A 144,179-nucleotide genomic window follows, 5' to 3' on the forward strand; every position below is an offset into this window, starting at 1 on the left:
CCTAACAGCCCACAGGGAAAAAAAGTCAAATTTTTAAGGTAAGAAAAAATGATTGATTCAAATGCATTATCCCAAATATGAAACTGACTGTCTGAAAATAAGGAATGTTGAACATTCTGAGTCAAGGCAAATAAATGTTTGAATACATATATTTAGAACTTTATAAATAAAGTGCCCAACCATAGCTTAGAGTGTCACAGAAAATAAGATTTACTTACCCCAGGACACTCATCTACATGTTTGTAGAAAGCCAAACCAGTACTGAAACGAAAATCAGCAGAGGTAATGGTATATAAATAAGAGTATATCGTCGATCTGAAAAGGGAGGTAAGAGATGAATCTCTACGACCGATAACAGAGAACCTATGAAATAGACCCACGTAGAAGGAGATCACTGCATTCAAATAGGCAATACTCTCCTCACATCCCTCTGACATTCACTGTCCACCTTAGGGACCGTCTGCCAAAAGTCTCGTGTGGTGGCGTCTATTGGAAACATTTTTCTAAATATCGGAGGAGGGGAAAAGGGCACACTGGGTCTATCCCACTCCTTGCTAATAATTTCTGTAAGCCTTTTAGGTATAGGAAAAACGTCAGTACACACCGGTACCGCAAAGTATCTATCCAACCTACATATTTTCTCTGGAATTGCAACCGTGTTACAATCATTCAGAGCCGCTAATACCTCCCCTAGCAATACACGGAGGTTCTCAAGCTTAAATTTAAAATTAGAAATCTCTGAATCCGGTCTCCCTGGATCAGATCCGTCACCCACAGAATGAAGCTCTCCGTCCTCATGTTCTGCAAATTGTGACGCAGTATCGGACATGGCTCTCTCATCAGCGCGCTCTGTCCTTAACCCAGAGCTATCGCGCTTGCCTCTTAATTCAGGCAATTTAGATAATACCTCTGTCATAACAGCAGCCATGTCTTGCAAAGTGATTTGTATGGGCCTCTCTGATGTATTTGGCGCCACAATATCACGCGCCTCCTGAGCGGGATGCGAAGGTACTGACACGTGAGGAGAGTTAGTCGGCATAACTTCCCCCTCGTTGTCTGGTGATAATTTCTTTATAGATAAAATTTGACTTTTATTCAAAGTGACATCAATACATTTAGTACACATATTTCTGTGGGGCTCCACATTGGCCTTCAAACATAGTGAACAAACAGACTCATCTGTGTCAGACATGTTTAAACAGACTAGCAATGAGACTAGCAAGCTTGGAAAATCCTTTCAAATAAGTTTACAAGCAATATAAAAAACGCTACTGCGCCTTTAAGAAGCACAAAAAATAGTCACAGTTGAAATAACAATGAACCAAATCAGTTATAGCAACCAAATTTTCACAGTAAATGTATTAAGTTAGCAAAGCATTGCACCCACTAGCAAATGGATGATTAACCCCTTAATACCCAAAAACGGATAATCAATTTAACAATTAACGTTTTTATCACAGTCAAACACACTGTCACAGGTCTGCTGTGACTGATTACCTCCCTCAAAATGAATTTTGAAGACCCCTGAGCTCTCTAGAGACTTCCTGGATCAAGGAGGAAGAAGCAGGAAGACAAACTGAATTTTTACTGCGCAAAAAAGTGCTAAAATAGGCCCCTCCCACTCATATTACAACAGTGGGAAACCTCAGTTAATCGTTTCTATATAGAAATAAACGACAGCCATGTGGAAAATCATGCCCCAAAAGATTTATCACCAAAGTACCTCACAAAAAAAACGAATAACATGCCAGTAAACGTTTTAAACATGCACTTTAAAAGTTAGTGTTATTAATAAGCCTGCTACCAGTCGCTTCTACTGCAGTTAAGGCTCATACATTACCTCAGTATTAACAGTATTTTCTTAGTCAATTCCATTCCTTAGAAAATTACTTATTGTACATACATTCATCAGCCTGATACCAGTCGCTACTGCATTTAAGGCTGTACTTACATTACATCGGTATCAGCAGTATTTTCTTAGTCAATTCCATTCCTTAGAAAAATAATTTACTGCACATACCTTGTTTGCAGGATTCCCCACACGCTATTCCCTTTCTGAAAGTTACCCCACTGCTCAGAATATGCGAGAACAGCCAGTGGATCTTAGTTACTTCTGCTAAGATCATAGAAAACGCAGGCAGATTCTTCTTCCAAATACTGCCTGAGAACAAACAGCACGCTCCGGTGCCATTTAAAATAACAAACTCTTGATTCAAGAAATAAACTAAGTATAAAAAACACCACAGACCTCTCACAATGTCCTATCTAGTTGAGTTGCAAGAGAATGACTGGATATGACATGTGAGGGGAGGAGCTATATAGCAGCTCTGCTTGGGTGATCCTCTTGCAACTTCCTGTTGGGAAGGGAATATATCCCATAAGTAATGGATGACCTGAATACACTTAACAAGAGAAAAATGATTATAAATAAATAAATATAAAAGTAAAACTTAACACTGCATTTCTACCTACTCCAAGAGGAAAGGAGACATCTTGCATAATAGGGATGTATAAAAGTGTGAGTGGGGGAAGAAAAAAAAAAAACTAAAATACATTGTTAATAAATTTTAAGAAAGCCATTGGAAACTGTAATGTTATGTAATTTATTTTTAGAAGTGTCCTTTAAGCAAAGTAGGGGATTACAAACATCTAACACTGTAATTCTGTTTCAATTTGTGTTTAAAAAACAAAATATGGCATTATAGATGTGTGCAACAGAGAATATAAAGCAAAAACAGGCAAGAGAAAAAAAAAAAGCCAAATTAAAAGATTGTATTAGGCTAATGATTCGTACTCCAAATATAATTTAGCCCAAACCTACTTTGGCATTTTATATTAAGCAGAATAAAAACAGAATTTATGTTTACCTGATAAATTACTTTCTCCAACGGTGTGTCCGGTCCACGGCGTCATCCTTACTTGTGGGATATTCTCTTCCCCAACAGGAAATGGCAAAGAGCCCAGCAAAGCTGGTCACATGATCCCTCCTAGGCTCCGCCTACCCCAGTCATTCGACCGACGTTAAGGAGGAATACTTGCATAGGAGAAACCATATGGTACCGTGGTGACTGTAGTTAAAGAAAATAAATTATCAGACCTGATTAAAAAAAACAGGGCGGGCCGTGGACCGGACACACCGTTGGAGAAAGTAATTTATCAGGTAAACATAAATTCTGTTTTCTCCAACATAGGTGTGTCCGGTCCACGGCGTCATCCTTACTTGTGGGAACCAATACCAAAGCTTTAGGACACGGATGAAGGGAGGGAGCAAATCAGGTCACCTAAATGGAAGGCACCACGGCTTGCAAAACCTTTCTCCCAAAAATAGCCTCAGAAGAAGCAAAAGTATCAAACTTGTAAAATTTGGTAAAAGTGTGCAGTGAAGACCAAGTCGCTGCCCTACATATCTGATCAACAGAAGCCTCGTTCTTGAAGGCCCATGTGGAAGCCACAGCCCTAGTGGAATGAGCTGTGATTCTTTCGGGAGGCTGCCGTCCGGCAGTCTCGTAAGCCAATCTAATGATGCTTTTAATCCAAAAAGAGAGAGAGAGGTAGAAGTTGCTTTTTGACCTCTCCTTTTACCGGAATAAACAACAAACAAGGAAGATGTTTGTCTAAAATCCTTTGTAGCATCTAAATAGAATTTTAGAGCGCGAACAACATCCAAATTGTGCAACAAACGTTCCTTCTTTGAAACTGGTTTCGGACACAGAGAAGGTACGATAATCTCCTGGTTAATGTTTTTGTTAGAAACAACTTTTGGAAGAAAACCAGGTTTAGTACGTAAAACCACCTTCTGCATGGAACACCAGATAAGGAGGAGAACACTGCAGAGCAGATAATTCTGAAACTCTTCTAGCAGAAGAAATTGCAACTAAAAACAAAACTTTCCAAGATAATAACTTAATATCAACGGAATGCAAGGGTTCAAACGGAACCCCCTGAAGAACTGAAAGAACTAAATTGAGACTCCAAGGAGGAGTCAAAGGTTTGTAAACAGGCTTAATTCTAACCAGAGCCTGAACAAAGGCTTGAACATCTGGCACAGCGGCCAGCTTTTTGTGAAGTAACACAGACAAGGCAGAAATCTGTCCCTTCAGGGAACTTGCAGATAATCCTTTTTCCAATCCTTCTTGAAGGAAGGATAGAATCCTAGGAATCTTAACCTTGTCCCAAGGGAATCCTTTAGATTCACACCAACAGATATATTTTTTCCAAATTTTGTGGTAAATCTTTCTAGTTACAGGCTTTCTGGCCTGAACAAGAGTATCGATAACAGAATCTGAGAATCCTCGCTTCGATAAGATCAAGCGTTCAATCTCCAAGCAGTCAGCTGGAGTGAAACCAGATTCGGATGTTCGAACGGACCCTGAACAAGAAGGTCTCGACTCAAAGGTAGCTTCCAAGGAGGAGCCGATGACATATTCACCAGATCTGCGTACCAAGTCCTGCGTGGCCACGCAGGAGCTATCAAGATCACCGACGCCCTCTCCTGATTGATCCTGGCTACCAGCCTGGGGATGAGAGGAAACGGCGGGAACACATAAGCTAGTTTGAAGGTCCAAGGTGCTACTAGTGCATCCACTAGAGCCGCCTTGGGATCCCTGGATCTGGACCCGTAGCAAGGAACTTTGAAGTTCTGACGAGAGGCCATCAGATCCATGTCTGGAATGCCCCACAGCTGAGTGACTTGGGCAAAGATTTCCGGATGGAGTTCCCACTCCCCCGGATGCAATGTCTGACGACTCAGAAAATCCGCCTCCCAATTTTCCACTCCTGGGATGTGGATAGCAGACAGGTGGCAGGAGTGAGACTCCGCCCATAGAATGATTTTGGTCACTTCTTCCATCGCCAGGGAACTCCTTGTTCCCCCCTGATGGTTGATGTACGCAACAGTTGTCATGTTGTCTGATTGAAACCGTATGAACTTGGCCCTCGCTAGCTGAGGCCAAGCCTTGAGAGCATTGAATATCGCTCTCAGTTCCAGAATATTTATCGGTAGAAGAGATTCTTCCCGAGACCAAAGACCCTGAGCTTTCAGGGATCCCCAGACCGCGCCCCAGCCCATCAGACTGGCGTCGGTCGTGACAATGACCCACTCTGGTCTGCGGAATGTCATCCCTCGTGACAGGTTGTCCAGGGACAGCCACCAACGGAGTGAGTCTCTGGTCCTCTGATTTACTTGTATCTTCGGAGACAAGTCTGTATAGTCCCCATTCCACTGACTGAGCATGCACAGTTGTAATGGTCTTAGATGAATGCGTGCAAAAGGAACTATGTCCATTGCCGCTACCATCAACCCGATCACTTCCATGCACTGAGCTATGGAAGGAAGAGGAACGGAATGAAGTATCCGACAAGAGTCTAGAAGTTTTGTTTTTCTGGCCTCTGTCAGAAAAATCCTCATTTCTAAGGAGTCTATTATTGTTCCCAAGAAGGGAACCCTTGTTGACGGAGATAGAGAACTCTTTTCCACGTTCACTTTCCATCCGTGAGATCTGAGAAAGGCCAGGACAATGTCCGTGTGAGCCTTCGCTTGAGGAAGGGACGACGCTTGAATCAGAATGTCGTCCAAGTAAGGTACTACAGCAATGCCCCTTGGTCTTAGCACAGCTAGAAGGGACCCTAGTACCTTTGTGAAAATCCTTGGAGCAGTGGCTAATCCGAAAGGAAGCGCCACGAACTGGTAATGTTTGTCCAGGAATGCGAACCTCAGGAACCGATGATGTTCCTTGTGGATAGGAATATGTAGATACGCATCCTTTAAATCCACCGTGGTCATGAATTGACCTTCCTGGATGGAAGGAAGAATAGTTCGAATGGTTTCCATCTTGAACGATGGAACCTTGAGAAACTTGTTTAAGATCTTGAGATCTAAGATTGGTCTGAACGTTCCCTCTTTTTTGGGAACTATAAACAGATTGGAGTAGAACCCCATCCCTTGTTCTCTTAATGGAACGGGATGAATCACTCCCATTTTTAACAGGTCTTCTACACAATGTAAGAATGCCTGTCTTTTTATGTGGTCTGAAGACAACTGAGACCTGTGGAACCTCCCCCTTGGGGGAAGTCCCTTGAATTCCAGAAGATAACCTTGGGAGACTATTTCTAGCGCCCAAGGATCCAGAACATCTCTTGCCCAAGCCTGAGCGAAGAGAGAGAGTCTGCCCCCCACCAGATCCGGTCCCGGATCGGGGGCCAACATTTCATGCTGTCTTGGTAGCAGTGGCAGGTTTCTTGGCCTGCTTTCCCTTGTTCCAGCCTTGCATTGGTCTCCAAGCTGGCTTGGCTTGAGAAGTATTACCCTCTTGCTTAGAGGACGTAGCACTTTGGGCTGGTCCGTTTCTACGAAAGGGACGAAAATTAGGTTTATTTTTTGCCTTGAAAGGCCGATCCTGAGGAAGGGCGTGGCCCTTACCCCCAGTGATATCCGAGATAATCTCTTTCAAGTCAGGGCCAAACAGCGTTTTCCCCTTGAAAGGAATGTTAAGTAGCTTGTTCTTGGAAGACGCATCAGCCGACCAAGATTTCAACCAAAGCGCTCTGCGCGCCACAATAGCAAACCCAGAATTCTTAGCCGCTAACCTAGCCAATTGCAAAGTGGCGTCTAGGGTGAAAGAATTAGCCAATTTGAGAGCATTGATTCTGTCCATAATCTCCTCATAAGGAGGAGAATCACTGTCGACCGCCTTTATCAGCTCATCGAACCAGAAACATGCGGCTGTAGCGACAGGGACAATGCATGAAATTGGTTGTAGAAGGTAACCCTGCTGAACAAACATCTTTTTAAGCAAACCTTCTAATTTTTTATCCATAGGATCTTTGAAAGCACAACTATCCTCTATGGGTATAGTGGTGCGTTTGTTTAAAGTGGAAACCGCTCCCTCGACCTTGGGGACTGTCTGCCATAAGTCCTTTCTGGGGTCGACCATAGGAAACAATTTTTTAAATATGGGGGGAGGGACGAAAGGAATACCGGGCCTTTCCCATTCTTTATTAACAATGTCCGCCACCCGCTTGGGTATAGGAAAAGCTTCTGGGAGCCCCGGCACCTCTAGGAACTTGTCCATTTTACATAGTTTCTCTGGGATGACCAACTTGTCACAATCATCCAGAGTGGATAATACCTCCTTAAGCAGAATGCGGAGATGTTCCAACTTAAATTTAAATGCAATCACATCAGGTTCAGCTTGTTGAGAAATGTTCCCTGAATCAGTAATTTCTCCCTCAGACAAAACCTCCCTGGCCCCATCAGACTGAGTTAGGGGCCCTTCAGAAATATTAATATCAGCGTCGTCATGCTCTTCAGTATCTAAAACAGAGCAGTCGCGTTTACGCTGATAAGTGTTCATTTTGGCTAAAATGTTTTTGACAGAATTATCCATTACAGCCGTTAATTGTTGCATAGTAAGGAGTATTGGCGCGCTAGATGTACTAGGGGCCTCCTGAGTGGGCAAGACTCGTGTAGACGAAGGAGGGAATGATGCAGTACCATGCTTACTCCCCTCACTTGAGGAATCATCTTGGGCATCATTGTCATATAAATCACATTTATTTAAATGAATAGGAATTCTGGCTTCCCCACATTCAGAACACAGTCTATCTGGTAGTTCAGACATGTTAAACAGGCATAAACTTGATAACAAGTACAAAAAACGTTTTAAAATAAAACCGTTACTGTCACTTTAAATTTTAAACTGAACACACTTTATTACTGCAAATGCGAAAAAACATGAAGGAATTGTTCAAAATTCACCAAATTTTCACCACAGTGTCTTAAAGCCTTAAAAGTATTGCACACCAAATTTGGAAGCTTTAACCCTTAAAATAACGGAACCGGAGCCGTTTTGAACTTTAACCCCTTTACAGTCCCTGGTATCTGCTTTGCTGAGACCCAACCAAGCCCCAAGGGGAATACGATACCAAATGACGCCTTCAGAAAGTCTTTTCTAAGTATCAGAGCTCCTCTCACATGCGACTGCATGCCATGCCTCTCAAAAACAAGTGCGCAACACCGGCGCGAAAATGAGGCTCTGCCTATCTTTGGGAAAGCCCCTAAAGAATAAGGTGTCTAAAACAGTGCCTGCCGATATTATATCAAAATACCCAGATAAAATGATTCCTCAAGGCTAAATATGTGTTAATAATCAATCGATTTAGCCCAAAAAAAGTCTACAGTCTAAATAAGCCCTTTTTGAAGCCCTTATTTACAATCGTAATAAACATGGCTTACCGGATCCCAGAGGGAAAATGACAGCTTCCAGCATTACATCGTCTTGTTAGAATGTGTCATACCTCAAGCAGCAAGAGACTGCTCACTGTTCCCCCAACTGAAGTTAATTGCTCTCAACAGTCCTGTGTGGAACAGCCATGGATTTTAGTGACGGTTGCTAAAATCATTTTCCTCATACAAACAGAAATCTTCATCTCTTTTCTGTTTCTGAGTAAATAGTACATACCAGCACTATTTCAAAATAACAAACTCTTGATTGAATAATAAAAACTACAGTTAAACACGAAAAAACTCTAAGCCATCTCCGTGGAGATGTTGCCTGTACAACGGCAAAGAGAATGACTGGGGTAGGCGGAGCCTAGGAGGGATCATGTGACCAGCTTTGCTGGGCTCTTTGCCATTTCCTGTTGGGGAAGAGAATATCCCACAAGTAAGGATGACGCCGTGGACCGGACACACCTATGTTGGAGAAAACCATTACAAATGAATATTGTAATTAGCTTGAACCCCTATAAAATGGTAAAAGAGTGAGGTTAGCATTTGTAAAAAGAATTCTATCATACAAAATGTTAAGGCGCATGAACTCAGTGCTGGTGAAGTGTGCCAAGGCCAGCAATGCACAAAAACATACTGCTGAACTTCAAACAATTCAAGTGGCACATGTCAACCATACATTCATTATCCCTGTAAATAAAACTAAAAGGTTATAAAAGTGATGCAGTAACTTTTTATGCCGCACAATACACATATTTTACCTCTGTGGCAGCAAAATGTCCTCTCCTCAGACAACTTACTCTTTTTTTTTTTTTTACTCTTAGAGGATACAGCCAATACTTCATAAATGTGAACTGGTGCAACATTGACATTTCTGTAAAACACTACTTCAGCAACAAGCAGCTTTAAAAGCAAGCTTTACAAAGTGATGCAGCCACTCTTTCGTGTCTTGGTATTTAGAAACTCACACAGAGCTTTAAAATGAAAGTGCTAACAAAATGCATAAAAAAAAAAAAAATCACTTCAGAAGGGACATAACCCAGCTTACTATTGATTTATGTCCTTTTAATCTATGAGTACCAGTCTCACATATAAAAATAACATTAATGAATCACAAAAGTCAGAAATGAAGTACACGGATTGTTTTCTGAGAGCGATTTACAAAATGACAATTTACAATTCTGATCTTAAACTAAAAAATAAACATCCAATTGTGTGCCATTAACATACTTTAATGTAGATCTCACATTTTTAAGATTCGTATGAAGAATATATGGATATGATTACATGGAATTGCTGTTCTGAAAATATCCATGGAATCCGTGTAATAAAATGTTTAAAATATATCTTAGTTTAAATTTTAGGACTTTAATAGTTTAACAAAGAGTAAATCAAACAAGACTGGACTGGAAATTTGGAGTGCTGTGTATAGCTTGAAATAAATGCTGTTCAAGAGGGTCTGCTGGCATTTAGATTTTGTCTATGGTAAGTTTGCGATATTAAAACGTAGCGAAACTGGTAATGCTTTAACTAAGAAATAGTAGTGGGAATTGTGCAAAGCTTTTAATTGCACAAAATCATTTGCTTTTAAAATAGGCTACAGTTGACCCAAATGAGAGGTACACTAACAATTGGCTCCCCCCCCCAAACACACAAAAAAGTGCAAATTTCTTTTATAGCTCTAATATTGGTAATTCCACCCTAATTAAACATCTCTTTTTTGAGGTCAGCAAAACACCAGAGCATTTGAGGTATGTTAAAATATTAAGTAAATAAATGACAATATATTGTAGAAAAAACATGTTTTGGGAATTAATAAACCAGAATGAATTAGATTTTAAACTTTTTTTTTTTTTTTACAAAACAAAATCTGCTCAAGAAAATCAGGCATTCATTAAAACAGTCACAGCAACCCATTTGTATTCTACAGCTCTCTGTCTTCAGTTACATGAAAGAGTGCTTAGACGCTTTAAACAGTTTTACCGTCATAAGTGCATTTAAGATATTTACTAAACTGGAAACATGTTTATCAAATTCAAAAGTTTTTTTTCAAATGTATTTTGTGCTAAAATGTAAAAAAAAAAAAAAAACTAATTCAGGAATATACACCGTTTATGAAGGCAACTTGTAGAAAGAAAACACATTCAGCCGAAGGAATCCGGAGGAGCTGACTTTTGCTGTACATTGCTGAGAACATCCCAAAATAAAGCTGAATACGTTCTTCTAAATAACCCTCTTGAAGCAAATGTTGTAGAATATTAACAACATCCTAATACAGTGCTGCTGCTGCTGTATAAGATTGTCTTTGTATTATATTCTTTGTTGATTCTCAAGGCTGTCAGTAAGTGGTTACTTTTTATTAAATTACATTCTGATCCAAAGTTAGAAAACATTCAACATAACACTGCTAGAGGGATGTGCAATGAATGCAGGCTAAGCATAAACATTTGCTATGAGCAATGTATTACAGGCTCTCAAACCGAGAAACCAGAGCAGTTGTTTAAATATATTTAATATCCAAGGTATAGTAAATAAAATAATTCAAATCTGCTAAAGGTGTCTATTTAAATTAGACCAAACATTTTTTTTAGAAACAAGATTTTTTTTTTTTTTTTTTTTAAAGCCCAAAACTGCTGATGGATTTTTTTTTAATTTCAAGGTTGTATTCTTAATTGTACCCTACATCATTAAATATAAAATGAGGAGATGAAGAAACTGGCAGAGAAAGAAAGACAGGCAGCAGTGAGAGGCCACACAAGAGGCAAACTATATAGACAAGCTCCAGTCCATCATTGCAGTAGATCTTTAATAGCCTGGTTGTCTGTGGATTCCAATGCATTGAGTCCATCTGGGCCTTTCACTGACTTATCAGCTCCCTGCAGAGTCAAGAAAAAAAAAAAGTAAACCACAGTTCACACTAAAAGAATGCAGTTTGTAGACTGTAGTTACATACACATATTCAGTTTATCAACCTGAGAATGCAGTTTTGGAGCATCTACTGTGCAAGCTCACATGCAGCTGATAGCAGTAGTCAGACCACTGTTTCCAAAACTATACGCCAGATCTGAGCTGGAGGTTTGCAATTACCGTAGACTAGTCCGACCAGGGCACGTGTGCAAGCAGGGGGCGGTGTTGCCCAAGGAGCTGCTGGTGCAATGTTTAATGTGGGCAGCGTAAGCTGGCCACGTGCCTCAATGCACGACTGACAAATCTAATCCTGGTGTTTGATAAATGGGGCAAATCGTTATTCATCTTTACTGTAAAATGTATATTTAGTAATTCAGATAATTTCAAAAGGGATATACTAGAAAAAAAAATAGTGCTTTAGAGCTAGTGTCCTGTTAAGTGTAGAATTACTGCTTACTTTACATACTAGGCTTAAAAGCAGCTTTTCTAGTAGGCTAAAAAAGTTTTAAAACCCCAATTATATTCCTGAAAAAAGTGAACAGAGGCAAGATCACTCCTAAAATATTCCAGGAAACTATTTCATGTTAACTCATACCATATTTAAGGTTGGTGTGTGCCATTTTAAGATTAAAATATAGCCAACATTATTATTTAAATTAGTCAAATGAGACCAGAAAGAAAACCACTGTATTTATTAAAGAAAAATGTGGAAGTCAAAATTAAAGGGACACTGAACCCAAAATGTTTCTTTTGTGAATCAGATAGAGCACGCAATTTTAAGCAACTTTCAAATTTACTCCTATTATCAATGTTTATTCGTTCTCTTGCTATCTTTAGATAAAAAAGAAGTCATCTAAGCTTTTTTTCTTGGTTCAGCACTCTGGACAGCAGTTTTTGATTGGTGGATGAATTTATCCACCAATCAGCAAGAACAAACTAGGTTGTTCACCAAAAATGGGCTGGCATCTAAACTTACATTCTTGCATTTCAAATAAAGATACCAAGAGAATAAGGAACATTTGATAATAGGAGTAAATTACAAAGTTGCTTAAAATTGCATGCTCTATCTGAATCACAAAAGAAAAAATTTGGGTTCAGTGTCCCTTTAAGCTCTCATGATTAAGATAGAGAAAAAAAACACAACACCTTTACTTCTATTAGCAAATGTACCTCTCACTTTGATAAAACATCTTTCCACAAAAGCTAACCTAGAAGCATGCATGTGCCTTAAAGGGCAATAATACCCAAATGTTTAAACACTTGAAAGTGATGCAGTATAGCTGTAAAAAGCTGACTAGAAAATATCTCCTGAACATCTCTATGTAAAAAAGAAAGATATTTTACCTCAAAAGTTCCTCAGTAGCCACCTCCCATTGTAAAGGATTTCTAAGCAGCATTTTAGTGTGTTTGTCCTGGGACATCTGAAAGGATGAGCATCGTGCACTCTCATATTATTTCACCAATCAGGTAAAGGAAGCTTACTATGAAATCTCATGAGAGTTAAGTCACATCTCATGAGATCACAGTAAGAGTTCATGACCTCAGCACTGCAGCCGATTGGCTGCTGTTCATTTCTTCATTTTTTTTTTACCTGCAGCTGGGAGCAGGTGAAGTATAACTTTTTACACAGACTTACTCTGCTGAGCTGAGGAAATTGTGAGGTAAAATATCTTCCTTTTTTACATAGAGATGCACAGGCGATATTTTCCTGTCAGCTTTTTATTTTTACAGTTATACTGCATGAGTTTCAAGTGATTTAGCATATGAGTATTATGTCCCTTTAAGGGATATATGGCAGCATAAAATGCAATATTTGAAACAATGGTATATGTATAGCTTTCAAGATATGTGCATGCTCCGGAGCCTATTTAAAATATACTCTCATGAAAAGAAGCTTAATTAAAATAAAGGATATTGTGAGAGAGCAAAATTAATACAAGTAAATTGTAAAGTTTATCTACAATTGTAAAGTCAAGCAAAAAAAAAAAGGAAATTTATGCTTACCTGATAAATTTATTTCTTTTACGATACGAGTCCACGGATTTCATCTTTACTTATGGGATACAATACCAAAAGCTATAGGACACGGATGAAAGGGAGGGACAAGACAGGAACCTAAACGGAAGGCACCACTGCTTGAAGAACCTTTCTCCCATAAACAGCCTCAGATGAAGCAAAAGTATCAAACTGGTAAAACTTGGAAAAAGTGTGAAGAGACGACCAAGTTGCAGCCTTGCAAATCTGTTCAACAGAAGCATCATTTTTAAATGCCCATGAGGAAACCACAGCCCTAGTAGAACGAGCCGTAATTCTTTCAGGAGGCTGCTGGCCAGCAGTCTCATAAGCAAGACGGATGATACTCTTCAGCCAAAAAGAGAGAGGTAGCCCCTACGCTTTCTAGAAAAAAAAACAACAAATAATGAAGAAGATTGCCGAAAATCATTAGTCGCCTGCAAGTAAAACTTCAGGGCACGAACCACGTCTAAGTTATGTAACAGACGCTCCTTCTTAGAAGGATTAGGACACAAGGAAGGAACTACAATTTCCTGATTAACATTCTTACTAGAAAACAACCTTAGGAAGGAAACCAAGTTTGGTACGTAAAACCACCTTATCAGAATGGAAAATGAGATAAGGTGAATCCCATTGTAAAGCTGAAAGCTCAAACTCTGCGAGCAGAAGAAATAGCAACCAAAAATAAAACTTTCCAAGATAACAACTTAATATCTATGGAATGCATAGGTTCAAACTGAACCCCTTGAAGAACATTAAGAACTAAATTCAAATTCCAAGGAGGAGCAATTGGTCTAAACACAGGCCTGATTCTAGTCAAAGCCTGACAAAAAGATTGAATCTGACAGAGGCTTGTGTAACAGAATAGACAAAGCAGAAATCTGTCCCTTTAAGGAACTTGCCGACAACCCTTTTTCCAATCCTTCTTGGAGAAAAGAAAATCCTGGGAATCCTAACCCTATTCCACGAGTAGCCTTTGGATTCGCACCAATAAAGATATTTACGCCATATCTTATGGTAAATCTTTAGTAACAGGCTTACGTGCCTGAATCAAGGTATCAATTACCGAATCAGAGAACCCTCGCTTAGATAAAATCAAGCGGTCAATCTCCAATTAGTTAGTTGCAGAGAAACTAGATTCGGGTGATGGAAGGGTCCCTGAATGAGAAGGTCCTGCCTCAATGGAAGCTTCCACGGTGGCAGAGAGGACATTTCCACCAGATCCACATACCAAGTCCTGCACGACCACGCAGAAGCGATTAGAATTACTCAAACCCTCTCCTGTTTGATCCGAGCAATTACCCGAGGAAGGAGAGCAAATAGTTAGAGCTGCAACAACTAATCGGCATAATCGATAATAATCGATTATGAAAATAGTTGTCAACGAATCTCATAATCGATTAATCGGTTTGCAATTAGTTGGTCTGTGCACAACACCAGCTGCTTCACTCCAATGAACTCCTGCATATGGTATTGTGTTTTATGGTTATGTCCTTAGCCTAAAGGATGTCTACTTTTCACTTTTTCAGGACAGTATACGTTTACAACTACCCCTGGCTTATGTGCAACCCAGATATAATAGTCATCATTTGGATTGTTTATATTAAATCTGGTGATTTGGAACTATGCTTTTCATGATATAGTGCTGAGCTTGTTATTTACACCTAGCCCCTAGACTGATGGGAGTTATTTAAATTGATGTGCACTATTATCTGTTTGCACAATTATTAGCGTATTGCTTGCTATTGCTGATTATATGTTCTGTATAAATAAATGTGCAAGGCTTTGTGCTGTTAATGATATACAGTCCTTAGCGCTTTTGATCTTGTTTTTTATTGTTTTTTTATATTTTTAATAAATTGTGATAATATGTACCAGATTCAACCTCAATAATTCGTTATTTTTAGAGCGGACTAGATATTTCCCCTAACCTTATAGCTGGTTATTTACCATTGCATATAGATATTCAAGATATTTTTATGTTAGAATGAAGTCAAGGGTTACTTTATTGAGAGGCCCCTTGCCAAGGTAGAAAACACTTAGCATTGGTGAAGAGCTAACAAAGAAAAATATCCCACTTTGGTGAAATTGGCAAAACCCTACTTATACACCTCAACAGCCTTTTCTCTGCTGCAGGAAATATAGCTGCAAACAGAGAACCAGCCTTAGCCAGAAGCATGTGGACATGTTGAGATTTTTGCATTTCAATGCAAAGTTTCTGAAATAGTGAATAACAGAATGTTATTAACAGTGATAGTCTTAACTCTTTCTAGTTCTACCTCTTTTCAAAGAGTTTGTGGTTTTGTTTAGTTTAATTATAAAACTTTGCTCTGCTGCTTAAAAATTGAAGAAACAGTTGTTTTAATGTAAAGTTTTAGTCTGAAGTTTATATTTGTAACACTCATTATGTGGATTTTATTTAAAACATAGAAAACTATTATTGATTCTCTTTTTATCCGATTAGTCGATTAATCGAAAAAATAATCGGCCGATTAATCGATTATGAAAATAATCGTTAGTTGCAGCCCTACAAATAGTGGAAACAAATAAGCTAGGCTGAACGACCAAGGCGTCTATCAGTTTGGCCTGAGGATCCCTGGATCTGGATCCGTATCTTGGAAGCTTGGCATTCTGACGAGACGCCATCAGATCCAATTTCGGTCTGCCCCACCTGAGAATCAGAGTGGCAAAGACCTCCGGATGGAGTTCCCATTCCCCCAGATGAAACGTCTGTCTGCTCAAAAAGTCCGCTTCCCAGATGTCCACTACTGGGATGTATATTGCTGACAGATAAGAGTGAGTCTCTGCCCACCGAATTATCTTGGATACTTCTGTCATCGCTAAGGAACACATTGACCGAGTCCACATATCCTGAACCTTCAGGGAATTCCAGACCGCACCCCAACCTAGTAGACTGGCATCCGTTGTCACTATCACCCATGAGGGTCTGCGGAAGCACTTCCCTTGGGACAGATGATCCTGCGACAACCACCAAAGAAGAGAGTCTCTTGTATCCTGATCAAGTTCTATATGAGGAGACAAATTTGCATAATCTCCATTCCACTGTCTGAGCATGCTCAGTTGTAGAGGTCTGAGATGAAAACGAGCAAACTGAATGATGTCCATTGTCGCCACCATCAATCCAATCATTTCCATGCACTGAGCCACTGAAGGCCGAGGACTGGACTGAAGGCCTCGGCACGTGCTCAGAATCTTCAACTTTCTGACCTCCGAATATTTTCATGGATACAGAATCTATTAAAGAGTTTCCAGGAAAGGAACTCTTGTCTGTGGAATTAGTGAACTCTTTTCTATATTCACCTTCCACCCGTGAGTCCTTGGAAAGGACAGAACCATGTCGGTATGATACTTTGTTAGATAAGACGCCTGGATCAGAATATCGTCCAGATAAGGCGCCACTGCAATGCCCCATGGTCTGAGAACCGCCAGCAGAGACCCTAGAACCTTTGTGAAGATCCTGGGAGCAGTGACCAGCCTGAAGGGTAGAGCCACGAACTGAAAAAGTTTGTCCATTAAGGCAAATCTTAGGAACCGATAATGATCTTTGTGGATAGGAATGTGAAGGTACGCATCCTTTAAATCCACGGTAGTTATATATTGACCCTCCTGGATCAATGGAAGAATTGTCCGAATAGTCTCCATCTTGAAGTATGGGACTCTGAGAAACTTGTTTAGACTCTTGAGATCTAAAATGAGTCTGAATGTTCCCTCTTTTTTGGGAACCACAAAAAAAAAAAAAAAAAAAGATTTCAGTAAAACCCCTGCCCCTGTTCCAGAATTGGAACGGGCTGGATTACTCCCATAGTAGAGAGGTCTTTTACACAACTTAAGAATGCCTCTCTTTGTCTGGTCTACAGACAATAGTGAAAGAAGAAATCTCCCCCTTGGGAGAGAATTTTTTAATTTCAGTTGATACCCTTGGGACACGATTTCCAGTGTCCAGGGGTCCTGAACATCTCTTATCCAGGCCTGGGTAAAGAGAAAAAGTCTGTCCCCTACTAGATCCGGTCCCGGATCGGGGGCCACCCCTTCATGCTGTCTTTGGAGCAGCAGCAGGGTTCTTGGGTTGTTTGCAAAGTTCCCTTCCTGTTTAGCGGAAGAGGACGGGACTCCCTTGAAATTTCGAAAGGAACGAAAATTACTCTGTCTACCCCTCTGTTTAGATGTTTTATCTTGAGATAAGAGATGGCCTTTGCCTCCCGTAATATCAGAAATAATCTTTCAAATCAGATCCGAAAAGAGTCTTCCCCTTGAAAGGAATAGACAAAAGCTTGGATTTAGAGGACACATCCGCAGTCCAAGACTTTAACCACAAGGCTCTAAACGCTAGAATGGCAAAACCTGCATTCTTAGCCGTTAACTTAGTGATCTGAAAAGCGGCGTCAGTGACAAAGGAATTAGCCAATTTCAGGGCCTTAATCCTATCCATTATTTCCTCAAAGGAAGTCTCCGTCTTCAGAGATTCTTCCAAAGCATCAAACCAAAAGGCAGCCGCAGTTCTAACTGGTAAAATACAGGCCGTCGGTTGTAAGAGAAAACCCTGATGAACGAATAGCTTTTTTTTTTTAGCAGACCCTAACTTTTTATCCATAGGGTCTTTGAAAGCACAACTGTCTTCAATAGGAATAGTTGTACTCTTAGCTAGAGTAGAAATAGCTCCCTCCACCTTAGGGACTGTTTGCCAAGAGTCTTTCACGGTGTTAGGTATAGGGTACATTTTCTTGAACATAGATGAAGGGCAGAACGGGATATCCGGTCATTCCCATTCCTTGGAGACAATCTCCAAAATTCTTTTAGGAACCGGAAAGGTATCTGAGTAAGTAGGGACTTCCAGGTATCTGTCCATCTTACACAATTTTTCCGGCGGGACCACAATAGAGTCACAATCGTCCAGAGTCACTAAGACCTCTCGAAGTAACAGGCGGAGGTGTTCCAGCTTAAATCTAAAGGACATAACGTCCGAATCTGTTTGAGGCAATGCACTACCTGAATCAGTTCCCCCTCAGACAGAATCTCCTCACCCTCCAATTCAGAGGACTGGGAGGGTATATCAGAAATAGCCATCAAAGCATCAGAAGCTACAGGGACCCCCTGCGTTTCTGCTCTGCTACGCTTGCCTTGTAACCCTGGCAACTTAGACAAAACCTCAGTGAGGGTAGATGACATAACTGCAGCCATATCCTGCAAGGTGAAAGAAGCAGACGCCGTAGAAGATGGCGCAGCTTGTGCGGGCGTTAAAGGCTGTGATGCTTGGGGAGAAGATTGAGGCAAACCCTGAATCTCATTGGTTAGAGAATCATCTTTAGACATATCTTTATTAAAAAAATAATTTCTCTTTACATTGCAAGGCTATCTCAACACAATTTTCACAGTGTGAATGGTGGCTCCACAATGGCATACAAACACATGAGACATGTACTTTGATCCATGTCTTCAATAGTAATAGATGCAAGGTACAAACAATTCAGGTCCCTTCTAACAAAACGGCACTATTAGTCGTAGTATAAAATAGGATACTGTTCCTTTAAATAGTAAACCTAGTAATCGTGTACTGTGCAATGTTATTTAGCCAAGTTTAAGAAATAAAGTAGTTAGGTGATCTATACAACAACTTCTGTAAGATTCACCTGGGCCCCGTTTGATATGACAAAAATAAATAAAAATGAAACCTTAAGTCACCCTGCCACAGCTCTGCTGTGGCTCCTAACTGCCTCTGTATAACAAGTGATCCGCTTGTCTAAGGAAACGTTCCTCTGTTATGCTTGCAGCGCTAGTGATTTAGAACTCACTCAGAAGCTGTCAGCACAATAGAAATATCCACTGGGTCTGGATACGTAACTGCGCTAAAAAAGTGTGCAAGTGAAGCCCCGCCCATCGTGGGCGTTAACAACACGGAACCCGGGAGAGCCGGAAAAAAACTCTAAAACACAAGTTTGCCAAAATTCTTACAGCCCCAGCCATAATACCAATAAAGGCAAAGCCCACTATTACTCCCATTATCTATTTTAAGATAGGAATGTAAATGTCCCAGCGCTTCTGGCTACCAACTGCCTGACTGTCTAGGAAGCGTTTAATGTCCCAGTGCTCCTGGCTAATGCACGTCTGGGAAGCATAACATATAAGGCATTTGTCTGTTAAAAAGGCATTTATACTGTGAAGGAAAAATATTTTACTAGAGTCCTCCTCAGCAATACCATAACAGAGTACAGTTAGGTGCAGTTTTACTTCTGGGGCTTGCAGCAGATACTCAGATCTACCTCCATGCTGAGTAACAGCATGAAACTACTCACAGTGTCCAGAGGTCCGCTATCCCCTCCAGAGGTCCTGTCGATAAGAAAGGACTTAGGCAAATTTACTAAGACCATCTCCAGGCAGCACCAATAAGGGAGGCGCAGTGAGTGTAAAATCCCACCAGTTCCCACACAATTGGTCTTCCAGAAGTTCCCCGGAATGAAAATAGTACACTTAGGTACCATTTAAAAATAAAAAATTCTTGATTGAAGAATCTAAACTAACACCTCACTTTACCTCTTCCTATCACTAACACAGGCAAAGAGAATGACTGGAGATGGGAGGGAAGAGAGGAGCTATATATACACACACAACTCTGCTGTGGTGCTCTTTGCCACTTCCTGCTGACCAGGAGGAGTAATCCCATAAGGATGAAGTCCGTGGACTCGTATCTTGTAAAAGAAAACCTTCCATCCCACAGCTAAATATGACTGGTGGCTATATGCATATATCTCCTCAGAAACTGCAATACATGATGCTCCATAGCCGACAAAGGGGTATGAAACCAACTTTTTTTCTTTCATGATTCAGATAGAGAATACCATTTCAAACAACTTTCCAATTTACTGCTATTTAATTTGCTTCCTTCTCTTGTTATCCTTTGCTGATGAGACCTAAAACCTCCATGCACATAGCTACTGAAGGGAATGACTGAGACTGAAGGTTCCGACAGGCTGCAACCAACTTCAAACGTCTCTTGTCTGTTAGAGACAAAGTCATGGATACTGAATCTATCTGGAAACCTAAAAAGGTTACCCTTGTCTGAGGAATCAAAGAACTTTTTGGTGAATTGATCCTCCAACCATGTCTGAAGAAACAACACTAGTTTATTTGTGTGAGATTCTGCAGAACGTAAAGACTGAGCAAGTACCAAGGTATCGTCCAAATAAGGAAACGTTGCAATACCCCACTCTCTGATTACAGAGAGAAGGGCACCGAGAACCTTTGAAAAGATCCTTGGAGCGGTTGCTAGGCCAAAAGGAAGAGCAACAAATTGGTAATGCTTGTCTAGAAAAGAGAATCTCAGGAACTGATATTGATCTGGATGAATCTGAATATGAAGATATGCATACTGTAAGTCTATTGTGGACATATAATGCCCTTGCTGCACAAAAGGCAGAATAGTCCTTATAGTCACCATTTTGAATGTTGATATTCTTACATAACGATTCAAGATTTTTAGATTCAGAACTGGCCTGAATTAATTTTTTCTTTGGGACAATGAACAGATTTGAATAAAACCCCAGACCCTGTTCCTGAAAAGGAACCGGCACAATTACCCCAGAAGACTCCAGGTCTGAAACACACTTCAGGAAAGCCTGTGCTTTCTCGGGGTTCACTGGAATGCGTGAGAGAAAAAAACTTCAGAGGCGGTCTTACTCTGAAACCTATTCTGTACCCCTGAGAGACAATGTTCTGAATCCAATGATTTTGGACTGTATTTATCCAAACATCCTTGAAAAATTTTAGTCTGCCCCCTACCAGCTGAGCTGGAATGAGGGCCGCACCTTCATGCGGACTTGGGGGCTGGTTTAGACCTCTTAAATGGCTTGGATTTATTCCAGACTGAGGAAGGCTTCCAATTGCAGACAGATTCCTTAGGTGAAGGATTAGGTTTCTGTTCCTTATTGTGTCGAAATGAACGAAAACTGTTAGAAGCTTTAAAAATTTACCCTTAGATTTTTTTATCCTGAGGTAAAAAAGCCCCCTTCCCCCCAGTAACAGTTGAAATTATAGAATCCAACTGAGAACCAAATAATTTATTACCTTGAAAAGAGATAGCAACATCGATTTAGAAGTCATATCAGCATTCCAAGATTTAAGCCATAATGCTCTTCTAGCTAAAATAGCTAAAGAATTATCTAACATCAATTCCGATATCAAAAATGGCATCACAAACAAATTTTTTAGCATGTTGAATTAACTTAATGCTATGCATATTATGCTCTGATACTTGTTGCCCTAAAGTTTCCAACCAAAAAGTTGAAGCAGCTGCAACATCAGCCAAAGAAATAGCAGGCCTAAGAAGATGACCACTTCAACTTTGGGGATTTTCTCCCAAAACTCCAATCTGTCAGTATGCAAAGGATACAATTTTTTAAACCTTGGAGTAAAATAAGTACCCAGTCTATTCCATTCCTTTGAAATCATATCTGAAATAGCATCAGGAACTGGAAAAACCTCTGGAATAACTACATGAGGTTTATAAACTGAATTTAAACATTTACTAGTTTTAGTATCAAGAGGACTAGACTTCTCTATATCTAATGCAATCAACACTTCCTTCAATAAAGAATGAATATACTCCATTTTAAATACAAAGATTTGTCAGTGTCAATATCTGAGGCAGGATCCTCTGAATCAGACAGATCCTCATCAGAGATGGATATATCAGTATGTTGTCAGTCATTTGAAAATTCATCAACTGTATGAGAAGTTTTAAGACCTTTTACGTTTATTAGAAGGTGGAATGGCAGACAAAGCCATCTGAATGGAATCAGAAAAAAATTCTCTCAAATGAACAAGAATATCCTGAACATTAGATGTTGATGGACCAGCAACAGGTAATGCAACACTACTGATGGAAATATTCTCTGCAACAGAATAGGCCTCTGAAAAACAAACAAACAAAAAAAAAACAGACCAGAGGCAAAAGGAAATGAAGTCATAAATAATAAACCGTTTGGTGCCAAGTATGACGCCCACAACTGAAAATATTTTTTGGCGCCAAAAACGTCTGCAACAAACATGAGCGTCATGAAGCAACCTTGTGAAAAGACTCGGCGTCAACTAAGACGCCGGAAATGACGAATTTGCGTAAACAAACGTAATTCTCGTGCCAAAAGTCTTGCGCCAAGAATGACGCAATAAATTATAGCATTTTGCGCTCACGCGAGCCTAATACAACCCGCAATTTAGAAATAAGAATCAATTTGAAAACTTCAGGTAATTTTTTTTAATGCATTTACCAAATATGAAACTGACAGTCTGCAAAAAAGGAAATATACTGATAAACCTGAATCATGGCAAATATAAGTATAAACATATATTTAGAACTTTATATACAAAGTGCCAAACCATAGCTTAGTGTCTTAAATAAATGAAACATACTAACCAAGACACACTCATCCACATATAGCAGATAGCCAAACCAGTACTGAAACGAGAATCAGTAGAGGTAATGGTATATAAGAGTATATCATCGATCTGAAAAGGGAGGTAGGAGATTAATCTCTACGACCGATAACAGAGAACCTATGAAATAGATCCCCATTAGGATGACCATTGTATTCAATAGGTGATACTCCCTACACATCCCTCTGACATTCACTGTACTCCGAGAGGAATCAGGCTTCAAAATGCTGAGAAGCACATGTCAACGTAGAAATCTTAGCACAAACTTACTTCACCACCTCCATAGGAGGCAAAGTTTGTAAAACTGAATTGTGGGTGTGGTGAGGGGTGTATTTATAGGCATTTTGAGGTTTGGGAAACTTTGCCCCTCCTGGTAGGATTGTATATCCCATACGTCACTAGCTCATGGACTCTTGCCAATTACATGAAAGAAATGAGCGAATATATATATATATATATATATATATATATATATATATATATATATATATATATATATATATATATATATATTATACACACACACACACATACTGATTGTGATTGGCTCACCCCTGTGAGCAGTTAGAAACCATTAGTGCATTGCTGCTCCTTCAGCAAATGATACAAGAGAATAAAACAGACTAGATAATAGAAACAAATTAGAAAGTTTTTTAAAATTGTATTCTCTGAATTATAAAATATTTTTTGGGGGTTTCATGTCCCTTTAAAGTGTTTAATTTGCAGGGGTAAACATTGTGTCATGCAGAGCAATAAAAAAAAAATGTGCTAGCACACTTACAGATTTTAATTATTGTTTATCTTATATCCTTTTAAAATTGGTTTACAAGTTTAAATTACTTAAGTGCCCCAAAATGGTGTCTGTCCTGAAAATACAGTGATTAACTACTTTGCGTATGAGCAAGTAAATTTCTACTAATATTTATTAATTTACCAGAATGTAAAGGTTCAACATGCTAAACCTAAACAAACAGCTGAATCTTTATTACATGTGTTATTTGCATACACAACAAACTAATTGTCATCAGATTTAACAGGCATTTAAACAAAAGCAGCAATAAAGTACTTTTTATACAAATGTAGGAACACTAGGTCACAGTCTATGGCAGAAAAAAAAATTGTGCTTTTTTACATTTTCCAAAGTTATCACTTTTTATGTGTACAATATCTAACAATGGCTTTATATTTATTTCTGCTTATAAGAAATGCAATTAAGCATTAGTCAGCAGAGTTAATACTTTATCAAAGTTTCTAGTGCTGTGCAACTGGGGTTTGTTTGTTTTATTGTTTTGTAAATGATTAGGTTTCTTCATCTTTTCATTGTGGTTAGAAATTGGTTTAGCTTTATAGCTTTATGTGTTTCAGTTAACAGATCTCAAAGGGACTCCATTAGGTTTCAAAATCTATTGCTTAGATGCAATAAGAAGCAGCAAATTATTTTGGCCTATACATGGATATCATTAAGTCCCTGGAAGGTTACACATTATAAACACAAATTGAAGCAGTTCTTTTGAAAGTGCACTACACAGCAAGTTATCAAAATGTATTATACATGTATTGTTTTTGCACTACTCAACGTGGAATTCTATGTATTCTAAGCCGAACACAACCAGCGATTGTTGGGTTATGTGATGGCGGAGTTCCAAAGTATTTAATATATTTTTTATTTTATTTTAAAAAGGACCACTAAAGTCAATTTTAAAAAGGGATATGAAACCCAAAACTCCTGTATTGTGAACTAGATTAAAAAAAATCATTTAAAGTGCCTCTTCATTAGAAGTGATCAATTAAAGTCCATATAAAAACATAATTTATGTAAGAACTTACCTGATAAATTCATTTCTTTCATATTAGCAAGAGTCCATGGGCTAGTGACGTATGGGATATACATTCCTACCAGGAGGGGCAAAGTTTCCCAAACCTCAAAATGCATATAAATACACCCCTCACCACACCCACAATTCAGTTTAACGAATAGCCAAGAAGTGGGGTGATAAAAAAGTGCAAAAGCATATAAAATAAGGAATTGGAATAATTGTGCTTTATACAAAAATCATAACCACCCCAAAAAAAGGGCGGGCCTCATGGACTCTTGCTAATATGAAAGAAATGAATTTATCAGGTAAGTTCTTACATAAATTATGTTTTCTTTCATGTAATTAGCAAGAGTCCATGAGCTAGTGACGTATGGGATAATGATTACCCAAGATGTGGATCTTTCCACGCAAGAGTCACTAGAGAGGGAGGGATAAAATAAAGACAGCCAATTCCTGCTGAAAATAATCCACACCCAAAATAAAGTTTAATGAAAAACATAAGCAGAAGATTCAAACTGAAACCACTGCCTGAAGTACTTTTCTACCAAAAACTGCTTCAGAAGAAGAAAATACATCAAAATGGTAGAATTTAGTAAAAGTATGCAAAGAGGACCAAGTTGCTGCTTTGCAAATCTGATCAATTGAAGCTTCATTCCTAAACGCCCAGGAAGTAGAAACTGACCTAGTAGAATGAGCTGTAATCCTTTGAGGTGGAGATTTACCCGACTCAACATAGACAAGATGAATTAAAGATTTCAACCAAGATGCCAAAGAAATGGCAGAAGCTTTCTGGCTTTTTCTAGAACCAGAAAAGATAACAAATAAACTAGAAGTCTTTCGGAAAGACTTAGTAGCTTCAACATAATATTTCAAAGCTCTAACAACATCCAAAGAATGCAATGATTTCTCCTTAGAATTCTTAGGATTAGGACATAATGAAGGAACCACAATTTCCCTACTAATGTTGGTAGAATTCACAACTTTAGGTAAAAATTCAAAAGAAGTTCGCAACACTGCCTTATCCTGATGAAAAATCAGAAAAGGAGACTCACAAGAAAGAGCAGATAATTCAGAAACTCTTCTGGCAGAAGAGATTGCCAAAAGGAACAAAAAACTTTCCAAGAAAGTAATTTAATGTCCAATGAATGCATAGGTTCAAACGGAGGAGCTTGAAGAGCCCCCAGAACCAAATTCAAACTTCAAGGAGGAGAAATTGACTTAATGACAGGTTTTATACAAACCAAAGCTTGTACAAAACAATGAATATCAGGAAGATTAGCAATCTTTCTGTGAAAAAGAACAGAAAGAGCAGAGATTTGTCCTTTCAAAGAACTTGCGGATAAACCTTTATCTAAACCATCCTGAAGAAACTGTAAAATTCTCGGAATTCTAAAAGAATGCCAAGAAAAATGATGAGAAAGACACCAAGAAATATAAGTCTTCCAGACTCTATAATATATCTCTCTGGATACAGATTTACGAGCCTGTAACATAGTATTAATCACAGAGTCAGAGAAACCTCTTTGACCAAGAATCAAGCGTTCAATCTCCATACCCTTAAATTTAAGGATTTGAGATCCTGATGGAAAAAAGGACCTTGCGACAGAAGGTCTGGTCGTAGCGGAAGAGTCCACGGATGGCAAGAGGCCATCCGGACAAGATCCGCATACCAAAACCTGTGAGGCCATGCCGGAGCTACCAGCAGAACAAACGAGCATTCCTTCAGAATCTTGGAGATTACTCTTGGAAGAAGAACTAGAGGCGGAAAGATATAAGCAGGATGATACTTCCAAGGAAGTGATAATGCATCCACTGCTTCCGCCTGAGGATCCCGGGATCTGGACAGATACCTGGGAAGTTTCTTGTTTAGATGAGACGCCATCAGATCTATTTCTGGAAGCTCCCACATTTGAACAATCTGAAGAAATACCTCTGGGTGAAGAGACCATTCGCCCGGATGCAACGTTTGGCGACTGAGATAATCCACTTCCCAATTGTCTATACCTGGGATATGAACCGCAGAGATTAGACAGGAGCTGGATTCCGCCCAAATCAGAATTCGAGATACTTCTTTCATAGCCAGAGGACTGCGAGTCCCTCCTTGATGATTGATGTATGCCACAGTAGTGACATTGTCTGTCTGAAAACAAATGAACGATTCTCTCTTCAGAAGAGGCCAAGACTGAAGAGCTCTGAAAATTGCACGGAGTTCCAAAATATTGATCGGTAATCTCACCTCCTGAGATTCCCAAACTCCTTGTGCCGTCAGAGATCCCCACACAGCTCCCCAACCTGTGAGACTTGCATCTGTTGAAATTACAGTCCAGGTCGGAAGCACAAAAGAAGCCCCCTGAATTAAACGATGGTGATCTGTCCACCACGTTAGAGAGTGTTGTACAATCGTTTTTAAAGATATTGAGATATCTTTGTGTAATCCTTGCACCATTGATTCAGCATACAGAGCTGAAGAGGTCGCATATGAAAACGAGCAAAGGGGATCGCGTCCGATGCAGCAGTCATAAGACTTAGAATTTCCATGCATAAGGCTACCAAAGGGAATGATTGTGACTGAAGGTTTCGACAAGCTGAAATCAATTTTAGACGTCTCTTGTCTGTTAAAGACAGAGTCATGGACACTGAATCTATCTGGAAACCCAGAAAGGTTACCCTTGTCTGAGGAATCAATGAACTTTTTGGTGAATTGATCCTCCAACCATGATCTTGAAGAAACACCACAAGTCGATTCGTATGAGATTCTGCTAAATGTAAAGACTGAGCAAGTACCAAGATATCGTCCAAATAAGGAAATACCACAATACCCTGTTCTCTGATTACAGACAGAAGGGCACCGAGAACCTTTGTAAAAATTCTTGGAGCTGTAGCTAGGCCAAACGGCAGAGCCACAAACTGGTAATGCTTGTCCAGAAAAGAGAATCTCAGGAACTGATAATGATCTGGATGAATCGGAATATGCAGATATGCATCCTGTAAATCTATTGTGGACATAAAATGCCCTTGCTGAACAAAAGGCAAGATAGTCCTTACAGTTACCATTTTGAACGTTGGTATCCTTACATAACGATTCAATATTTTTAGATCCAGAACTGGTCTGAAGGAATTCTCCTTCTTTGGTACAATGAAGAGATTTGAATAAAACCCCATCCCCTGTTCCAGAACTGGAACTGGCATAATTACTCCAGCCAACTCTAGATCTGAAACACAATTCAGAAATGCTTGAGCTTTCACTGGATTTACTGGGACACGGGAAAGAAAAAATCTCTTTGCAGGAGGTCTCATCTTGAAACCAATTCTGTACCCTTCTGAAACAATGTTCTGAATCCAAGATTGTGAACAGAATTGATCCAAATTTCTTTGAAAAAACGTAACCTGCCCCCTACCAGCTGAGCTGGAATGAGGGCCGCACCTTCATGTGGACTTAGAAGCAGGCTTTGCCTTTCTAGAAGGCTTGGATTTATTCCAGACTGGAGATGGTTTCCAAACTGAAACTGCTCCTGAGGATGAAGGAACAGGCTTTTGTTCTTTGTTGAAACGAAAGGAACGAAAACGATTATTAGCCCTGTTTTTACCCTTAGATTTTTTATCCTGTGGTAAAAAAGTTCCTTTCCCACCAGTAACAGTTGAGATAATGGAATCCAACTGAGAACCAAATAATTTGTTACCCTGGAAAGAAATGGAAAGTAGAGTTGATTTAGAAGCCATATCAGCATTCCAAGTTTTAAGCCATAAAGCTCTTCTAGCTAAAATAGCTAGAGACATAAACCTGACATCAACTCTGATAATATCAAAAATGGCATCACAGATAAAATTATTAGCATGCTGAAGAAGAATAATAATATTATGAGAATCATGATCTGTTACTTGTTGTGCTAAAGTCTCCAACCAAAAAGTTGAAGCTGCAGCAACATCAGCCAAAGATATAGCAGGTCTAAGAAGATTACCTGAACACAGATAAGCTTTTCTTAGAAAGGATTAAATTTTCCTATCTAAAGGATCTTTAAACGAAGTACCATCTGACGTAGGAATAGTAGTACGTTTAGCAAGGGTAGAAATAGCCCCATCGACTTTAGGGATTTTGTCCCAAAATTCTAATCTGTCAGACGGTACAGGATATAATTGCTTAAAACGTTTAGAAGGAGTAAATGAATTACCCAATTTATCCCATTCTCTGGAAATTACTTCAGAAATAGCATTAGGTACAGGAAAAACTTCTGGAATAACCACAGGAGATTTAAATACCTTATCTAAACGTTTAGAATTAGTATCAAGAGGACCAGAATCCTCTATTTCTAAAGCAATTAGTACTTCTTTAAGTAAAGAACAAATAAATTCCATTTTAAATAAATATGAAGATTTATCAGCATCAACCTCTGAAACAGAATCCTCTGAACCAGAAGAGTCATCAGAATCAGAATGATGATGTTCATTTAAAAATTCATCTGTAGAGAGAGAAGTTTTAAAAGATTTTTTATGTTTACTAGAAGGAGAAATAACAGACATAGCCTTCTTGATGGATTCAGAAACAAAATCTCTTATGTTATCAGGAACATTCTGCACCTTAGATGTTGAGGGATCTGCAACAGGCAATGGTACATTACTAAAGGAAATATTATCAGCTTTAACAAGTTTGTCATGACAATTAATACAAACAACAGCCGGAGGAATAGCTACCAAAAGTTTACAGCAGATACACTTAGCTTTGGTAGTCCCAGCACTAGACAGCGATTTTCCTGAAGTATCTTCTGACTCAGATGCAACGTGAGACATCTTGCAATATGTAAGAGAAAAAAACATATAAAGCAAAATTGATCAAATTCCTTAAATGACAGTTTCAGGAATGGGAAAAAATGCCAATAAACAAGCTTCTAGTAACCAGAAGCAAAGAAAAAAATGAGACTGAAATAATGTGGAGAAAAAAGCGACGCCCATATTTTTTGGCGCCAAATAATACGCCCACATTGTTTGGCGCCTAAATGCTTTTTGGCGCCAAAAATGACGCCACATCCGGAACGCCGACATTGTTGCCGCAAAAGGAAGTCAAAAAATGACGCAACTTCCGGCGACACGTATGACGCCGGAAACAGAAAAGATTTTTTGCGCCAAAAAAGTCTGCGCCAAGAATGACGCAATAAAATGAAGCATTTTCAGCCCCCGCGAGCCTAACAGCCCACAGGGAAAAAAAGTCAAATTTTTAAGGTAAGAAAAAAATGATTGAATCAAATGAATTATCCCAAATATGAAACTGACTGTCTGAAAATAAGGAATGTTGAACATTCTGAGTCAAGGCAAATAAATGTTTGAATACATATATTTAGAACTTTATAAATAAAGTGCCCAACCATAGCTTAGAGTCACAGAAAATAAGATTTACTTACCCCAGGACACTCATCTACATGTTTGTAGAAAGCCAAACCAGTACTGAAACGAAAATCAGCAGAGGTAATGGTATATAAATAAGAGTATATCGTCGATCTGAAAAGGGAGGTAAGAGATGAATCTCTACGACCGATAACAGAGAACCTATGAAATAGACCCCGTAGAAGGAGATCACTGCATTCAAATAGGCAATACTCTCCTCACATCCCTCTGACATTCACTGCACGCTGAGAGGAAAACCGGGCTCCAACTTGCTGCGGAGCACATATCAACGTAGAATCTAGCACAAACTTACTTCACCACCTCCATAGGAGGCAAAGTTTGTAAAACTGAATTGTGGGTGTGGTGAGGGGTGTATTTATAGGCATTTTGAGGTTTGGGAAACTTTGCCCCTCCTGGTAGGAATGTATATCCCATACGTCACTAGCTCATGGACTCTTGCTAATTACATGAAAGAAATAATGCTTAGATTCTGGACCTAATTTTAAAACATGTAAGTTTTACCACTACTTTAAGCAACAGAGGTCTTCATTTAACACTAGAATTGGTCTTGTTTAAAAAGAAAGATGATCCCTTTACTACCCATTCCCCAGCTTTGCCCAACCAACATTGTTATCTAATTGGCTGAAATCCAGCGCTACGGAATTTTATTGGCGCTATAAAAATAAATAATAATAATAATAAAGCAAGTCAAAAGATAAGTCATGATCAGAGTGCTGTCAGAAGATACAAAACTAGGGAATGGGTAATAACAGAATTTATGCTTACCTGATAAATTTCTCTTACGGTGTATCTGGTCCACGGCTTCATCCTTACTTGTGGGATATTCTCAATACCTACAGGAAGTGGCAAAGAGCACACAGCAGAGCTGTCCATATAGCTCCCCTCAGGCTCCGCCCCCCCAGTCATTCGACCGACGGTTAGGAGAAAAAGAAGAACCCTAGGGTGCAGTGGTGACTGTAGTTTACAAAAATAAATTTAAACCTGACTAAATTGTCAGGGTGGGCCGTGGACCGGATACACCGTAAGAGAAAGAAATTTATCAGGTAAGCATAAATTCTGTTTTCTCTTACATTGGTGTATCCGGTCCACGGCTTCATCCTTACTTGTGGGAACCAATACCAAAGCTTTAGGACACGGATGAAGGGAGGGAACAAGTTAGGTAACCTAAACGGAAGGCACCACTGCTTGTAAAACCCTTCTCCCAAAAATAGCCTCCGAAGAAGCAAAAGTATCGAATTTGTAAAATTTGGCAAATGTATGCAGTGAAGACCATGTCGCTGCCTTACAGATCTGTTCAACAGAAGCCTCATTCTTGAAAGCCCATGTGGAAGCCACAGCTCTAGTGGAATGAGCTGTAATACGTTCGGGAGGCTGCCTTCCAGCAGTCTCATAAGCCAACCGGATGATGCTTTTCAGCCAGAAAGATAGAGAAGTAGCAGTTGCTTTTTGACCTCTCCTCTTGCCAGAATAGACGACAAACAAGGACGATGTTTGTCTGAAGTCTTTAGTTGACTTTAGATAAAACTTTAAAGCACGAACTACATCAAGGTTGTGTAACAGACGTTCCTTGTTAGAAACTGGATTAGGACATAGAGAAGGAACAACTATTTCCTGGTTAATATTCTTATTGGAAACCACTTTTGGAAGAAAACCAGGTGCCGGATATAATATGCATTAAATTTATAGTGTTTAAAAGTTAGATTTTTATTTATTTTCTATAATTTGCAACACTTAGTAATTATGTGACTTAAACGCTTTTAGACATGAATACTGTTTTTTTGCAAATATCACCTTAAGAAACAGGTGTAAGTGAACCAATCAAACTAATTGTCAGAAGAGGGTTTAAAAGGCTGCAGTCTGACATTTGAATTTAGAGCTTGACAAAGAAACTTAATGTTTTGAAACGCGTTGCTCAATTTATCTAGCTCCTATACTTTGGAGTTTTTTGAAAGGCTGGCGAAATAACCCGTTAAGGTGAGGACTGCAGCATTTGACCACGTTAAGCAGGTCTTGGGTTATGGTTTTAAGATAAACTATTACCTGTAAAAGCACACTGCAGTACCTTCACCGGGTTTCTATAGCCACATTCCTTTAAATTTTAACTGTTTGTAAGCACTTTGTTTCCTGAGTTGCAGAAGACTGAACAATATCTTCGGTGTGTACAGATCTGGTGGTGTGGTTCAACTTACCGACAAGCTGAAGGCATATATCGTATTGGACTTCATCTGTCACAAACTCTTTTTTCTTTGGGTGTTTACAATACTCAATTATATGTTTCTTATTTTAATGCTTCTAAAGTGTATTGTATATGTGTTTGTTAACAGGTCGACCTAATAACTTTTTAGTTAAGTGAATAAATATTGTATTATATTTTAAAATATTGATTGGTATGTGTTTATAACCGGCACCTTTTTATTCATTCATTTTTATTCATTTTTTACTCATACTATTTGGCAGTTAATATTTGCTATATTTTTTGATATTATATTATTATCCCAAATTTGATATACTCTGGGTCTTTTATAGATAGGTTAGTTTGAATACCTTTTACTCTTTAGCTTGTTTCAAGTTTTTTCAGCTTGTTGTTTTGAGCGCTCCCTAGTGTTTCTTTTTAGTATTACTTGATTTGACTATAGGTTTGAGAGGGTGTCCTATATTAATATCTAGTTGGAGTCTGTAGTAAATTGTATTTTTGGCGCTGGTCACTAATATCCTTTTTTGGTACGTAAAACGACCTTATCTGTATGGAACACCAGATAGGGTGAATCACACTGCAAAGCAGATAATTCAGAAACTCTTCTAGCAGAAAAAATAGCTACCAAAAACAAAACTTTCCAAGATAATAACTTAATATCTATGGAATGTAAAGGTTCAAACGGAACCGCTTGAAGAACTGAAAGAACTAAATTTAGACTCCATGGAGGAGCAACAGGTCTGTAGACAGGCTTGATTCTGACTAAGGCCTTTACAAACACCTGAACATCTGGCACGGCTGCCAGACGCTTATGCAACAGAACAGACAGAGCAGATATCTGGTCCCTTTAGAGAACTAGCTGCCAACCCTTTCTTCAATCCTTCTTAGAGAAAGGATAGTAACCTTGGAATCCTAATCTTACTCCATGAGTAACCCTTGGATTCGCACCAACCAAGATATTTCCGCCATATCTTATGGTAAATTTTCCTGGTAACAGGCTTTCTAGCCTGGATCAGAGAATCTATAACTGATTCAGAGAACCCACGCTTAGCTAGAATTAAGCGTTCAATCTCCAAGCAGTCAGTTGCAGAGAAACTAGGTTTGGATGCTTGAATGAACCTTGGATTAGAAGGTCCTGTCTCAAAGGTAGCTTCCATGGTGGAGCCGATGACATATCCACCAGGTCTACATACCAAGTCCTGCATGGCCACGCAGGAGCTATCAGGATTACCGAAGCCTTCTCCTGCTTGATTCTGGCTACTAGCCGAGGGAGAAGAGGAAACGGTGGAAAGACATAAGCTAGATTGAACGACCAAGACGCCACTAAGGCATCTACCAATGTCGCCTTGGGATCCCTGGACCCGTAACGTGGAACCTTGGAGTTCTGGCGTGACGCCATCAGATCCAGATCTGGAAAGCCCCATAGTTGGGTTAACTGGGCAAAAACCTCCGGGTGGAGTTCCCACTCCCCCGGAAAGTCTGATGACTCAGATAATCCGCCTCCCAGTTGTCCACTCCTGGGATGTGAATTGCGGATAGATGGCAGGAGTGATCCTCTGCCCATTTGATGATCTCTGATACCTCCCTCATCGCCAGGGAACTCTTTGTTCCTCCCTGATGATTGATGTACGCTACAGTCGTGATGTTGCCCGACTGAAATCTGATGAATTTGGCCTCCGCTAGCTGTGGCCAGGAGCGCATTGAATATCGCTCTCAATTCCAAAATGTTTATCGGGAGAAGAGATTCTTCCCGAGACCATAGACCCTGAGCTTTCAGGGAGTCCCAGACCGCACCCCAGCCTAAGAGGCTGGCGTCGGTCGTGACAATGATCCACTCCGGTCTGCGGAAACTCATTCCCTGAGACAGGTGATCCTGAGACAACCACCAGAGGAGCGAGTCTCTGGTTTTCTGGTCCATTTGTATCTGGGGAGACAAATCTGCACAATCCCCATTCCACTGTTTGAGCATGCACAATTGCAGTGGTCTTAGATGAATTTGAGCAAAAGGAACCACGTCCATTGCCGCAACCATTAGACCTATTACCTCCATGCACTGAGCCACAGAAGGCTGAGGAATGGCATGAAGAACTCGACAAGTGTTTGACTTCCTGACCTCCGTCAGAAAGATCTTCATTTCTACCGAGTCTATTATTGTTCCCAGGAAGGGAACCCTTGTGAACGGGGACAGAACTTTTTTCTACGTTCACCTTCCACCCGTGAGACCTTAGAAAGGCCAGAACAATGTCCGTATGAGCCTTTGCTCTGTGAAAGGACGACGCTTTTATTAGGATGTCGTCTAGGTAAGGTGCTACTGCAATGCCCCTTGGTCTTAGTACCGCTAGAAGGGACCCTAGCACCTTTGTGAAAATTCTGGGAGCAGTGGTCAACCCGAAGGGAAGAGCCACGAACTGGTAATGCTTGTCCAGAAAGGCGAACCTCAGGAACTGATGGTGATCTTTGTGGACAGGAATATGCAGGTACGCATCCTTTAAATCCACGGTAGTCATATATTGACCCTCCTGGATCATTGGTAAGATTGTCCAAATGGTTTCCATTTTGAATGATGGAACTGAGGAATTTGTTTAGGATTTTTAAGTCCAGGATTGGCCTGAAAGTTCCTTCCTTTTTGGGAACTACAAACAGGTTTGAGTAAAAACCCAGTCCTTGTTCTGCTGTTGGAACTGGGTGTATCACTCCCATTTTTAGAAGGTCTTCTACGCAACGTAAGAATGCCTGTCTCTTTGTCTGGTCTAAAGACAAGCGAGAAATGTGGAACCTTCCCCTTGGAGGAAGGTCCTTGAATTCCAGAAGGTACCCCGAAGTGACAATTTCTAACACCCAGGGATCCGGAACATCTCTTGCCCAAGCCTGAGCAAAGAGAGAAAGTCTGCCCCCTACTAGATCCGGTCCCAGATCGGGGGCTACCCTTTCATGCTGTCTTGGTAGCAGCAGCAGGCTTCTTGGCCTGTTTACCCTTGTTCCAGCCTTGCAGGGGTTTCCATGCTGGTTTGGACTGGGAAGCGTTACCCTCTTGCTTAGTGGCTGTAGAGGTAGAAGCAGGTCCGTTCCTGAAATTGCGAAAGGAACGAAAATTAAACTTGTTTTTAGCTTTGAAAGGTCTATCTTGAGGAAGGGCATGGCCCTTTTCCCCAGTGATATCTGAAATAATCTCTCAACTCTGGACCGAATAGGGTCTTACCCTTGAAAGGAATATTAAGCAATTTTGTTTTGGACGACACGTCCGCCTACCAAGATTTTAGCCAAAGCGCTCTGCGCGCCACGATTGCAAAACCAGAATTTTTCACCGCTAATTTATCTAACTGAAAAACGGCATCTGTAATGAAAGAATTAGCCAACTTCAGGGCGTGAATTCTGTCCATGACCTCATCATAAGAAGTCTCCTTCTGGAGCGAGTTTTCTAGTTCCTCAAACCAAAAAGCCGCTGCAGTGGTTACAGGAATAATGCAAGAAATTGGTTGAAGAAGAAAACCTTGTTGAACAAATATTTTCTTAAGTAAACCTAATTTTTTATCCATAGGATCTTTGAAAGCGCAACTGTCTTCTATTGGTATAGTCGTGCGCTTAACTAGTGTTGAAACTGCCCCCTACACCTTAGGGACCGTCTGCCACGCATCCCTTCTGGGGTCAACAATGGGAAACATTTTCTTAAATATAGGGGGGGAACAAAGGGCACACTTGGCCTCTCCCACTCCCTAGTCATGATATCCGCCACCCTCTTAGGTATCGGAAACGCGTCAGTGTGTACCGGGACCTCTAAGAATTTGTCCATTTAACACAATTTTTCTGGGACCACCAAGGGGTCACAATCATGAAGTGTAGCCAGGACCTGCTTAAGCAGGGCGCGGAGGTGTTCTAGCTTAAATTTAAATGCTATGGTATCTGGCTCTGCCTGCTGAGAAACTTTTCCTGTGTCAGAAATTTCTCCCTCAGACAGGCCCTCCCTCACCGCCAAGTCAGATTGTTGTGAGGGCACTACAGATAAATTATCCGCTGCGTCTGATAGCTCAGTTTTAAATACAGAAAATGAGCAATCGCGCTTCCTTGGAAATGCTGGCAGTTTGGATAAAAATGCTGCAAGAGAATTATCCATTACTGCTGCTAACTGTTGCAAAGTAATAGGGATCGATGCGCTAGAGGTACTGGGCATCGCTTGCGCGGGCATAACTGGTGTCGACACAGAAGGAGAGGATAGAGTACTATCCTCACTACCTTCAGCTAAAAAAACATCTTGGGCTACATTTTTAAGTGTCACTGTATGGTCCTTAAACTGCTTGGACGCTATAGCACACTTCAAACATAAATTCAATGGGGGTACCACCATGGCTTTTAAACATATAGAACAAGGGCTATCTGAAGGCTCAGACATGTTTGACAGACTTAGACAGCACTATAATGCAAGAAAAAATACTTTTTGAAAAAACGTTACTGTGTCTTTAAATAATAAAAGTGCACACTTTATTACCAAAACATCAAATAAACATCCGATCTTAATGAAATTTTCACCACATTATCCTAATGCTTTGAAAAGATTGCACACAAATTCTCAGATCAATTAACCCCTTAATGCCCAAACCGGAGCTAAAAACGGCAGTTAACCAGTTATAAACACTACAGCACGATGCCACAGCCTCTACTTTGGCTTTTACCTTCCTTAGGGATTATTTGAAGAAGAAATAAGCCTCTCTGAAGTCCCCTCTGAGGTCTCTGGACTCCACGCGTGAAGCTGCATGAACTGACTAGCAAAAACAACTGCGCAACTGAGGCGTGAAAATGAGGCCCCCTCCCTCTTCATTCCAGAGTAATGGGGCCTTTGAGGTAGATTAGGTGTCTAATCAAGTGTATAATATGTGTTAATACTTTCCCCTTCTGATGAACCGCAGCCGTCCCACAGTCTCTCCCAAGGTCTGTGTGAATAGATCAGGTGTGCTAGCTGGAGGCGCTGGTTCAGCTTGTATCAGTCGTTGGTATCTTCCTTTCCTTCCATGGTTGTATGAGGTGCAAAATAGTGGTGAGTGTATATTGCAGGTTACCGGCTCCTTCCCAATAAAATTCAGTTTCTGGTATAGTGATGTTTTGTAGTTCCCTTTCAGGTAGTTCTCTATTTTAGGTTCCCATTCAGGTCTGATATGTCAGTGGGTATCACATGTTATCGAATGTCCAATGAAAAACAGTTTCTTATATAGTGATATTGATTGCCTTTTCTTTTTTTCTCAAAATAAAGACATAAGTGTTATATACAGATACAAAGTTTTTTTATATGAATTCTACTTATCCAAATATTTAGAGGAGGTAGAATAAATTGCCACTTAGAAATTTGTTACACGTTAGAATAGATACTTTTCATAATTAAACATCCATATTATAAATAGACTTCTATACTTATTGAATGTTAAATATTGACACAATGACTTGTGTGTTGCATATAATTTCTTGAAATTAAGTGTGAGACTTATATTCTTTTGTACAATATGTGTATATATAAACATTAAGTGTGGTGATATAACATGAACTGTCTAAATGATAAATTCAAAAGGTGAAAATATGGGGCCTAAATAAATCAGTAACACTTTTTGTTCTTGTTGAGGTGAATAAGAGTATAAGGACACAACAAAAAAAAAGCTGTTTTTGTCTTAAAAACCTTCAACATATGAAAGGGGGGCAAAACAGATGATAATCTGTGTTCCTAAGAAAAAAATGAGGCCCGAATAAACCAGTAAAATTTGTGTAAAGTGAATACTGAAAAACAGAGAACTACCTAAAAAGGGAACTACAAAACATCACTATACCAGAAAACTGAATTTCATTGGACAACCTATAACATGTGATCTTCACTGATATACCGGACCTGAAAGAGAACTTGAAACAGAAAACTACCTGAAAGGGAACTACATAACCAGTGAAAATGATATCTACAGAAATTTTATATTTTAAAACAAACTTATAGTTTCTAATATAATTAATATTGTTTTTTATGTTCTTTTAGATGTTTATTTTAAATTTACAATTGAAATTTTGAATCGGGTGTAAACCTGCTCTCCTCCAATGGGGAAGCAGGTAGCGTAACTGACATGTATTTAAAGGCCGCCTGTGCAGCGGAAAGGTATGCTTTGGTTTGTAAAGCACTTTTATTGCTCTTGAGAAAGACGGCTGGGACAGTTGAAACGCTTTTGTGTTGAGCCAAATAAAGACAAACTTTTTTACTGAATCTGTGATATTGTCTTTTCATATTGGGAAGGAGCCGGTAACCTGCAATATACACTCACCACTATTTTGCACATAGAGTCATACAACCGAAGAAGGAAAGGAAGATACAAACGACTGATACAAGCTGAACCAGCGCCTCCAGCTAGCACACGTGTCTAATCAAGTGCCAGGCAAAATAAAAAACCCCAGAAGCGTTTTATAAGTCTCAAAAACACCATATCCATTCTTAAATCATGCTAATAAGCAATCGATTAAGCCCAAAATAGTGTCAACCAGAATTAAGCCCTTAATTTAAGCCATCATTTTATACAGAGTCTGAGAAAAATGGCTTACCTACCCCTGTGGGGATTTCTGACAGTCTTCTAGCATTACTGGGTCTTGTTAGAAAAATGACTGATCATACCTGAAGCAGTTAAGCCTGCAAACTGTTCCCCCCAACTGAAGTTCTCCGGTATTCAACAGTCCTGCGTCGGAACAGCAATGGATTTTAGTTACTGGTGCTAAAATCATATTCCTCTCAGCAGAAATCTTCATCTCTTTCTGCTTCAGAGTAAATAGTACAAGCCAGCACTATTTTAAAATAAACTTTTGATAGAAGAAATAAAAACTACAAATCTAACACCACAAACTCTTAACCCTCTCGTGGAGATGCTACTTGTTAGAGCAGCAAAGAGAATGACTGGGGGGGCAGAGCCTGAGGGGAGCTATGTGGACAGCTCTGCTGTGTGCTCTCTTTGCCACTTCCTGTAGGGATTGAGAATATCCCACAAGTAAGGATGAAGCCATGGACCGGATACACCAATGTAAGAGAAAAGGGATTATCTACCTCTAAAGACAAAAATTCTGGTGTAGAGACTGTCCCTTTAAAGAAGGACACTAAGCAAAAAATAAAGTTATCATAAATGAAAAAAACGTTAATCACTTTTTCATATCTTTACCATTTTGTCGATATCTTGTTTTAATATATATATATATTTACAAACCCACTCGGTGGATAGTTAGTTGTCCAATCAGGGCTGACAACCCAGGTTAGAATATGGCGGAACTAATCCGCGATGCGCAACGTCATCGAACATGTCACTCTCTGAATGACTGGAAGGTAGTAGACCTGTGTGGGTAATTTCAACATCACACGGAAATTGCATATGCTTATGACAACAAATTAGTCATACGATATGCAAAAAGTCGGCATCAGATTAGTTATTGATTATTAACATGTACTGCTCATATTTGAGGGCTGGATTTAGTTGTCATTGGAGTAAAATAAAAAATTTTATAATGTTAGGCCGCATCATTTTAAATAGAGCTGCAACAACTAATCGACAATCGATTATAAAAATAGTTGTCAACTAATCACAAAATAGATTAGTTGGTCTGTGCACGGCACCAGCTGCTTCATTTTTATGAGCTCCTGCACATGGTATTGTGTTTTATGGTTAAGTCCTTAGCCTAAAGGATGTCTATAGAAGTTTACTTTTCACTTTTTCTGGACAGCATAACTTTATTTTAAAGTTTACAACTACTCTGGGCTTATGTGCAACCCAGAAATAAGAATCATAATTTTGATTATTTATATTAAATCAGATGATTTGGAACTATGCTTTGCATGATACAGTGCCGAGTTTGTTATCTAGATTGATGGGAGCTATTTGAATTGATGTGCACTATTATCTGTTTGCACAATTATTAGCTGATCCCTTGCTATTGCTGATTATATGTACTGTATAGATAAATGTTTATTTCTTTGTCCTGTTATTGATATATAGTCCTTAGTGCTTGTGACTTTGTTATTAATTGTAATATGTACCAAATTCAAATAAATATATATATATATATATATATATATATATATATATATATATATATATATATATATATATATATATATATATTCATAATTTATGCTTACCTGATAAATTTATTTCTCTTGTGGTGTGTTCAGTCCACGGGTCATCCATTACTTATGGGATATATTGCAAGAGGATCACCCAAGCAGAGCTGCTATATAGCTCCACCCCTCACATGTCATATCCAGTCATTCGACCGAAACAAGACGAGAAAGGAGAAACTATAGGGTGCAGTGGTGACTGGCGTTTTAATTAAAATTTAGAACTGCCTCAAAAAAAAAAAAAAAGACAGGGCGGGCCGTGGACTGAACACACCACAAGAGAAATAAATTTATCAGGTAAGCATAAATTATGTTTTCTCTTGTTAAGTGTGTTCAGTCCACGGGTCATCCATTACTTATGGGATACCAATACCAAAGCTAAAGTACACGGATGATGGGAGGGACAAGGCAGGAACTTTAAACAGAAGGAACCACTGCCTGTAGAACCTGTCTCCCAAAAACAGCCTCCGAAGAAGCAAAAGTGTCAAATTTGTAAAATTTTGAAAAGGTATGAAGTGAAGACCAAGTTGCAGCCTTGCAAATCTGTTCAACAGAGGCCTCATTCTTAAAGGCCCAGGTGGAAGCCACAGCTCTAGTGGAATGAGCCATAATTCTTTCAGGGGGCTGCTGTCCAGCAGTCTCATAGGCTAAACGTATTATGCTACGAAGCCAAAAAGAGAGAGAGGTGGCCGAAGCCTTTTGACCTCTCCTCTGTCCAGAATAAACGACAAACAGAGAAGAAGTTTGCCGAAAATCCTTAGTTGCCTGTAAGAAGAACTTCAGGGCACGGACTACATCCAGATTATGCAAAAGACGTTCCTTCTTTGAAGAAGGGTTAGGACATAATGATGGAACAACAATCTCCTGATTGATATTCCTATTAGAAACAACCTTAGGTAAAAACCCAGGTTTAGTACGCAAAACTACCTTGTCTGAATGAAAAATCAGATAAGGAGAGTCACAATGTAAGGCGGATAACTCAGAGACTCTCCGAGCCGAGGAAATAGCCATCAAAAACAGAACTTTCCAAGATAAAAGCTTAATATCAATGGAATGAAGGGGTTCAAACGGAACACCCTGAAGAACTTTAAGAACCAAGTTTAAGCTCCACGGGGGAGCAACAGTTTTAAACACAGGCTTAATCCTAGCCAAAGCCTGACAAAAAGCCTGGACGTCTGGGTTCTCTGACAGACGTTTGTGAAAAAGAATAGACAGAGCAGAAATCTGTCCCTTTAACGAACTAGCGGATAAACCCTTTTCTAAACCCTCTTGTAGAAAAGACAATATCCTAGGAATCCTAACCTTACTCCATGAGTAACTCTTGGATTCACACCAATGTAAATATTTACGCCATATCTTATGGTAAATTTTTCTGGTAACCGGTTTCAGAGCCTGTATCAATGTATCAATAACCGACTCCGAGAAACCACGCTTTGATAGAATCAAGCGTTCAATCTCCATGCAGTCAGCCTCAGAGAAATTAGGCTTGGATGGTTGAAAGGACCCTGAAGTAGAAGGTCCTGCCTCAGAGGCAGAGACCATGGTGGACAGGACGACATGTCCACCAGGTCTGCATACCAGGTCCTGCGTGGCCACGCAGGCGATATCAAAATCACCGATGCTCTCTCCTGTTTGATCCTGGCAATCAGACGAGGCAGCAACGGAAACGGTGGGAACACATAAGCCATGTTGAAAACCCAAGGGGCTGCTAGTGCATCTACCAGCACCGCTCCCGGGTCCCTGGACCTGGATCCGTAACAAGGAAGCTTGGCGTTCTGGCGAGAAGCCATGAGATCCAGTTCGCCCCAACGAAGAATCAGTTGAGCAAGTACCTCCGGGTGAAGTTCCCACTCCCCCGGGTGAAAGGTCTGGCGGCTTAGAAAGTCCGCCTCCCAGTTCTCCACGCCTGGGATGTAGATCGCTGACAGATGGCAAGAGTGAGACTCTGCCCAGCGAATTATCTTTGAGACTTCTAACATCGCTAGGGAACTCCTGGTTCCCCCTTGATGATTGATGTAAGCCACAGTCGTGATGTTGTCCGACAAATCTGATGAACCTCAGTGTTGCTAACTGAGGCCAAGCTAGAAGAGCATTGAATATCGCTCTTAATTCCAGAATGTTTATTGGAAGGAGTTTCTCCTCCTGAGTCCATGATCCCTGAGCCTTCAGGGAATTCCAGACTGCGCCCCAGCCTAGAAGGCTGGCATCTGTTGTTACAATCGTCCAATCTGGTCTGCGAAAAGTCATTCCCTTGCACAGATGAATCTGAGACAACCACCAGAGAAGAGAATCTCTGGTCTCCTGGTCCAGATTTAGTAAAGGGGACAGATCTGAGTAATCCCCATTCCACTGACTCAGCATGCATAATTGCAGCGGTCTGAGAGGCAGGCGCGCAAATGGCACTATGTCCATTGCCACGACCATTAAGCCAATTACTTCCATGCACTGAGCTACTGATGGGCTTGGAATGGAATGAAGGACACGGCAAGCATTTAGGATTTTTGATAACCTGGACTTCGTCAGGTAAATCTTCATCTCTACAGAATCTATAAGAGTCCCTAGAAAGGGAATCCTTGTGAGTGGTAACAGAGAACTCTTTTCCATGTTCACTTTCCACCCATGCGACCTCAGAAATGCTAGAACTATCTCTGTATGAGACTTTGCATTTTGAAAACTTGACGCTTGTATCAGAATGTCGTCTAAGTACGGAGCCACCGCTATGCCTCACGGTCTTAGTACCGCCAGAAGCAAGCCCAGAACCTTTGTAAAAATTCTCGGGGCCGTAGCTAACCCGAAGGGAAGAGCTACAAACTGGTAATGTCTGTCTAGAAAGGCAAACCTTAGGTACCGATAATGATCTTTGTGAATCGGTATGTGAAGGTAGGCATCCTTTAAGTCCACTGTGGTCATATACTGACCCTCTTGGATCATGGGTAGGATGGTTCGAATAGTCTCCATTTTGAATGATGGAACTCTTAGGAATTTGTTTAAGATTTTTAGGTCCAAGATTGGTCTGAAGGTTCCCTCTTTCTTGGGAACCACAAACAGATTTGAGTAAAATTCTTGCCCTTGTTCCGTCCGCGGAACTGGGTGGATCACCCCCATTACTAGGAGGTCTTGTACACAGTGAAGAAAAGCCTCTTTCTTTATTTGGTTTGCTGATAACCTTGAAAGATTAAATCTCCCTTGTGGAGGAGAAGCTTTGAAGTCCAGAAGGTATCCCTGAGATATAATCGCCAACGCCCAGGGATCCTGGACATCTCTTGCCCAAGCCTGGGCGAAGAGAGAAAGTCTGCCCCCCACTAGATCCGTTTCCAGATAGGGGGCTCTCTCTTCATGCTGTCTTAGGGGCAGAAGTAGGCTTTCTGGCCTGCTTGCCCTTGTTCCAGGACTGGTTGCTTTTCCAACCCTGTCTGTAACGAGCAGCAGTTCCTTCCTGTTTTGGAGCGGAGGAAGTTGATGCTGCTCCTGCCTTGAAATAACGAAAGGCACGAAAACTAGACTGTTTGGCCTTTGATTTGGCCCTGTCCTGAGGAAGGGTGTGACCCTTACCTCCAGTAATGTCAGCAATAATCTCCAAGCCGGGCCCGAATAAGGTTTGCCCTTTGAAAGGAATATTAAGCAATTTAGATTTAGAGGTTACATCTGCTGACCAGGATTTAAGCCATAGCGCTCTGCGCGCCTGAATGGCGAATCCGGAGTTCTTAGCCGTTAGTTTGGATAAATGCACAACGGCATCCGAAACAAATGCATTAGCTTGCTTAAGGGCTTTAAGCTTGTTCAAAGTCTCATCCAATGGTGCTGTGCGAATAGCCTCTTCCAGAGACTCAAACCAGAAAGCCGCTGCAGCAGTGACGGGGCGCAATGCATGCATGGGGCTGTAATATAAAACCTTGTTGAACAAACATTTTCTTAAGGTAACCTAATTTTTTATCCATTGGATCTGAGAAAGCACAACTATCCTCCACCGGAATAGTGGTACGCTTGGCTAAAGTAGAAACTGCTCCCTCCACCTTAGGGACCGTCTGCCATAAGTCTCGTGTGGTGACGTCTATTGGGAACATTTTTCTAAATATCGGAGGAGGGGAAAAAGGCACACCGGGTTTATCCCACTCCTTGTTAATAATCTCTGTAAGCCTTTTAGGTATAGGAAAAACGTCAGTACACACCGGTACCGCATAGTATTTATCCAGCCTACATAATTTCTCTGGGATTGCAACCGTGTCGCAATCATTCAGAGCCGCTAATACCTCCCCTAGTAATACACGGAGGTTCTTAAGCTTAAATTTAAAATTTGATATTTCTGAATCCGGTCTCCCTGGATCAGATCCGTCACCCACAGAATGAAGCTCTCCGTCCTCATGTTCTGCAAATTGTGACGCAGTGTCAGACATGGCCCTCATATCATCAGCGCGCTCTGTCCTTAACCCAGAGCTAACATTAGCCATATCTTGTAAAGTGATTTGTAAGTGCCTTGATGTGCTTGGCGCCACAATCTCACGCACCTCCTGAGCGGGAGGCGAAGGTACTGACACGTGAGGAGAGTTAGGCGGCATAACTTCCCCCTCGTTGTCTGGTGATAATTTCTTTACTGGTAAAGACAGACTTATTTAAAGTAACATCAATACAATTGGTACACATTTCTATTGGGCTCCACATTGGCCTTTAAACATAATGAGCAAGCAGATTCATTTGTGTCAGACATGTTTAAACAGACTAGCAATGAAGCTATCAAGCTTGGAAATTTCTTTCAATAAGTTTACAAGCAATATAAAAAACGCTGCAGCGCTTTTAAAAAACACAAAAAAACTGTCACAGTTGAAATAACAATGAACTAATACGGTTATAGCAACCAATTTTAAACAGTAAATGTATGAAATTAGCAGAGGATTGCACCCATTAGCAAAAGGATGATTAACTACTCAATACCCAAAACGGATAATCAATTTAAGATTTAACGCTTTTCTCACAGTCAAACACACTGTCACAGGTCTGCTGTGACTGATTACCTCCCTCAAAAATTAATTTTGAAGACCCCTGAGCTCTCTGGAGACGTCCTGGATCAAAGAGGAAGAAGCAGGAAGACTGTGCTAGAATTTTAACTGCGCAACAAGGCGCTAAAAAAAGGTCCCTCCCACTCATATCACAACAGTGGGAGACCTGATATAACGGTGTCTATGCAGAAATATACGTTAGCCATGTGGAAAAAAATCATGCCCAAAAAGATTTATCACCAAAGTACCTCACAAAACGAATAACATGCCAGTAAACGTTTTAAAAAAACAACTTTCCAGTGTTATGCAAAGTTATCACTAAGCCTGCTACCAGTCGCTTCTACTGCAGTTAAGGCTCATACATTTATTTCAGTACTAACAGTATTTAAAGTTAAATTCTAGTCCCTAGAAAATAACTCAACTGCGCATACATTTATCAGCCTGATACCAGTCGCTACTACTTCATTAAAGGCTGTACTTACGTCATATGGGTAACAGCAGTGTTTTCATAGTCAATTCCATTCCTAGAAAATATTTTACTGCACATACCTCATTTGCGGGGGACCCCGCATGCTATTCCCTTCTCTGAAGGTACCCCACTCCTCAGAATGTGCAAGAACAGCCAGTGGAACGCAGGCAGATTCTTCTTCTAAATACCTGCCTGAGAGAACAAACAGCACACTCCGGTGCTATTTAAAAATAATAAACTTTTGATTGAAGAATATTACTCCTATCTCCTCTCACAACCTCCTTTGTTGAGACTTGCAACAGAATGACTGGATATGACGTGTGGAGCTATATAGCAGCTCTGCTTGGGTGATCCTCTTGCAACTTCCAAGAGAAATATATATATATATATATATATATATATATATATATATATATATATATATATATATATATATATATATATATATATATATATATATATATATATATATATATATATATATATATATATATATATAAAGTTACTTTATTGATGTAACGTTTTTGGAGGACTTGCCCCCTTCATCAGCATAGTAAATTAAACACAAAATAAATAGTGTCATAGTTACAATTAACATTCAAAACCATGCCCCTTTCCCTTGGCGCCAAACTGCCGATGTTGGAAAGCATAGTGCGTTCCACCGGCGATAAGAACCGGAAGTGGTGCGCAACATCACATCCGGTAGACAATTATTACTAACAATATTGAATACAATAAATCGTGTAAAGTGAATAAAAAATTTCAAAGCATGTCCACTGGGTGTTTCATAATAACATGTACAAGTGCAGATACTGTAATCTGAAAAACCAAGCATGTGCAGCAAATAAGTGTTATTGCACAACGGGTTGCCCGTTGCCATGGCAACCTATGTACACTAATCGTGCCCCACTCACATACTGAAAACACTTTTTCAAAAAATGTGCACACTAAATGATGGAATGGCTATGTGTATTAAGCAGTGCATGGTAACTCCGAGGCACCACTACCTGACTTCCACTCAGGAACTGGAAGTGCCAAAGTCCCCCGCACTTCCAGTTCCTGAGTGGAAGTCAGGTAGTGGTGCCTCGGAGTTACCATGACCTGCTTAACACACATAGCCATTCCATCATTACAAGGCTCACTGAAATGGTTAAACATCCATGTAGCTTACAACGAATGCCTTATAAAACCATATGGGTATGATAGTCCAAAATTCAAGCATTAAGGACAACCCATATAGGTCAACCTAGGTGGATAAAATACCTTTATTTTCTACAATCTACAGAGTGTATCAAATTCAGCAAAGATGTAAAGATACGATGATGCTCCCAGAACAGCCAGAAGAGGCAGCAGAGTGATATGATATATGTGAATTAATATCCTAAACTAAGAAGAAACATGGGAGTAATACAAAACTACAGTCAGTTCTGTGACAAGAAGGACATGATATATCCTGGGAATTCTAGAGTCATACCATCACCCAGTGGGACTTCTGCATTGAATGCAGAAACCATATATTATGCTTATTTTAATTTTTATTTCCCCTTTTTTGTGATCCTTATTGAAGCAGAAATATTCAATAAGGGGTTAAGTGTGGAATGTGTGGTAACATTGTTTTTAGCAAAAACTAAGGTTCATGGAGAGAATGACCTAGTCCTAGCTAGCCAGTTAACTACAACTGGGGGGGATTCTATTATTGGGTTGCCTATTGAAATAACTAGGAGCTTGCAAAGCATAGGGTTCCTATATATCATTTAAAATTATGCTATCAGGGATATCCTAGCCTAAATATACCCATTATCACCCTGGAAAGTGTGTACACATTGCAATCCTGAGGAATATGTCCGCATTATTTAGGTATAATCTAGCAATCTGTAAAAGTATTCCTTACCTAAAATAAGTAGGGATGACATTTTAATGCAGCAGTGTATAACTTTAAATTTTCAGCATAATACAAAATTACACGCTATCAAAGTAGGCAATGTATTTTTCTATTTTTTTGTTTTTCTTAAACACATATGCGTATAATTAAGCATTGCACTGTTTAAAGTTCATAGGTTACTACACAAATTTAGTGTGCACATTTTTTGAAAAAGTGTTTTCAGTATGCGAGTGGGGCACGATTAGTGTACATAGGTTGCCATGGCAACGGGCAACCCGTTGTGCAATAACACTTATTTGCTGCACATGCTTGGTTTTTCAGATTACAGTATCTGCACTTGTACATGTTATTATGAAACACCCAGTGGACACGCTTTGAAATTTGATTCACTTTACACGATTTATTGTATTCAATATTGTTAGTTATAATTGTCTACCGGATGTGATGTTGCGCACCACTTCCGGTTCTCATCGCCGGTGGAACGCAGTATGCGTTCCAACATCGGCAGTTTGGCGCCAAGGGGCATGGTTTTGAATGTTAATTGTAAGTATGACACTATTTATTTTGTGTTTAATTTACTATGCTGATGAAGGGGGCAAGTCCTCCGAAAACGTTACATCAATAAAGTAACTTTTGCTGTGAAAGACCTGAGAGTGCACTTCCTTTTGGCTGAAATATTTATATTATTTTAAGAGCGGGCTAGATAGTTTTACCCTAACCTTATAGCTGGTTATTTACCATTGCATATAGATATTCAAACAAACAAAAAGTTCAGCCATAACAACATGTGGTAAAATTGAAGTTCCTTTGTTTAGCAAATTAAAAAATGGCATTTAAGCAGATGTATAGATATTCAAGATATGTTTATGTTAGAATGAAGTCCAGGCTTACTTTGTTAAGAGGCCCCTTGCATTGGTGGAGAGATAACAAAGATAAACATCCCACCTTGGTGAAATTGGCATCTCAAGCACCTCAACACCATCTGAGCGCCTCTTCTCTTCTACAGCCAACATAGCTTGAATATTAATTTTTAATACAGGGAAAAAAAAATTTTTGTATCCGATTAGTTGATTAATCGGAAAATAATCAGCCGATTAATAGGTTATGAAAAACAGAATTTATGCTTACCTGATAAATTACTTTCTCCAACGGTGTGTCCGGTCCACGGCGTCATCCTTATTTGTGGGAATATCTCTTCCCCAACAGGAAATAGCAAAGAGTCCCAGCAAAGCTGTCCATATAGTCCCTCCTAGGCTCCGCCCACCCCAGTCATTCGACCGACGGACAGGAGGAAAAAAACAGGAGAAACTATAGGGTGCCGTGGTGACTGTAGTTAGAGAAAATAATTCATCAAACCCGATTAAAAAACCAGGGCGGGCCGTGGACCGGACACACCGTTGGAGAAAGTAATTTATCAGGTAAGCATAAATTCTGTTTTCTCCAACATTGGTGTGTCCGGTCCACGGCGTCATCCTTACTTGTGGGAACCAATACCAAAGCTTTAGGACACGGATGAAGGGAGGGAGCAAATCAGGTTACCTAAACAGAAGGCACCACGGCTTGCAAAACCCTTCTCCCAAAAATAGCCTCCGAAGAAGCAAAAGTATCAAATTTGTAAAATTTGGCAAAAGTGTGCAGTGAAGACCAAGTCGCTGCCTTCTGGAGGTTGCCGTCCGGCAGTCTCGTAAGCCAATCGGATGATGCTTTTAAGCCAAAAAGAAAGAGGTAGAAGTCGCTTTTTGACCTCTCCTTTTACCAGAATAGACGACAAACAGAGAAGAAGTTTGTCTGAACTCTTTTGTAGCTTCTAAATAGAATTTTAGAGCACGGACTACGTCCAAATTGTGTAACAAACGTTCCTTCTTTGAAACTGGATTCGGACACAAAGAAGGAACAACTATCTCCTGGTTAATATTTTTGTTAGAAACAACCTTTGGAAGAAAACCAGGCTTAGTACGCAAAACAACCTTATCTGCATGGAACACCAGATAGGGCGGAGAACACTGCAGAGCAGATAACTGAAACTCTTCTAGCAGAAGAAATAGCAACCAAAAACAAAACTTTCCGAGATAACAACTTAATATCTATGGAATGTAGAGGTTCAAACGGAACCCCTTGAAGAACTGAAAGAACTAGATTTAAACTCCAGGGAGGAGTCAAAGGTCTGTAAACAGGCTTGATCCTAACCAGAGCCTGAACAAATGCTTGAACATCTGGCACAGCTGCCAGTCGTTTGTATAATAAGACAGATAAAGCAGAAATCTGTCCCTTTAGAGAACTCGCTGATAATCCTTTATCCAAACCCTCTTGTAGAAAGGAAAGGATCTTAGGGATTTTGATCTTATTCCATAAGAATCCCTTGGATTCACACCAGCAGATATATCTTTTCCATATTTTATGGTAAATTTTTCTAGTTACCGGTTTTCTGGCTTGAACTAGAGTATCTATCACAGAATCTGAAAACCCACGCTTTGATAGAATCAAGCGTTCAATTTCCAAGCCGTCAGCTGGAGGGAGACCAGATTTGGATGTTCGAATGGACCCTGTACAAGAAGATCCTGTCTCAAAAGGTAGCTTCCATGGTGGCACCGATGACATATTCACCAGGTCTGCATACCAAGACCTGCGTGGCCACGCAGGAGCTATCAAGATCACAGAGGCCCTCTCCTGCTTGATCCTGGCTACCAGCCTGGGAATGAGAGGAAACGGTGGAAACACATAGGCTAGGTTGAAGGTCCAAGGCGCTACTAGTGCATCCACTAGAGTCGCCTTGGGATCCCTGGACCTGGACCCGTAGCAAGGAACCTTGAAGTTCTGACGAGACGCCATCAGATCCATATCTGGAATGCCCCATAATTGAGTCAACTGGGCAAAGATCTCCGGGTGGAGTTCCCACTCCCCCAGATGGAATGTCTGACGACTCAGATAATCCGCCTCCCAGTTTTCCACACCTGGGATGTGGATCGCAGATAGGTGGCAGGAGTGATCCTCTGCCCATTTTATTATTTTGGTCACTTCTTTCATCGCCAGGGAACTCCTTGTTCCCCCCTGATGATTGATATAAGCAACAGTCGTCATGTTGTCTGATTGGAATCTTATGAATCTGGCCTTTGCTAGTTGAGGCCAAGCCCTGAGAGCATTGAATATCGCTCTCAGTTCCAGAATGTTTATCGGGAGAAGAGACTCTTCCCGAGACCATAGTCCCTGAGCTTTAAGGGATTTCCAGACCGCGCCCCAGCCCACTAGACTGGCGTCGGTCGTGATGATGACCCACTCTGGTCTGCGGAAGCTCATTCCCTGGGACAGGTGGTCCAGGGTTAGCCACCAACGGAGTGAGTCTCTGGTCTTCTGATCTACTTGAATCACTGGAGACAAGTCTGTATAGTCCCCATTCCACTGTTTCAGCATGCACAGTTGTAATGGTCTTAGATGAATTCGCGCAAAAGGAACTATGTCCATTGCTGCAACCATCAATCCTACTACTTCCATGCACTGAGCTACGGAAGGACGAGGAATAGAATGAAGAACTTGACAAGCGTTTAGAAGTTTTGACTTTCTGACTTCTGTCAGGAAAATCCTCATTTCTAAGAAATCTATTATTGTTCCCAAGAAGGGAACTCTTGTCGACGGAGACAGGGAACTTTTTTCTATGTTCACCTTCCATCCGTGAGATCTGAGAAAGGCCAGAACGATGTCTGTGTGAGCCTTTGCCTTTGAAAGAGACGACGCTTGTATTAGAATGTCGTCCAAGTACGGTACTACTGCAATGCCCCTTGGTCTTAGAACCGCTAGAAGGGATCCGAGTACCTTTGTGAAAATCCTTGGAGCAGTGGCTAGCCCGAATGGGAGGGCCACAAACTGGTAATGTTTGTCCAGAAAGGCGAACCTTAGGAACTGATGATGTTCTTTGTGTATAGGAATATGTAGATACGCATCCTTTAGATCCACGGTAGTCATAAATTGACCTTCCTGGATTGTGGGTAGAATCGTACGAATGGTTTCCATTTTGAACGATGGTACTCTGAGAAATTTGTTTAGGATCTTTAAATCCAGAATTGGTCTGAAAATTCCCTCTTTTTTGGGAACTACAAACAGATTTGAGTAAAATCCCATTCCTTGTTCCGCCGTTGGAACTGGGTGTATCACTCCCATCTTTAACAGGTCTTCTACACAATGTAAGAATGCCTGTCTCTTTATTTGGTTTGAGGATAAGTGAGACATGTGGAACCTTCCCCTTGGGGGTAGTTCCTTGAATTCCAGAAGATAACCCTGAGAAACTATTTCTAGTGTCCAGGGATCCTGAACATCTCTTGCCCAAGCCTGAGCAAAGAGAGAGAGTCTGCCCCCTACTAGATCCGGTCCCGGATCGGGGGCTACTCCTTCATGCTGTTTTGTTAGCAGCAGCAGGCTTCTTGGCCTGCTTACCCTTGTTCCAGCCTTGCGGCGGTTTCCAGGCTGGTTTGGTTTGAGAGGCATTACCCTCTTGTTTAGAGGATGCAGAGTTAGAAGCCGGTCCGTTCCTGAAATTGCGAAAGGAACGAAAATTAGACTTATTCTTGGCTTTGAAAGGCCTATCTTGTGGGAGGGCATGGCCCTTTCCCCCAGTGATGTCTGAAATAATCTCTTTCAATTCTGGCCCAAAGAGAGCCTTACCCTTGAAGGGGATATTAAGTAATTTTGTCTTGGAAGATATATCCGCTGACCAAGACTTTAGCCAAAGCGCTCTGCGCGCCACAATTGCAAACCCTGAATTTTTCGCCGCTAATCTAGCTAGTTGCAAAGTGGCATCTAAAATAAAAGAATTAGCCAACTTGAGTGCGTAAACTCTGTCCATAACCTCCTCATACAGAGTCTCTCTACTGAGCGACTTTTCTAGTTCCTCGAACCAGAACCACGCTGCTGTAGTGACAGGAACAATGCATGAAATGGGTTGCAGGAGGTAACCTTGCTGTACAAAAATCTTTTTAAGCAAACCCTCCAATTTTTTATCCATAGGATCTTTGAAAGCACAATTATCCTCGATAGGAATAGTAGTGCGCTTGTTTAAAGTAGAAACTGCCCCCTCGACCTTAGGGACTGTCTGCCATAAGTCCTTTCTGGGGTCGACCATAGGAAATAATTTCTTAAATATAGGAGGGGGGGACAAAAAAGGTATGCCGGGCTTCTCCCACTCCTTATTCACTATATCCGCCACCCGCTTGGGTATAGGAAAAGCGTCGGGGTGCACCGGAACCTCTAGGAACTTGTCCATCTTGCATAATTTTTCTGGAATGACCAGGTTGTCACAATCATCCAGAGTAGATAACACCTCCTTAAGCAGTGCGCGGAGATGCTCTAATTTAAATTTAAATGTCACAACATCAGGTTCTGCTTGTTGAGAAATTTTACCTGAATCTGAAATTTCCCCATCCGACAAAACCTCCCTCATGACCCCTTCAGATTGGTGTGAGGGTATGACAGAGCAATTATCATCAGCGCCCTCCTGCTCTACAGTGTTTAAAACAGAGCAATCGCGCTTTCTCTGATATGCAGGCATTTTGGATAAAATATTTGCTATGGAGTTATCCATTACTGCCGTTAATTGTTGCATAGTAATAAGCATTGGCGCGCTATAAGTACTAGGGGCCTCCTGCGTGGGCAAAACTGGTGTAGACACAGAAGGAGATGATGTAGAACTATGTCTACTCCCTTCATCTGATGAATCATCTTGGGCAACTTTACTATCTGTGGCAATACTGTCCTTACTTTGTTTGGACGCTATGGCACAATTATCACACAATTTTGAAGGGGAACACACATTGATCTTCAAACATATAGAACATAGCTTATCTGAAGGTGCAGACATGTTAAACAGGCTTAAACTTGTCAAAAAAGTACAAAAACCGTTTTAAAACAAAACCGTTACTGTCTCTTTAAATTTTAAACAGTGCACACTTTATTACTGAATATGTGAAAAAGTATGAAGGAATTGTTCAAAATTTACCACATTTTCACCACAGTGTCTTAAAGCATTCAAAGTATTGCACACCAATTTTCAGAGCTTTAACCCTTAAAATAAAGAAACCGGAGCCGGTTACAGTTTTAACCCCTCTACAGTCCCAGCTACAGGGAGTGCAGAATTATTAAGCAAATGAGTATTTTGACCACATCTTCCTCTTTATGCATGTTGTCTTACTCCAAGCTGTATAGGCTCGAAAGCCTACTACCAATTAAGCATATTAGGTGATGTGCATCTCTGTAATGAGAAGGGGTGTGGTCTAATGACATCAACACCCTATATCAGGTGTGCATAATTATTAGGCAACTTCCTTTCCTTTGGCAAAATGGGTCAAAAGAAGGACTTGACAGGCTCAGAAAAGTAAAAAATAGTGAGATATCTTGCAGAGGGATGCAGCACTCTTAAAATTGCAAAGCTTCTGAAGCGTGATCATCGAACAATCAAGCGTTTCATTCAAAATGGTCAACAGGGTCGCAAGAAGCGTGTGGAAAACCAAGGCGCAAAATAACTGCCCATGAACTGAGAAAAGTCAAGCGTGCAGCTGCCAAGATGCCACCTGCCACCAGTTTCGCCATATTTCAGAGCTGCAACATCACTGGAGTGCCCAAAAGCACAAGGTGTGCAATACTCAGAGACATGGCCAAGGTAAGAAAGGCTGAAAGACTACCACCACTGAACAAGACACACAAGCTGAAACGTTAAGACTGGGCCAAGAAATATCTCAAAACTGATTTTTCTAAGGTTTTATGGACTGATGAAATGAAAGTGAGTCTTGATGGGCCAGATGGATGGGCCAGTGGCTGGATTGGTAAAGGGCAGAGAGCTCCAGTCCGACTCAGACGCCAGCAAGGTGGAGGTGGAGTACTGGTTTGGGCTGGTATCATCAAAGATGAGCTTGTGGGGCCTTTTTGGGTTGAGGATGGAGTCAAGCTCAACTCCCAGTCCTACTGCCAGTTTCTGGAAGACACCTTCTTCAAGCAGTGGTACAGGAAGAAGTCTGCATCCTTCAAGAAAAACATGATTTTCATGCAGGACAATGCTCCATCACACGCGTCCAAGTACTCCACAGCGTGGCTGGCAAGAAAGGGTATAAAAGAAGAAAATTTAATGACATGGCCTCCTTGTTCACCTGATCTGAACCCCATTGAGAACCTGTGGTCCATCATCAAATGTGAGATTTACAAGGAGGGAAAACAGTACACCTCTCTGAACAGTGTCTGGGAGGCTGTGGTTGCTGCTGCACGCAATGTTGATGGTGAACAGATCAAAACACTGACAGAATCTATGGATGGCAGGCTTTTGAGTGCCCTTGCAAAGAAAGGTGGCTATATTGGTCACTGATTTGTTTTTGTTTTGTTTTTGAATGTCAGAAATGTATATTTGTGAATGTTGAGATGTTATATTGGTTTCACTGGTAAAAATAAATAATTGAAATGGGTATATATTTGTTTTTTGTTAAGTTGCCTAATAATTATGCACAGTAATAGTCACCTGCACACACAGATACCCCCCTAAAATAGCTATAACTAAAAACAAACTAAAAACTACTTCCAAAACTATTCAGCTTTGATATTAATGAGTTTTTTGGGTTCATTGAGAACATGGTTGTTCAATAATAAAATTAATCCTCAAAAATACAACTTGCCTAATAATTCTGCACTCCCTGTACAGCCTTTGCTGCGACTTTACCAAACCCAGGGGGGAATACGATACCAGATGAAGCCTTCTAGGAACTTTTCCAACTACTTTCAGATCCTCACACATGCATCTGCATGTCTTGCTCTCAAAAGTAACTGCGCATTAATGGCGCGAAAATGAGGCTCAGCCTACAACTGGGAAGGCCCTTCCTGACTGGAAAGGTGTCTAACACAGTGCCTGACGTTAAAAAACGTTCCCCAAGCTTATAAGTGTGAATTACAAGCATAAACATGTATAAAATGCCCAAATAAAGCAATCGATTTTGCCCATAAAAGTGTCTACCAGTTTTATAGCCCATATTAAGCCCTTTATTCTGTTTGAGACTAAGAAAATGGCTTACCGGTCCCCATGAGGGGAAATGACAGCCTTCCAGCATTACACAGTCTTGTTAGAAATATGGCTAGTCATACCTTAAGCAGAAAAGTCTGCTAACTGTTTCCCCCAACTGAAGTTACTTCATCTCAACAGTCCTATGTGGAAACAGCAAACAATTTTAGTTACTGTCTGCTAAAATCATCTTCCTCTCACAAAAAGAAATCTTCATCTTTTTCTGTTTCAGAGTAAATAGTACATACCAGCACTATTTTAAAATAACAAACTCTTGATAGTAGAATTAAAAAACTACAACTAAACACCACATACTCTTAAACATCTCCGTGGAGATGTTGCCTGGGACTCTCTGCCATTTCCTGTTGGGGAAGAGATATTCCCACAAGTAAGGATGACGCCGTGGACCGGACACACCAATGTTGGAGAAATAGTTAGTTGCAGCCCTAGTTTTTAAAAAAAAAAAAAAAAAAAAAAAAAAAGTCAGTTTTTTTTTTTAAAGCTTTATTGATGTGAAAAATAGATACAAATACCTGTTGACAGGGTGAACAAAGCAGATACAAACAAGAATTTCTAATCAACAGCGTTAAATTACATAACATTCACATCTGTATATTATATCCTCATTCTACGTAGACATCGCCGTGAATGAGATTACACAAGTTGCAGGTTTATCAATTTTAACATAGGGTGATTAAGAATACAGAGAGCTATATTAATGTGTTGATTGTAACCCCTAGAAAAGGAAGAGGGAGGGGTAAGTGATAGGGGGAAAAGAGAGAGAGAAAAAAATAATAATTTTAAGACTGCCAGAATACCGGTATAAATGTGTATGCAATTTAAATGTGGAATGTGTAAGCTATATGGTGTTGTGCCATAATGCAAGTATCACTTCGTACATAACTAACTTGTGGGTTTTTAGGTAATGATATCTTTCCATAACGAGATCAACCACCTGAGTGTCACTCCTCAAGAGTAGGGAGATTTTGGCTCTTCCATTTTTTAGGGATTAACTTCTTTGCACTTGTAATCATTAACAGTAAGGCCAAATGTGCTTCACTTTGTTTTTGGTAGGGAAATGAAAAGCAGAATTTCAGGTGAATTCGGGATATTAAGGTTTAGGGTCTGGGAAATTTTCTTTAGAACTCCCGCCCAAAAGGCTGACAGTTTCGGGCAGTGCCACCATATGTTTAAAAGGGAGCCCTGCTCGCCACAACCCCTCCAGTATGTAGGGCTAAATGCCGGGAATAACCTATGAAGTCTTCTTGGAGTAAGGTACCATCTACACATTGGTTTGATACGAGTCTCTTGAATATTCGCTGATACAGAGGATCTCTTGACTAGTTTAAAGGCTTTCAAGCAAGACTCAAACTATCTCAGAGCCCAAGTCTTCCTGCCACCTGATTGTATAGGCCGGGAGAGAGTCGACTCCTTGTATAAGTGACAATTTATATATTATAGAAATCAAAATGTCTCAGAACTCTCTCTACTACACATAGATTCTCAGAGGTAAGTGTCCTTCCTAAGTCTGATTTGTGTTTATGTCTGGATATGTAATTTATCAGTTGGTTATAATGCAACCATGAGGCAAATATCGTGGGTTGACAGTCCCTCAATCTGTTTTGTGGGATGACCTTCCTGTTCTCCACCACTCCATGGAGGGAACCTTCTTTTAGTTTATAAGGTTTGATCTTACAAGAGACCAACTGGTGAAAGGGGAGTTCTGGATTTTCTAGTATTGGTGTTAAGGGAGAATGTTTTCGTGGAGATGTTTGTAGAGGTAGCTAAAGTCATGTCCCAAATACAAAATGTTTCCTCTAGTAAATGATAGTCTGTGACAGCTTTAGGACGATATGAGGGTGGTAACCAGGCTAAAGAACCCATGTTATTAACTTTGAGAATCTGCCTGTCTAGTTGGATCCATGCTTTGCGTTCTATGATTTGTGACCATTCTACTATCCTTTGTAACCCAATTGCTCTTCTAAATGAGGAGAGATCTGGTAAGCCCAACCCTCCTCTATCTCTTGGGAGGAACATAGTACGTTTTGGCAACCTAGGTTTGACATCAGCCCAAATTAATTGTTCAATTCGTTTTTGTAACCGAGCAAAGTTTCCCTTGGGGAGAGCAATAGGTAAAGTTTGTAAGAAATAAAGTATACAGGGCAGGATATTCATCTTAATGACACCCACTTTCCCTAACCATGATATATGTTTATTTTTCCAGGATGAGAGGTCTGCGACAATGTCTTTAAGGGAGGCATAGTTATGTTTAAAGAGGTCTGAGGGATCAGATGTTAGATGAATGCCGAGGTATTTTAATTTATTCTTTGCGAGTGTGATATATTCCTGTTGCAAGGAATGTACTATTTTTGGACAGGTATTTATGTTTAATAGTTCGGATTTAGTTAAATTGAGGAAGTTAGAGGTCTTACCGTACGCTCGGAGTTCACCAAGTAACTCAGGGATAGATTTATTCCCATTGGTTAGAGTGTATAAGACATTGTTGGCGTATAACGCCTGTTTGTACTCTGTTCTTTCTATACTTATACCCGTAATGTGTTTTGTTCTAACTTTGTGGGCCAGAACCTCTATTGACAGGGCAAAGAGCAATGGGGACAGGGGACACCCCTGTCTGGTACCATTACTAATGCAAAATGACTCCGACAGTGTACCATTGATTCTAATTTTAGCATTGGGTTTCGAATATTGCACTATTTGTTTCTCTTTTGTTCCCTTTTAGGTATTTTATCGATGTATTTGTTATGGATCTTACCAAGGATTTTTAAACATCTGAATTAAGGATTTGTTTTCACTAGATTTTTAGTGCTTTTTAATATTATCACTGATTTTTTATTTTTGTCTTTTGACCTTTGTTTATCATTTGAATTAAAGTTTTCCACGTGGATTTTTTCACAAGTTATTTTTATACACCTCACGGATTTACAATTTTTTAATTTAGAAGCTGAACCACAATAATTTGACCCACTCAACGTTTACATTCTACTATTATTGACTTCACGTTATATTTCTACACGTCACTTTGGAGGAAACACTACTGGATTCACTTACATATAACCGGTTGAACATTTGAACATTTTTTATGCAAGCCAATTTTTGTGAACACTTTTTTGTGAACGCTATTTTTCTTTGTTGACAGCTATTGTGTGCACTCAATCACTCACTTAGGACATGTACATTCAATAATATAAACAACCTAACTCCTCATCACTGGCTCACTTAGTCAGCGTCACAGGCTTTACTCCATTGGATATTTTTAGATACTTTTAGATTTGTTTATTATATTTATTTTTGTTAAGTCAGACATGGATCCATGCGTCTGATTGCCATTTGTAAATTTTTATATGTATTAAAATGTACTTTTTACTAGCCTTTTAAGCTTTTTAGTGCTTACTCTCTCCCCATTTTAAAATATGAAACATCACCAAAGTATATATAAATAAGTATTATGAAACAACTTTAATTTGCCCATTTTTCATGTATTTTAGTTTACTAAAATGTAGGTTTTTCTAATCAGAATTTGAAATGTGCACTGCTGACTTATCAAGGTTATCTGTATCTAATGGCTTTAAAAGGACACAAAACCCAACATTTTGCTTTCATGATACAGATAGAGCATGCAGTTTAAAATAACTTTCCAATTTAGTTCTATTATCTATTTTTGCTTTGTTCTCTTGGTATCCGCAAAAATGCACTACTGGGAAGTAGCTGAACACATCAGGTAAGCTAATGACAAGAGGTATATATATGTGCAGCTACCAATCTAGCTAGCTCCTGTAGTGCATTGCTACTCATGAGCCTACCATGGTATGCTTTACCAGAAAAGGATACCAAGAGAATTAAGCAAATTAGATAATTAAATTACATTGGAAAGTTGTTTAATAGGCAGGGTTCGACAAACCCAGGAGCCACTGGATTTTTCTCCATAGATCTATATACAAATACCACTGTCTGGCTCCTAAATATTCTTACGGTCTCCTAATTTTTAAACAGATTTGTCAAGCACTGTTAGGGCATGCACTATACGGATCCTAAAAGTTTAATTTTGACTTTGTCCCTCTGATATCAAAACAATGCATTTTACGACACTGACTAGCCTTGTTGTCTGCAGACTAAAGTTCACGTTGGCACCTCCAAATACGGCAAATGGTGTGTAGAGTTTGATTATTGAAAAACAAATTGCAGTAAAAAGATTAAATTTCTTTTAAACCATTTAGACTTGATGTTATTCCATACCAAGGAGTTTGCTGTTCCTTTAAATCAGAAACTAATCCTCTGAGATAGCAAGAAAGTGATAGTAAATGTTTGTCACACAACAACACTGCAGTCTCATTGATCCCTTCCAGGAAAGACGAACGGTTTCCTTGAAGGTGATATCAGTGCTTCCACAGTTTCTACTGCCAGACAGATCATTTATTATATGCAGCTAAAACTAACGCAGCTTTTGTAACAACCTTCCTATTGCTAGAGATAAAGGAACGTTACTAAGCTGAAACGTGATTATAAAAAAAAAACCGAAGGACAGCAAGGTTGATAACCTCATAATACCAGAAGTATTACTTTTCAATGTGACTTATCAGTTTATACATGAATGCATGTATGGAAAGCGCAAGTATGGTTTATTCCACAATCAAACTCTTTTGCAGCGAAAGCAACTGACCTGCAATGTGCGTTGTTGTGTAAATAATGTAACCATATTAGAATGATAAACTGACAATTCTGGACGTGTTTAGAATGTTGATACCAGTTCTCAATCTAATGAGTGCAAATTTAAAAAAAAAAAAAAAAAAAAAAAAAAAAATACATAATTTATGCTTACCTGATAAATTTATTTCTCTTGTAGTGTAGTCAGTCCACGGGTCATCCATTACTTATGGGATTATATCTCCTTCCCAACAGGAAGTTGCAAGAGGATCACCCAAGCAGAGTTGCTATATAGCTCCTCCCCTCACATGTCATATCCAGTCATTCGACCGAAACAAGACGAGAAAGGAGAAACCATAGGGTGCAGTGGTGACTGGAGTTTAATTAAAATTTAAACCTGCCTTAAAGACAGGGCGGGCCGTGGACTGACTACACTACAAGAGAAATAAATTTATCAGGTAAGCATAAATTATGTTTTCTCTTGTTAAGTGTAGTCAGTCCACGGGTCATCCATTACTTATGGGATACCAATACCAAAGCAAAAAGTACACGGATGATGGGAGGGACAAGGCAGGAACTTTAAACGGAAGGAACCACTGCCTGAAGAACCTTTCTCCCAAAAATAGCCTCCGAAGAAGCAAAAGTGTCAAATTTGTAAAATTTCGAAAAAGTGTGAAGTGAAGACCAAATTGCAGCCTTGCAAATCTGTTCAACAGAGGCCTCATTCTTAAAGGCCCAGGTGGAAGCCACAGCTCTAGTGGAATGAGCTGTAATTCTTTCAGGAGGCTGCTGTCTAGCAGTCTCATAGGCTAAACGTATGATGCTACGAAGCCAAAAGGAGAGAGAGGTAGCCAAAGCTTTTTGACCTCTCCTCTGTCCAGAGTAAACGACAAACAGAGAAGAAGTTTGACGAAAATCCTTAGTTGCCTGCAAATAGAACTTCAGGGCACGGACTACGTCCAGATTATGCAAAAGTCGTTCCTTCTTTGAAGAAGGATTAGGACACAAAGATGGAACAACAATCTCTTGATTGATATTCCTGTTAGAAACTACCTTAGGTAAGAACCCAGGTTTAGTACGCAGAACTACCTTGTCTGAATGAAAAATCAGATAAGGAGAATCACAATGTAAGGCAGATAACTCAGAGACTCTTCGAGCCGAGGAAATAGCCATCAAAAACAGAACTTTCCAAGATAACAGCTTGATATCAATGGAATGAAGGGGTTCAAATGGAACACCTTGCAAAACGTTAAGAACTAAGTTTAAGCTCCACGGCGGAGCAACAGTCTTAAACACAGGCTTAATCCTAGCCAAAGCCTGACAAAAAGCCTGAACATCTGGAACTTCTGCCAGACGTTTGTGTAGAAGAATAGACAGAGCCGAAATCTGTCCCTTTAACGAACTAGCAGATAAGCCCTTTTCTAAACCCTCTTGTAGAAAAGACAATATCCTAGGAATCCTAACCTTACTCCATGAGTAACTCTTGGATTCGCACCAATATAAATATTTACGCCATATCTTATGGTAAATTTTTCTGGTAACAGGGTTCCGAGCCTGTATTAAAGTATCAATAACCGACTCCGAGAAGCCACGCTTTGATAGAATCAAGCGTTCAATCTCCATGCAGTCAGCCTCAGAGAAATTAGATTTGGATGGTTGAAAGGACCCTGAATTAGAAGGTCCTGCCTCAGAGGCAGAGACCAAGGTGGACAGGACGACATGTCCACTAGGTCTGCATACCAGGTCCTGCGTGGCCACGCAGGCGCTACCAAAATCACTGATGCTCTCTCCTGTTTGATCTTGGCAATCAGTCGAGGCAGCATCGGGAATGGTGGAAACACATAAGCCATGTTGAAGACCCAAGGGGCTGTCAGAGCATTTATCAGCGCCGCTCCCGGGTCCCTGGATCCGTAACAAGGAAGCTTGGCGTTCTGGCGAGACGCCATGAGATCCAGATCTGGTTTGCCCCAACGATGAATCAGTTGAGCGAAGACCTCCGGATGAAGTTCCCACTCCCCCGGATGAAAATTCTGGCGACTTAGAAAATCCGCCTCCCAGTTCTCCACGCCTGGGATGTAGATCGCTGACAGGTGGCAAGAGTGAGACTCTGCCCAGCGAATCATCTTTGAGACTTCCAACATCGCTAGGGAACTCCTGGTTCACCCTTGATGGTTGATGTAAGCCACAGTCGTGATGTTGTCCGACTGAAATCTGATGAACCTCAGTGTTGCTAACTGAGGCCAAGCTAGAAGAGCATTGAATATTGCTCTTAACTCCAGAATATTTATTGGGAGGAGTTTCTCCTCCTGAGTCCACGAACCCTGAGCCTTCAGGGAATTCCAGACTGCGCCCCAACCTAGAAGGCTGGCGTCTGTTGATACAATCGTCCAATCTGGCCTGCGAAAGGTCATCCCCTTGGACAGATGGGGCCGAGAAAGCCACCATAGAAAAGAATCTCTGGTCTCTTGATCCAGATTTAGTAGAGGGGACAAATCTGAGTAATCCCCATTCCACTGACTGAGCATGCACAATTGCAGTGGTCTGAGATGCAGGCGCGCAAATGGTACTATTTCCATTGCCGCAACCATTAAGCCGATTACTTCCATGCACTGAGCTACTGACGGGTGTGGAATGGAATGAAGGGCACGGCAAGTATTTTGAAGCTTTAATAACCTGGACTCAGTCAGGTAAATTTTCATCTCTATAGAATCTATAAGAGTCCCTAGGAAGGGAACCCTTGTGAGTGGTAATAGAGAACTCTTTTCCACGTTCACCTTCCACCCATGCGACCTCAGAAACACCAGAACTATCTCTGTGTGAGACTTGGCAATTTGAAAACTTGACGCTTGTATCAGAATGTCGTCTAGGTACGGAGCCACCGCTATGCCTCGCGGTCTTAGTACCGCCAGAAGAGAGCCCAGACCCTTTGTAAAGATTCTCGGGGCCGTAGCTAACCCGAAGGGAAGAGCTACAAACTGGTAATGCCTGTCTAGAAAGGCAAATCTTAGGTACCGATAATGATCTTTGTGAATCGGTATGTGAAGGTAGGCATCCTTTAAGTCCACTGTGGTCATGTATTGACCCTCTTGGATCATGGGTAGGATGGTTCGAATAGTTTCCATTTTGAATGATGGAACTCTTAGGAATTTGTTTAAGATCTTTAGGTCCAAGATTGGTCTGAAGGTTCCCTCTTTCTTGGGGACCACAAACAGATTTGAGTAAAATCCTTGCCCTTGTTCCGTCCGCGGAACTGGGTGGATCACCCCCATTAATAAGAGGTCTTGTACACAGCGTAGAAACGCCTCTTTCATTATTTGGTTTGCTGATAACCTTGAAAGATGAGATCTCCCTTGTGGAGGAGAAGCTTTGAAGTCCAGAAGGTATCCCTGAGATATGATCTCCAACACCCAGGGATCCTGGACATCTCTTGCCCAAGCCTGGGTGAAGAGATAGTCTGCCCCCCACTAGATCCGTTTCCGGATAGGGGGCCCTCTCTTCATGCTGTCTTAGGGGCAGAAGCAGGTTTTCTGGCCTGCTTGCCCTTGTTCCAGGACTGGTTAGCTTTCCAGCCCTGTCTGTAACGAGCAACAGTTCCTTCCTGTTTTGGAGCGGAGGAAGTTGATGCTGCTCCTGCCTTGAAGTTACGAAAGGCACGAAAATTAGACTAGATTTGGCCTTGTCCTGAGGAAGAGTATGACCCTTACCCCCAGTAATGTCAGCAATAATTTCTTTCAAGCCGGGCCCAAACAAGGTCTGCCCTTTGAAAGGAATATTAAGCAATTTAGATTTAGAAGTCACGTCAGCTGACCATGATTTAAGCCATAGCACTCTGTGCGCTTGGATGGCGAAACCAGAGTTCTTAGCCATTAATTTGGTTAAATGTACAACAGCATCAGAAACAAATGTGTTAGCTAGCTTAAGTGCTTTAAGCTTGTTCATAATCTCATCCAATGGAGCTGTGCGAATGGCCTCTTCCAGAGACTCAAACCAGAATGCCGCAGCAGCAGTGACAGGCGCAATGCATGCAAGGGGCTGTAAGATAAAACCTTGTTGAACAAACATTTTCTTAAGGTAACCTAATTTTTTATCCATTGGATCTGAAAAAGCACAACTATCCTCCACCGGAATAGTAGTACGCTTAGCCAAAGTAGAAACTGCTCCCTCCACCTTAGGGACCGTCTGCCATAAGTCCCGTGTGGTGGCGTCTATTGGAAACATTTTCCTAAATATAGGAGGGGGGGAAAAGGGCACACCGGGCCTATCCCACTCCTTGTTAATAATCTCTGTAAGCCTCTTACGTATAGGAAAAACGTCAGTACACACCGGTACCGCATAGTATCTATCCAGCCTACATAATTTCTCTGGAATTGCAACCATGTTACAATCATTCAGAGCTGCTAATACCTCCCCCCTAGCAGTACGCGGAGGTTTTCAAGCTTAAATTTAAAATTTAGAAATCTCTGAATCCAGTCTCCCTGGATCAGATCCGTCACCCACAGAATGAAGCTCTCCGTCCTCATGTTCTGCAAATTGTGACGCAGTATCAGACATGGCTCTCCCATCATCAGCGCGCTCTGTCCTTAACCCCGAGCAATCGCGCTTGCCTCTAAATTCTGGCAATTTAGATAATACCTCGGTCATAACAGTAGCCATGTCTTGCAAAGTGATTTGTATGGGCCTCTCTGATGTACTTGGCGCCACAATATCACGCACCTCCTGAGCGGGAGGCGAAGGTACTGACACGTGAGGAGAGTTAGTCGGCATAACTTCCCCCTCGTTGTCTGGTGATAATTTCTTTACATGTAAAGATTGACTTATTTAAAGTGACATCAATGCATTTAGTACACAAATTTCTATGGGGCTCCACATTGGCCTTCAAACATAGTGAACAAGCAGATTCATCTGTGTCAGACATGTTTAAATAGACTAGCAATGAGACTAGCAAGCTTGGAAAATACTTTCAATAAATTTACAAGCAATATAAAAAACGCTACTGCGCATTTAAGAAGCACAAAAAGCTGTCACAGTTGAAATAACAATGAACCAAATCAGTTATAGCAACCAAAATTTCACAGTAAATTTATTAAATTAGCAAAGGATTGCACCCACCAGCAAATGGATGATTAACCCCTTAATACCCCAAAACGGATATCAATTTAACAAATAACGTTTTTATCACAGTCAAACACACTGTCACAGGTCTGCTGTGACTGATTACCTCCCTCAAAATGAATTTTGAAGACCCCTGAGCTCTCTAGGGACGTCCTGGATCATGGAGGATGAAGTAGGAAAACTGACTGAATTTTTACTACGCAAAAAAGCGCTAAAATAGGCCCCTCCCACACATATTACAACAGTGTGGAATCTCAGTTAACTGTTTCTATGCAGAAATAAACGTTAGCCATGTGGAAAAATCATGTCCCAATAAGTTTTATCACCAAGCACCTCACAAAAAACGATTAACATGCCAGTAAACGTTTTGAACATTAAAAAATTATGAAGTGTTATTAAAAAGCCTGCTACCAGTCGCTTTTACTGCAGTTAAGGCTCAAACATTACTTCAGCATTAACAGTATTTTCTTAGCCAAATTCCATTCCCTACAAAAATACTTCAGTGCACGTACTCAGCCTAATACCAGTCGCTACCACTGCATTCAAGGCTGTACTTACATTACATTGGTAACAGCAGTATTTTCTAGTCAATTCCATTCCTTAGAAAAATAATTTACTGCACATACCTCGTTTGCAGGGGGGCCCCGCATGCTATTCCCCTTTCTGAAGTTACCTCACTCCTCAGAATGTGCGAGAAACAGCCAGTGGATCTTAGTTACTTCTGCTAAGATCATAGAAAACGCAGGCAGATTCTTCTTCTAATACTGCCTGAGAACAAACAGCACACTCCGGTGCCATTTAAAATAAACTTTTGATTGAAGACATAAACTAAGTTTAAAAACACCACAGACCTCTCACAACGACCTATGTTGAGTTGCAAGAGAATGACTGGATATGACATGTGAGGGGAGGAGCTATATAGCAACTCTGCTTGGGTGATCCTCTTGCAACTTCCTGTTGGGAAGGAGATATAATCCCATAAGTAATGGATGACCCGTGGACTGACTACACTTAACAAAAAAAAAAAAAAAAAAAAAAAAAAAGACTCCTCACCCCCACCGTAAATGCTTGACAAATGGAGAACCGCAATCCTATATGTATATAAAATGTTGATATTCCCGTGTTGCCTCAAATCATGTTCCTCACAGGTTGAAAAGTTAAGGCATTAGTTAGGATCCAAGAAACCGAAAATGTATGGATTTTGGATTTAAATTACGATTCTTGGTTCACCTACTCTGTGAGACTAGTACTAGATTATGCAGGAAAACAAGACAAAATAAATATTTTTAACTTTACACTTGACCTTTTTTGTTGTTGTTGTTACACAACAGAACTTAATCTTTAAAACTGACCGATATCTAATTTATGAGAGAAATGCAATGCGACAACTGACCAAGATAAAGAGACAGCCTTTCTAGAACTGAAATGTCCTTCAGCCGATATGCCTCGACAGTGCAAAGCACAAACAAAAGTTGAAATGGTAGTCTCTGCAGGAGAAAGATCTTCATTTTCTTTATAGAAGAACAAATATATAAAAACAAAAAATAAAACCTGACAATTCTATGATCTGTCAACATACTCCATAGCAAGCAGACAGCATCTAGTCTATACATTTTTTTTTTAAATTTACTGTTTTCTTAGCTAGACAAGAAGGTAAACAAGGAAGACACTATATTTTGAAGCCCCTTCAGAGTTTCTATTCAAAGTGCTCGAAATTTAAGACTCCTTTAAGAAGGAACATTGATTAACCCCGTCCTGTCGTTAGGGCGTTCCATGTCATCCTAACAACAGTGCTGGGCTTTAGTGCCATTAGGACGGCATGGAACGTCCTAATGTTTGGCTGTACTGATGCCATAACAGCTTCCTAGCGTCATAGGCACTCCCCCCTGACCCGATCCCATCATTAAAATCCTGGGATCGCATGAATGATCGAGCAATATAAAAAAAAATGTTTTTACTTATTTACATCAGAACTGTTAAGATATAACAAGTATCGTCATGAAAGGGTTAAGTGCAGCAAATCATGAAGAGACTTCGCCATAAAGGATCAGACTGTGCCTTTAGGACAGTATCAAGTAAAAGAGTTAGTTTCCAAAGATGTGTATTTTTATTGAAGTTAAATTAAGGCACATGTCAAATGCTTACAAAATACAATAAGCAACATGAGAACACAATTATAATAAACACCATTTAGATAGTCTTCCTATCAAAACCTTCCAATAGTATTTAGGGGGCTAATCATGGCCCTCTTACACATATAGAAAAATGTTAATAAAAGAATAAGTAACCTAATTTTGAAGAGATCAGCATCATAAATGGACTCAAACATTGCAAAAGCTACCCAACTAAGGTAGAATATAATACACTGCATTAGTATAGAGAATAGGTTTTTCTAATATTGCTAATTAAACAAATATAGTGGAGATTTGTAAACCAGGACACAAAATGTAAAATTAAAGGACTTCTCTGCAAAATATGCTGAGTAAATAGGGATGTAGCTACATAGCAATAAATGTACCATCATTTAATAATGAACGGTAATTGCCCAAGGTAGCTTTTGGCTTTATTGGTCTTGCTAATGTCTTCATTAATGGTTAGGAAAAAATAGCTCTAAGGGAGATTAACTACTTGGCACGATTAGATGATATCATGTGAAAGGCATGTTATTGACATCTTATTTTATTGAATACTCTTAAGAGTCAAATCCTTTAATAAGCTATTGATCACTTTACTTTAGTGAGATATAGTTAGAAAAGCAACTATATTAAATAGTGGTGATTCAGAGGTAAACCGCGTAAAAAGTCTGGATATAATCAAAGAAATCCAGAGTACTATAAATGAGTGTGGGGGGTGAATGGTGAGGCAGCCAAGAAGCGAGATAATTATAGACATGCTGGCCAGTAATACATAAACTAAATTAAGCAAGTTAAAATTATCTTAAGACTGGGTATGAGGAAATACAAGATGAATAGCACTGCAGAAGGATTGAACAGGTATGCTTTTATATCAAATAGACAGTTTGACTGTCCAATAGCAGTTTACCATGCAAAGATTAAAAACTTTAACATTGAATCTGGCTATTCAGATATGAGACTAAACATCATATGCACTATATATCTGAACCAGACATCTGCAACTAAAGCCATAAGTATCTACATCGAGTGCCAAATTTAGAGATTTCATAGAACATGCCATACCCTCTTGCTTCTCTTAAGCAAATAACTAAGAACACAAATTGTTTTTCTAGACCCATGGAGCCTGGAAATAAGAGATTATTAAGTATAAACAAAATGACTCCAAAGTAAGGGCACATTTTCATGTGATATACACACATCAATATTACACTAGGAAGAAAAAAAAAAGGGGGGGCGGGATATGATGGAAAGGGCGTTTGTCACATTAACCCGGCCGCAGACAGTATGACAATTTTAGGGAATTTTCTCCTATCCTTTGAGTAAGATAGGAAAAATGCATACAAGACCAGCACCTGCTCAGCTTTTAAATGATATAGGCTGTAATGGCTCAGTATACAAACTAGTAATAACCTTATATCAGATATAACACTGTATCTGATACAGTATGGTAGAAGCTGTAGATAGCTATAGCCTCGGGTATCCAAATTCAGTGCAATATACCAACAGCAAAAAGGAGAAAAAATAGCCAGTCCATAGAATAGTTGCATAGCTACTATTTAACCAATGCCAGGTATACCTATATCATGTCTATAATTAACTACTTATGGTCTTAAATTATTTTTAAAAATGATCCAAAAGAAAAAAAAAAAACCCACCATCTTTCAAAAAGGTGCGCCTAGTGGTACGTTGCAATATGTTTTTGGCTGCACCAAGGTTAAATTCTGATGTGATTTGCAAAATTGTGGCCTGACTGTTTGCTTGCACAAGTCTAGCCACCCTCTTACCTTTCTCATCAACTAGCATTTTTCCCTCGCCAGGACTGCCGCTGATTTTTTTTGTTCATTGCCCCATTCGATACACCCTTGAAACTGTGGTACGTGAAAAGTTCAGAAGTACTGCCATTTCAGATACTCTTCGTCCAGCAACTACTATCATGCCACTGTCAAAGTCCATTAGATTACTGCTCTTCCCCATTCTCCCTGTGGTTTATACGCTTAACTGATAGAAGGCAGGTTGTTCTGCTGTATTTATAGCAAAACAGTGGAAAAAACCATCTGTTTGCACAGCAGTTCTGTACCTAATAAAGTGGCCAATATGTGTACATTCTCACCGTAATTTGAATACATCATTTTAGAATTTATTTAGTATTTAATGCAGTGATCAACATACATAATATATACTTTGTGTGTATGTATGTATGTATGTATGTATGTATGTATGTATGTATGTATGTATGTATGTATGTATGTATGTATGTATGTATGTATGTATATATATATATATATATATATATATATATATATATTTTTTTTTTAAGCATATAAACATTTGAGAATACATGGTAGCATGTGTGGCTGCAAACTAGATTTCCTCTCATTTCCAAAAACTCCTCGAGCTGCCCTCTTCGATCAAACACTGACCTCTCTCTTCCTATTATCTCTATGACCCTCCCTCGCCTCCAAGAGTTGCTCCTGTCCTCTGGAACTCTCTACCTAGTCCAGACTGTCTAAAAACTTTTATATCTTCAGATGCTCTTTAAAAACGCACCAATTCAGAGGGGATTGCCATCTCTTTTTTCATCCTATCCAAAATAGATCTTGAACTGCCTTGACTCACTACTGCAGCTACAATTTTACAAGTTACCCACACCTTGTCTCTACACCCTCAACCTAAAGACAGTAAGCTCTTCAGAATACTAGTTTTGTTTAGTCTGTTCTGTTTTTGTGTATTATAACAAATCTTAGTCATTTGTGTCCACAATGTTATGGACATTAGCAGCCCCATACAAATGAATATTAAAGAGGCTATGCATAAAACCCAAAAATTATCTTTCAGGATTTAGGTAGAACATACAATTTTAAAACAGCTTTCCAGTTTACTTCTATTATCAAATTTGCTTCATTCTCTTGGTATATGTTGGAGCAGCAATGCACTAAACATACACCAATCAGCAGCTAGAACCTAGGTTTTTTTGCTGCTACTGGGCTTTCCTAGATAAGCCTTTCAACAAAAGGATAAACAAATTATGCTTACCTGATAATTTTCTTTTGATAGGAAGAGTCCACAGCTGCATTCATTACTTTTTTTTGGGGGGGGGAGGGGGGCCAAAGGCTTAAATACCTCCCACACTTCCCTCATCTCCCAACGGAACAAGGAACAGTAGGAGAAATATCGGGATGAAAAGAGGTGCCAGAAGAAGAAAAAAGTAAATTTATGCTTACCTGATAAATTAATTTCTTTTATGGTACGACAAGTCCACGGATTCATCCTTTACTTGTGGGATATTATCCTAGCTGTCTATATAGCTCCTCCCTTAACTCCACCCCCCCCCAGTCATTCGACCGAAGGTACAGGAAGAAAAAGGAGAAACTACAAAGTGCAGAGGTGACTGAAGTTTAAATCAAAAAAATATAATCTGTCTTAAAATGACAGGGCGGGCATCATTTTTAAAAGCCCATGTGGAAGCCACCGCTCTAGTAGAATGAGCTGTAATTATTTCAGGAGGCTGCTGTCCAGCAGTCTCGTATGCCAAACGAATGATGCTTTTTTTGGTACGCAAAAACACCTTATCAGCATGGAAAACAAGATAAGGCAAGTCGCATTGCAATGCAGATAGTTCAGAAACTCTTCGAGCCGAAGAGATAGCAACTAAAAACAGAACTTTCCAAGATAGAAGCTTAATATCTACGGAATGCATAGGTTCAAACGGAACCCCTTGAACTTTAAGAACTAAATTCAAACTCCATGGCGGAGCAACAGGTTTAAACACAGGCTTGATTCTAACTAAAGCCTGACAAAACGACTGAACGTCTGGAACATCTGCCAGACGTTTGTGCAGTAGAATTGATAAAGCAGATATCTGACCCTTTAAGGAACTAGCTGATAGCCCCTTCTCCAATCCTTCTTGGAGAAAGGAAAAACTGTTAGGAATCCTGATCTTACTCCATGAGTAGCCATTGGATTCGCACCAATAAAGATATTTACGCCATATCTTATGATAAATTTTCCTGGCGACAGGCTTTCGAGCCTGAATCAAGGTATCTATGACCGATAAACCCCGCTTGGATAAGATCAAGCATTCAATCTCCAAGCAGTCAGCCGCAGAGAAACTAGATTTGGATGCTGGAACGGACCTTTAATCAGAAGGTCCCGTCTGAGGCAGAGTCTATGGTGGAAGAGATGACATGTCCACCAGGTCTGCATACCAAGTCCTGCGTGGCCACGCAGGTGCTATCAAAATCATCAAAGCTCTCTCCTGTTTGATTCTGGCAATCAAACGAGGAAGGAGAGGAAATGGTGGAAACACATAAGCCAGGTTGAACGACCAGGGTACTGCTAGAGCATCTATCAGTACTGCCTGAGGATCCCTTGACCTGGACCCGTAACAAGGAAGTTTGGCGTTCTGACGAGACGCCATCAGATCCAATTCTGGTGTGCCCCATTGCCGAATCAATTGTGCAAACACCTCCGGATTGAGTTCCCACTCCCCCGGATGAAAAGTCTGACGACTTAGAAAATCCGCTTCCCAGTTCTCCACTCCTGGGATATAGATTGCTGATAGATGGCAAGAGTGAGTCTCTGCCCATCAAATTATTTTGGTAACTTCTATCATCACTAGAGAACTCTTTGTTCCGTCCTGATGATCGATATATGCTACAGTCGTGATCTTGTCCGACTGGAATCGTATGAATCTGGTCGACGCCAGCTGAGGCCACGCCTGAAGCGCGTTGAATATCGCTCTCAGTTCTAGAATATTTATCGGGAGGAGAGCCTCCTCCTGAGTACACAAACCCTGTGCTTTCAGGGAATTCCAGACTGCACCCCGGCCCAATAGGCTGGTGTCCGTCTTCACTATGACCCACGCTGGCATGCGGAAACACATTCCCTTGGACAGATGATCGTGTGACAACCACCAAAGAAGAGAGTCTCTGGTCTCTTGGTCCAGATTTATCTGAGGAGATAAATCTGCATAACCCCCATTCCACTGTTTGAGCATGCAAAGTTGCAGTGGTCTGAGATGCAAGCGAGCAAACGGAACTATGTCCATTGCCGCTACCATTAAACAGATTACCTCCATACACTGAGCCACTGACGGCCGAGGAATGGAATAAAGAGCTCGGCAGATGGATAAAATTTTATTTCCTGACCTCCGTCAGAACATTTTTCATGTCCACCAAATCTATCAGAGTTCCCAGGAATGGAACTCTTGTGAGAGGGATAAGTGAACTTTTTTTTACGTTCACCTTCCACCCGTGAGATCTTAGAAAAGCCAACACAATGTCCGTGTGAGACTTGGCTAGTTGGCAAGTCGACACCTGGGTTAAGATATCGTCCAGATAAGGCGCCACAGCTATGCCCCGTGGCCTTAGAACCGCCAGAAGGGACCCTAGCACCTTTGTGAAAATTCTGGGAGCTGTGGCCAACCCGAAGGGAAGAGCAACAAACTGGTAATGCTTGTCCAGAAAGGCAAACCTGAGGAACTGGTAATGATGATCTTTGTGGATAGGAATGTGTAGATACGCATCCTTTAAATCCACGGTGGTCATATATTGACCCTCCTGGATCATCGGCAAAATAGTCCAAATGGTCTCCATCTTGAAGGATGGGACTCTGAGGAATTTGTTTAGGATCTTGAGATCCAAACTTGGTCTGAAGGTTCCCTCTTTTTTGGGAACCACAGATTGTAGTAGAACCCTTGCCCCTGTTCTGTTTTCGGAACTGGGCAGATCACTCCCATGGTATATAGGTCTTCTACACAGCGTAAGAACGCCTCTCTTTTTGTCTGGTTTACAGACAATTGAGAAAGATGGAATCTCCCCCTTGGGGGAGAATCTTTGAAATCTAGAAGATACCCTGGGTTACGATTTCTAAAGCCCAGGAGTCCTGAACGTCTCTTGCCCAAGCCTGAGTGAAGAGAGAAAGTCTGCCCCCTACTAGATCCGGTCCCTGATCGGGGGCAACCCCTTCATGCTGTCTTGGTGGCAGCAGCAGGCTTCTTGGCCTGTTTACCCTTGTTCCAAGTCTGGTTAGGTCTCCAGACTGACTTGGATTGAGCAAAATTCCCCTCTTGCTTTGCGGCAGGGGAAGAGATAGAGGGACCACCTTTGAAGTTTCGAAAGGAACGAAAATTATTTTGTTTGGTCCTCATCTTATTAGTCTTATCCTGAGGAAGGGCATGGCCTTTCCCTCCAGTGATGTCTGAAATTATCTCTTTCAGTTCAGGCCCGAATAGGGTCTTGCCCTTGAAAGGGATGGCTAAAAGCTTAGCTTTTGATGACACATCAGCAGACCAGGACATAAGCCATAACGCTCTACGCGCTAAAATGGCAAAACTTGAATTCTTCGCCGCTAATTTAGCCAGTTGAAAAGCGGCATCTGTAATGAAATTAGCTAGCTTGAGAGCCCTAATTCTATCCAGAATATCATCTAATGAGGTTTCAACCTGAAGAACCTCTTCCAGAGCCTCGAACCAAAAGGACGCTGCAGTAGTTACAGGAACAATGCACGCAATTGGTTGGAGAAGAAAACCTTGAACAAATATTTTCTTCAGGAGACCCTCTAATTTTTTATCCATAGGATCTTTGAAAGCACAACTGTCCTCAATAGGTATAGTTGTACACTTAGCCAGGGTAGAAATAGCTCCCTCCACCTTAGGGACTGCCACGAGTCCCGCACGGCGTCTGATATGGGAAACATTTTCTTAAAAGTAGGAGGGGGAGCGAACGGAATACCTGGTCTATCCCACTCCTTAGTAACAATGTCCGAAATCCTCTTAGGGACCGGAAAAACATCAGTGTTGGCAGGAACCTCTAGGAATCTGTCCATTTTACACAATTTCTCTGGAACTACAATAAGGTCACAATCATCCAGAGTCGCTAAAACCTCCCTGAGCAATAAGCGGAGGTGTTCTAGTTTAAATTTAAAAGCCGTCATATCTGAGTCTGTCTGAGGGAACATATTTCCTGAATCAGAAATCCCTCCCTTAGCCAGCAAATCCCTCACCCCCAATTCAGAACATTGTGAGGGTACATCGGATATGGCTAATAAAGCGTCAGAGGGCTCAGCGTTTGTTCTCACACCAGACCTACTGCGCTTCCCCTGCAACCCAGGCAGCTTAGATAAAACCTCTGTGAGGGTAGTATTCATAAATGCGGCCATATCTTGCAGGGTGAAAGAATTAGACGCACTAGAAGTACTTGGCGTCGCTTGTGCGGGCGTTAATGGTTATGACACTTGGGGAGAATTAGATGGCATAACCCGATTCCCTTCTGACTGAGAATCATCCTGCGACATACTTTTAGTAGCTAAAATATGTTCTTTGCAATTTATTGACCTTTCAGTGCATGAGGGACACATTCTAAGTGGAGGTGCCACAATGGCTTCTAAACATATTGAACATTGACTTTCCTCAATGTCAGACATGTTGAACAGGCTAGTAATGACTACAAACAAGCATGAAAACACTTTTAGTGAAAGAAAATAATCTTAAAAAACGGTACTGCGACTTTGAGAAAAAAAAAAAAAAAAAAAAAGCGCACACGTTCTGCAAAACAGCCTTAAAAATGCACCAAATTTTTCAAAATTTTGCAAGCAGACACTATATATGTAGTTAAGATTGCCCCACAAGGAATTATAACATTTAACCCTTTAATGTGCAAGCCGGATTGAAAATAGGCCTAGATTCGGAAAAAACACCCTGAGCCCTACCTGCCCTCAGGGATAGCAAATGTAGGGTTAAAGCTTCGATTTGGCCCAAAACATCCACCAGGGCCCTCAGGAGTTAGAGCTTGCTGCGAGAAACTAACTGCGCATCTGAGGCGCGAAAATAGGCCATGGGTTTTAACTAGCCATGTGGGTTCTGAGACCCAAAAAATAAGCCAAGTGTACCCTCAATAAAGTTGCCCAAACGTTATTACCCACAAAACGTTAACAGCACTCCCAGTTCATAAAAACGTTTGCCCACAAACATTTACAACGCAGTGTCAGCCATCTTTGTAATTAGCCCCTTATGCAAGCTTAGTAATGCCCTTCTTATTAGCTCTTAGGATTACTGCTTACCCTTACCCTCATGGGTATACTGTCAGCCTTTCTGAAATACAGTCTCTCCAGAAAAATATGACTGAACATACCTCACTGCTGTATAGCATGAAAACGTTCCTCACACTGAAGTCTCCTGTACTCCTTAGCCTCTGTGGGAACAGCACTGGATCTTAGTTACAAATGCTAAGATCATCCTCCTCCAGGCAGAAGTCTTCATCAATCTGCTGCCTGAGAGTAAATAGTACACACCGGTAGCATTTAAAAACAAAAAACTCTTGCTTGAAGAAATTAAAAACTAATATTTTATCACCTCTTTCACTTTACCCTTCCTAGTACTTAGAGTAGGCAAAGAGAATGACTGGGGGTGGCGCTAAGGAAGGATCTATATAGACAGCTCTGCTGTGATGCTCTTTGCCACTTCCTGTTAGCAGGAGGATAATATCCAACAAGTAAAGGATGAATCCGTGGACTCGTCTTACCTTTATAGAAGAACAATTACCGCCACCTCAGATAAAAAAAAAAAACTGGCAGGAGCTGTGGACTCTTTCCGTCAGAAGAAAATTATCAGGTAAGCATAATTTATGTTTTTCTTCCTAAAAACGGGAAGAGTCCACAGCTGCATTCATTACTTTTGGGAAAATAACCAAGCTACACTGAATGCAAACAACGGGTGGGTACAAAAGGCAGCAGAGCCTGAAATTACCCGACACTGTATAAAAATAGACAACACGGGTGAAAACCTGAAGCCCAGGTAACTGTACATTAGTTACACTGCCAGCAAAGTGGAACTAGAGACCACTCAGTCCCAGAATCTGTCTAGCCCAAACAGCCTTCGAGGAGTCAGCCCCACGGGTCACGACTCCCAGGAAGGTACCTGGCCAAAAAAACCAAGGACCACTATCTGCCCCCAAAAAGGAGAACAGATTCCCAGGAAAAATCCAATGGATCCTTCCACACGGCTCAAACAAACATAGAACAACCCAAGGTGGTCTTACGATAGTAGCGTCCAGGGGGACTAACTCCCTAGAAGCACAAGGACCGAATTAAAATAAAATAAAAAGTTCCATACACAGGGAATGCCAAGTGATAGGATTACTTAAAACTCCAGTCCCATTGCAAAGAGTACTACCCTCTATAAGAGACTATCTTGAACATCTGACACTTCTCTGCCAACCTCCTGTGACGATATTTGGCTGGGGTGTCTTTGCCTCCTCCTGGTGGCCAGGTTCTGTATATCCCAAAAGTAATGAATGCAGCTGTGGATTCTCCCCATTTAAGAAAAGAGAAGGAAGAAAATTGGAAAGTTTAAAATTGTATGCTCTGTCTAAATCATGAATGTCTAATAAGGACTTTACAGTCTAGATTATCTTATTCTACAAAACATTTCAGCATGAAATATGCTTCTGTAGCACATGACAGTAAAAAAAACAAACAAACAAAAAAAACACAAACATTTGAATAACGTTAGGTGTTCACATTGATAGGGCTAGCCCTTTACATCCATAGACTGGGGTGGGGGAACCCACATTCTTTGAAATCACAAGGAACATCTGTAGCCAACGTGTATTTTCCAAACCTTAGCCATCACATAAGGTATGACCGCAAGTAATAATTCTTACCTTGGATAGAAGCAACTTGACACAGTTAAGGTGACCCTCATAGCAGGCAGATAGAAGTGGAGTGATGCCGTGCTTGTCTGCAGCCTGAAAAACAGAGTCACTTAATTGGACACAGCAATATAAAATGTTAAGATGCATAGTAAAACAACTTTGCAATTTATTTTGCCCCCTTGCTCAGTAATTTAGGTGCAAAAACATATCTAATTTGCATTTATATCTTATAATGCCTGCTGATGCCAAACAATAGATATGTTAATACAATGACAAGTCCTGTCTTCTTCAGATGCAAGTCCAGAATGGCTCCTCTAAATAAAAGGAGACTAGTGGGTGGAGTTGGACCATAAAAAATTTTGCAGAAAGGTGTTAATTTGTCCTGATCTGTTAGAAGACATGAACAAAAAAATAAAATAAAATGACAAGGTCTTTACTGCTTCTGAACCGAACCAATTTGCAAAAAAACAAAAACAAAAAAACAAACACCACACACCACCTTAAATACATTTTGACTAGCAATAAAGCAGCTAGTTTGGGAATATAAAGGATATTTTGAAAGGTTTTTCACCCAGGTCCCATAACGAAGCAAATACACAAGTCTGTATTCTGTATAGGAATTGATAACTGTAGTATTTAATTTATACCCAACCCTAAATGGCCTCAAAAGCCCCTTGATTTAGCTCTCATTAACAAGCTATGTCCATAGACTGCAAATTCTTGAAGAGGTTGGGCTAACTCCAAGAACTAAAACTCAGACACTTTGTGGTACAAGAGCTCCATGAAGTCATAGGTTCCCCATTACCTTAAAAACATGGCCTGCTCCACGGCTTTCACACCACCTGAACTAAACGGCTAATCTTGAGTGTGGGACCACAGGATAACTTATTTCAGTCTGCCTACTATTGATTATTGCTGGTGGAAGCTTTCAAGAGACTGAGGAATTAAATATACTAACCGAGTATTATATAACCATATAGTACCAGTACTCAGACTTCCAGAGTCTTGTCAACTAAGACTTCTCCAACATTGGTTAATTTGTCAAGAGAAATAGCCTAAAAAAGGACCACAATATATTTTTCAAGACATCACTTCAGCATTTAATACCCCTGAGCTTGCTACAGTTCTGAAAAGGGATCATCTTCACCCCCTACTGGGTATACTCCCACTACCCTTCCCTTTTACCACCCTTAATAGGTATGCCCCTATTATGTAACTACAAGGCAGTATCCTCCCCGCCATCTTTTATTCTTCTTCTTAAAATTCAGGAGTACTTAAACAAGATTAGTTTTTACAGACACCGTAAGGAGTTTCCAAAGGACGGACACAGCTTTTATCACCCTAAAAGCACAGTAATAAATTATTTAAATCAGCAGCTTACAGCCTCTCAGGGGGTTCAGACAACAACATCTCAGACATCACCACTAGCTCTCCTGAAACCAAATCCTTACTTCTGCCTAATAGTCAAAACCACAATGCCATGAGAACCCCAAACAAACTTATTGACAGTATTTACAGTGGGTATTGAAAAGAATAACCCCCTTGAAAATAATCACATTTTGTTGCTTTGAAGCCAGACATAAAGACACCTCTGTTTTAAATGGTCTTAGGAGGTAGTCAACAGCGAGGCATCGTTTAATCCCACTACTTTTCTTTAGTAACTGGAGGAGAATTATGTTACACTTTCTGGAGAAATGCAGAGCTAGCGACAGAGATACGACAATGTGCCCTGGCTAGGCAGAATTCCAGCTGTGAATATGATAACAAAAAACTCATGTGCCTTCAGATTCTTACCCTCTAAAACTCCCTACGTCATTACTTCAAAGTATCAAATCCTTTATAAATAGATGTATATGGAACGGTAAGAGAGACAAAATTCCAGCTAGGATATTACACAACACTTGATACAGGATGTATTGGCCTCCCTAATATTTGTTATAAGGCTGCAATGCATACACATGCTACTGCATGGGGCTCTAACCATACCCAGGCAACATGGAAGGAATTAGAATAGGCTTCCCTTCCAGCATATTTTAACTTAACATTATTTGCTATGGTTACTTTCTCACTGTTCAGCTTCTATATCCATCAGCAACATGGTTATACAACAATGTTGAGATTTATGGTTCAAACTTCTTCATTGACCTTTAGTGGCCCCTCATCCATCACTAATTCATCCTATTAGTAGATTCCTACATGGTATACCTGAAACACACATTAAGGTCCTGGAGAGATGCCCTTATTACTTCCATTAGGGACTTTTAGAAAGGAAACTCTTCTTAAGCATGAACAAGTTATACAATAAATCTTCCACCTCTACCGAGCCCTACTGATGGATTATTTCTTCTTAAAAAGACCTAGACCATTGATGCCTTGGGGGATTAGATGGACTTTGGGTTCAGCACACACTAAATACCTACTTAAAGGGCCATGATACCCAAATGTTGAAACACTTGAAAGTGATGCAGCATAGCTGTAAAAAGCTGACTAAATAATAAATATGTAATAAAAGGAAAAATATTTGACCTCAAAAGTTCCTCAGTAGCCACAATCCATTGTAAAGGACTTCTAAGCAGCAAATCAGTATGTCTGTCTCAGGACAGGCACAGGAGCAAGCTGTGTGCACACATCTTATTTCCCTATTCAGTTTAAGGAAGTTTACTATGAAATCTCAGGAGAGTTAAGTGAAATCTCATGAGATCACAGTAAAAGAGTTCATGGCCTCAGCATTGCTGATGCCGATTGGCTGCTGTTCATTTCTTTATTTATTTTTTTACCTGCAGCTGAGTAACTTTTTACACAGAACTTACTCTGATGAGCTGAGGAAATTGTGAGGTAAAATATCTTCCTTTTTTACATAGAGATGCTCAGGTGATATTTTCCAGTCAGCTTTTTACAGTTATACTGCATCAGTTTCAAGCGATTTAGCATATGAGTATTATGTCCCTTTAACTGCCCGATCTCAATTAAAAACAAGATCTATAAGAGCCTGGGAGATAGACTGAAATTCTAAGTTCCATCCTAAAAAGGTGGTGAGAGGCTATCATGTTCACTAAAACCACAGTACATTGTATCCCTATATGAACTTTATTACAAGCTTTTAACTAGATGGAACCTTGTACCCTTTAAGCTACATAAAATGTAACCAGCCTGTTTCTGGGTCTGCGGACAGGCAGGTGACGCCCATCATATATGGTGGACATGTCCTGTTATACAACCCCTTTGGCCTAAGATTAGGAATCTTTGCTCCCTATTAGGTCTCCCACATGACTCCTTCTGCAACAGCTCTCCTTCACCTTGGCCTCAGAAAGATGAAATCAAAAAGAGGTTTGATTTATATTCTAATTGGCCAGATATTTATAAAAACAGGCTGCCCCTTACTGGAAGGGGTTTTTATATAATAATTACCTTGAACTAATGGAGAAATGTATATAGATCCCAAATGCAGGATGAACTATTTTATTTACCTTTGGGACTACATAGATAAGAATTATCTATTACGAATTCTGATTTTGCTGCTTATTATATCTAGAGGGTCCTTGGTAGACATGGTGCTATACTCTCTCTCTGAACTTTAGTACTTTAACTACCGACTTCTTAGCTCCCTCCCGTTTTTTTTTGCCTCCCATTTCCCAACTGCAGATATTTTGTTTTGCCTATGACAGACAAGGGTAAGTAGAGTTACCTCCTGTTGATACCAAAGATACTTATATTTACTACTATAGATAAACTGACTTTTTCTCCATACACTGCAATGTGAAAGTTTCGGTGTAAGAATATAGATGCACTTGATCAATGTATGACTCATGTTTGTACACACAATGCATTGATGAGATTGTAATTTTTATTTGAAATTAACTGAAGATTATAGAAATACATTTACATATTCTAAGACCAATCTTTGCTTTGAATACACGATTATGAATACATTATAATTATGAATTTGCTTTGAATACACAAAAAAACAAAAAACAAAAAAAAAAACCTTCAAATGAGAAATGCATCATAACAGAAATTTCTCATCTTATGTCAAAACTATTGTTTAGCATTAAGATGAATTGAGACACAAAACATACTGTGAAATAATCCTGCACTTTACACGTTGCCAAGTATCTTCCTTTTCTTCAAAATAAAATGGGAGGAGTTAAACTAAGCAAACCTAATTGAAAGACTGTAGAGGAACACAGATTACCCACCTACACAAAATTTCTATTTTTTAAAAAACAAACATTAAAAGGGACAATGACGTCAAATTGATAACTCCATGATTCACCTTAAGTGCACGCTATTAGAAAGACAATTACCAAAAATATGTTTCTTTTTATATACTAATTTAAAACATGGCCTCTTTTCACAACGCCCAAAAAATGTGCACGTGTGGTGAGCACTATGATGTAGCAGTGTACAAATTCTATACAAGCAGACTGTATATGAAGCGTTAAAGCATAGTAGTAGTTAATCACTCTATGGTAAAACCCTAGGATGCATTAAAGGGACACTAAACATTTTTTTCATTCATTATTCAGATAGAGAATACAATTTTAATAAAAGTTTCCAATTTACTTCTATTATCAAATTTGCCTCGTTCTGTTATTCTTTGCTGAAGAAGAGATACATAGGTAGGTAGTGTGTACATGCCTGAAGCATCACATGACCAGAAATGGTGCTGCCATCTAGAGCTCTTGCCAATGTATAACATTGCACGTCTGTCGCACACTATGGCAACACACTCCTGAGCTTACATCCCTGTTTTTCAACAAAGGATAAAAAGAAAATTTGACAATAGAAGTAAATTAGAAAGTGGTTTAAAGTTGTAAAAATTCCATCAGAATCATGAAATACATTTTTGAACTTTGTTTTTTTTGTCATAAAAATCTGTCCTGTTAGGGGTACTTGAGGACTCTCCCCCAGTCATATCCCTCCCTCTCTAAAATCGCTACGTCCCCTGTGGTCATTTGTTCCTCCGTTGATTATAAAATAAAGGTTGAACATGTATTGTAGTCATGATGAGGCTACTTCTATTTCAAGGCAAAGCATAAAAAAGCCACAAGTTCCTTACGTACATTTATATCCGCCCCTTTTGATAGAAGATATTCCAAAGTCTCATCCTGGCCACAATCTGCTGCATAGTGAAGAGGCTTCCTTCCACCTTCAAGCATTCGATTTACATCCACACCCTATTAATGAAAAAAAAATATATATATTTTAATATATTTACTACAATCACTGTCGAGTGTTCTCCTCAGGACCTAATAAATGGGCACACCATCCGGCTAAGTTTACTGACCTCCCTACTAAAATGTAAGCCAATATTAAGATACAATCATCTAATATATTTTTGGATTGTTTGTTGCACAGATTATGATTAAATTAAATTGTTAAATTACGCAACTCATTTGTTTTTTTACATAGCTTAAGTAACATAAAACGTTATTATAAAAAGATTTACACTTTCCCCAACAGGCTACTTCATAATGCCACCCAGCTGGCAACATTTTCTGTGGAGAACACTTGTGGAAGGTCACTTGATAAGCTTAACCAAGGGTCGACAAATCTGTTTAAAATTTAGGAGCCAGGCAACTGATTTGTCGACCCTTGGTTTAGCTTATTTGAAATTCAGAATAAAGTTATTGAATTGTATATTTATTACGCACTTGTTAATTATGAAATTCTACTGTATTTAGTGGTTCTTTAACCCCCCCCCCCCATGTTGCATCATTGGTAAAGGGGCTTTGCATTTCACAGCTACGAGGAACAAGGTGGGGTCCAGACGCCCTAGACAAAATGTTAGGTGCGGTTGTTTAAAACTGCATGCTCTATCTGAATCATGAAAGTTTAATTTTGAGAGTGTCCCTTTAAAGTTGGCTGAACACAGGTTGGTGAACCAATCAGAGAGGAATGTGTGTGTTGCTGCCAATCACCTGGAGTAGAAGTGCTCTCTAGAAGATAACTAATTATACATTTAAACACTTTGCACTGGGTTAAAGGCATAGGTTTATGCAAGCAACAGTGCAATAATTAAACCTCCAACAAAAGCATTTTATATTTCCCCTCTATGCCCCTTTATTTCTATATCACTGAATCAAAGAGCTTTTTCCCTCTCCCAGTTGCTACATTTCTGCTCTCAGGGCTAGTGATTCTAAACTCAGGATGTAACAGCACAGCGCTGAGGGTGTCACAGGAAATCAGATGTTATAATGAAATGGTGTGTGTGAGGTGGGTAAATGTTATTTATAAGTGAAAGGATATAGGATATATAGTGCTGTGCATATTGTTACTGCACACAGCCAGCATAATCCTTATAAAGAAAGTTTTTTTCTTTGAATATAAACCAAAGTTTGTTTCCTAAAACAAAGATACAAAAAAACATGTTGTGGTACAAGATTGCTGAAATTGTAGGTTTATCAGGTAGCTCTGTAAAGCAGGGATAGGCACGGACCAAAGCTGGGGCGGACATTTTCCAAAAGGTACAGACCTTAGTGAAGGACACCAAGGTACATTTCAATTTAAAAAAAACATTCTCTTAACTGAGAGGGTAGTGGATGCATGGTGGAATAGCACCCAGCAGAAGTGGCAGCGAAGGGCAGTACACAAAAAGTGCTGCCCTGTACTATTCCTTATTACATTCACCAATTAACTAGTCAGGGCAGTTTAATATTCCCTCCCTCACTGGATATCCCCCACTGCAGCACACCAATGATCCATACATCATGGGCAGCAATTATGTACTGCCCATCAGCACGCAGAAATAAAATATGTATCTGTGGTGAAGCAGGACTGAATTCCACCCGAGTACAAGCAGGACAGAATTGTTACCAATTCTCCTAGATCTATTCCCTGCAGAGAGCCTGTTTTAACCCTTCACTCTCCCCTGGGTTGTTCTCAGCATGTAGACCCCCTGGCTGCTAAGACATTCACTGGGAGTCCCAGTAAAAACAGAACAGCAGCCTCTTTAAACTGGCTGCTCTGACTGCCATCATTCTCAGACGGTATCATGTGTCCCAGCAGCAGGAGCCTCCAAGATACTATTTAAATGGGGGTTCCAGACGCCAGCAATCCTAGGGGCACCCTACACACAGACACCAGCACCAGGCTGCCGCACAGATCAAGGAATTGGTACGGGTGATGACGCACAGGTGATTAACAAAGGCTGCACTGCAGACAGCTTGCTTCTTTCCTCTCTCTCACTTTCCCGCTACTGAGCTGTGTCATGCGGGTGGCCCCAGCCCCGCTAAACTCTGTGCCGCATACGTTAAGGAGGAGTCAGGACCAGCATTCATCTGTCCTACTCCTCCCTCCCCGCCACAAAACAAACGGCAGATACTGCAAGGGCCATTATATGCTTCTAGGCATGCTTCAGCAGATAATGAGTGTAAAAGTATTGCATTCTACCAAAGAAAAGGTAGACATAGATACAGCCATAAAAGGAAGAGTGTGCGTGTGTGTGGGGGGGGGGGGGGGGGAGCTGTACAATTCAGAAACTTAAAAGAAAGGGTTAATGGTGAAGCACTGCAGTATAAATTTGCAAGTAAAGTAATTAAAGTGCATATATTTTGTCTCTATCCCAACTTGTTTTATGTCCCTTTAAAGGGGGGGGGGGGGGGGGGGAATTGACAGAAGAATTTGAGATACTGTACCAGCACTCAAAATAGCAAAGTGCCTGTCAGAGTCTTGACTATACACATTCAAGATGCAGGCATCAAGGTATCATAAAAAAACTGTCCAGCGAAGATTTGCTGAAGAGGGCCCGCTAGTCAGAAACCCTGCTCGAAAAAAATCCCTTAAATCCATTTTTTAAAAAGTATTTACAGAACTATGTGATACACCTACAATTTCAGCAGTCTTATACTGCAACATGTTTATTGCCTTCAACAGGCTGACAATTCGACCAACTTTCTTTGACTTTGTTTACCCATCTGTAAATACATATACATCTGTATTAAGAAAATGCTTTGTAGTATATACTTATAAACCTATTAATGATACAAACTTATTCTCTTACCCCCCAGAGGCAGAACTTTTTTTCACCATCTGCGATTAGATTTACATTAGGCAGTTATACTAAAGCACAAGCTCTATTGAAATACCCTTTTAACTGGAGTATAAAGCACATTTTAAATTTTTATATATTATACTGGAGCAGTTAAAGAGGCAGCCATCAATCAATGCGCTGCTGCTTTGCAGTGTTTCCCCGTATTTGACTGTTCTCTTCAAACAGTGCTTTGCCGTGGCTGCACTGTGTTAAGGAAAATGTACACAATGCAGCCAGAGCAAAGCTCTGTTTAAAGAGAACAGCCTGTTGTGGAGCAGCGCTGCAAAGCGAAAGTGCCAACTGTTCCCTCATGTGTCCAATTCTTTCTGAAGACATGCTGCATTTTCTGCAATGATATCTCAGATCACAACATGCTGCCTTGGGGCTCTAAGCTAAATAGAGAAGTTTCTTCTTCTGATGCCATTAAAATGGACATGAAACCATTTTTTTTCTTTCAAGATTCAGATACAGCATATAGTTTTAAATAACTTTCCAATGTATTACTATGATCTAATTTGTTTAGTTCTCTTTGTATACTTTGTTAAATAAGTTTACCTAGGTAGGCTCAGAAGTTGCTAATTAGTGGCTACACACATATGCATCTTTTCATTGGCTTTAACCCCTTAAAGGGACACTGAACCCAATTTTTTTTCTTTTGTGATTCAGATAGAGAATCCAATTTTAAGCAACTTTCTAATTTACTCCTATTTCAAATTTTCTTCGTTCTCTTGATATCTTTATTTGAAAAAGAATGTATCTAAGCTTTTTTTTGTTCAGAACTCTGGACAGCACTTTGTATTGGTGGATGAATTTACCCACCAATCAGCAAGAACCCAGGTTGTTCACCAAAAATGGGCCGGCATCTAAACTTACTTTCTTGCATTTTAAATTAAGATACCAAGAAAATGAAGAAAAATTAATAGGAGTAAATTAGAAAGTTGCTTAAAATTGCCTGAATCACACACACAAAAAAAAATGTGAGTTCAGTGTCCCACCGAGGACATACCAGGTACGTCCTGCAAAAATTGTCAGTGACAATAGACGTACCTGGTCTAATTGAGCCCTGGAAGCGATTGCAATACCCTTTTTAAGCATTCGATGCAGAGAGAGACACTCTGTGGACCTCTCTGCATCGGCCAACGATGGTGCCTATCATTGGAGGGTGGGAGCCGTAGTAGGGAGGCGTCCCATCGTTGGAGGGACTTCCGTATCCTGTCCCTGCAGAGCGCGAAAGTGATGAGGAGCACGTGTGGTGTGTGCACTCCATTGAGTCCGGAGAGGGAAATACAAATTTTCCAAAGGGATCTGGGAGGGGGCAGCTACACTACAGAAAATTGAGTTTAAAAAAAAAAAAAAAAACTGGCAATAGTTTGAGCAAACTGGGTACAGGCAGACAGCTGCCCGTACCCAAGATGGTGTTAAATATGTATAGGGGGAGATCAGGGAGGTTTGGGCTAAGGGGGAACCATCACTTCTGTATAAAATATTAAAAATAAATATAATCCTTTTATTTTAGTACTAGCAGACTTTCTGCCAGTACTTAAGATGGCAGTGACAATTGTGAGATGAGAGAGGGAAAGATGTTTGAGGGGAGTCAGGGAGGGATCAAGGGGTGGAATGTGTCAGGTGGGAGGCTGATCTCTACACTAAAGCTAAAATTAACCCTACAAGCTACCTAATTAACCCCTTAACTGTTGGGCATAATACAAGTTTGGTGCACAGCAGCATTTAGCAGCCTCAAAGCCATATATGTCTGCTATTTCTGAACAAAGGTGATCCCAGAGAAGCATTTACAACCATTTGTGCCATAATTGCACTAACTGTTTGTAAATAATTTCAGTGAGAAACCTAAAATTGTGAAAAAGTGAATGATTTTTTTTTTTTTTTATTATATCGTATTTTGCAGTGAAATGGTGGCATAAAATATACCAAAAGGGGTCTAGATCAATACTATGGGTTGTCTACTACACAAAAGCTAAAATTAACCCTACAAGCTCCCTAAATAACCCCTTCACTGCTGGGCATAATACATGTGTGGTGCGCAGCAGCGTTTAGCGGCCTTCTAATTACCAAAAAGTAATGCCAAAGCCATAAATGTCTGCTATTTCTGAACAAAGGGGATCCCAGAGAAGCATTTACAACCATTTGTGACATAATTGCACAAGCCGTTTGTAAATTTCAGTGAGAAACCTAAAGTTTGTGAAAAAGTGAACTTTTTTTTTAATTTTTTTTTTTTTTTAATCGCATTTGGCAGTAAAATGGTGGCATTAAATATACCAAAATTATCATCATCAGGTATATGTAGAGCGCCAACAGATTCCGCAGCGCTGTAAACATAGTCAATATACAGGATAGCTTTTGCAGGGATCAAGTGGGTAAAGGGCCTTGCTGAGAGTTTCACTATTGTAGTCGGCTCTTATGAAGGCGATCTGCAAACAGCTGGGCTCATAGGCTTACATTCTAAGGGGTTCAAGGGGAAAGCAATGGAGTTAGGAAAGCATCCCTGAATAGTAACGTTTTTAGGGAGCGCTTGAAGCTGTTAAAACTAGGGGACAGTCTTGTGGAGCGAGGCAGGGAGTTCCACGAGATGGGGGCCAGTCTGGAGAAGTCCTGTAAACGGGAATGTGAGGAGGTAACGAGAGGAGGAGATCCTGAGCTGATCGAAGGGGATGGGAGGGAGAGTATCTGGAGACAAGTTCTGAAATGTAGGGGGGAGCAGTGCAGTTGAGAGCTTTGTATGTTAGAGTGAGGATTTTGTGTTTAATCCTAGAGGCAAGAGGAAGCCAGTGAAGGTATTAGCAGAGGCACAGCAGATGAAGATCAACAAAATGGGCCTAGATCAATACTTTGGGTTGTCTACTAAAATTATATATATATATATATATATATATATATATATATATATATATATATATATATATATATATATATATATATATATATATATATATATATATATATACACACATACACATACACAGTATATATATATATATATATATATATATACACACATACACATACACAGTATATATATATATATATATATATATATATACATACACACACACACATATACATACATGGGTTATTCAGGGATTCCTGACAGATATCAGTGTTCCAATGTAACTATCGCTAATTTTGAAAAAAAGTGGTATGGAAATAGCAAAGTGCTACTTGTATTTATTGCCCTATAACTTGCTAAAAAAAAAAAAAAAAATCAAAGAACATGTAAACATTGGGAATTTCTAAACTCGGTACAAAAAAAAAATTTTTTAGAAACTATTTAGCATGGGTGTTTTTTGGCGATTGTAGATGTGTAACAGATTTTGGGGGTCAAAGTTAGAAAAAGTGGGTTTTTTTTCATATTTTATAATAAATTATAAGATATGATGAAAATAATGGTATCTTTAGAAAGTCCATTTAATGGCGAAAAAAAATGGTATATAAATGTGTGGGTACAGTAAATGAGCAAGAGGAAAATTACAGCTAAACACAAACACTGCAGAAATGTAAAAATAGCCTTGGTCCCAAACGGTCAGAAAATGGAAAAGTGCTCTGGTTACTAAGGGGTTAAAAGGACAGTCAACACCAGAATTATTGTTTAAAAAGATAGATAATCCCTTTATTACCCATTCCCAGTTTTGCACAACCAACAGTTATAATACACAGTTTATCTCTGTAATTACCTCATATCCATGCCTCTGAAAACTGCCTCCTTATTTCAGTTCTTTTGACAGACTTGCATTTTAGCCAAGCAGTGCCGACTCATAAGAAAGTTCACGGGCGTGAGCACAAATGTTATCTATATGACACATGAACTAACACCCTCTAGTTGTTAAAAAATGTCAAAATGCATTCAAGGTCTAAGAAATTAGCATATGAGCCTCCTAGGTTTAGCTTTCAACTAAGAATACCAAGAGAACAATGCAAAATTGCTTGGTGATAAAAGTAAATTGGAAAGTTGTAGCTTTCCGTTATTTTAAAAATAATTTTCAAGTACAATTGTTAATTTGAATTTTTGCATATTTTTCAAGTTATGGGATAGATTTTGAAAAATAAACAAACAATCTCAATCAAATGTTTGGCCTATTATCTGTTTTAGAGTGGCAGAACTTTGCTCCCATAGGGTTCTTCTACAGAACATAAACCCCACATGTGCAAAAGTGCATCTGACAGACAGCTGCCTTTCTAAAAATGTCAGGATTTTCAATGAATAAAACTGTAATTGAAGAGAATGGTGTTTCAGTACATATAATTCTGCATTAGCATACAGGTGAATAGGCACTCCTTTCTCATTCACACATGCACTATCACATCCAGATTCTTTAACTTCAAATAGTTTTAAAGGGACAATCTACATTAAAATGTATTGTTTAAAAAGATAGATTACGCCTTTACTACCCATTCCTAGCTTTACACAACCAACATTGTTATATTAATATACTTTATAACATTTAAACCTCTAAATTTCTGACTGTTTCTAAGCCACTGCAGACAGCCTCTTAGCACATGCTTTTTTTTAATTCATTTTTCACAACAGGATCACACCCATTGAGTTATTTAAGAGTCAGTACAACAAAGCCTAACTGGCTAAAATGCCAGTCAATAGAGAACATAAAAAGTAATGTGATCAGGGGGCTGTCAAGAGGCTTAGATACAAGGTAATCACAAAGGTAAAAAAGTATATTATTAAACAGTGTTCTGCAAAACTGGGGAATCTGTAATAAAGGGATTATTTATCTTTTTAAACAATAACATTTTTGGAGTTCACTGTCCCTTTAAGGCCATTTCACCTGTCACTCTACAGGTGTGCAAATATATGCAAATGTAACATTAATGAGTTTGCAAGTGGCACGTTCGCTTTATTTGGGTCTTAACACATACAGCTGTACATTTTACCCCTTAAATAAATAAACGACAGCTGCGGTAAAGTCTACTGTAAATCACTCAAGCAGTCCAAGTGAATAAAACTGCTTTATGATTATGACTAATGTGAATTTGTGGCCCTAGAAAGTGATGCAGCCCTGGACCAGGCCTTACCCCACATAGAAACTCCTTCACGGCGTCCATGTCGCCATTTTTTAGGGCCCACATGAACTCCTTGTCACCCATAGCGAGAGCGGCTTAGTACAGAGTGAGAGTGACACACCGAGAAGAGCTTGAACAGTAACAGCAACCTCCGGACCTCTCCTATATGCTTCCCACACACCAGGCAGCCGGCCCCGCCTCTCCCAAAGCTCCCCGCCGGAACCTACTGAGCATGCGCTCTGGTACTGCGGTGACGTCAGCGCGGTCAGCGTCTGTGGCACTGAAATTTGACGTCACAGCGCTGTTATTTATAAAAATGCTGTACTAGCGTTATAAAAAACATTTTTTTTAGTTTGACAAAGCTATGTGTGAAGTTTAATGGATAATATATCTTAATATCTGTATAAAAAAGAGGAGACTCAGGCAGGAACTAAGATTACTAAATATTTCCCCATAAATTTCACTCATACAGGTTTACAGTTGTGTAAAAGCTTATAGATCGCTAAATGCATGGATGAAGATAAATCAGCTTTATATGCGTAAAAACCATGTGTATATATATATATATATATATATATATATATATATATATATATATATATATATATATATATATATATATATATATATGTATGTTTTGGAGCATTTTTATTGGGGATGTACTAAAAGGAATGACAAGGGTGAATGACAAAATGGAATGCCCATAGACTTTAATGGAATGTCAAATTAAAAGTGTTGAAGCAACAAAACTATGAGACATATCAAATATATATTTACCAGATATGTTCCCCAGGTACAGTAGCATATTCTGAAAGTGAGATTATGTCAGATTATAGCTGCTTTCTATGGAATGACATAATGGAATGCCTTTAGACTATAATTGCTATAGCAACAAAACTATGAGACATATCAAATAGATATTTACCAGATATGTTTCCCAGGTACAGTAGCATATTCTGAAAGTGAGATTACGTGAGATTATAGCTGCTTTCTATGGAATGACAAAGGTGAATGACAAAATGGAATGCCCATAGACTTTAATGGGATTACGTTTAAAAGTGCTATAGCAACGAAAATACGAGACATATCAAATAGATATTTACCAAATATGTTCCCAAGGTACAGTAGCACATATTCTGAAAGTGAGATTACGTCAGATTATAGTTGCTTTCTATGGAATGGCAAGGGTGACTGACAAAATGGAATGCCCATAGACTATAATGGGATTACATGGAACAAGTATATATAAACTGCGCTTTCCAGTTATCACATAAAGTATTTCACAACAGATATAGAACCAACATATTAAAATACCATAGAAAGTAAGTGGTATATAGTTTTACGTACACTATATAATACAGAGAATATAAGGTAAAACTTCAAAGTAACCTGTATACTTATAACCAGATCAGAAAATGTAAGTTCCTGCATATAATGGAAGCAGAGGAAAAAGTATTTTCCAATATATGTCCCTGGAAAGCGGTGTGGACAATACCAAGCGGTGGCCTCAGAAAATGCTGTCAATGGATGCTGCTCTTATTATACTGAGAGGACTGTGATCCTCCTCCCAAATAGAACTTGTAAAACAAAAACAGAGAGCGCAAACCACTCGTAGAGGCCAATTTAACAAATGTCTGTTGGACCTGATCTGACAGTGCGGATCAGGTCCGACAGACATAGCTGAATGTGGAGAGCAATACGCTCTTCGTATTCAGCATTGCACCAGCAGCTCACAAGAGCTGCTAGTGCAACGCCGCCCCCTGCAGACTCACGGCCAATGGTCCGCCAGCAGGGGGTGTCAATCAACCCGATCGTACTCGATCGGGTTGAATTGAGGCGATTCCTGTCCGCCTGCTCAGAACAGGTGGACAGGGTTATGGAGCAGCGGTCTGAAGACTCACCAGGAACACGGGCCTTCAAGCTCCGTTCGGAGCTTGATAGATAGGCCCCTAAGAGTAAAATTATTTAATACAAATTGTAAAGCGCAAGTAAAAAATATACGTACAGAAATTAAAAACAAAAAAGCATATAGTGCATATCACCACAGAAACTCCGTTGCAGCCCAGATGAGTGTTGACTTGTGCCACTTGGTCCTTCCTACAGTCTAAGCGCAACCAGAACGCCGTGAAGACTTGGAGGTATGGGGCTACTCAAAGTTGTAATAGCCTGTGTCTGGAGATCAGGTGACTACGATATAGCTCCTCAACGCGTTTCATCGGGATCCGACCCGACTTTGTCAAGAGGTGATGTATCAACAAACCGCTTAGAACCTTTTGAATTCAGCGGGCTGTCAAAGGTCAGGTACGTAGCTGCGTCTGATTGGCTGACTATGTGTCACTTAATGATTGGCTACTGAACGCCAATGAAATCCTCCCAAGCAGCTGTCATAGCGATATGTGATATAATACATAAAGTGCTAAGAAGGCATCTACCTAGCTATTGGACAATACTTATATAGCTATACACATACAAGCATGTATTAAGTAACACTGTAAAAGGGGTACAATGTAAAAAATTCAGTGATATAAAAACAATGCAATGCAAATAAAACGCTTATGATTGAAAACATTAGAACACGTAAAAGGCTATCTGGCAGACAAAATAGTTAATGATGTAAGTAATTGTGTACTGTGATATGAGAAAACGATCCAGGATACTAAATTTGAAATCATATCTGCTATCAAAAATGGTTGACTATTATATGATCTCATAGATAGTTCTGAAGATTATCAGTTGCTACCGCTAAAAAACTGTCCTTACTAAAAGAGGGGAGAGATAAGATATATGGAAACACTACTCTGTGATACAACATGGCGTGCTAAACCAAAGAACGAAAATAGATGTATGTACTTATGGGAATAGTTTCTAGATAGACTGCAAAAGCCTATACTGATTATGAAATGAACATTAAAAAGGACACCATGTAAATAATCCTTACAGTATGCCTGCATGCAATACAAAGTATGTGAGACATAGAGGAATGTTACATATAACTAAGGCGAAAAACCTATGTCAAAGAATCCCCCAAATCCTAATCTTCAAATTTGAATGAGAACACCCAAAGTGCTGCAACATAGTTACATAAAAGCCTGAAGGTCTAAGTCTATATTAAAGTGAAGGTAAACTTTGATGAATGAAAGCCCATTTTTTTAAAATACTATTAAAAACAGGGGCTCTTTCATTCATCAAAGTTGACAAAGCAGCCGTTTTGATTAAAAACTTACCTGTTTTTCTTTTCACAGCCAGAGCAGCTTCCCCCTCTTGGAAATCCTCTCTTCACACGTCAGCAATGACTAATTCGGCTTCCTCCAATCACAGCATGGCCTCAGGCAATGACTACCCTTGGGGGAAAGCCGTGATTGGAGGAAGCTGGATTAGTCATTGCTGATGTGTGAAGAGAGGATTTCCAGGAGGGGGAAGCTGCTCTGGCTGTGAAAAGAAAAAAAGGTAAGTTTATAATCAAAACGACTGCTTTGTAAACTTTGATGAATGAAAGTGCCCCTGTTTTTAATAGTATTTTTTTAAAAAAAGTGCTTTCATTCACCAAAGTTTACCTTCACTTTAAGACCTTTACAATTGACTGTGTTCAGAGTCTGGAGTTCGTGAATCTAGTATATTTCACGCTGTCTTAGAGTTTTTAATCGATTATTGGAACTATTAGGAGGAGTCCAGTCAATGACTTTGATTTTTAGTCCCATAGAATTAGCATTATGAAAGTGTCTGAAATGGTCAGATACACTATGGGTCTCAATTTTGTTTTTGATATTACAGTAATGTTCACTAAATCTAGTTTTAATAAGAGCACTATATGTTTTGTTGTTTTTAATTCCTGTACGTATATTTTTTACTTGCGCTTCACATATTGTATTAAATATTTTTACTCTTAGAGTGGTTTGCGCTCTCTCTGTTTTTGTCTTTCAAGTTCCATTTGGGAGGAGGATCACAGTCCTCTCAGTATAATTAGAGCAGCATCCTTTGACAGCATTTTCTGAGGCCACCACTTGGAATTGTCCACACCGCTTTCCAGAGGCATATATTGGAAAATACTTTTTCTTGCGCTTTTATCATATGCAGGAACTTACATACCAACAGGGGTGATATACACTTTTCTGATCTGGTTATAAATATACAGGTCACTTTGGAGTTTTACCCTATATTCTCTGTATTATATAGTGTACGTAAAACTATATACCACTTATTTTCTATGGTATTTTAATATGTTGGTTCTATATCTGTTGTGAAATACTTTATGTGATAACTGGGAAGCGTAGTTTATATATACTTGTTCCATGTAATCCCATTATAGTCTATGGGCATTCCATTTTGTCATTCACCCTTGTCATTCCATAGAAAGCAACTATAATCTAACGTAATCTCACTTTCAGAATATGTGCTACTGTACCTGGGGAACATATCTGGTAAATATCTATTTGATATGTATCATAGTTCAGTTTCTATAGCACTTTTAAATGTAATCCCATTATAGTCTATGGGCATTCTATCTTGTCATTCACCCTTGTCATTCATAGAAAGTAGCTATAATCTTATGTAATCTGACTTTCAGAATATGCTACTGTACCTGGGGAACATATCTGTTAAATATCTACTTGATATGTCTCATATTTATGTTGCTATAGCACTAAATGTAATCCTATTATAGTCTATGGGCATTCCATTTTGTCATTAATCCTTGTCATTCCTTTTAGTACATCCCTTTTTATTGCACAGTTGCAGGCATACAAACATCCCAACCTGCAAAAACTCATTTCAGGGAGGTGACTTCACCCGCTACTGCGCCGCCATCCCTCCTCCCAGTCCATATATTGGACACCTTGAAACCCTAAATAAGATACTTATCATTAAAGTAGCTTCCCACTAAAGTCACATTTATTGCACAACCACATACAACAAACCTATTTTCCAGTGATCCTACGCTTGTTGAATGCTTAAATATTTTAGAATACGAAGTTTAATTATGTGCAGTAAATAAGGTAGCATTTGTGTTTTATTTTATTAGAATAAGTGGGGGCTTTTTGGTTACTGATGCTTTGAGGGTTCTATAACGTCCCATCAACTAAAGGCATTCCTTAAAGAAACACTTTTCCGGATTTGGGCCACATTGGATCATGGTACTTGAAGTTTCAGGGAGATTGCATTCCATTTGCTGGCATCAGGGAGCCGCTATTACAATCAGGGAGACTCCTTGAACTTCAGGGAGAGTTGAGATGTCTGTGCATATAACTATTTTTAACCCCATGCAAAGTCAGCCCCTGAACAGCAATGCACTAAAGTTAACGTGGTAGCCACCTGTCTAGCTTCTAGTAGTGCATTGCTGTTAGCTTACTGCTCTACTTCAACAAGGGATACAAAGCAAAGTAAAATTGGTCATATTAGTCAAGTGTAAAGTTAATATTGCATACTCTGAGCAATGGAAGTTTAATTTTGACTTTTATGTCCCTACCATTCTTTTATATCTGTATAAAGAGGTTATTGTTATATTATTGATAGCTGGAGACAAAGGTTTGGAAGTACATGCATGCAAAGGCATATAGACTGCTAAATATACATGCATAGATATGAGTACTGTTTTTCAATTCCAGTCCTCCGAGCAAACAAACAGGCCAAGTTTTCAGGATTACCTAGGCTGTGACCAGGTTATTAACCATGGTTACTGACAAGCTGATTATTTCACCCATGCTCAACTTCAGATATCCTGAAAATCCATCCTGTAAGTGTGCACTGAGGAGTGGAATTTGAGAAATACAGGGTTATAAAACCTCCTTATATCTACATGAAGACAAAGTAATAGCTCTACATGTATGTAAGCGATTAAAGGTTGCTAAATATCTGGGTAAAGATAAGAGGGCTGTTTTTCATTTGTGTGTGTAAGAACCAGGGTGGATTTGATTTAAAGTGGTTTAAATAATTGTTTTCATTTTTAGAATAATAACTTTTCAGATTGTTTTTCTATTTATATCAGACCATTGCTGATTTGGTTATATATCATTATATATGCATAGATAGATCATTAAAACAAATTAAATGATTGGGAGGTGAATTATCTCCAGTTTAATAGGTTAATTATTTATATTTGATCAACTTTTCAGCTGCACATTATTGGAAAGATTACCTTAATAATAACAATTTAACTAGTTTTATTTAACTAAAGAAAAATAACCATTACCTTAATAATAACAATTTAACTAGTTTTATTTAACTAAAGAAAAATAACCATTACCCTAATAATGACAATTTAACTAGTTTTATTTAACTAAAGAAAAATAACCATTACCTTAATAATAACAATTTAACTAGTTTTATTTAACTAAAGAAAAATAACCATTACCTTAATAATAACAATTTAACTAGTTTTATTTAACTAAAGAAAAATAACCATTACCTTAATAATAACAATTTAACTAGTTTTATTTAACTAAAGAAAAATAACCATTACCCTAATAATGACAATTTAACTAGTTTTATTTAACTAAAGAAAAATAACCATTACCTTAATAATGACAATTTAACTAGTTTTATTTAACTAAAGAAAAATAATCATTACCTTAATATTGACAATTTAACTATTAACGAAATAAAAATAACCATTACCCTAATAATGTTAGGACCTATGTCCTCATGACGCTCCTGGTGAGAACATTACTTTTGAATTTTCCTTTAGATTATTATTCAACTTTGATCCTTTACATGAATTCATTCCGGCTGTTCTGAATACATTTTGGTCACAAGTTTGTGGACAGGTACACATTCCTTTATGATGATAATAAATATATACATCTATTCCACAAACGATATAACCCCTTTGACAAATGGTATAATCCCTCTGACCGTTCTGATGCTATTCCTTCTCAATTGATTGGTTTATACCATTTTATGACATCTTAGATAACGAAATGTTGATGATTTTTATTATTATATAACTTTTTGTATATATTTAAATAATTAATGCATTAATTCTGTGTTTAACAATATGTGAAACATTCTGTTATCTTTAAGAATGACAGGCATCAGACCCATTTAGCACTTTGTCCTTGTTTTGTTCTAACTGTATGAGATTGGTATAAACTGATGGGTGTGTACTGGGACTCACTGCTGATTGGTTGTGATGAGTTATAAGTACAGCAGCTATGATAGATGGTTTGTATAGCCTGATGAAACAGTGCTATGACACAGAGAAATGCTTTGCTGATTGTTTTATGTTTTTAATAAATTAAAATTTTTATTACCACTATTCTCACTCTCATTTGGCTGCTGCACCAACCACTGGAACTATTCCTCCCTTCTGGAGGCCATCACTTCACTTTTGCTTTCTAAAGCTGCTTATCTCTCAGTTTGAGCTGGATTGAGGCTCTCTTACAAACAATTCTTCAGAACTCTCGTGGGCTCTGTTGCCACGGACACAGTTCCCAGGACCTTTGGACTCCTGGTGGGACGAGGACACTCTGTGGTACTGTTCCAGCATCACCGTTGGGTTTACCGGACGACTGTGTAGTTCCGGACTGCCTTTACTGCACATTAGTGCTTTACATCACGTGAGTTGGATATATACCATTCTCCCATAATCTCTGTGTTACAGTCTGTTTTGAACTATGTAGCGCCCTCTATCTTTTCCATTATAGACCCTAATAAGGACAATTTAAATAGTTTTATTTAACTAAAACAATAACATATTTCATTTTTAACCACTTCTCGCCATTAGGACGTTCCATGCCGTCCTAACGGCTGGGCTTTAGCATCGTTAGGATAGCATTGATTATATCATAGCCGTTCTGCTGTCCTGAAGCCATAACGACTTTCTAACTAGGATTGCAGGCTGGAGGGCGTGCCTAGCATCATAGGCACTCCCACCAGACCCAATCCCATCATTGAAATCAAGCGATCAAAATTTTTTAGTTCTTTATTTACATCGGAACTTTGTTCTGATGTAACAAATAAGTAACAGCAGGAAGGGGTTAATGCTTGCCCCTCCCTCCTCACACTTAGGTCCTTATGCAAATCTATTCCACTCCAAAGAATCTTCTATTCAGTGAGCTTCTTGAAATATAGTATGAGTTGATTCTGTGTACATAGATTTTCAGCGGAGCAATGGCATTGAAGTGATAGTAAAGTCAAAATTAAGCTTTCATGATTCAAAAAGAACATGCATTTTTAAACAATTTTCCTATTTACTTCTCTTATCTAATTTGCTTAATTCTCGTGGTATCCATTGTTGAAAAGCATACCTAGGTAAGCTCAGAAGCAATGCACTACGCTGAGCTAGCGGCTTGTCACTGTCTAACCCAATATGTTCAGCTAGGTCCTAGTAGAGCATTGCTCTCCTTCAACAAAGCATACCAAGAAAATTAAGCAAATTTAATAATAGAAGTAAATCTGAAAATTGTATACTTTATTTCAAACCCAAAAGTTTTCTTTCATGATTATGTCCCTTTAAGGTCTATTTCTCTACTCTGTATGTTTATTTTATAATATTTTTTGCTGTGAATAGGGGAGTGATAATATCTTCAAGACAGAAGAATTGTCCAAACTAATCTGACAGAAACCTCTAGGAGGGCATGACATTGTGAATGGGTTAATAGAATTAAGTTACCAAAAAATGAAACATTACAGCCATTAATATACAGCATCTTGCGATATAATTAAAAAGGAATCTATATTTCAGAATGAATAACCTGATTATAATGTATTTTAAATAGAAACTATGTTTAGATATATTTTTTTCTCAAAAGGCATTCAATTGAAAAAAATCCCATTTAAATTAAAACAAACATTTTTAGCCACCCTGGTAAGAATACTGCTTTATATTCATATAATCTCTTATAGATTGTTAAATATATAAAAACAAGAGAGGCTGCCACACTATTGCTGAATAAATAAAACAATTTATTTTTATAGAAAGTTTAAAAATACACAGTTACACATGGAAGTGACAGATACAACCAGCTTACGCGTTTCATGCCCAAACACGGCGCTTACTCATAGATGACGTAGGTAAATTCTAAAAGGACATTTAAACCCAGTTCAACCAATCAGAAGTTAAAGTTAAGGTAAACTTTGATGAATGAAAGCCTGTTTTTTAAAAATACTATTAAAAACAGGGGCACTTTCATTCATCAATGTTTAGAAACGAGACGTTTTATTTTTAAACTTACCTCTCTCCTCTTCACAGCCGGAGCAGCTTTCCCCACACCGAGATCCTCTCTTCACACGTCAGCAATGACTAATCCGGCTTCCTCCAATCACGGCATGGCTTCAGGCAATGATTCCCCTGGTGAGGAAAGTCGTGATTGGAGGAAGCAGGATTAGTCATTGCTGTGAAGAGAGGATCTCTGTGTGGGGGAAGCTGCTCTGGCTGTGAAAAGAAGAAAGGTAAGTTTTTAAACAAAAGGGCTGCTTTCTAAACTTTGATGAATGAAAGTGTCCCTGTTTTTAATAGTATTTTTAAAAACTGGGCTTTCATTAATCAAAGTTTACCTTCACTTTAATCTCCATACGAAAACAACTTCTGATTGGTTCTACTGGGCAGCCTCTCTTGTGCCTTCAGCGTGGAGAGTACCCTGTTTTTCCTGCCAACACTCGGCCAAAGTGTGTTTCAATGTACAGGTATTCCTTAAAGGGACAGTCAAAACCAGAATTTTTTTTTGTTTAAAAAGATAGATAATCCCTTTATTACCCATTCCCCAGTTTTGCAAAATCAACACTGTTATATTAATACACTTTTTACTTCTGTGACTAACTTGTATCTAAGCATCTCCTGACCGCCCCTAATCACATGACTTTTAGTTATTATCTATTGACTTGCATTTTAGCCAATTAGTCTGCCACTAGCCACGAGCGTGATCACAATGCTATCTATATGGCCTACATGAGCTTGCGCTCCCCTGCTGTGAAAAGTAAATAAAATAGAGGCGGCCTTCAAGGGCTTAGAAATTATCATATGTGCCTTCCTAGGTTTGCTTTCAACTAGAATACCAAGAGAACAAAGCAAAAATGTTGATAAAAGTAAATTGGAAAGTTGTTTAAAATTACATGCCCTATTTGAAAAATGAAAGGTTTTTTTTGGACTTGACTGTCCCTTTAAGCAAACAGCTTGTAGCCTTGGTCTTCCTGGTTTGCTTGACATTTTTAAATATATGTAAAACAATAAGATGACTGCTTATAGATGTATAAGGAACAGTAGTCTGCTCTTCATGAGTATAAACCTATATAAAGCTAATAAATGATTAATATAAAATTAGACATATAATTTTATCCATGATAGTTTATTCACAACTCTGTGGGGTAAATTTATCAATGCTGCAAGTGGACAACCTGTTCGACTGTATTTACCATTTGTGATGGCAGCATCACATGGTGAAATTTTGAATTGCAAAAAATCTCTTGTGCAGTCTGCCCCCTGCTCTTGGGCAGCTAATCATGCAAGAGAAGGACCTTTCAATCACCCCAAACTCGCTTGGGCGATTGATATCCACCACCTCTGAGGGAGTAGAGAGGATAAGAAGTAGGAAATGTTTCTTAAATTTTTGACTGCAAGATCGCTCATGGGAACCTGCACTTCAAAGCCTCAGAAGCTAGGAATGCAGCTGAATAAATTTACTAGAGCTGCAAAAGCGAAATGATATCATCAACAGTAATCAATTATGAAAATAGTTGTTAAGAAATCTCAATATCGATTAGTTGGCCTGCGCATGACACCAGCTGCTTCACTCCAATGAGCTCCTGCATGTGGAGAAAAAAGCCAAATCTGACACATTCCACGCAAAACTCCAAAAATGGACTGAACAAAATTATTGGCAGCTTCTCAAAATTGTAAGATATAATTGCATTCCAATTTTGTGATGCTCCTGTAATTTGTAATTAAACACACCTACATATTTTATATCTTTTCATGTGACAACACTGAAGAAATGACACTTTGCTACAATGTAAAGTAGTGAGTGTACCATTATTTTCCAGCACTGCCTTAACCCTCTTGGGCATGGAGTTCACCAGAGTTTCACAGGTTGCCACTGGAGTCCTCTTCCACTCCTCCATGACGACATCACGGAGCTGGTGGATGTTAGAGACCTTGCGCTCCCCCACCTTCTGTTTGACGATGCCCCACAGATGCTCAATAGGGTTAAGGTCTGGTGACATGCTTGGCCAGTCCATCATCTTTACCCACAGCTTCTTTAGAAAGGCAGTGGTCATCTTGGAGGTGTGTTTGAGGTTGTTATCATGTTGGAATACTGCCCTGCGGCCCAGTCTCTGAAGGGAGGGGATTATGCTCTGCTTCAATATGTCACAGTACATGTTGGCATTCATGATTCCCTCAATGAACTGTAGCTTCCCAGTGCCGGCAGCACTCATGCAGGCCCAGACCATGACACTCCCACCACCATGCTTGACTGTAGGCAAAAAACATTTGTCTTTTTACTCCTCACCTGGTTGCCGCCACACACGCTTGACACCATCTGAACCAAATAAGTTTATCTTAGTCTCATCGGACCACAGGACATGGTTCCAGAAATCCATGTCCTTAGTCTGCTTGTCTTCAGCAAACTGTTTGCGGGCTTCCTTGTGCATCATCTTCAGAAGAGGCTTCCTTCTGGGATGACAGCCATGCAGATACCAATTTGATGCAGTGTGGCATATGGTCTGAGCACTGACAGTCTGACCCCCCACTCCTTCAACCTCTGCAGCAATGCTGGCAGCACTCATACATCTCTTTCCCAAAGACAACCACTAGATATGATGCTGAGCACGTGCACTCAGCTTCTTTGGTTGACCATGGCGAGGCCTGTTCTGAGTGGAATCTGTCCTGTGAAACTGCTGTATGGTCTTGCCCAACGTGCTGCAGCTCAGTTTCAGGGTCTTCACAATCTTCTTATAGCCTAGGCCATCTTTATGTAGAGCAACAATTCTTTTTTTTCAGATCCTCAGAGAATTCTTTTTCATGAGGTACCATGTTGAACTTCCAGTGACCAATACGATAGAGTGTGAGAGCGATAACACCAAATTTAACACACCTGCTCCCAATTCACACCTGAGACCTTGTAACACTAACGAGTCACATGACACTGGGCAGGGAAAATGGCTAATTGGGCCCAATTTGGACATTTCCACTTAGGGGTGTACTCACTTTTGTTGCCAACGGTATAGACATTAATGGCTGTGTGTTGAGTTATTTTGAGGGAACAGCAAATTTACACTGTTATACAAGCTGTACACTCACTACTTGACATTGTAGCAAAGTGTAATTTCTTCATATATATTGTAACAGGAACACTTTTAACCACAGTCTTCGAGGGCACAAATGCAGCACACACACAGTCCACTTTAGTTTAAAAGGCTTTTATTTTCACAGCAACAACAAACAGGCAGTTCAGTTTCAAAAGAAGGTAATCCTTCCTCTGCAGCAATGTACAGTACTTTTAGTGAATAGCTGTACTTTCAAGCATATCCCAGCACTTTACAGCATTTCAAAAGTGCTTTATAAAAAATAATGTCCTTTTTTAATAGTTAACAAAAGTATTTTAACACACACTAGCTCCTCTAGCTGGGTAACCCTCAAATTGGCATCAGTCAGGCTCCTATTTAAACTCTCACAGCTTCTAATTTACCACACCTGTGATTAACTGCTTAATCAAAAACCTGGACTGGACAGCTTCACAGCTGTCTGGGATAATGGCCCACCCTTCTCTCCAATTATCCCAACCCCAGGGACCCAGAACACAGTTTACCAACTGCACAATCAAGTACACACACTCTCTCCCTGTCCCTGGAATTTTAACTGAAAGAAAAAACACTATGTACAATACTTGGTCTTACATATCTTACATTTATAACCACCTCTTGCATTCTGTCACATATCCTCCCCCCCAGCTTTTACCCATTGGGTTGAGCGACCATGGACAGTAACAAATTTACCTAAAACAAACAATCAGCATTGCCCTGCAAAAGACCAGCCCTGTGCTCAACAGTAAAATTAAAGGGTTGCAATCTAAGAAACCACCTAGTAACTCTTGTATTTGTTTCCTTATTCTGGCTCATCTATGTGAGATGAGCATGATCTATTATTAATTTAAATTTTCTTCCCAACAGATAGTACCTAAGGGTCTCTAAAGCCCACGTAATGGCAATGCATTCATTTTCCACTATAGAATATTTTTTTTCCTGTGGAATGAGTTTTCTTCTTAGGAAAAGGACAGGATGTTCTTCTCATTGATACTCTTGGGAGATAATTGCTCCTAAACCAACATCAGAGGCATCTGTCTGCACAATAAAATATTTAGAGAAATTGGTGGTTACCAAAACTGGATGGGTACAAAAGGCATCTTTCAAATGCTTAAAAGCTATTTCTGCTTTTGGGCACCATTTTATCATTATTGGTGCCCTTGCTTTTTTGAGATCTGTCAAAGGTGCCGCAATCAAAGCAAAGTTTGGGATGAACCTTCTATAGTAATTAGTTATCCCAATAAAGGCTCTCACTTGTTTTTAAGTTAGAGGCTGCAGCCAGTTCTGCATGACCTCTACTTTTGTTATATGCGGTTTAACTAATCCTCTACCAATAGTATAACCCAAGTACTTGGCTTCCTGTAAACCAACAGTACATTTTGCAGGATTGTCAGTTAACCCAGCGGACCATATTGCTTTAAGTACTGCTTGAACTTTTGGAAGATGGGATTCCCAATATGTACTATAAATTATAAGATCATCCAAATATGCTGCAGCATAACAAACATGGGGTTTCAGAATTCTATCCATTATTCTCTGGACCCATGTAAACCAAATAGCAATACTGTATACTGGAATAAGTCCTCTGGGGTTGAAAAAGCTGTCTTTTCCTTCACTTGATTAGTGAGAGGTACCTGCCAATACCCTTTCATTAAATTAATTGTAGTAAGATAACATGCTTTTCCTAGCTTTTCTATTAATTCATCTACTCTAGGCATTGGATAGGTGTCAAATTTGGAAACACAATTAAGCTTACAATAGTCATTAAAAAACCTTAATGAACCATCCGGCTTTGGAACAAGCACAATTGGACTGTTCCACTCACTTTGTGATTCTTCAATTACCCCAAGCCTTAACATTTTTTTCTACCTCCAGTTTAATGGCCTTTCCATGAACCTCAGGTACCCTACAGGGCTTAAGGCAGACTTTCTTCCCTGGTTCTGTTATTATATCATGCTTAATGACATAAGTTTTTTTCCGGTACTACAGAAAATACCTCTTTGTGTCTCCTAATAAAATCCTTTGACCTCTCACTTCTGATGTATAGTTAGGGTTTCAGATATATTTACCTCTGGTTCAGTGACAGGGAGTTCTGTTGGTTTTGAGGCAACTAAAATGTCTGTATCCTTCCAAGGTTTTAACAGATTTATATGATATATTTGCTCAGGTTTCCTTCTCCCTGACTGACTTACTATGTAATTGACATCACCTACTTTCTCAATTATCTTTATCTCATATGGGCGCTGCCAAGTAGCCAATAAGTTATTTTCAACTGTAGAGAATATAACTAACACCCTATCCCCAGGTTGGAACACCCTGACTCTAGCATTACAGTTATAGCTGTATTTTTGAGCTTCCTGTGCTTCCCCATATGTTCCCTTAAATGCATTTACCAGCGCTACGGAATTTGGCGGCGCTATACAAATAAATGATAATAATAATAATTTGCTATATATGTTCAATAACACTTCAATGAGGTGTTGTCTCTTGCTCCCATGTTTCTTCAACTATATCTAGTAGTCCTCTGGGATGCCGTCCATATAACAGTTCAAGTTGGAAAAAACCTGTAGAAGTGAGGGGAACCTCTCTGATAGAGAACATTAAATAAGGTAGCAAAAGGTCCCACTTTCTCCTATCTGTGTCAATTACCTTTCTTATCATAATTTTTAGAGTTTTGTTAAACCTTTCCTAAACCATCAGTCACAGTGTGATATACTGAGGTCCTTAGTTGTTTTATGCCAAACAATTTACACAATTATTTTGTAACCCTAGACATAAATGGAGTTCCTTGGTCTGTCAAAATGTAATTAGGTATCTCTACCCTGCTAAACATTAGCACGAGTTCTCTTGCTTTAAACTTTGCAGAGCTGTTACGAAGGGGAACTGCCTCATGATAGCGAGTAGCATAATCAAGGACCACCAGTATATACTGATGTCCTCTAGCAGATTTAACCAACGGACCCACCAAGTCCATAGCAATTCTCTCAAAAAGCACATCAATTATAGGCAAGAGCGCTAAAGGGTTACGAAAATCTTTAGCAGGAGCTGTAAGTTGACACTTAGGGCATGAAGCACAATAATCCTTGATGGCTACAAATATCCCTGGCCAATAAAACTTTCTAAGAACTCTCTGTTTGATTTTCTCAACTCCCAAATGTCCCCCTAGTTTGCGGTTATGTGCAAGATTTAATACAGTGTTTCTAAAAGTCTGGGGCACCAAAAGGTTGTTTAACAATGTCTGTTCCTTTCTTTTCTACACAATATACCAAATCATTAACTGCTTTGAAATAAGAATAGGGTAATATATTTTCTGGCTGTGTCACAACACCATTTATAACCCTGATATTATTTCACGCCTCTACCAATGTTGGATCCTTCCATTGGGCTTTCTTAAAATTACCAGGGCCACTAACCAGATGTAACAAATCATCAGTATTTTCTGAGCTAGTACTCGGTACTTCATTACTGTGAGAAGGTTGATCACCCACTAATACAGGCATAGGGCAATAAATCTTATTTTTCCCCTTTTCAATGGAAACTCCTTCCTCCATGTTGTTTGCAGTTTATAATGTCCACAGGTATACAATGTAGTTACCCGGATTCTCCACCAAGTGTAACAAGAATAGTGATGTCGCGAATAGTTCGCTGGCGAATAGTTCCCAGCGAACATAGCATGTTCGCGTTCGCCGCGGCGGGCGAACATATGCGATGTTCGATCCGCCCCCTATTCATCATCATTGAGTAAACTTTGAACCTGTACCTCACAGTCAGCAGGCACATTCCAGCCAATCAGCAGCAGACTCTCCCTCCCAGACCCTCCCACCTCCTGGACAGCATCCATTTTAGATTCATTCGGAAGCTGCATTCTTAGTGAGAGGAGGGACAGTGTAGCTGCTGCTGATTTAATAGGGAAATCGATAGCTAGGCTAGTGTATTCAGTGTCCACTGCAGTCCTGAAGGACTCATCTGATCTCTGCTGTAATCTAATTGCAGTTGCCTGCCTGCCAGCATGTGTGTCAGGCTCACAGCGTATACTGTTCCCACTTGCCCAGTGCCACCACTCATATCTGGTGTAACAGTAGTAACAGTATAGTGTACATTTAAAAAAAAAAAACACTTTTTTGACTGTAAAATAATAGCAGACAGCTGCCAGTACCCAAGATGGCCGCCAATAAGGCAGATGGGGAGGGTTAGAGAGCTGTTTTGGGGGGGATCAGGGAGGTTGGGGGCTAAGGGGGGATGGTACACCACAGCATATGTAAATATGCTAAAAAAAATTTTTTTAAAAAAAAAACCTTGTATTTTAGTACCGGCAGACTTTCTGCCAGTACTTAAGATGGCGGGGACAAGGGAGCTGTTTGGGAGGGATCAGGGGGTGTGATGTGTCAAACCTTTCCTCTAAACCATCAGTCTCAGGGTGATATACTGAGGTCCTTAGTTGTTTTATGCCAAACAATTTACACAATTCTTTTGTAACCCTAGACATAAATGGAGTTCCTTGGTCTGTCAAAATTTAAGATTTACTTAAGATGGCGGGGACAATTGTGGGGTGGGGGAGGGAAGGGAGCTTTTTGGGAGGGATCAGGGGGTCTGATGTGTCAGGTGGGAGGCTGATCTCTACACTAAAGCTAAAATTAACCCTGCAAGCTCCCTACAAACTACTTAATTAACCCCTTCACTGCTAGCCATAATACAAGTGTGATGCACAGCAGCATTTAGCGGCCTTCTAATTACCAGAAAGCAACGCCAAAGTCATATATGTCTGCTATTTCTGAACAAAGGGGATCCCAGAGAAGCATTTACAACCATTTATGCCATAATTGCATAAGTTGTTTGTAAATAATTTCTGTGAGAAACCTAAAGTTTGTGAAAAAGTGAACAATTTTTTTTTATTTGATCGCATTTGGCGGTGAAATGGTGGCATGAAATATACCAAAATGGGCCTAGATCAATACTTTGGGATGTCTTATACATGTCAAGGGATATTCAGGTATTCCTGACAGATATCAGGGTTCCAATGTAACTAGCGCTCATTTTGAAAAAAAGTGGTTTTGAAATAGCAAAGTGCTTCTTGTATTTATTTCCCTATAACTTGCAAAAAAAGCAAAGAACATGTTAACATTGGGTATTTCTAAACTCAGGACAAAATTTAGAAACTATTTAGCATGGTTGTTTTTTGGTGGTTGTAGATGTGTAACAGATTTTGGGGGTCAAAGTTAGAAAAAGTGTGTTTTTTTCCATTTTTTCCTCATATTTTATAATGTTAGGTGATTTATCCCCTTTATGGATTAAAACCAGACTCTGCATCAACTATGTAATTTTCCATGGGAGTTTTGCCATGGATCCCCCTCCGGCATGCCACAGTCCAGGTGTTAGTCCCCTTGAAACAACTTTTCCATCACTATTGTGGCCAGAAAGAGTCCCTGTGGGTTTTAAAATTCGCCTGCCTATTGAAGTCTATGGCGGTTCGCCCGGTTCGCCCGTTCGCGAACAGTTGCGGAAGTTCGCGTTCACCGTTCGCGAACCCAAATATTTATGTTCGCAACATCACTAAACAAGAACACTTTTAACCACAGTCTTCTAGGGCACAAATGCAGCACAGGACAGTCCACTTTAGTTTAAAAGGCTTTTATTTTCACAGCAACAACAAACAGGCAGTTCAGTTTCAAAAGAGGGTAATCCTTCCTCTGCAGCAATGTACAGTACTTTTAGTGAATAGCAGTACTTTCAAGCATATCCCAGCACTTCACAGCATTTCAAAAGTGCTTTGTAAAAATAATGTCCTTTTTTTAAAGGGCCAGTAAACCTAGCAAATAATGTTATATAGTTCTGCACAGTGCAGAATTCAGGGACGTGCACTCATAGGAGGCAGGGGAGGCAGTGCCTACCCTGCCATATGTGGCTAAAGCTTAATTAAATTTTAATTAAAACAAAAAAAAAAGTCCAAAATATTTTACCCCCATGTAATGCTATGGAGAGGCAGGTACAGGAACGCTTCTCTCCATTGCAGTACATGGGTCAAAGGAAAAGCTGTGCTGCAGCGCCACCTGTGTTCTCTCAATATATTAGCAGCAAAAATTGGGACCAATAGGAGGCACCCTCTTGATGCCTCCTAGCAAGTGAAGGATATATAGATTAATCAGAAGGAGGATGCAGTGAGCAGGGTCATGTGACACAACTGGAAGCTGAGGTAACCTAAGAACAGATGACACCAAGCAGAAGAGTAAAGTAGTATTCTACATCTCTTGTGATTCACAAATTGTGTTCAGATACAGCTCATTAACAGGGGGACAGTAAGTGAGCATAACCCAATACTGACAGGAAGTCAAAGAGTCAATTCAAATTTAAATCCATAATTTAAAACCCAGAGTTTGAAGTTAAGTGTGCAGTGTCCACATTATATAAACTAAAGTTTTTGACATTGAATATTGCTAAGCCTCCCTTTTTCATGGTTATTTGATTTAATTAGGTACAAACTCCATATATGTTATGTCTGTTCAGAGGATGCAGTATCTATTTTTATTTTTCTCTGTGTCTCTATTTATTTAAAGACTGCTGCTAACTTGTAATTCACAAATCAATTGAAAGCTGCTGCATTGTGTTTTTAATATGTGCTGCTTTTATACAAATTTATATTAATAAAAAGGAGATAATGAGTTATTTAAAAAATATTTGTAATTATTGCAGTTAAATGTTTTTAGAAATAATGCCACTGTAAAGTAACTAGTTAAACACATAGTCAAAGGGAGACATTTTAAATTAAACTTTCATGATTGAGGTAGAGCATGCTATTTTAATAGACTTTTCTAGTTATTTATATTTTGAGAATTAGCATCAACTGTTACTGGCCCCATGTCAGCAAATCAAATTAGTTTTTGAAAGGAACATGAGTCATAATTATATTTCTATCATTCAGATAGAAAAGGCACAAAAAAAATAAACTTTCTATTTTACTTGTATTATTATGTACTTCATTCTTTTGGTATCCTTTGGTGTCCTTTGTTGAAGAGCATACCTAAGTGGGATGTGCACGTACGTTTCTTGAACACCATATTGCAGCAGCAGCTGTGTTGGCAGTATTGATAACTTGTCCTTTGTGTAAAACTTGTATGGTAAATTTATTTCTATTTTTACAATACAGTAGTGAGTAGAGAAGAGATTGTGGATCATTCTAATTGCTTAGTAACTGGCACTGTGCCACAGAATTGTGTGAGTGTGTATGTGAGCAGAGTGTGTGTGGGTGTCAGTGAGCAGAGTATGTGTGCTTTATTCTCCAGGTAATCAATACATTTCCGATGAGCTGGTACTTTAGTGCAGTGTTTCTCAACAATGGTCCTCAAGTACCCCCAACAGGCCAGGTTTTCATTATAGCTGAATCAGTGCACAGGTGAAGTAATCAGCTGATCAGTAACTCAGTGGTTACTAACTTGCTCTCACCCATCACCTGATTATGTCACCTTTGCACTGGTTCAGCTATCATTTAAACCTGCTCTGTTGGGGGTACTTGCGGCCCTCTGTACATGTGTTTCTCCGGCGTATCATATCTAGTGCTTCACCAGTCTCTGACCTCACTGCACGTCACTGGCAGAATTATATAACATTATCTTAGCGCCAGATTTCTGGGATAATGGCCCACCCTTCTCTCCAATTATCCCAACCCCAGGGACCCAGAACACAGTTTACTAACTGCACAATCAAATGCACACACTCTCTCCTCTCCCTGGGGTTTTAACTGAAAGGAGAAACACTATGTACAATACTTGATCTTACATATATCTTCCATTTATAACCAGGCCTTGCTTTCTGTCACAATAAATATATGTTTTATGGTTTCTTCCCTAATTTGGATCATTAAAAGTGTATAACTGCTAATGTTCCCATACATTGCTACTTTTTTTTAGTAAGTTTTGCATCCAGCTACACTTGTATCCTGCCATTTGTTCATATGCTGGAATGATAGGCGGAGACCTCCTTGTCCCGACTGATGACATAGTTTGCCTTATTACATGACCACTACTGACGTGCAGTGAGCTGTGAGAACAGCCTTAGCGAGGTGGTGGACGTTTGGAAGCTACAGCAGGTGGTGTAATTTACCGTCCAGCTTTGGGACTTGTGCAGCCCAGCACACAACATGGGCACTACTGTTTGTGTTGCCATGCTGAAACGTTATCACCCTATGAGGCGCCTACTCTTTTCACTTATCACTTTTACCTTTTTTTTCCAGGTTACTCCTTTCCAACGATGTCTGTCTCGCATTCTCTGACCCTTCGCATCATTTTTGATGCATCCTTCTCGCGTCATCTTTGGTGCCCTTTTCCCCTTTATATTTCTTTCAGATTTACTGTCTCATTGCGCTAGTATTGAGTCTAACTCATGGGTTTGACTTATTACATATTTGGATTACGAATTCTGGCTTGTGACTCGAATCTCCCTTGACCGTTCTTCTGCCTGCTGATTTCACTCTGTTGCCTGGATCTTCCTGACTAAGCCTTTGGACTCTGATTCTGTTTGCTGTGATTGTTTGGTTTGACCCCCTGGCTTGTCGACTCTGCCTTGACCTTGGATCTTCATAACATATGATAAGAAAATAAGCTTATATATTATTCAACTATGAGTTATTATAAGGTTCTTTTTGTCTTTAGTTACATCCCCATTAATAGTGCCATAAAAAACATCATGACTAAGCCTAAATGCTCATGTTATCGTGAAGCATGAAGAGGCAGATGCTTCTAAAACCCTTATATTTACATATGCCTGATATTGATGTATGTGTGACTGAGAAAGATCTATCATGATCCATCATGTATTGTCTGATATACAAGAACATGAATAGACAATATATTGTTAAAGGGATATGAAACACATTTTCTTCTGTGATTCAGACAGCATACAGTTTTAATAAAGTTTCCGATTTTTCTTCTATTATCTAATTTGCTCTGTTCTCATGGTATCCTTTGTTGAAGAGATACCTAGGTAGGTGTCTGGAACGACATGGCAGGAAATAGTGCTGCCATCTAGTGCTCTTGCACATGGATAACATTCTTGCAAAATTACTGTCATATAGTGCTCCAGACACGTGCATGCTGCTTAGCTTACATTCCTGCTTTTCAACAAAAGATACCAATAGAACAAAGAAAATCAAATGCTCTTTCTGAATCTTATATAAAAAATGTTGGGCTAAATGTCCCTTTAAGCAAATCCACCCTGTGATTTCCAAATGGAGGAAAAATATTGTTTATTATTTAATTAAGATAAAAGCATTAAAAAAAAATTGTTTGAACATTAAGCACTTCTCTAGTACTTTTTTTTATAGTGTACGAACGTACCAGTTTTTACTCAATAGCATCGAGTTCGAATAGCACCTCTGACTTTGCCTATAATAGCTTATCAGGGATTTAGCTCTGTTTCACACAAAGGAAAAAAGTTTTTATTCTATTGGCTAATTTGAATTTGAAGATTTAAATCAACCAATAGGAATGCAAGGGTACCCCTATATAAAAGATGTACCTTACATTCACTATTCAGTGTGTGGCTGTAGACAGCATGAAGAGGACCACCGACGTCTCGCTGCCATCGCCACTGACCTTTCGGCCGACACCGGGATGAAGATGGAAGAAGATGGACCCGCGATAAAGATGGAGCACCACCAATAATCATAGGTGAGTACTAACTTTGGGGTTAGTGTTATTTTTATTTTTTGGGGGGTGTATTTCTTTTAGATTAGGGGTTTTTTTTGTTTGTTTTTTGCAGCAAAATTACTGAATGCCCATTTTTAAGGGCAATGCCCATTCAAATGCCCTTTTTGGGATTTTTTTAGTTAGGTTAGGGGGTTATGGGTTTTTTTTAAGCAAAAGAGCTGATTGCTTTAGGGCAATACCCTACAAAGGCCCTTTTAAGGGCTATTGATAGTTTATTTTTAGATTAGTTTTATTCTTTTTTTTATCCTATTAGAATAGGATTATTTTGTTTTAGTTTTGTTAATTTTCACCTAGATTACGAGTTTTGCGTTAGGGTTAAAAAGCAGCGTTGAGAGGTCCCAACGCTGCTTTTTAACACCCGCTGGTATTACGAGTCTTGAAGGTACAGGTGTGGCGCTCACTTTTTTGGCCATAATCTGAAAGTTTAGTTTTTAAGTATTTAGTTTTAAATAGGAATTATTTAGGTAATTGTAGTAATTTTATTTGTATTTATTAAAATTATATTTGTTAGGGGGGGTTAGGGTTAGACTTAGGTTTAGGGGTTAATAACTTTAATATAGTGGTGGCGACGTTGTGGGCTGCAGATTAGGGGTTAATACATTTAGTTAGATTGCGGCAATTGCGGGTTCATGTTAGGGTGTTAGGTGTAGAAATAAAAAGTAGTTCCCCATAGGAATCAATGGGGCTGCGTTAGGAGCTGAACGATGCTTTTTTGCAGGTGTTAAGTTTTTTTTCAGCTGGCTCTCCCCCATTGATTCCTATGGGGAAATCATGCACGAGCACGTTACACCAGCTTACTGCTGACTTAAGCAGCGCTGGTGTTGAGGTGAGATATGGAGCAAAATTTTGCTCTTCGCTCACTTTTTTGCAGTTAACGCCAGGTTTCTAAAAACCCGTAATACCAGCGCTTTCTGTAAGTGAGCGGTGAGCTTAAACTGCTTGTTAGCACCGCACCACTGTTAATGCAAAACTTGTAATCTAGGTGTTTGTTTTTTATTTTCTGCAAAAGATAGTTCTTTTATTTTTTTGTAATGGTAGGATTTTTTATTTTTTGTAATGTTTGGATTTTTTAATTTTTAGTAATTGTATGATTGTTTTTTAAAGGTAAGATTAGTTTTTTATATAATTTTACAGGTAAGTTTTTTTTTAATTTTAAGGTAATTAGGATTTTTTAAAGTTAATTTAGGGGTATTTTAATTTGGGTTAAGTTAAGGGGTGTTAGGTTAGGAGGTTTATAACTTTGCGATGTGGGGGATGGTGGATTAGGGGTTAATAGTTTATTTGGGTATGTTTTGATGTGTGGGGATGGCGGATTAGGGGTTAATAGATTATTTAGGAATGTTATAAAAAGTAATCCAAAAAACAGAGAGCCGCCAACATGTCTATATCAGTAGATCATGAAAAGGAATACCACATAAGTAAGCACAGGGTACTCACTTTTACGAAGATGTGCTTGTGGACACAGGCTGTTATCACAGCTAACCAGCTAGCTGTTCCTCGGCACTGGAACCAGATGATGTCTTAGAGGCAAACCGACAGTCCGTCTGTTATGGTAGTGAAATGCTCAAGGTAGAAAGTTCAGGCAGCGGTATCATATAAAATATTTATTGTAAAAAAAACACAAAGATAAAAGATACCATAAAACTATTCTACTTCAATGAGCAATATAAAACAGTTAGCTGGTTAGCTGTGATAACCAGCCGGTGTCCACAAGCACATTGGTGTGCTCTTCGTAAATGTGAGTACCCTGTGCTTACTTATGTGGTATTCCTTTTCATGATCTACTGATATACACATGTTGGCGCCTCTCTGTTTTTTGGATTCTTTTTTAGAGCTGCTACCTGTGAAGGAGAAGGGAGAGTGCAGCCTGTGCCGTATCGCATATGCCTTGATTCTACAACCAGCAGCATCACAGCTCATTTTGGGACAATCAAATGGACTTTTGCATGGTTGTGCACTCAAGAACATTTTGTTGAATGATTTTTATCAGTATTTCTGCATGAATACTGTTTATTGAGAGTCCTTGATTCAGATTTAGTTTTAGATTTTTTTAAATATTTGTTCTCATTTCAGTTATCACTGTACAAGCGCCCCCCAGTGATATAACTATCACATTTTACATTGTTCTCTATTTAGGAATGTTGTGATGTGGGGGGATGGCGGATTAGGGGTTAATAGTTTATTTAGGTATGTTGCAATGTAGGGGGTGATTAATAGTTTATTTAGGTATGTTGCGATGATGGGGGGATGGCGGATTAGGGGTTAATAGTTTATTTAGGTATGTTGTGATGTGGGGGGTTAATAGTTTATTTAAGTATGTTGCGATGATGGGGGGGTGGCGGATTAGGGGTTAATAGTTTATTTAGGTATATTGCAATGTGGGGGGGTTAATAGTTTATTTAGGTATGTTGCGATGTGGGGGGGTTAATAGTTTATTTAGGTATGTTGCGATAATGGGGGGATGGCGGATTAGGGGTTTATAGCTTATTTAGGTATATTGCGATGTGGGGGGATGGCTAATTATTCGTTAATAGTTTATTTAGGTATGTTGCGATGTGGGGGGTTAATAGTTTATTTAGGTATGTTGCAATGTGGGGGGTTAATAGTTTATTTAGGCATGTTGCGATGATGGGGGATTGCGGATTAGGGGTTAATAGTTTATTTAGGTATGTTGCAAAGTGGGGGATATCAGTTTAAGGGTTAATAGTATTATTTAGTGTTTGGGGTGTGGGTTAATAGTGTAGTTTATGAGTGTACTTTGTTATTTTTTTTTGTTGTGTTTTGTGCAACTTTTAATTTTAGGAAACCCAGTTTACCACAGCTCTTACATCGCGAAAAAAATCCTAACACTAACCCCGAAGATTCACTTACCGGGAGAAGTCTTCATCCAAGCAGCAAGATGTCCTCAACGAAGCCGGCAGAAGTGGTCCTCCAGACGGGCAGAAGTCTTCATCCAGACGGAATCTTCTATCTTCATCCATCCGGCGCTGAGCGGCTCCATCTTCAAGAGACCCGGCGCGTAGCATCCTCTTCCAACAACGTCTTCTTGCAGAATGAATATATCCAAGATGGCGTCCCTTAGTTTCCGATTGGCTGATAGAATTCTATCAGCCAATCGGAATTAAGGTAGAAAAAATCCTATTGGCTGATGCAATCAGCGAATAGGATTGAACTTCAATCCTATTGGCTGATCCAATCAGCCAATAGGATTGAGCTTGCATTCTATTGGCTGATTGGAACTGATTTTTTTCTACCTTAATTCCGATTGGCTGATTCTATCAGCCAATTGGAATCTAAGGGATGCCATCTTGGATGACGTCACTTAAAGGTACATTCATTCCGAAGAAGCCGTCGTTGGAAGAGGATGCTCCGTACCGGATGTCTTGATGATGGAGCCGCTCCGCGTCGGAAGGATGAAGATAGAAGATGCCGTCTGGAAGAAGACTTCTGCCTGGACCACTTCTGCCTATCTGGAGGACCACCTCTGCCGGCTTCGTTGAGGACATCTTGCCGCTTGGATGAAGACTTCTCCCGGCAAGTGAATCTTCGGGGGTTAGTGTTAGGATTTTTTAAGGGTGTATTGGGTGGGTTTATTTTTTAGGCTAGGGTTTTGGGCAGTAATAGAGCTAAATGCCCTTTTAAGGGCAATGCCCATCCAAATGCCCTTTTCAGGGCAATGGGGAGCTTAGGTTTTTTTAGTTAGGCTTTTATTTGGGGGCTTGGTTGTGTGGGTGGTGGGTTTTACTTTTGGGGGGGTGTTTGTATTTTTTATTTACAGGTAAAAGAGATGATTTCTTTGGGGCAATGTCCCGCAAAAGGCCCTTTTAAGGGCTCTTGGCAGTTTAGTTTAGGCTAGGGTTTTTTTTTATTTTCGGTGGGCTTTTTTATTTTGATAGGGCTCTTAGATTAGGTGTGATTAGTTTAAAAATCTTGTAATTAGTTTTTTTTTCTGTAATTTAGTGTTTGTTTTTTGGTAATTTAGCTAATTGTATTTAATTTATTTAATTGTATTTAATGTAGGGAATTTATTTAATTGTAGTGTAAGGTTAGGTGTTATTGTAATTTAGGTTAGGTTTTATTTTACAGGTCAATTTATATTTATTTTAGCTAGGTAGTTAGTAAATAGTTAACTATTTACTAACTATTCTACCTAGTTAAAATAAATACAAACTTGCCTGTAAAAAAAAAAAACCCTAAGCTAGATACAATGTAACTATTAGTTATATTTTAGCTAGCTTAGGGTTTATTTTATAGGTAAGTATTTAGTTTTAAATAGGAATAATTTAACTAATGATAGTAATTTGTATTTAGATTTATTTAAATTACATTTAAGTTAGGGGGTGTTAGGGTTGGGGTTAGACTTAGCTTTAGGGGTTAATAAATTTAGAATAGGGGAACTTCCGGGCGGCGGCCATGATAGGTCGCTTAATTATTAGCTCCTGAAAGGCTCTGGACTAATCTATCATAAAACAACCTTTGTAACCACCATCGCTTGGGCAAACATCTTGTAAGCGATACTACTAAAGAAGCCCATCATTTAGCAGTCAATATTTTTACCCTGAAGGTCAGCTATAATTTACCGTAGTACTAACAAGGTTAAGGCCTTTCATCTAACCCCCCGGCAGAGCGCCCTAGGGCCTTTGTCGTTACGCAGTGCTTAAGACAAGTACTGATTCTATGCATACCATACGGGGATTAACTCATCAGTAGTGCCGGATGGATCCCATGGAAAGTACCTTACTAAATAAGATTGCTGCCCTGCTGAGTGAACACTTTGTGCGGCTTGAGCATGAACTTGCCACAACCTGGGGAAATGGAGTTGGCACGACTACACAGCATCACGCAGACCCAGACAACAACCCAGAGCCTAAGCTGGTTCCCTCCGTAGAGAGTGAGAGGTCCGGTAGTGTATCGTGGGGAGTGCTGCCTCAAGCAGACCATCGTACGTCTGAGAAAGCCCTTGCACTAATTATCTCTGAACGCAGAGCGCATACAATTGCAGCAAGCTTAACCGCACCAACTCAGATGCTTACCACTTTATCCTCATCTCCCATGAAGATTCCTAGCCTGTCTGCACAGGGGAGCCAAAAATATCTATCTGACACCCCACGCTCGGCTACTGCGATACTGCAGATCGACATGCCGACTCTGGGAGGTTTATTTACCATTTCACCCCGTGCTGGAAAACTGTCATGGAGCGGCTCCTGTTTGTGGTGGCTCTACATGGAGGATTACGCTGCGTTGTACAGGCAAGCATACTTGGGTTCTCATTGCTGCCCTCAGTATCAGTATTTTCAACCCTACATTGCTGAGTGGAGGTCTGGTGTGGGTTAACAGTTATCGTATAAAAGGATAGCGGTGGTAAACCCCCCACAGCTCACTTTTTGTTTAGACACTCAGAGTTACATAAACTCTCATGCATGCATTGGGGGACATTTTCATGTTTGATCTGCTTAATCAGCCCGGTATTATTGTTTTGTTTTGAGGTCTGGTGTAGGCTGCTACTTGTCATATGAGCGGACTGAGGTAGCGAACCCCCACGGTTGGCTATTCAATTGGACACTTAAAGCTACATGAACTCTTCTATATATATCTTGGGACACTTTCATGTTTTCATGTTTTGCTGTCTTTATATTTTATATGCCAATAATAGATAATGTATACCTATATTTCCAATGCACTTGCTAACTAGCGCTTTAAACCACCATTTAAATTAACCGCCTTTATAAGAAGCAATTGTAGTTCTTTACCTGCTTTTGGTACACACTCATCTTAGATGTTGCATGTTTTCCTGTTATGTACCATTAGGGCAAACATTAATGCTTTTTCTAATCTAGATGCAACAACCTCACACAAGCAATATTCTATCCCAACTCCTCCACATACCCTCGGGAGTGTTTGTTCCCTGCCCTCCCTTGTAGTGTTTTGAGGACTTGCTGTCTGCGGTCGAGGCGACGGTCTTTTAAAACTATAGAGCACTAGGTGGGGGCCTTTATTATTGACCTCATGAATCTGATAGCTGGCTTATCACTATTCCTCATAAACAAGTCCCAGTTTACTTTCAATATAGGACTTGAAGACCAGTCTGGGTCTTTCTTACTTCTATTTTAGCTCAGCATAACCCTTATGAAAATATAACCTGTCACTATACTCTAAGTAAGCCACATGTACAGATTTCTATAGGTACTAAAACTATGCTTCCCTTTGAATTTTTGTACACGCTAAATAATCTGAGTACTCATTGTGAAACTGAATTGATACCTTTAATCTGATTTGCAGCCATTTTACTAACAGCGGGAATCCCCCGGTAGATCATCACTGCTAGATAGATTTCTGCTTTGCCCCCCTTTTTATTTGAAACACATAGCAAAATAATAAAATAAAACTCTGAGGTCCAAATGATGAGATCCACAAGTGGTCTCCTCCTTTCCAATTAGTCTTCTGTCAATGCCATCACCCCATAAAGGTGGAGGTCCAAGAGTGGCCTCTCGATCAGTATAGAAGGCTTAGATAGGTATTGGCATGTGCTTTTTTTTTTTTTTTTTTATATATATATAATTTTTCTTCTTTTTCTATAGCAACTGTTCCTTGTCAGAGTTTTATGTCAGACAGTTAGACATTATTTGCTGCTTGTAAAGTATTGATTTGAAATTTTTATTATGCCTTTAGATATAGCAGACATTACTTGCATATACTTGCATACTTTGTAATCTGTGTGATGTACTTGGTTGTATGTCCTTTTCTTTTGTAATCTATTTCATGCACTCTGACATGGTGGGCATTGTTAATGGCATATGTTTTTTCTCTCTTTTAATATGTAATTTGTGTGAAATGCCTTTTGGAACACTAACATGTAATGTCATACTCTTATACTTGTATGCCAAAACTTCGACCTCAATAAAAATATTTTTAAAAAAAATAAATAAAAAAAATAAATAAATTTAGAATAGTGACGGCGACTTTGGGGACGGCAGATTAGGGGTTAATAAATGTAGGTAGGTGACGGCAATGTTGGGGGCAGCAGATTAGGGGTTAATAAATATAATGTAGGTGTCGGCGATGTTCGGAACGGAAGATTAGGGGTTAATAAGTATATTGTAGGTGGCGACGATGTTAGGGGCGGCAGATTAGTGGTTAATAATATTTAACTAGTATTTGCGAGGCGGGAGTGCGGCGGTTTAGGGGTTAATATGTTTATTATAGTGGCGGCGATGTCCGTAGCTGCAGATTAGGGGTTAATAATTTTATTTTAGTGTTTGCGATGCGGGAGGGCCTCGGTTTAGGGGTTAATAGGTAGTTTATGGGTGTTAGTGTACTTTTTAGCACTTTAGTTATGAGTTTTATGCTACAGCTTTAAAATGACTTTAAAATGCGGTACAAATCTTGTCGGTAGAGGCTGTACCACTCACTTTTTGGCCTCCCAGGACAAACTCGTAATACCAGCGCTATGGAAGTCCCTTAGAAAAAAGGGTTTACAAAATTTACGTAAGTAGGTTTGCGGTAAGGCCAAAAAAGTGTGTGGTACACCTATACCTGCAAGACTCGTAATACCGTGGGCGTAAAAAAGCAGCGTTAGGACCTGTTAACGCTGCTTTTTCACCTTACTGCAAAACTCGTAATCTAGGCACAAGTGTAAATATAAAATAACATTTTAAATTGTTTTTAAACTCAGTGTCTTGCTTCTGACACACTGAAAAGTTAATATTTTACAGCAAAATCCCACAGCAAAGAGTTTTGTAAATTTGATGTTCCTCTTTGTAGTAGCATATTTAAAGGGGCAGTGTACACCGATTTTCATTTAACTGCATCTAATAGACACTACTATAAAGAAGATTATGTATAGATACTTGTCACAAATACCAGACCCCCAAGGCTAACCCCCACCACCTTACTACCTCACCCCTGTTGTTTCTCAGCGGTTTTGAGCTCCTCAGAGCAACCGCGGTCTCTGGAAGCTTTCGGTTGCTTGTTTTGTCACCAGTATTTTGTCAGAGAAGAGCTGGCCTCTGACCAGAAAAACTCTCCTAGGCTGGCCAGGCTCCTGGAACTACCAGCCTCACAACAGACACCCGCCTAACCCCTCTCAGGCCGGCCGGGCTCCTGAAACTCCAGATCGGCCACAGAACAGCCGGACACCGGCTACATTTAATCTTGGTCGCCCCAGCGGCCCTTTGTCCCAAAGCTCCGCTCTTTTGGGGATTAGTAGCTCCTAGGGACTGTGGCATCTGGGGACCGAGAGCTTTCAAATGCTGCTGCTCCCTCGGGATCACCCTGAAACCATCACCCCTGGGTCCTGGGATTCTGTGGGACTATGGCTGCTATGAAGGTGCCAGTCTGTCTGGAGGGGCGGGAATGGTAGGAAATTGTGGCATTGTCCAGTGTCTTATCAAGGTCAGCTTTGTGTATTAAAGGAGTGTATGTTTTACAATAAAATCAGTTGCTGTTTCACCTGAATGCTAGTGTGTCTAGTTATTTGGGTGGGCTCCAGCAAAAATCACTTTCCTGGGCTACATAGCAGCCTGTTCCAGGCAGAGGAAGGACCCTCTGGCAGAGCTACCTAGTCTGGGTAGCCGGAGTCTGCCACAGGGTGGAACCCTGAATACTGGTGCTGTCAGGCATCAGGGGTGGCTACAGGCTGTGGTCACTTGCCAGCTACATAGCTGCAGTCGGCAGGGAGGAAGCAGGACCCGTTTGGCAGAGCTACCCAGTCGGGGTATCTGGGGTATCCGTCACATTGGCTGGCAGCAGTGGGATCTGCTTCTTCCACACGATTCCTGCTGACAGAGGAGAAGGGCCACAGTAGCCGGTAACTATGGAAGTCGAATTTCTAAGGAGAGTACAGGAGGCACTGGCCCAGCTGGACGGTCCTATTTACCTAGAGGACATGCTGGAACAGAGGGACCTGATCCACTGGGACCTCTGGTGGGAGGCTCTGCGGCCTTGAGAGTGCCTTTCCTGGGAAAACAGCCAAAGAAGGAATGGCTATCTGTTCTACATAGACTGGTTCAGCAAGAGATGTGGGTGGAGGATGGCTATCGGTTCCTCCAATGGCTTGCTATGCAAGCGCAGCCATGGCTGGAGGATGGCTCCCCCACAGGGAGCTTTGGCTTCGGCGGCCCTAGATTGCTATTTACAAAAAGGACAGAGGACCCACAGTTTGGGAGTGAGACGGACCAGGCTCTGGAGAATATCTCTGGGCTCCAAGAGGAACTGCTGGATCTCTTGGAGGAATCCTGGCTACTAGACGATCTGGATTTTATAAGTGACCAGGAAAAGGCACTGGTCGAGGAATACAAGAGGCTGCTAGATCTCGTTAAGCAGCGTGCCAAGGCTATACAGATCTGGGGTGCAGCCCTCTGGGATTCATGGCGCTCGACCGTGGAGGAGTGACAACAAAGCAAAAGAGAACCAGGGCTGCTGGATCCTGATCAGCAGTCTGGCTCCGAGCTCATGGTCTTGGACCAGGGGGCCACCCTAGCAGAAACGCTGGCAACAGGGCAGAGAGCCGCCGGCCTCTGCCCAGCACCTGCAGCAGCTCCAGGAAACCAGGGAGAGGAGGTAGGCATCCTCCCTTCCCTTACACAAAACCCCTTCCAGGGAGAGGAGACAGTTGGTCTCTCTCCCCAGTGGCAGAGCCAGGAGCAGGGAGAGGAGAAAGCCGGTCTCTCTCCCCAGCGGCAGAGCCATCCCCTGGGAGCGGAGGTAGTCATCCTCCCTCCCCTTGCGCAGAACCCCTTCCTGAGAGAGGAGACAGTCGGTCTCTCTCCCCAGCAGCAGAGCCGGGAGAGGAGACAGTCGGTCTCTCTCCCCAGCCGCAGAGCCATCCCCTGGGAGCGGAGAGGAGACAGTTGGTCTCTCTCCCCAGCGGCAGAGCCGGGAGAGGAGACAGTCGGTCTCTCTCCCCAGCGGCAGAACCAGAAGCCAGGAGAGGAGACAGTCGGTCTCTCTCCCCAGCGGCAGAGCCATCCCCTGGGAGCGGAGGTAGTCCTCCTCCCTCCCCTTACACAGAACCCCTTCCTGGGAGAGGAGACAGTCAGTCTCTCTCCCCAGCGGCAGAACCAGAAGCCGGGAGAGGAGACAGTCGGTCTCTCTCCCCAGCGGCAGAGCCATCCCCTGGGAGCGGAGGTAGTCCTCCTCCCTCCCCGTAAGCAGAACCCCTTCCTGGGAGAGGAGACAGTCGGTCTCTCTCCCCAGCAGCAGAGTCAGTAACAGGGAGAGGAGACAGTAGGTCTCTCTCCCCAGCGGCAGAGCCATCCCCTGGGAGCGGAGGTAGTCGTCCTCCCTCCCCTTACACAGAACCCCTATCTGGGAGAGGAGACAGTTGGTCTCTCTCCCCAGCAGCAGAGCCAGGAAAGAAGACAGTCGTTCTCTCTCCCCAGTGGCAGAGCCATCCCCTGGGAGCGGAGGTAGTCGTCCTCCCTCCCCTTACACAGAACCCCTTCCTGGGTGAGGAGACAGTCAGTCTCTCTCCCCAGCGGCAGAACCAGAAGCCGGGAGAGGAGACAGTTGGTCTCTCTCCCCAGTGGCAGAGCCAGGAGCAGGGAGAGGAGACAGTCGGTCTCTCTCCCCAGTGGCAGAGCCATCCCCTGGGAGCGGAGGTAGTCGTCCTCCCTCCCCTTACACAGAACCCCTTCCTGGGTGAGGAGACAGTCAGTCTCTCTCCCCAGCGGCAGCACCAGAAGCCGGGAGAGGAGACAGTCGGTCTCTCTCCCCAGCGGCAGAGCCATCCCCTGGGAGCAGAGGTAGTCCTCCTCCCTCCCCGTAAGCAGAACCCCTTCCTGGGAGAGGAGACAGTCGGTCTCTCTCCCCAGGGGCAGAGTCAGGAGCAGGGAGAGGAGACAGTCGGTCTCTCTCCCCAGCGGCAGAGCCATCCCCCTGGAGCGGAGGTAGTCATCCTCCCTCCCCTTACACAGAACCCTTTCCTGGGAGAGGAGACAGTCATTCTCTCTCTCCCCAGTGGTAGAACCAGAAGCCGGGAGAGGAGACAGTCAGTCTCTCTCCCCAGCGGCAGAGCCATCCCCTGGAAGCGGAGGTAGTCCTCCTCCCTCCCCGTAAGCAGAACCCCTTCCTGGGAGAGGAGACAGTCGGTCTCTCTCCCCAGCAGCAGAGTCAGTAACAGGGAGAGGAGACAGTAGGTCTCTCTCCCCAGCGGCAGAGCCATCCCCTGGGAGCGGAGGTAGTCGTCCTCTCTCCCCTTACACAGAATCCCTATCTGGGAGAGGAGACAGTTGATCTCTCTCCCCAGCAGCAGAGCCAGGAGCCGGGAGAGAAGACAGTCGTTCTCTCTCCCCAGTGGCAGAGCCATCCCCTGGGAGCAGAGGTAGTCGTCCTCCCTCCCCTTACACAGAACCCCTTTCTGGGAGAGGAGACAGTCAGTCTTTCTCCAAAGGGGCAGAGCCAGGAGCAGGGAGATGAGACAGTCGGTCTCTCTTCCCAGCGGCAGAGCCATCCCCTGGGAGCGGATGAAGTCGTCCTCCCTCCCCTTACACAGAATACCTGGCAGGGAGAGACGGATGTCGATAACTCTCCCCAGCGGCAAAACCCCTTCCCGGGGATGAGACAGTCGGTCTTCCTCCCCAGCGGCAGAGCAGTTTCCCATGGAGCGGAGGTAGCCTCCCTCCCCAGCGGTAGATCTCCTTCTCGGGAGAAGAGACGGACGGTCTAGCTGGGTGTGCCGAACTGGAGGGGGGTAGATGTCACGGATACCAGATGGATACCAGACCCCCAAGGCTAACCCCCACCCCCTTACTACCTAACCCCTATTTTTTCTCAGTAGTTTTGGGCTCCTCAGAGCAAATGCAGTCTCTGGAAGCTTTTGCTTGCTTGTTTTGTCACCAGTACTTTGTCAGAGAAGAGCTTGCCTCTGACCAGAAAAACCCTCCTAGGCTGGCCGAGCTCCTGGAACTCCCAGTTGGCCGCCTCACAACGGACACCCGCCTAACCCCTCTCAGGCCGGCCGGGCTCTTGGAACTCCTGGTCGGCCACAGAACAGCAGGTCACCTGATACATTTAATCCTGGTTGCTACATCGGCCCTTTGTCCCAAAGCTCCGCTATTTTGGGGATTGGTAGCTCCTAGGGAGGAGAAGAGGTTGCCGGAGGGGAGCTACCCCCCCAATATTTACCGGGCTGTAACTCCAGTCCAGTAACAAATCACGCAGCTGTGGCATCTGGGGACCGAGAGCTTTCAAATGACACCCTGGAAGTGCCGCCGCTCCCCCGGGATCACCCTGAAACCGTCACCCCTGGGTCCTGGGATTCTGTGGGACTATGGCTGCTATGGAGGCGCTGGTCTGTCTAGAGGGGCGGGAATGCCGGGAAAATTGTGGGATTGTCCAGTGTCTTATCAAGATCAGCTTTGTGTATAAAAGCAGTGTATGTTTTACAATAAAATCAGTTGCTGTTTTACCTGAATGCTAGTATGTCTAGTTATTTGGGTGGGCTCCAGCTAAAATCACTTTCCTGGGCTACATAGCAGCCTGTTTCAGGCAGAGGAAGGATCCTCTGGCAGAGCTACCTAGTCTGGGTAGCCGGAGTCTGCCACAGGGTGGGACCCTGAATACTGGTGCTGTCGGGGCATCAGGGGTGGCTACAGGCTGTGTTCACTTGCCAGCTACATAGCTGCAGTCAGCAGAGAGGAAGCAGGACCCATTTAGCGGAGCTACCCAGTCAGGGTAGCTGGGGTATCCATAACAATACTGATATAAAAATCCAATATAAAACCTTTTAAAAACTTACTTAGAAGCTCCCAATTTAGCACTGTTAATGAGATTAGCATGGGACACCCACTAAAAGGGACTGTAGCAGAACCTCCCCCTCCCCTGCATATGAAAAGTCCCATTATACAAACAGAAGCAGTCTTAAGTCTGTATACATTAGTATACATCTAAAGCTTTGGGGCTTGGAAGAAGCAAAATTATACATTTTTACAAAAACACACCCAGATGGGCTATATAAATGGATCATCTATAAAACATTTATGCAAAGAAAAATCTAGTGTACAATGTCCCTTTAAAATTAGTGGGGGGGTTTTCTTAGAAAGAAACAGTGTATTTAATTTGCAGTATTATGTGTTAAAGGAAAAGTGAGCATGTTTTCCATATCTATATCATTAAAATGCAGAAAACATGCTGCAGAGTATAAATATTAAAAAAATATTCTAAGGTATGTAGATATATACGGTTCCTGACAAGTAATGTATTCTTGGCTTGACCATTGTATTAGTTTATTTTTCTTACTCTCTTGGCTATAACAATTTGTGACATCACAGTAAGCATTGCAAGGTTTTCTCAATACTTTCAAAATTAGGGTAACCCGTAAGAATGCATTAGACCTCTTTCAAGATAAATAGCTGGTGCACAATATAAAATTGCTTTTTAATGCATTACTTTAAAGCATTATAAATTTGCATTGGTGTGGTTATGGATTGGTATAGTTATGGAAATCAACATTACTTTTGAATGAAAGAAGAGTGATTGCAATCCCTTTTTAAGCATACCATTGACAGCTAAATCCATTTTAATGGATTGTTACTTTGAATAAAACCTTAGGTATGAACAAAATTTGACAATTTGTAAAAGGCTTTTGAATAATGTTACACTTCAGAACATACGCACACTGGTATGGAACTGTGATATGGCTTTTCACATTAAAGTCTTTTATTTGAACACAAATAGCTAAATTAGTTAACCATAAAAGCAGTATATTTGACATAAAAAAATCTGGTGGCAAGAATATTTTGACTTTCTAATTAAAGGAACAGTACATGTTACTAAAAAGTTCTCAGCAATACAATCCTTAGTGAAAAATATCTACAATAGGAAGTAGTGCTTTAATTTGAAGTTTTAAACATAATTTGTACCTTTAAAAGTGCTGAACCAATTGAGCCCCTGGGATCCCGCTTGTACCTGCAACGGCACACCCCAAAACTGTTTTCATTTCAATGTACTGCAGCAGCTCAGGATCTATGAGAGAGCTTGTTACTCTGTAGTTTGAGATGATTGGTTGCCTTGAGACTGGCAGAACCACTCAACAGTCATTTAAATAAAATAAAAAGCAGCCGCAAAGGGGGCAGGTAACAATACTTTTCAGTTGTATCTGAATTCTTGAAAACCTTTAGCATTTTAAGCGATGACAAGTTAAAAGCCACTGGATAAATCAGGTACATAATAATTTTAAAAGGATCAATATAACAAGGTCCAAACTTAGCAGAGGGCTGGTGTAGCTTGATGTTACAAGTGGTCAATACTCCAAATCATGCTCTTTGAAAGAATTGATTAAGCATTGATATTTGTCAGCCTGATTTTTTTCTGTTTTTCCAAGTCATGAAGGATGTTATCCTATATTTTCTTCCACAGATCATGATGATCAAAAATAACAAAATTTGCAAATGGAACTTCAGCAGTTGGAGTGTCCATAGAAATCTGGGATGGATGGAAATGAAAAATGACAAAGGACAAAGATACGGTAGAGTTATGAAGAGGATCAGGCCTATCATCCTCCTGTGAAAAGACATATACGTTTTACTGTTTTATTTGTAACAAGTATTTTATGCTTTTTTAAAGCCTTAAGTACAACAAGCATACAGTAGAAACACCACTGTTTTGTTATAGCGAAAATACAATTACTTTGTTGCATAAGATATGTCTATACATAATATATAGGCTATTCAAGCAACAAATGTTAACTATGTAATATTGGCAACAAATGTATCTATATACACACGATTGTTGAAATTAAGTTTCATGTATACTACCTAGCAACATTTTACACAAGCGAGATTGAATATTGCTATTGGCTAATCCCGGCTGATACGTTACTTCCGGTTGGAAAATAGGCGTTGAGCTCAGTGACGTAATCGGCTGGGCATTTAAAAGCTGGCGCTTCTAGTTCAGTACTAGAAGAGTCCAAAGGGGGGGGGGGGAGTGTGGCACTATGCTAGTTATTAGGGGCCCGAGAAACTGGTACAAAGACCGGATAATACTTCTCTAAAGGAAATGTTGAATAAAGAGGGTGTCACACCATAAGGGATGACAAAATAAGAGTTTAAGAGTGCACAACCAGCTCCCTTAAAGGGCCATGATACCCACATTTTTTCTTTCATGATTTAGAAAGAGAATGCATTTTTAAACATCTTTCTAATTTACTTCTATTATCTAATTTGTTTTATTCTCTTGATATTCTTTGCTGAAAAGCATATCTAGATATGATCAGCAGCTGCCGATTGGTTGCTGTACATAGAAGTCTCATGTGATTGGCTCACCCATGTGCATTGCTTTTTCTTCAAATAAGGATATCTCAAAAATGAAGCAAAATAAATAATAGAAGTAAATTGTAATGTTGTTTAAATTTGTATGTTCTATCAGAATCATGAAAGAAAGATTTGGGGTTTAGTGGCCCTTTAAGGTACAGGGAATATTAAAACTTAATGCTTTATTTAAATATTTTAAAAATGGTAGATACCTTGGTTCTAAGAACCTACACACAAATTAACACCATTAGACACACACTGAAAAACCTGTACCAGTAAGCTCCAAAAAAAAGAAAAATAGGCTTAAAGCAATACCCCCCGGTATTCCTGGCCGATAACTGGTTACGTCTGCATCAGTTGGTGGCATGCAGGCAGGTTTAACAAAAATGAAAAGAAAAAAGGAAAATGGATTGCTACGCGTTTCGGCCCATGTTTGGCCTTTGTCAAGCATATATGTTTAAGTGGCATGTCACCTTTGAGAAAGCCTCGGCGAAATGCATCAGGTGATACAAGAGGAGGGTCAGATGTATCACTCTCTCTAATTCATTAGTACTGCATTGTCAAGGTCTGTAAAAGATTCTATTTTTACTGTTATACGGAATAAATGCTACATTTTACTATGGACTGTATATAAGTCAGTACTTGCTTCAATACTATGCACTAATAAACACCTGTATACCATATACTATATGAAGATTTGAAACTTCAAGCAAGTCTTTGTCTTAGGCCATATAGCGGTATTTTTCACTCTTTATGTGTTTTTTAAGAATAACAGTGTGACTAGGAACACTTTTCTGGGCATTAATAGTTTGTTTGATATGTCCAGAGTATGAGAAATGGCGTGCAAATGCGTCCATTTCGAAACTGCATAGACATAGTGTACAGTGCACTAGTATTCAAACAATACTCTTTCTCAGAGAATCAGTAGTGACTTATGTGACACAGATTAAGAGGCTCATTTATTAGATACAATGTAACTATTAGTTATATTGTAGCTAGCTTAGGGTTTATTTTACAGGTAAGTATTTAGTTTTAAATAGGAATAATTTGGTTAATGATAGTAATTTTATTTAGATTTATTTTAATTATATTTAAGTTAGGGGTGTTAGGTTTAGGGTTAGACTTAGGTTTAGGGGTTAATAACTTTAATATAGTGGCGGCGACGTTGGGGGCGGCAGATTAGGGGTTAATAACTGTAGGTAGGTGGCGGCGACATAGGGGGCGGCATATTAGGGGTTAATAAATATAATGTAGGTGTCGGCGATGTTGGGGGCAGCAGATTAGGGGTTCATAAGTATAATGTAGGTGGCGGCGGTGTCCAGAGCGGCAGATTAGGGGTTAATAATATAATGTAGGTTGCGGCGATGTCGGGGGTGGCAGATTAGGGGTTAATAAGTGTAAGATTAGGGGTGTTTAGACTCAGGGTTCATGTTAGGGTGTTAGGTGTAGACATAAAATTTATTCCCCATAGGAATCAATGGGGCTGCGTTAAGGAGCCTTACGCTGCTTTTTGGTAGGTGTTAGACTTTTTTTCAGCCGGCTCTCCCCGTTGATTCCTATGGGGAAATCGTGCATGAGCATGTTACACCAGCTCACCGCTAACGTAAGCAGCGCTGGTATTGGAGTGCGGTAAGGAGCAGAATTTTGCTCAACGCTCACTTCTTGTCTGGGTTGTAAAAACCCGTAATACCAGCGCTGTCTGTAAGTAAGCGATAAGCATAAACTGCTCGCTAGCACCGCATAGCCTCTAACACAAAACTCGTAATCTAGGTGAAAGTTTGTAATTTTTATAGTAGTGCTAGGATTTTTTTAATGTGTATTTTAGTTTTATTTAATTGTTAGTTTAATATTAGTTAAATAGTTATATTAGTTTAATTGTTAGTTTTAAACTTAATTTTTTTAATTTGACAGGTAAGTTTTAATTTAATTTAAGATAGTGAAATAATAATTTTAATATAAAGTTAGGGGGCGTTAGGTTTAGGGGTTACTAGATTAAATTAGTTAATTGCGATGTGGGGGGCTTGCGGTTTAGGGGTTAATAGTTTAATTTAGCATATTTCATTGTGGGGGGCTTGCTGTTTAGGGGTTAATATGTTTATTATAGTGGCGGCGGAATAGGGCTTAATAACTTTAGTATACTGGGGGCGATGTGGGCGGACGGCAGATTAGGGGTTAAGAATATTTAAATAGTGTTTGCGATGCGGGAGGGCGGTGGTTTAGGGGTTAATAACTTTATTAAAGTGGTGACGATGTTGGGAGCGGAGGAATAAGGGTTAATACATTTTATTAGTGGCGTCGATGTCGGGAGTGGCAGATTAGGGGTTAATAACTTAAAAATAGTGTTTGCGATGCGGGAGGGCCTCAGTTTAGGGGTTAGTAGGTAGTTTATGGGTGTTAGTGTACTTTGTAACACTTTAGTTATGAGTTTTATGTAACACTCAGTTTTGTTGCGTAAAACTCATAACTACTGCTTTCAGGTGGCGTTACGGATCTTGACGTTATAGGGTGTAACGCAAGCTTTTTAGCCAGAACGCAAAACTTGTAATGGCAGCGCTTTGGAAGTCTCATGAGAAAACGTCATTTTTACGTGTGCGGGACTGACGTTGCTTTACTGGCTAAAAGGCTTGCGGTATAGCTATACCGACAAGACTTGTAATGGCTGCAGTGCTGTTTTAATGCTGAAATTACCATTTTTTCAGGGTTAAAACACGAACGCATAACTTGTCATCTAGGTGATTATTAATATGTGAACCATAAAATATTAAGACTTTGGTATATATTTCACAATTTGCGTGCTTTATTTCTATAGAATATCATAAATAAAGATTTTTTTTAAATGCAATAAATAATTTTAAATATAATATATTGTACAACAGCTTCATTGTAAATTAGTGTTATGTTTGAATAAAACAGTCTAAAACCACCTGTGCCTATATAGTACAATGATCTATTATAAAAGTCATACCTTTGCATTAAAGGAATAGTCTGGTCAAAATTAAACTTTCATGATTCAGATAGAGCAGGCAATTTTTAGCAAATTTCTAATTTATTCCTATTATCAATTTTTCTTAATTCTCTTGGTATCTTTATTTGAAAAAGCAGGAATTTAAGCGTAGGAGCCGACTCATTTTTGGTTCAGCATCTGGGTAGCGCTTGCTGATTGGTGTCTAAATGCAGCCATCGAATCAGTAAATGCTACCCAGGTGCTGAACCAAACATGGTCCGGCTCCTAGACTTACTTTCCAGCTTTTTTAAATCAAGATACAAAGAGAATGAAGAAAATCTCATAATAGGAGTAAATTAAAAAGTTGCTTAAAATTGCATGCTCTATCTGAATCATGGAAGTTTAATTTTGACCAGACTATTCCTTTAAGGCTATTTTGACCCTCTACACAAGAAGAGTTAGACAAAAATGGTGTCCATTAATGGTCAAATACTACAAGCCAAAAGCCATTAATAGCCTCAATGTAAACTGTGCACAAAATTATGGTGTTTTACTATACAAAGTAATAGGTGGCGATGCTGGCTATTTATTCCAAGCAGCTTTGAAAAATTAATTGAGAAAGTAAAGTAAAGGATCCCTTTTAAATATATCACAAAACAAAGTAAACATACCTCATTCTACAAAAATAATCCCTAATCTGCCATAACCGCCATCATTATTAACCTCTACATTATTAACCCCTAAACTGCCACATCCCCATTGCAAACTACCCCGCTACACTATTTATCCCTAAAACGCAATAACCCCTACACTACTTAACCCGTAAACTGCCACATCCCCCACCACAATAACCCCTACTCTACTTAACCCCTAAACTGCCACATCCCCCACCACAATAACCCCTACTCTACTTAACCCCTAAACTGCCACATCCCCCACCACAATAACCCCTACTCCACTTAACCCCTAAACTGCCACATCCCCCACCACAATAACCCTTACTCTACTTAACCCCTAAACTGCCACATCCCCCACCACAATAACCCCTACTCTACTTAACCCCTAAACTGCCACATCCCCCACCACAATAACGCCTACTCTACTTAACCCCTAAACTGCCACATCCCCCACCACAATAACCCCCTACTCTACTTAATCCCTAAAACGCCTAGAATTACCCCATTGCAACTTACCACCTTACTTATTAACCCCTAACAGCCACAATCCCCCATCACAAACTATCCATACACTATTTAATCCCCTAACAGCTAACCCCCCAAGACCCCTAATCTAAGTCCCACTAAATTACAAAAAAAAAAAAAAACACTACCATTACAAAAACAACATTACCAAAAATAAGAAAAATTACCAGGATTAGCAGTTCCCTTTACAGAAAGCCAATTACGTCAAACACAATATTGCATGCCAAAAGTAGCCGCCCAAAACATACATGTGGTTAAAGGTCAGTTATGCGCATTCAGCGCAACTGTACCAAGGCTTCAGATTTTCTTAATGAGAGTGAAACGTTCAAACAATCCCTCTTACAAAGAGGTTATTCGTCAAAAACTAAATAGGGCTTTTCTAGAGGTATCACATATGGATCGCAATTCCCTTATCAGTGACAAAAATTGCCGTACCAATAAGAGGTTTGATGTTCAAAAACCTATTTTTTCAACTACTTTTAGCCCACAATTTAATGATATATGTAAAATCATTTCAACGAATTTTCCCTTTTTAACAGCTGAGGACAGCTCGAAGGATTATGTTTCCAGTGACTGCAACTTTATATCGAGAAGGGGTTGCACCATTGGCAACATACTCGCATCAAGTATGTTAAGAAAACGGAGGGTGAGCACTAGCATCTGGCTAACAACTAAAGGCCATTTTAAATGTAATTATGGCAAATGCATAGCTTGTACATATACCAGGGTTGGCTCTTCTTTCCAATCCAGGAATACTCAGAGAGTTTATCAACACAATTGTTGTACTAGTTGCCATACTTCTTTTGTAGTCTATCTGATTGAGTGCACACACTGACAGGTTCAATATACAGGCTGCTCAACTAGAGAAGCCAGGGTTCGCATTAGAGAGCACCTAAATGACATTAGTAATAGCATTTTATATATTTCCATAATCAGGATGTATCCTCCTTTAGTTGGCAGGTGATTGAGACTGTTCGCCCCAAAACCTAGAGGTGGTGACAGAATCAGTAGATTGCTTTACAGAGAGGCTTTTTCGATCTTCCAACTACAAACAAGGAGACCGAATGGTCTGAACATTGATGGAGATGTCATAAATTTTTGGCAACATAAATGACCTCCTTTTTGATTTTCGTCGCTTAGTCATCTGTTTAATTAATTAATTTATTTTTTGTTTTTAATAGTAGGAAGTATCCCCCTCTATGTTAAAGTTTTCTTATTACATTACATCTTCATATTTCATTCAGTAGGTTGGGTTATTGTATTTTTGGGTCTAAGTAGCCTTTTTGGCATTAACTAAATATTTAAATGACCAAATATCAGCTTGTTTAAATTCAGACACTCGTCCCATTGTGGTTAGTTGAGTGAGCAAAAATGAATTTAACACTAACTTAGATAGAATGCACTTTTTATTGATTGCACATCATGAGAACCATTGAGTCTCTCTATGTATAATAATAGACTAACCTAAACAATAGATTATATTAACTCTTTATATAACACCCCATGGTTTAAAATGCTTTGCTGTTACTTCAGAGGGCTAAATGAGCCTGTCTCTTTAAGTCCGTTCATTGCCATGTTTAATTGTTTGCAGCAAGCACCCAATAGAATCAGTATACAGGATATTTATACACTGTCAGTAATCATGTCATAACTATGGGGTAGATTTATCATAGTGCAAGCGGACATGATATGAAGTAGTGTATCATGTCCGCTACACATCGATAAATGCTGACAACATACGCTGTCAGCATTTATCATTGCACCAGCAGTTCTTGTGAACTGCTGGTGCAATGCCACCCCTTGCAGATTTGTTGCCAATCGGCCGCTAGCAGGGGGTGTCAATCAACCCGATCGTATAGGATCGGGTTGATTTCTGTCCGCAGCCTCAGAGCAGGCGGACAAGTTATGGAGCAGCGGTCTTTAAATCGCTGCTTCATAACATCTGTTTCCGGCGAGCATGAAGACTCGCGCGGAAACAGGGGCATCAAGCTCCATATGGAGCTTGATAAATCGGCACCTATGTCTATGAGTAAGGCTTGCGTAAGACACATGTGCTTGCTGTTGTTTTTATTGCCTAGTTCTTTTTCATAATAAAATATCTGAAAAAGTGCTCTGAATGACTCGCTGGCTTTTTGAGCTTTTCTACCCCCACCGCAATAACCCCTACTCTACTTAACCCCTAAGCCTCCACATCCCCACGACAATAACCTCCTACTCTACTTAACCCCTAAACCTCCACATCCCCACCACAATAACCCCCTACTCTACTTAACCCCTAAACCTCCACATCCCCACCACAATAACCTCCTACTCTACTTAACCCCTAAAACGTAATTACCCCATTGCAAACTACCACCTAACCTATTAACCCCTAACCACCACAATCCCCCATCGCAAACTATCCATACACTACTTAACAGCTAACCCCCCATACCTGTAATCTAAACCCCACTAAATTACACAAAAAACACTACCATTACAAAAACAACATTACCAAAATAAGAAAATTACCAGTAAAAGCCCTATCCTAAAACTAAAGTCGCATAAAAAACAAAACTTCCCCTAAAAAAAATAAAAAGCCCTATACTAAAACAAAAAACAACTCTAAAAATTGCTCTGAAACGCAAAGTAAAAAAAAAAAAAATCTATATTAAAAAAAAAAAACCTTAGATTAAAACACTTATCAAAAAAAAGCTCTGAAAAAGAAAGTGACTAAGATCTTTTGCAAAGTAAAAAACCCCAATAATATAAAAAAAGTGATTTAGCTTTTTTGCCAAATAAAAAAACTATCTTAAAAAAGCCCCCCCCCCAAAAAATAACTAAACCCCAAAAAGGGGGCAGCTTCGGTACATGGTGGAGCTTAACTTGGGCTGTCCTCTTCTTCCATCTTCCAGACGTGACGTAGATTAACGCGTTTGGTAGGAATTAGCTCGGCGTTCCTTTGGAATAACCTGCATTTTAATTGGTAATCATCACTGGTAGTGCGATATATTCAAAGCTCTGTCCTGCAGGTTAGGTACAGGTTTTCAGCCTTTTAGTTATCTCACTACCTTTCCAGTTTGAGGAATGTAGTGTAGATACAGTAAAAGTAAGGCTACTGGTGCATTACTTGAAGTGTTCCTACACAGAATTGCAAATGAGTGGCGATGTGAACGGACGTTTGCTGAAGCCGCAATCCCTATTATTTCCTATGGGAGACACATCGCCACTCGTTGGCACAGCGAGGTTCCGCCCACTTTTTTCTATATATCGTTTTGTATATTGGATCATAAGTGAACCCCTGCACTGATCAAACAAGCAAAAAAATATTGAAGTTCTTTAGTTTTTTTTTTATTCATAATTAAATATTGTATGGGGAGTTACATTTTGACTTTAGTCTCCCTTTCATTCTAGATTTACCTCACACTTATATCAATGAGTATTTTCTCTGTAGCACGTACCTTTATGATAGATTCCCTCTCCATAATTCTTTATGCTTCAGGGTAGCTTAAAAAAGTAGATTATTTTTTTGTTTTAGCAGGTCATTACTGTGTCTGATGTGATCAAGTGTTTAATCTACAGGAAGTGAATAAAAAGACACAATACCTGACTAAGAATAGCTTCAAGCTCTGTTTCTCAGAACTTTAACTAGTTTAAACATCAGTTATGGTGAGTAAACATGTAAGAGAGAAAAAAAACAACACAGGCAGAATCCATTGTGCAGCTTATTTATATGTCCAGGTAAGTCAGGAGACTCTTTTGTTCTTCAACATACCTTATATCAATACACAAAAAATAGTCACATAACCCCACACTTGGCACTTAAAGGGACACTGTACCCAAAAATTTTCTTTCGTGATTCAGATTGAGCATGAAATTTTAAGCAACTTTCCAGTTTACTCCTATTATCAAATTGTCTTCATTCTCTTGGTATCCTTATTTGAAGTGCAAGAATGTAAGTTTAGATGCCGGCCAATTTCTGGTGAACAACCTGAGTTGTCCTTGCTGATTGGTGGATAAATTCATCCACCAATAAAAAAGTGCTGTCCAGAGTACTAAAACCAAAAAAAAAGCTTAGATGCCTTCTTTTTCAAATAATGATAGCAAAAGAATGAAGAAAAATTGATAATAGGAGTACATTAGAAAGTTGCTTAAAATTGCATGCTCTTTCTGAATTACAAAAGAAAAAAAATTGGGTACAGTGTCCCTTTAAGTTACAGCATTAAATAAAGTATAAGCAGATAAATATAAAGATTGCAGTTTTGTTTATTCATACATAACATCAAGAATACATCACAATAATTTAACAATCTTTTCAAGAATTTCCAGTATTTGCTCCATCAACAAATGTGCTCTTGCATCACATTAAAGGTATGTTAAATAAATCACCCCAGTTAAACCAATAAAAGAGGTACCCACCAAATATGAACCAGCTATTCACTACCCTAATAATGCTTTACCATCCAATCAACTCTGCAATTATGGTCTATAGGTAAGCAATTATGGTCTATAGGTAAGCAATTATGGTCTATAGGTAAGCAATTATGGTCTATAGGTAAGAGCTTCTTCTCTATATCTCCAGAACTGCAGCTACTTCAGCTAAGATCAACCTTTAAAGCTTTGCCCTAAACTAAATAAACAATGAGGTAACATTGTACAAGAATTGAAATATGAATTCTTAAATATTAAAGTTATTGACAGTTTTATAGCTATGTCACTAAACACTCTATTCCTCTTTGTGTTTGTCTAGTAGATAAAGAGTAGGCAACATTAAATCAAATAAGAAGATGAGAAAACAAGTGCATCAAGTACGAAATATAGATTTAAAAGAAAGTATTGTACAAGACATCCCCAAAAGAGTCCTGCAAACAATCCATTTAAAGGACAGTCTAGTCAAAAATAAACGTTCATGATTCAGATAGGGCATGCAATTTTAAACAACTTTCCAATTCACTTTTTATCATATAAATTGCTTTGTTCTCTTGGTATTCTTAGTTGAAAGCTAAACCTATGTAGGCTCATATGCTAATTTCTAGGTCCTTGAAGGCCTCCTCTTATTTTAATGCATTTTACAGTTTTTCACAGCTAGAGTACGTTAGTTCATATGTGCCATATAGATAAAAATTGTTCTCATCCCGTGGAGTTATTTATGAGTCAGTACTGATTGCAAGTCAGTCAAAAGAACTGAGATAAGGTGGCAGTCTGCAGAGGCTTTAATACAAGGTAATCACAGAGTTAAAAAGTATATTAATATGACAGTGCTGGTTATGTAAAACTGGGGAATTGTTTATAAAGGGATTATCTATCATTTTAAACAATAGACTGTAGTAGACTGTCCCTTTAATTAGATTTGTAACCCCTTATGACTAACGCCATACCCTGTACAGCACTAGTCGTTAATCCCTTAAGGACCAGCATCGTACCCTGTACAACGCTGCTGTCCTGGGCCTCTCTCTAACGGAATCTCGCTAAAAGTAGCGAGAACATGATAAGTAGCGAGAGTGCGCTATTTCTGCATGCCCCACGAGTGGTGGTGCAGAGGCAGTGGTGGTGCAGATCGTTGGTGGTATGGGGGGGTCATGAAGGAGGCGGGTGGGCGGCCCATCGATGGATGGGGGCAGGAACGAGTGGTTCTGCTACGCTACAGAAAAAAAATGCTGAGAGCAGCAGGGAGGGGGAAAGAGGGAGGGTTGAAAGAGGGAGATCTTATTGTGGAGGGGGGATTAGAGGGTGGAAAATCAATCTGGGAAGGAAAGGAGGAGAGATGGGGGTAAATGAGGTGGGGGCAGCTACACTGCAGAAAAATGTTTTGTTATTTTTATTAAACTGACTTAATTTTTTTTTTTTTATAGAAAACTGGGTACTGGCAGACAGCTGCCAGTACATAAGATGGTGGAAATAAGTTAGGGGGGAGGGTTAGAGAGCTTTTTGGGAGGGATCAGGGAGGTGGGAAGGTAAGGGGGTAATTCTACACTAAAGAGAATAATAATAACAAAAAAAAGCCCTAAATCTCCATATTGTCAGACTGTAAAATGGGGGTGACGGGGGGAGAGAGCTGTTTGAGAGGTATCAGGGGTGGGAAGTGTCAGGTGAGAGGCTGATCTCTAAACTAAAGTTAAAATTAACCTTATAAACTACCTAATTAATCCCTTCACTACTTGGAATAATACAAGTGTGGTGCGCAGCTGCAATCTAATTACCAAAAAGCAATGGCAAAGCCATATATGTCTGCTAATTCTGAACAAAGAGGATCCCAGAGAAGCTTTTATAACCATTTGTGCCATGATTGCACAAGCGGTATGTAAATAATTTCAGTGAGAAACCCAACGTTTGTGAAAAAGTTAACATTTTGTTTTATTTGATCGCATAATGGTGGCATGAAATATACCAAAATGGGCCTAGATCACTGCTTTTCAAACCTGCCCTCAGGCCTCCCTAACAGGCCACATTTTAAAGATATCAGAGCTAGAGCAAAGGTGAAACAATCACCTGATTAGTAACCCTGGTTATTTGTACCTGCTCTCATCCAAGGTAATCCAGAAAACCTGGACTGTTGGGGAGGTCTGTGGACAAGTTTGAAAATCAGTGGCCTAGATCAATACTTTAGGTTGTCTACTAAAAATAGATATAAAGGCCTCTAGTTATTAAGGTCTGGCGGACCTGATCCGACACTGCGGATCAGGTCTGCCAGACCTCTCTGAATACGGCGAGCAATACGCTCGCCGTATTCAGCATTGCATCAGCAGCTCACAAGGGGGTGTCAATCAACCCGATCGTACTCGATCAGAGCAGGCGGACAGGTTATGGAGCAGCAGTCTTTGTGACCGCTGCTTCATAACTGCTGTTTCTGGCGAGTCTGAAGACTCGCCAGAAACAGAGGCCATCAAGCTCCTTACGGAGCTTGATAACTAGAGGCCAAAGAGTTGATAGGTAAATAAAAAAAAAAACAAGGCTATATTTATGTTTAAATGTAGTGATGGCAAAAATGATAAAAATGCTCTGGTCTTTTGGGGAAGTTTTAGTCTGAAATGCCTGGTCCTACCTTAAAGTGAAGGTAAAGTTTGCTCTATTCTAATCTATCAATGCATTCATTAATCATACTATAATCTAATCGCTAACTTTCTTTTTAAAATTTCTTATTTTTTTATTTATTTTTATACCACTATTTTTCGTTACTGTTTAGAGGATAGCTCCTCCCGATCTCTATTTCCTGAAGTTATGTCCTCTGACGTATAGAGCGGTCCCACTCGCTCTATACATATAATCTTACAAGCGCGTTCACAGAGTATAGTGTAAATGCGCATGCGCGAGTTCACAACTGCGCATGCGATAGTCGGGGAATCCATTATACTTAGAGCTAACGGCAACGCGCATGTAGTCATTGAAGAACTGTTAGACTGTCGCGCATGCGCACTTTATAAAGTAGGCGGATGACGTGTGGTCACGGCCGCCTAACGGTCAGATTTTCAACTGGCTAATCCTAAAACGTGACCAAGTGAAAAATAAATAAATCAACAAACTGGTTGAATTTGCGATCGGAATATATTGTAATAAAAAAGGAGAATACTGCATTTAGGAGAAGATTTGAAAAAAAGCATGAATGAAACTCATATAGAATTTTACTAAAGAATTCGATTTGGGATCAGTGTAAAGGTAACTTTACTTTCACTTTAATGGGTTAATAGCCTTTGTTAAAGATCTTAATACTTGAGTTGACTAACAGTCCCTGTTCCCAAGATAGAGGCAAAACAAGCTTTATTAAATGAGAGGCATTGTTTAACCATGTTAGTGCAATACTAGTGTATCACTAATACTGTAATAGATCGTTTTCTTACAGATTACTGCTCTGAAACTCATTATAGGATCAGTGATATTCTATTTAAGGTAACTTTAGCTTGAGGACACTGATTTAACACTTCCCTTGTTTGGAAGGTTTTACAAAATGAAAAGGATGTTAAAAACAATTTGGAATTTTCATGAAACTACAAATTCATATCTGAAAAACATTTTGTTTTGGATAATGCAGTTTTTGTTTTGTTAAACACCTACATTGTTATGCTCTTTCTTTTTCGCTCATTGTCCTGTCCCCCCAAATAAAAGAACCATAATAACCATTCACAACCCTGTCTATATGGATGTGGTACAAATAAGTGTTGTGCTTCACACATACCAGTTGGAGGAAGAAACAACTCTCCTCTTCCACTAGGGGGATTTCACTCTGATTATGCTCAGTTAATTATCATATTAAACAGGTTTATTAAATAAATATATCCAAATTCATTTTATCTGTCTGTCTATCTAGCTGTCTGTCTGTATATCTATCTAGCTGTCTGTCTGTATATCTATCTAGCTGTCTGTCTGTCTGTCTATCTAGCTGTCTGTCTGTCTATCTAGCTGTCTCTCTGTCTGTATATCTATCTAGCTGTCTGTCTGTCTGTCTATCTATCTAGCTGTCTGTCTGTCTATCTAGCTGTCTGTCTGTCTGTCTATCTAGCTGTCTGTCTGTCTATATAGCTGTCTGTCTATCTATCTATCTATCTATCTATCTATCTATCTATCTATCTATCTATCTATCTATCTATCTATCTATCTATCTATCTATCTATCTATCTATCTGTCTGTCTGTCTATCTAGCTGTCTGTCTATCTAGCTGTCTGTCTGTCTATCTAGCTGTCTGTCTGTCTATCTAGCTGTCTGTCTGTCTGTCTATCTAGCTGTCTGTCTGTCTGTCTATCTAGCTGTCTGGCTGTGCCTGACTATCCATATAATTACAATTGTATGACACATTCATATCCTTTCAGGTGCTAAATAATAGCCTACTGCCTGTAAGTTATTGCAAGTGCAAGTACATATTTGTGTCTCATACAGAACCCACAGACTATCCTTAAAGGAATGTGAAACCCAAATACTTTATTTTGCATTTCAGACAGAGCACACCATTTAAAAAAAGTTTCCTATTTACTTCTATCATCAAATTTGTTTTGTTCCCATGATATTCTGTGTTGAAGAGATACCTAGGTAGGCATCTGGTTCACTGTATGGCAGGAAATAACATTCTTTTAAAACTGCTGCCATATAGTGCTCCAGAAATGGGTCGGTTCCTAAGCTTACATCCCTGCTTTTCAACAACAGATACAAAGAGAACAAAGACAAATTGAAAATAGAAGTAAAATAGAAAGTTGTTTAAAATCGCATCCTCTATCTGAATCATGAAAGACATTTTTTTGGTTTCATATCCCTTTAATGCTATTTTGGTTATGATAAGCAGCAATACCGATAAACATTGAATTTCATATCCCTTTAATGCTAATTTGGTTATGATAGGCAGCAATACCGATAAACATTGAATTTCATATCCCTTTAATGCTATTTTGGTTATGATAAGCAGCAATACCGATAAACATTGAATTTCATATCCCTTTTAAAAAATAAACACATTTAATAGAATATACAGTTAATGAATTTTAGAATATGTTTCAGCAATCACTTCAGATAATCGAGAAAATAGAGACTTGTAAGAGAAAATTCAAAATCTAGTTCATGGACATGGAACAAATTGGAAAGCAAAGCAATTAACAGAAAGAAACATTAGTCTATACAATTATATTTGTAATGTTACATGGTTTGCTTTCATGCATAAAAATAATAATAGTGAAAAGCTTTGCCCAGTATTTTAGCAATTCTTATCAAAATGATGCCAGGGCCAATTAGATCCAGCTTTTTAGTTTTGGTCTTAATGATAGTAAGACTTTTAGCATTTTATATCGCTTAGGGTATAATTCTAACCTATCAAAAAAGTATATCAATCATTTTATCTACAACATTAAACAGTACATTTTATAATTTATTTTCCCAATTTTATTTTCTCAATCCCATGCCCAATAAATCAGTGTGCATCAGACAATCATGTTAAAACTATCACAGGTCCTCAAAAAACATTACAAACAGTTAGGTACTATTCTAATGTTTGGTAGCTGAAATGTATAAAAACCTGTTTAATAAACACTGTGGGGCCAATTTATCAAATGTCTGGCGGACATGATCCGCTGTAGTGATCATGTCCGCTAGACATCGATAAATGCCAACTGTCTACAGTTATCATTGCACAAACAGTTCTGGTGAACTGCTTGTGCAATGCCGCCCCCTGCAGATTTGGGGCCAATTGGCCGCTAGCAGGGGGTGTCAATCAACCCGATCGTATGAGATCGGGCGGATTGATGTTCGCAGCCTCAGTGGCAGCGGACGAGTTAAGGAGCAGCGGTCTTAAGACCACTGCTTCTTAACTCCTGTTTCCGACGAGCCTGAAGGCTCGCACGGAAACAGGGGTATACAGCCCCATTCGGGCCGTGATAAATCGGCCCCTGTGCCTGCTCCATTAGCCATGACACAGTGTTTTAGTGTGTTTAAATATATTGAAAGTGTCTTGAAGCAACATAAAAGTGATTTGATTTATACATAATATATATCAGCAATTAAACATTACATTGTAAACAACCTGTATACAAATTAAGGCCTCGATTCCATCTTTCTGAAATTTTCATTCAATATTGTAAAACAGGATTGGATATTATTCATGTACTTTTTAGCAAAATGATCACAATACTGATATATGAAAAAATACAACTGCTCTCCAGGCCGCCCAGCCTCTCCTGACAGTCTCCTCTCTTTCTCTCTGCATGTCACAATTCTAGATATTGTGTAGATGTGATTTCTTTATGTTTATATGTTTTATTGATGGTGAGGACATGTTGTATTGTTTTTTATTTGCCACAATTCAATTCTTATCAAATAGGGCTGTTGCCTTTGGCACGGGCAATGCCTTCTTGCTTATGGGATCTGATCATTTTCAGATGAGTGGCCGATACTACTATAATTTATCCAGTGTACGTTATTGGTCAATCTGTGGGTGATGAGTATTAAGTGTTAGTCCTTAAGGGCCTATTTACCAATGTGCGAGCGGACATGATACGTAGTAACGTATCATGTCCTCTGCACATTGCGGCACATCGATAAATGCCGACAGCGTACGCAGTCTGCATTTATCATTGCACCAGTAGTTCTTGTGAACTGCTGGTGCAATGCCACCCCCTGCAGATTTGTGTGCTAGCAAGGGGTGTCAATCAACCCGATCGCATTTGATCGGGTTGATTTCTGTCCGCCTCCTCAGACAGGCGGACAAGTTTTGGAGCAGCGGTCTTTAGACCGCTGCTTCATAACTTTGGTTTCCGGCGAGCCTGAAGACTTGCCAGAAACAGGGGGCATCAAGCTGCATACAGAGCTTGATAAATATGCCCCTAAGTGTTAAATTTGATGTGTGCATTTGGTTGTCAATATTTAGTTAGTAACTTGATGAATGACAAAGTCAGTTCTTTCCATTAATCAAATGACTTTTGACTTTTCCAATATCCAGTGCAATATTTTTTAATTTCAAGAATAGTCTTATCATCTGCATCTTGTGATTGTATCAATCTTGAAAAATGCTAATTGGGAGCCAAAAAATACAATTAACTAGATTGGAATTAACCATTAAATTATGTATAAGTATATACAAGTGACATTTTGTTAAGAAGATTGTCATTCAGCGAGATTACAAGTTTTGCGCTATACCGGGTGCGTAAATAACTAAAACAAAATAGCGTTATTGCACTTTCCATAGCGCTTCCATTACAAGTTAAGACAAAACCTTCTTTTGTTGTGCGGTGTCTCGAACCAAGCCTCCAGACGAAAAAGAAAAGGTCTGGGAGGCATTCTGCTCGTAAGGGCTCTGTGGGGATTTGAACCTGTGGCTCTGTGCTTGCTACACTGTTTGCTTGTGTGTTGAACCACAGTCAGTTCTAGCATGCAACTTAAAAGATCTGTCAAATGTGTATTTGTCTAATTGTATTTTCACCTGTGCAAACACAGGTGCACTTAATTTTGAATATACTCAGAGTCAATCCTGTGCAAAACCTCCCTATTTAAGGGTGGCTGTTAGGCTGCATATTGTCTTCACATTGTTTCTGTTTTGTCACAGGCCAGAACTTTCCTGTACTTCATTACATATTTGGAGGAAGACTTCACCTTTGTACCTGTTTACAAGTTTCCTGCTTTGTGCAATTCCTGCACTTCAGTTATTACCAGGAGAAAGACTTTGGGGCCCATTATCAAGCTCTTGATGGAGCTCGAGGGTCCGTGCTTCTGGCGAGCTTGCAGGCTCGCCAGAAACAGCAGTTGTGAAGCAGCAGTCTAAAGACCGAAAATCAACCCGATTGAGTACGATCGGGTTGATTGACAACCCCCTGCTGGCGGCCGATTGGCCGCAAATCTGCAGGAGGCGGCGTTGCACCAGCAGCTCACAAGAGCTTCTGGTGCAATGCTGAATACGGAGAGCGTATTGCTCTCCGCATTCAGGGAGGTCTGGCGGACCTGATCCGCACTGTCGGATCAGGTCCGCCAGACCTTTGATAAATATCCCCCTTTACCTTTAAACCTGTTACCTCTTTACAAGGTTGTTTCCTGCTTTGTGCAAATCCTGCACTTCAGTTATTACCAGGATAAAGACCTTACCTTTAAACTTGCTACCTGTTTACAAGTTTGTTTCCTGCCTTGTGCAAATCCTGCACTTCAGTTATTACCAGGAGAAAGACTTTCCTTTTGAATGTGCATCTCTGCTTACTTGTTTGTAATATAGTATATATTTAAAATACCCTGCAAGTATTTGCTAAATTAAAGTATTTTGTTATTTAAATACATTTGTTATCTTTTCAATCTATATGGCTTCTACTAATCTTCA

The 144,179-nt window shown here is 39.9% G+C and overlaps 1 protein-coding gene across 1 annotated transcript; it reads right to left on the reverse strand.

Moving 5' to 3' along the window:
- Nucleotides 1–9,271: 9,271 nt before the first annotated feature.
- Nucleotides 9,272–90,327, reverse strand: MTPN (myotrophin). Its single transcript, XM_053718988.1, has 4 exons — nucleotides 90,118–90,327; nucleotides 82,106–82,219; nucleotides 77,052–77,135; nucleotides 9,272–11,103 (listed from the first exon to the last, which is right to left on the reverse strand). The coding sequence occupies exons 1-4, from the start codon at nucleotides 90,187–90,189 to the stop codon at nucleotides 11,017–11,019; spliced, it is 357 nt and encodes a 118-aa protein (XP_053574963.1). The 5' UTR covers nucleotides 90,190–90,327; the 3' UTR covers nucleotides 9,272–11,016.
- Nucleotides 90,328–144,179: the final 53,852 nt, after the last annotated feature.

The sequence above is a fragment of the Bombina bombina genome, chromosome 6 (genome assembly GCF_027579735.1).
Source record: "Bombina bombina isolate aBomBom1 chromosome 6, aBomBom1.pri, whole genome shotgun sequence".
NCBI lineage: Eukaryota > Metazoa > Chordata > Amphibia > Anura > Bombinatoridae > Bombina > Bombina bombina.

Coding starts and splice junctions, on each gene's coding strand:
- MTPN (XM_053718988.1), bottom strand. CDS start 90,189: ATGGGTGACAAGGAGTTCATGTGGGCCCTAAAAAATGGCGACATGGAC. Junction 77,136..82,105: donor CAAAAGGGGCGGATATAAAT/GTACGTAAGGAA, acceptor TCTGTTTTTCAG/GCTGCAGACAAGCACGGCAT. Junction 11,104..77,051: donor TCAAGTTGCTTCTATCCAAG/GTAAGAATTATT, acceptor TTGACTCTGCAG/GGAGCTGATAAGTCAGTGAA.